At 52.1% G+C, this 141,532-nt stretch overlaps 3 protein-coding genes and 1 long non-coding RNA gene across 17 annotated transcripts; 1 reads left to right on the forward strand and 3 right to left on the reverse strand.

The window, feature by feature from the left end:
• Positions 1 to 428: 428 nt before the first annotated feature.
• ADPRHL1 (ADP-ribosylhydrolase like 1) lies at positions 429 to 34,401 on the reverse strand. The gene is made up of 8 exons (XM_044779659.2): positions 33,869 to 34,401; positions 29,259 to 29,423; positions 24,183 to 24,308; positions 22,203 to 22,343; positions 20,489 to 20,616; positions 19,818 to 19,950; positions 18,451 to 18,604; positions 429 to 8,706 (listed from the first exon to the last, which is right to left on the reverse strand). Exons 1-8 carry the CDS (start codon positions 34,080 to 34,082, stop codon positions 4,839 to 4,841), a joined length of 4,929 nt encoding a protein of 1,642 aa, XP_044635594.2. The 5' UTR covers positions 34,083 to 34,401; the 3' UTR covers positions 429 to 4,838.
• A 2,119-nt stretch (positions 34,402 to 36,520) lies between these two features.
• Positions 36,521 to 70,756, reverse strand: DCUN1D2 (defective in cullin neddylation 1 domain containing 2). The gene is given in 8 exon segments (XM_014867921.3): positions 36,521 to 38,363; positions 40,398 to 40,475; positions 40,478 to 40,493; positions 44,612 to 44,694; positions 55,569 to 55,699; positions 62,782 to 62,950; positions 65,413 to 65,629; positions 70,623 to 70,756. Coding segments are annotated over 8 exon segments (786 nt in total). The 5' UTR covers positions 70,626 to 70,756; the 3' UTR covers positions 36,521 to 38,274.
• LOC139046528 (uncharacterized) lies at positions 66,900 to 68,392 on the reverse strand. The gene is made up of 3 exons (XR_011506673.1): positions 68,267 to 68,392; positions 67,127 to 67,250; positions 66,900 to 67,034 (listed from the first exon to the last, which is right to left on the reverse strand). It is a non-coding gene; the product is annotated as an uncharacterized lncRNA (long non-coding RNA).
• A 193-nt stretch (positions 70,757 to 70,949) lies between the features above and the next one.
• On the forward strand, positions 70,950 to 115,934 carry TMCO3 (transmembrane and coiled-coil domains 3). 14 transcript variants are annotated; one of them, XM_070520199.1, is made up of 15 exons: positions 70,950 to 71,165; positions 72,860 to 72,977; positions 75,150 to 75,245; positions 77,232 to 77,755; positions 79,439 to 79,618; positions 81,313 to 81,504; positions 82,962 to 83,090; positions 85,234 to 85,326; positions 90,594 to 90,780; positions 96,857 to 96,974; positions 105,625 to 105,820; positions 106,210 to 106,360; positions 111,559 to 111,638; positions 112,506 to 112,655; positions 115,197 to 115,934. In XM_070520199.1, exons 4-15 carry the CDS (start codon positions 77,312 to 77,314, stop codon positions 115,308 to 115,310), a joined length of 2,034 nt encoding a protein of 677 aa, XP_070376300.1. In that variant the 5' UTR covers positions 70,950 to 71,165; positions 72,860 to 72,977; positions 75,150 to 75,245; positions 77,232 to 77,311; the 3' UTR covers positions 115,311 to 115,934. The 14 variants fall into 14 exon arrangements, with proteins under 14 accessions (XP_070376300.1, XP_070376306.1, XP_014723399.3 ...); XM_044779650.2 differs by having other exon boundaries at positions 70,960 to 71,165; positions 96,854 to 96,974; XM_014867913.3 differs by lacking the exon at positions 72,860 to 72,977 and having other exon boundaries at positions 70,955 to 71,165; positions 96,854 to 96,974.
• The last annotated feature ends 25,598 nt before the right edge of the window (positions 115,935 to 141,532 follow it).

The raw sequence follows: 141,532 nt of genomic DNA on the forward strand, positions 1-141,532 counted from the left end.
ACGAGCTCCCCTCGCTTCGGGCACGGCAGCTCCTCTGCATCGCAAGGCTGTGTCCCGACCCCTGGCCCCCCACGCCCCTCGTTCCTCTCCTGGCCGTCTGCCTGGCGTCCCCGGGGGGTGCTCAGCTCCAGCCCACCTGGCCCACAGAACAGTTTATTCCCTCTCTCCCGGGGCCCAGGGTGTCCTGGGAAGGCCTGCCTATTGCTCCCAAGCACAGCCGCACCCCCAAGGGATTCTCCCCCCACCCAGTGAGGCCTCCTGGAGGATGGAGGAGCCTCCTCCACTGTCACTTGCTGACTGACTCTCCCCACACGTGGCCGTCCAGGGTCGGCCACACATGCTGTGCTGGATCCAGGCCCCACAGCTGCTTTCTGACATGAAATTCCTACCTCCTTCATGAAACCCCTCAGAGAGGCAAGGAAGAGATCTGTGATGAGCAGGTATTTTATTTCCTTTCATGAAATTATTTCCAGCTGAATAATGTTAGTAAAAATTCCAAAGAGAGAATACAAGAAAATGCATTTAGTAACTTTTTTTTTTTTGATGAGGAAGATTTGCCCTGAGTTAACAGCTGTGCCAGTCTTCCTCTGTTTTGTACATGGGTTGCCGCCACAGCATGGCCACCCATGAGAAGTGTAGGTCTGTGCTGGGAAGTGAACACAGGCTGCTGAAGTGGAGCACGTCGAACGAACTCAACCACCAGGCCGTGGGGGTGGCCCCAGTAACTTTTTCCTAAGGTATCCACTTTAGAGGTGTTTAGTACACAAAGGAGGGTAACGCTGAGTAAACAGCTGTGGGTAAATACAAAATCATAGTTAAAAGATAAACAGCAAAGACGCCTCGTTAGAAAGACAAGGAAGCGACACTGAATTTGTAAAATTCTAAATGACGACTTTCTGGGGCGACGCGTCTGAAACAGAAGCACCTGGAGAGTCTTCAAGGATGAGGGTCCCCTCAGGGAGTGTGCGTGTGGCTCACAGACGGGTCTGTGACCAGGAGGAGCCGCAAAGAGCTGACAGGAGGTGTCAGTGGACACAAAGCATCAAAGCCGCCACCTAAAGGTTAATGTGAAATATCCTTTGTTTTTACTTAGTTTTATTTAAAGTCCCGACGTCCAGGAGCCCACCATCTTCTGCAGTGATGTCCCCCCGGAGGCTCGTGGGCCGCCGTCTGTGGAAATGACGGCCGTGTGTGCAGAGTGAACCCCTGCTCCAGCAGCTCTCCTCCGACTGGAGGGTCTTGGTGTCACGTGAACACACACCGACCTCTGTCACATCCTCGGACACGGCCGTTCTCGGCTCTTCTCTGTGGAGCTGCCCGGGGAACGGCGTTCGGGGTGGTGTTACCCGTGGCCGTCTGGTGGATCCGGGGCAAGGCCCTGCAGCTGAGCCGGGGCCTGCCGTCTGGGTCACAGGCTCACCAGCACCCGATGGACATGCAGGGACTCAGCAGACAGCACCCAATGGACGTGCGGGCGACTCCCAACGGACATGCGGGGCTCAGCGGGCAGCACCTAACAGATGTGCGGGGCTCAGCAGGTGGTTCTCTGAAGCTGCAGCCTGGAGGAGATTCTGACCATTTTTCCCAACACTTAAAATCATACCACTTGTGCCTCCTCCAGCAAAGTTTCTGGTCTATGTAAAAATAGCAACAACCCCCACTGCTTCTTATTTTAAAAAGGGAACGCCCAGTGAACATATTTTTATCTCCTCTGTCTGTCCTCGTGGTCTTTGCCAAATGTTGCCTCGAGTGCTTTGTGGAACAAAGTATAAAGAAAGAAAGAGGGGCCGGCTCCATGGCCGAGTGGTTAAGTTTGCGCACTCCGCTGCGGCGGCCCAGGGTTCGGATCCTGGGCCCGGACATGGCACCGCTCATCCGGCCGCGTTGAGGCGGCGTCCCACATCTCACAACTAGAAGGACCGGCAACTAAGATTTACAACTGTGTACAGGGGGAGTTTGGGGAGATAAAGCAGGAAAAAAAAAAAAAAGATTGGCAACAGTTGTTAGCCCAGGTACCAATCCTTAAAAAAAAAAGAGGAAGATTGGCAACAGCTGTTAGCCCAGGTTTCAATCTTTAAAAAAAAAAAAAAAAGAAAGAAAATAAATAAGATGGTGCCCATCTTAAGTCCCCATCCCGGCGGCAGCGAGGACGCCCCTGGGCGCGAGCAGGTGCTGTCAGCAGGGCTGGGAGAGCCCCCTCGTCTGCGGGCCTGTGCGCCCACCCTGCGCACTCGTCTCATGAGCATCCTGGGTTCTGCAGCTCCGGGAGGCAACCCCAAGTCTGGGTGCTGGCTTCCCGAGACTCCTGGGGAGGGGGCACCTGGACCCCCACAGCCGCTCTTTGAGAAGACGGGCACCCCATCCTCCCAGCAGAGGTGGAACGAACAGCACCCAAACCAGTGGCCTTGGCCCCGTCCACCCTGTGAGCAGGAGCGACACGCAGTGGGGGAGGCGCCTGCCCGGCTCCACTCCCAGAAGTCAGGGTCCTCAACCACGTGTCCAGACACTGGGCACGGGGCAGCACCGTGCGTGTCGCACACGCCGACTCATGCTGCTAACAGCCAGCAGGCCAGGCTGACACCCACATGGTTAGGCCCAGAGCACAGTCCCATCACTGCCCTTGGAGGGGTGCCTAGCACCGCAGTCCAGCCCAGCACCCCGGGCGCCCCCACGGCACTCTCAGCTGCACCTGCTGTTGCACTTGGGGGAGTTTCCCCTCTGCTCGGTTCTAAATCAGTTGCCCGACTGCAGAGGGGAGAGCGGAGGACACGAGCCCATCCCTGGACGAGGCACAGCTGGCAGGCAGGGACCTCATGACTCCACTCAGCCCGCAGGAAGCTCGGCCACTCGGGTCACGTGCATAGCTGTCACGTCGGACGGAGGAGACACCACAGCGCCCGGCCTCGCCACGGACAGGACGGAAACCGACAAAGCCCGCTCTCACTGAGCGTCTGTTCAAAGCCTAACTCGGAGGAGACCTTCCTCAAAATGGTCCTTCAGATCATGGCACCCGTCGGGGAAGCTCCTCCAGGACTAGCAGATTGTTTAGGTCGCTCAGCTGCAAACGTCGCTGGGTCTTCAAACAGCAGAAATCCACTTGCCACAGGGAGGGTGTCATCGAGAACAGAGAGCTGGGCCGTGGGGAGGGTCCCAGCGGCGGCTCCTTCCGGAAACCCCGAGGCTCTGGTGTGTCCGCAGGGTGGACCGGGCAGCACACACGTCTGGTTTTCAAACGCGACCTCGTGGCCCCTGAAAACACACGTGCGCTGCAGCATCAGGTTTTTAAACCGCACACCAGACATGGTCCCAGCTGTGTCTGGGCCTTAGAAGAGACAGCTGGTCATCCGTGTGACTATTGATGGCTTTTATTTCCTAACCTTCACTGCTGTGCACAATTCACAATTTCTAGTCTGGAAACGCATTATCTCAGCAACGGAGCAGACGGGAGCAGTGTAAGGTCTCAGGCTGCGGCGGGAAACACCCGTGTGCCCCTCAGGAGAGGAGCAGCCGTCAAGAGAGCCAGCGTTCGCATCGTTAATCAGCGACAACACCAGGATCCCGGCAGGACTCAGAGGCCCCACAGAGGCTGCTGAGATGACGGTGAAGCACAGAGACAGTGTGGCGTGTCGCTTACCTCCTCCCACCAGTGTCCAAACGAGAGCTTCCTTGGGACGGGGCACATGGAACCGCAGAGCTGACGGCGACCATCGTCGCTCTGCATCGTCCCCTCCTGCAGCGACCTGGGCGTGTCCTGCGGGCTGCTCTGCTCCGGCGCAGCTGCCCGGGTGCCGGCCGTGCTCAGCAGGGACAGAAGGTGCCCGACCCCGGACCCCAGTGCCCTAACTCCACCTCCCTGCCCGTCATGCGGCTGGGTGGGGTCAGGGACTCGGTCCTCCCTGGGAGTCGCTGCAGCAAACCGAGGCTCCTGGCCCTTCTTCCAGAACGTGTGGGGCCACGTGGGCGGCGCCTGCATTGGCATCACAGGCCCTGACTCGGCACTTGGTGGGCGACTCACCTCCCCAGACCACGTCGAGGGGGCCGCACAGGCTGCGTCTGAGCAAGGCAGGGGCCACAGTCCAAGGCCGGCCACACTTGTGCCTGCAGATGACCCCACAAGGGGAGGAAGACACTCAAAGCCCGAAGCTGGGGGCCAGCCTGGTGGCGCAGCGGTTAAGTTCGCCCATTCCACTTCAGTGGTCCAGGGTTTGCTGGTTCGAATCCCAGGCATGGACTTACACACTGCTCATCAAGCCATGCTGTGGCGGCATCCCACATACAAACTAGAGGAAGATGGGCACAGATGTTAGCTCAGGGCCAGTCTTCCTCAGCAAAAAGAGGAGGATTGGTGGCAGATGTTAGCTCAGGGCTAATCTTCCTCAAAAAAGAAAATATAAAAACAAAACAAAATGACAGAAAAAAAAGCCCGAAGCTGACCTGGGCCCCCCAGATGGGACAGGACAGACGCATGCAAAGTCCAGCACCGCACGTTTGAGTGCTAAAAACAGCTCTTGGCTCAGTGAGAAGATGGACATGTGCAGACACCCTCGTGAGGCTGCCTCCGATGAAACAGAGAACGCATGGACACAAGGGGGCCTGGAGCCAACGCCTGTGTCCGAGTCTGTTCCTCGTCCTTGCTGTTCAAACCTCCTGCGGGGAAGCGCTGAGGCCGAGGCGCCGCGGGGCTCGCGATGCTGGGGGTGTCAGTCCTGGAGCCGGGACCCTCCGGGCTGAGTGCCGTCAGAGCGACAGGAAACCACAGGCCGACTGTTCAGGGAAAACGACACTCGGGCGAGGAGCGGAGCCTGGGGCGTGGGACGAGGCGGTGCGGGATGGGGGCCTCACTTTGGCGGCTCAACCGCGGCGTCGGCCCTGAGAGCGGCGGGTCTGAAGGACAGGTCGAAGGACCTCTGGTCGCAGAAGCTCTGGGCTCGGTACTTGGCCGAGCGTGCTGACCTCCGGCGATGCTCGGGCTCCCATGGGCCTCTCCCCACCCCGGGGGTGTCTGCGGGCCCCTCCTGGGCCTGGGCACCAGGTGTCTGGCGGCCCCCAGGCTGAGGCGGGGACCCTGCAGAGCCCCGGGCGGGCTCAGGGTGGTGACGGGGCTGGCTCTCAGCTGCCCTGGGGATGTCTGCGGGCCCCTCCTGGGCCGGGACGCCGGGCGTCTGGCGGCCCCCAGGCTGAGGTGGGGACCCTGCAGAGCCCCGGGTGGGCTCAGGGCGGGGACACAGCTGGCTCTCAGCCGCCCCAGGCCGCCGTTCTCCGGTCTTGAGCGGCGCTCTGGGCGCCCCCTGGGCGCCCCTGGGAGCCGGTCCCTGGGACTTTCCGCTATCGCCTGCAATGGGTGCCACTGCTGCCGAGCCACCTGTGGGCCGCGCCAGGTCGTGGGGCGCCATCCTGCCGGCCTGGGCCAGTGCCGGGCGCCCCAGCCTCTCTGAGGGGGAAGGTGCTTGGCTCTCTTCAGTGGGCGCACCGTGTCCGCGAGCGGGCTCCTCTTCACGCCTCCCCCGCTGCTGGAACAGATGTTCCAGGCCTTTCGCAGCTGACAGCCGGGGCGTCTCCACCTCAGTGGCCGTGGCCTCCACTGCCCGCTCATCCCTGGGTCGAGTCTGAGCCTTTTCAGCCCAACACACTGTGCCATTCTGGCCCCAAGGAGCTGCTCCCTCCTTTCCAGGACCAGCCAGTCCTGCAGGCCCTGAGGCCCCGTCCTCCCGGCCCCCCCGGCCTGCCTGTGGCTGTGGCCTCTCCCCAACCTTGACCTCCTCCAGAACACCGGCCCGCGTGCAGGATGCCATCTGCGGGCGCGCCTGGAGGTTGGGACACTCCTGAGGCGCCCTGTCCACCTGCTGGCCCTCTGCTGCCGTCGAGGGCGCCAAGGACGGCTGAGGTGTAGGCCCCGCGCTGGAAGGACGCTGCTTTCCCGATGCGGCGCGGTCCTCGTTCCTGGCCTGCTGGGGCTCAGAAGGCGCCGGCCCCCTGCCCGAGGTGTGGTGGGGCGGCCCCTTGGTGCGGCGTCCCTGTGGCAGGGGATGACTTGAGGGCGGCCCCAGGGACTTGGTGTCAGCCGCCGCAGGGCTGGCCTGCACGGACATGGTGTCCCTGCTTCCTCCTGCTGCCTTCGCCGTGCGCGCTGCCCATTCATTGGAAACACACGCGAGGGGATCATCATGCACAGATTGGGTGCCAGCGGCCTTGAGTGGGAGAGCGGCCTGGGGCTCTGCCGGGGACTCCGAGGCCAGAGGCCGCCGCGGCCCTGAGTCTTGGCGGATGCTGCTCTGTGCCGCTCTGCTGTGGGGCTCCCAGGGCCCACCGGGCGCCAGGAAGAGGGGGCGGCTGGGTTCTCGAGCAAGGTCCTCCGCTAGGAGACCATGGCATGTTGACAAGCTGCGCTCTCCCCTGTGCAGAGCCCTCCGCTCTTCGGCCACACTGTTTTCGGGGTTCAGGGCGTCACCGGGCGCTGGCGCTGTGTGACTCTTGGCCCCTTCAGCAGTCAACCACCCAGGGGCTCTGATGCTTGGTTCCGGGCGTCCATTTAAGGAGGACGGTCTGTGCTCGCCGAGGCCGCCGGTAGTGCTCTCCTCGGCCATCAGCAGGGGCTGGGCAGACGCGGGCAGTGGGGCCCGCCCGTGTTCTTGCTCATGCAGGATGTGCTTGTCCGTCGAGGTCAAACTCTCGGACCTTGTCCGGTCCTTGGGGGAGGCCGCCAGCAGGGCGGGGCCGCCCGCCCGGTGCTCCTCGCTGGGAGCCGGCCCTTGCTGCCAGCCAGAGGCAGAGCAGCGGGTCCCTCCTGGGCGGCTCTCCGACGCTGTGGTGTACCGTGATGGGGCGCCTTCATTGCGGGGTGGTGTTGCCCCTGATTCTGGCAGCTGCTGCTTCTCATGGGTGAGCTCGGAAACAGCGTCTGTGCAAACGTGCTCTCGAGCCTCATGCCGGTCCAGCTTCCCACGGCCGCCTTCGTGTCCCTTCCCTCCAGGGGAACTTGCCCATGGTTTCGGCATTGGCACTGCCTCGGGGGGGTGGCGATCAGTGCTGGCAGCCCCCTGTAGGGGCGTGGGGCTGGGGTCTGCCCAGTAGCCCTGCCGCGTACCTGGGGGCTCCCTCAGTCCAGCTGTGGCTGGGCCGCGGCTTCCACTCTCTGTGGTGGGAAACGGCGCTTCTGTGTTTCCGATCGCACTCTCTCCTCCCAGAGCGCCAGGACGCTGGTCCTCACCACCTGGTGCCCTTGGCGGCGTGGCATGAGGGGGCGGCATTTCGTGGACAACGGGAAGTCTGACCATTATCTGTGGAGGCTCGATGGCCGGCTGAGTGCGCTGAGCGGCCTGGGCTGCGTGCATGTTGAGCGGTGGGATACGTCCTGGTACATTCTCTTCTGGAAAATTCCTCTGGGTGGCGAAGAGGGGGTCTCTCTCTGAGTCTGAAATGGATCTTTCTGTTTCATCCTCCGAGCTGCAAACAGTCAATGTGACTGCGGGGGCCACCCCTGCCCCTCTCATCCCCCAGGTGTTGTCTGCAGTGCCCTCTGCCTGGGGGGCCCCCCTGCTGTCACCTCCTGCTGCCTGGATGTACCCTGGGCTGGCTGCTGCCAGTGGGGATGTGGTGGGCTTGCGGCCAGGAAGAGCTTCGCCCCTGCGGGAGGCAGGAGAGGGGGCTGGCTCAGGGACGCACTCGGGCCCTGCTCTGGGGGACACTGTTCCCGTGTGGTCCCTGGGAGCTGTGGTCATGGGCGCTGGGAACCCTGAGCACTCCCCACCAAGCCGCCCTTTTCCTGGTGTCTTGTTCCCCCCAGGTGCCGTCTCCCCCACACTGGGTGACGTGCCCGTTGCTGGTCTGGGCACACGCCCCAGATCTGAGCGGCTGATTTTGGCGCAGTGGGACAGCCAGCTCCTGGGGCCGCAGACGACAGTGGCGATGCTGAAGGCTGGCACGGGCTCGGCCGTGCAGGCCAGAAAGCGGGCGAGGGGCGTCCTGATGCAGGTGCTGGCAAGGGTGGCCATGCAGAGCACGCGGGCCTGAGGCCGGTGCATCTTCGTCCTCCGCAGGTTCTTCTTCTTTCGGTCCTCCGTGCGGAGCGGCAACACGCCGGCCTCGGAGTACAGACAGCCGCTCTGCTCGAACTTCTCCCGCAGCTTGGACAGGACTGAGTTCCTCTTGCCCGCTGTCCTCGGCAGGGGGCCTCCCGCAGCTCTGGGCCGCTCCGCGGGTGGCTTCTCCGCAGCCTCCTTCTCCTCTGCAGCCAAGAACATCTTCAGGATGTTTTTCACGATGCTCTTCCCGGCAGGCGGGCCCCACCGGGGCTTCTGGCTATGGATCGGCTCCCGGGTCTTCTCAAGGAGCTTGCCGATGGTGGCCGTCACCAAGCTCCTGCTGGGGCCCTGCTTGTCCTTGAAGATCAGCCTCCCTACCTCCCGGGTCTTCTTGAGACAGGGCTCCCGTCCAGGGCCCATGAACTTGGCCTGCAGGAGCTGGAAGCGCGTGGGCCGCCGGTGGGCATCCTGGGGCTCTGGCGTGCAGCTCACCTTTCTCCCCCCGCCCTCTGCCCTGTTGGCGGGAGGCAGCCCCCAGGGCCTGTCCTCGTGGTCGGTGACATAGAGCAGCAGGCTGCTGAGGATGGCGTGGGCGGCCGGGTGGCACGTCGCCTTGCTGACCTTCCTTTTCAGGGCTTGGGCGTCGATGGGCATCTTGTCACTGCAGATCTTGCCATTCTTGGGGCTGCAGGAAAAAAATTAATTGTTACAGATTTTATCATCATTTTTTCCAGGGTGACTCCATAGGACATTTCTTACGGAACTACCCCATTTTTAAATACCCCAAGAAGTCCAGGAGGAGGAACAGAAGGCTGGGGGTCTAGTGCGTCTCGGGGAAGTTGGGGACACCCACCACCTGTGTGGGTCATCGTTCCCTTCTCTGATAAGCAGCAGTGATTTCTGACCCGATGTCCACCTTCGCAAAGGCCTTTGGAAAGCCGACACTAAATAGATTTGTGAGAGCACTGTGGAAAAATGCTTTGCATATCAAAGGTATTTACATTTTTAAATAACAGTCATATGCTCGTACAAATAGGAAAAAGCCAGCATAAAGGATTTGTATTCTCTGTGTGGGTCTGTGCACGTCTCTGACTTGAAGTATGAAAAATGAGGTTCACATCGTAGTTACATCCTGACTCAGTCCCACGGGCGTGGGGTCCCCAGAGCCAAGCCTCTGAGGGATCAGTGAGACTGCCAGGCCCTGGGGGGGGGGGTACGGGGTGGTGGGGGCGCAGCCTTGTGTGGGGGTGTCCCTGGGGCAGGAGCCGCTGGGCCTGGTGGTGGACCCCTGGAGTGGGAGGGGGTGGGCTTGGCTACAGAGAGGAGGGGAAGAGAGCTGGGGGCCCCGGCTGGGACCTGCCTTCCTGAACCCCTTTGAAAACAGTCCCAGAGGAACCCCGACTGAGAGGCCCTGAGCCCAGCCCACACAGCCCTGTCCGTGAGACACTCATCAGCAAGGCCGCTGTGGCTCCCCCACCCCTGCCCAGCCACTGCAGGCCTCCTGGGGGCGGGGTCTCTGGTGTTTGAGGGGTTTCTCAGCCCAGCGTCCAGGCTGAAAGGCCCCCTCTGAGCGGCCTGGCGGCCAGGGGCGTGTCTGCCGACCATAGTGTCACAGCCGTGGGGTCCTCCCTGGAGGGGCAGAGCCGCCTCCCACCTCTCAGAGGAGAGCGTTGCTTGTAAAGATGCGCCCGGCAGCCCAGGAGACAAATGGGACGCAGAGCGAAGAGTATGGGAGGGAGGTCTTCGCCGTGTCGTCTACGATCCCACAACACTGGGAGCACCCTGGACGTCCCCCGTGGGCTGCTTAAATGGCTGCACGTCACGTTTATGGGAAAATAGCCCAGGGAAGTGCTCGTGCTGCGAAGCTGACCGCCGGGCCGCCGTGCCCGCCATGCGCTGCGGGAGCCGCACAGACTGAGAACAGGCCGAGCGACACGCAGGCACACATTTTGTACTTACGCGTCTTTCCGGAAAAAGAGTTCTCTGGTCAGAAGCCACACACGAATGTCCTTTCGCATGGCTGTGGGGACACTGTGCTGGCGTGATGGGGGGACCACAGCGCACCCCCCGGCCTCATCCCCACTCAGTGTGGACGGTTCCTCATGAGGCAACCTGCCCGTCCTCGGGTGAGCCCACTGGCCGACCCGGTGCCTGGGAATGCGACCCCATGCAGCAAATCGCAGGAGAATCCATCAGCAGGACCTTGGGCCCCTGCCTCTCAGGCTCCCTGAGAACCCAAATTCGCCTCGATGCCGTGGATTCAGACAGAAAGCGGCTGCTTTAGGAATCCTTGGACGCTGGTGGACATCGGAGCGCCGGGGGACTCCTTAGAATCCAGAGCGCTGGGCGGCACCCCCGGAGCCTCTGACTCAGTCCGTCTGTGAGGGGTGAGAACTCGCATTTGTGGCAAGTTCCCAGAGCCGCGAGGCTGCTGGCCCGGGGACCCTGCTCTGAGCACCGCTGGGACGGATGGAGACCTCCCAGCCTCGGACGGCCGTGGGTGTGGGGCACCTATGTGGGGAATCAGGCTCCTCAAACAAAACCCAAACCTGAACCCACTCCCAAGCCACCAGGTAGTGGGAGCCGGCCCGGCCGCCGGACAGCAGCTGCGTAGAAACGACTGGCAGCTGACCCCCAGGGTGCAGCTGCACCCTCCCTGGCACGAGGACGCCTGTCCGGTGCACCAAGCACCAGGTGCTCTCCCCGGGAAGGTGCTAGGCTGTGTCCTTGCAGCCGTTAGCCACCCAGGCTCCCTACATGCCCCAGGCCAGCATCAGGGACGGGGGAGCAGAGGGGTGGCCGACCCTGGTGCTGCTGGAACAGCCTTTGGCGCATCTGTTTGAGAAGATTGGCACTCTCAGGCCACACACATCTGTTTGAGAAGATTGGCGCTCTCAGGCCACACACATCTGTGGCGCCTGCATCATGCCAAGCCTGCCGCTTTCACGACTGCGCCCCCGGGCGTCTGCATACGTCCTCCCTCCGTTACCTCACCGAGGGCTGCCCAGGCGACCGGAAGTCTCTGTTACTTGCGGAGGAGGGCGTCAGCCAATGCCGGGCACCTGGTGGCCTAGGCCAGGGCATTTCAGGTGTTCCTTTGGGTCCCTGACGGCTCCCTCCCCGCCTGTCAAAGGTAGTCTGCAGGAGCCGCGGTGAGGAAGCCTGGGGCCGGCGAGGTGGTGGCGTGGCGTCCGTCCCTGGGGCTGGGGCGACAAAATCCGTGCTCAGCGCAGGTGGTCCTGTGACCGAGGGCTGCCACACACCACGTTTCTGCAGTGAGCCAGTGTCACCATGTGGTATGCAGCCCAGTGGCATCTCAGTGGGCAGCCCTTCCTCACTCCCCAGAGGCATGCGAGACGGTGGGCGTCCAGATGCTTTGGGGGTTCACCCCAGGCTCCGGGTTGGCCTTGCTGGGTGCTCCTCCCTTGCGGCCGGGCACTCTGCTCTGTGCGCACACGTTTATCTCTGTCTCTCGGGGTGGTCGTCAGCCCCCCGTATCTGAGCCATGTAACCGCGGAGACCATCAGTGACATGTGCAGAACTGGGCCTGGGATGTGTCTGAGCCCGGCTTCACGGAACGCCAGGGGGCTCGCCCCTAGACTGCCCGGACCTCAGTCCTGGCCGGACATCTGGGCCTCACAGGCACCTCACACGTGGCTGAACTCAACCCCGGACCCCCGAAGCCCTGCTCCCATTTTCCTACCATGGCACGTGGCACCTCCTGCCCCAGAAACACAGTCGTCCTTGTCCCCACACCCACAGCCAGGGCGGCCGAGCTCTGCGGCCCTCAGCCTGAGGGTGTGGAATCCGCTCCTGCCGCCTCCCTCGCCAGCCCCTCCTGTCTCCCGCTGCCTCTTGCAGCGGGGGCCGCATCTAGACACGGCTGCCGCTGTTTTAGGATCCGGTCCAGGCCCCTCCTGCCAAAAGGACCACAGACCCCAGCCACTCTCTGTGTCCACCCTCCTCCTTCACCACGGCCCCGCCCACCCTCCTCCTTCACCACGGCCCCGCCCACCCTCCTCCTTCACCACGGCCCCGCCCACCCTCCTCCTTCACCACGGTCCCGCCCACCCTCCTCCTTCACCACGGCCCCGCCCACCCTCCTCCTTCACCACGGCCCCGCCCACCCTCCTCCTTCACCACGGCCCCGCCCACCCTCCTCATTCACCACGGCCCCGCCGTGCAGCCTGCCGCCCATCCACGTGCCTCTACCCCCGCTCCCTCCTTCCTGCTGGCTGAGGTCTCGGCACAGACGCCCCTTCCGGGATCCTCCCGACCCTCCGGCTGGGTCCTCTGCGCTGCTCTGCAGTGCTCAGCACAGAGGCACTTTCTCGGCCTAATTACTGAAGTTCCATCTCTGCTGTCTTGCGTGAGTATCTTCACACAGAGTGGGGACCTTAGCTCTTAGCACATGGCGGGCCCGCAGTGTTTGTTGACTGAATTAACACCCCTGTGGCTAAGCATTGTGTGGCCAGCCTCCTGTCTCCTCAAGGGCTCTGGTCATGGGCCTCGCAGGCTGATTGTCACATGTGTGTGGGAGATCCCAGCTGAATGTGGAGGGGTTGCAGTGGCTGAGATGGGGATCTCAGCACCTCACGCCACGTGGACCTTTGGGGTCCAGGACTCCAGCTTCCAGGAGGCACCGGAAGCAGCCTCGCTGGGTCTGAGGTGGAGACAAGTGAGCTTCCAGAGCGGCCAGTCACACGGCCGGCCACATGGCCGGCCACCCAGCCCCGAGTCGTTGGCTGCCTTGGTCATTTCAATCATCTTCATGACTCTGCGGGCTGAGTTGCTCAGATGACTGAAATAGCCACACTGACGACGTGCTTAGGGGACACTGATGTCTGCAGAAAGGCCACGAGGATCAGCCACGTGCGACCTCAGTGCCACCTCACGTACCATGCCTGCCGGCCTCTGCGCCCCACCATCTGGTGGAAGGACAAAGAACCCAGCTGCAGCAGAGGCCCATCAGCCTCTCGTCGCCATCGAGGCGAATCTGGAAGAAGTGGAGAGACACGAAGCTCGGTATGGATTTACGCCATCGCTCGCTCTGGCGTCGGCCAGCGGTCTGTCTCAGCGTCTGGACACCGCCTCCCATGAGCCCCACGCCACAGTCCTGACACTGATCGTCTGTTCCAGGAAGCACAGCTGTGCCCTTTTGTGACAGTGACACCAGAGGAGCCACGCCCTGGGCTGGCCTTGCTACTCGTCCTTCTGACGGCATGTGGTCCTGCACCTGGTTTAGCTGTTCGGCCAGCGCGGGGCCTGCACGCCACGTGGAGGTTTGTTGGCCAGCTTTAAAGTACGACGTTGCTCAGCATCCCACTCAGCTGACAGCCACCAAAACCGCAGCGTCGCAGATCTGCCCCTCGCTGCCCACGGGAGCCCCACTGGCGCGCATTACAGCCCACGGGTAGAGTTTCAGAAAGTTCCCAGATGCTTTCACAATCATCTGGAGAAGTCTTCACTCCCAGAGAAGGTCAGGATGCTTTTCTAAGATTTATGGGCTGAGGAATAGGGGATTAGCTGGACCTCAAAGTTCTTTTTCGGGTGAGCCCTCCCTTGCCAAGGTGGCCTCGCCTGCGAGCCATCATGAGGCGTGGTAGATCAGGACAGTATCCCGGGGCTGTGATGAGAAAGGGAGACTGCTCGGCCTCCTTCCGTAAGTGGTGTGTTTACAACCATCGTGGATGAACGCTCCTCCTCGAGTTCGGCCTGCTTTTTCCATGGCTATCTCTGCTCTCCCTGGGCCGCCCCTGCCACTGGATGGACACCACGTTCTGTTTGCGAGATGTAGTGCATTGCGTGCTCACAACATCTGTGTCACAATAACCCTCCGAGCCATGTCCATTGTTGCTGCTGAGCTGGGCTCCTGCCCTCCCTGCAGGGACATCCTGCCCTGGTCTCCAGGCCCACGGGCTCAGCCCATCTGGCCCTCTGACCCCAACTTGCTCTCCCCACCTTGTGCACCGCTCCAGCTGTACTGGCCATGGTTCAGTTCCTAGCTCATTCCTGCCCCAGGGCCTTTGTGCAAGCTATTCCCTCTGCTTAGCACAGTCTGCCCTCGGGCTCCACATGCCCCATCCTGAGGTCACCCCCTGAACACACAACCGCCTGGGAGACCTCTTGCTGTAGCACTATCATCTGGGACTCGGGCACAGTTTCAAACACATCATGCATATTTTTGACTCGCTCCCCCACTAGAATGTAGCCCCGCGGGCAGGGAGCTACTTTGCCCAGAGCTGGCAGTAAGGTCAGGCTGGGCAGGACTCAGCATGGGCCTGCTCCTCCAGGCCGAGCTTCTGTCTTGTCAGCGCTCCCCAGAGGACTGTCGCAGGGTCCCTGGCTTTGTTCTCAGCCGCTGTCCCGCCAAGTGACCTGCCCCTGCCACTGGGGGGTGGACGCGGCGGAGCCGTGCAGGCCGGGAACCGAATAGTCTCTCGCAGGGGCCAGTGTAAACAGGAGGCCTGCAGTAAACAGTCCTAATTTAGCCCCGTCAGCAGCTCTGTTGGCGAGAGGTCACTCAAAAATACAAGGACACAGGAGCCTCCATGTGGGCCTGCCTTGACCACCAGCTGAACGCGCCCGTGGCATTACGGACAGGGTGGGACGGCAGACCCCGCCCTCCCTGGCTGAGATCCCCCAGTCCCTGCAGATCTCCCTGGCCATCCTGGCCAGCTGCGCCCCGACTCTCCGTCCTGCCTTCTCAGCGGGCGCTGGCCGACCCCGACCTGGCCTGCCCCCGCTCTGCCACTCACCAGCACACACCCGCCAGCCTCACAAAGCCTCTTCCCTCCGCCACCCTGGCACGGCTCTGCGGCCACCGAGGCCCCTCCCTCAGCAGGCCCGTCCCGCGGTCGGGGAGTAAAGGCAGCAGGGCAGCGCTCCCTTTGACCCGCCTGCACACCTTGGCGCCTGGCAGGGCCCCACACACAGCAGGCGCTCAATAAATGCCTCCCCTCAGGTGCTTTAGAGGCACCAATGGGCTCAGAAGGGGCCGGAATGAGAGCTGGGCTGCCTCCTGTTCTGCTCCCGCCTTTGCGGCCAGGCAGTCCCTGCATTTCCTCCTGGGACACCCCATCCCCACCTAGGGGCGGCTGACAGCAGGCCACGTGGCTGTCACACAGTGAGCCCACAGGGCTGATGCTGCTGTTGACGGCTGGTCAGAACCAGGAAGCAGCACGTCAACAGCAACTGTTTCCTAGTCAAGCTCAGTAACAGGTGTCTGTTCCAGGTTTGTTAGTGACCAGGTAGCTCACAGTGGAAACTGTGCCAATGAGTCAGAGTCAGAGAGCGTGAAGCTCCGTGTTTCCCTGGATATGAGTCTGGCTAAAGAACGGCAAGCAGCCGTCTGGGCTGGGGTCCCCCACGGTCTTGCCCCTGCACCTCACAGCCTGGTCCTGGCTCTGAAAGGGGCGTCTGTCCAACCCAGGCTGGCTGAGGCCCCGAGATTTAATAAGTGAGCAGGATGCTCCCCAAGACCTACTTACAACTCCTGCTGTGTGTGTGTGTAGCTCTGTGTGCGTCTGTGTGTAGCTCTGTGTGCGTCTGTGTGTGTGTAGCTCTCTGTGTGTGTATCTCTGTGTGTGTTCGTGTGCATGTCTGAGGTGTATAGGGAGCAAGAGACAATAATAAGGTGGATGGGCCTGGTGTTGGCAGTTGGCGAAGTGGGTGAGGGGCATGTGGGAGTTTTTGGGCAATTTTGTGACTTTTTGTGTGTTTGAAAACAAGCCATCTGGACAGGACGGGAAGCAAGCAAGGCCGCGGGTGACAAGTGGGCTTCGTGTCCACGAGGGTCTTGCTGGGGGAGGCAGGGACCTGGCCGAGTCCCGCTGAATTAGAGGTTAAGAAGCAGGAGCGGTCGACAGGCCGAGTGGGGTCCCCTCTCCATTCACTAACGGCCCCGACCTCTGGGCTGTGTCCTCTCTGCAGGACCGGCAGTAGCAGTGCCTGCCTGCCCCTCCCAGGAGGGAGCACAGTGGAGGGAACACTCGAGCAGTGGGGGTCGCAAGCAGAGCGCCAAGCGCTGAGGTGGCCCTGGGGGTGTGCCGTGGCTGGCGGGGCCGCAGGACGGTGTGGACCCTGTGAGTAGCCTGCTAGTCTCGCCAGGTGAGTTAGCCCTGCGTGGGGAGGAGGGACCGACTCTGCTGAACCTGCCTCGTTTCTGGCTTCCCGGTACAAAAACACTGGGAAAAGTGACCTAAATCTAAATGCAAACCCTCTTAAGCAGAGAGTCTGGGGATGTGAATTAATTGAAATCGGCCTGCAGTCTGGGAATTTCTGAGCAGTGTGGGGGACGCAGGAGGCTGCCCCAGCGTGCAGTCTTCCTGGGGCAGGACGTCCCAGCCGCGGGCAGCGCTCTGCGTCCGCCTGGCTCCAAAGAAAAGTCGCTGTGCTGCTGGCGGAGGTTCAGTTCTCAGAAGAGATGGGGAAGCCATGTTTTGAAGTAAACGTGAGGAGCAGCATTTTAAAATGTCGCTTAAGAAATGGATACACCTTAAAACTATGTCAACAGGGGTCCAGTTACAATTCCACGTGTAAATGGAGCATCGGGCCGCAGTCAAAAAGACTGAGGTGGACGCGTGATGATGACACAGAAAAACAGTCAAAACCAGCTAAGTGAAAAATGCCGAAAGGAAACCATGGCGTATTCTAAATTCCTCTTCGTGGAGAGAAATCGTGTGTGTGTGTGTGTGTGTGTGACAGAAACGCGAGTGTGCAAACGCAGCCCTGGTGTGTGTAGAGACACTTCTGGAAGGATCCTCGAGGAAGCGTGGCTGAGGTTTCTCTGGCTGGCGTGTGAGCCGGGTGCGGCCTCCACACGCCCCGTTCCTGGCATCTGAGACTCTGCAGCTGTGCGTGTGCTGCCTTTATAATAAAATAAAACCAGCAAGGGTCACATTTTAAAAGTTTGAGTAGGTGAAGCATTCACCTCATTCCTGTTTATGGCTTTTTCTTTTCCACTTTTGCGTTTCCCTGTGATGGGAAATAAAGTGGGGGACAGCTTCTATCTTATGATCTATGAATTTTGGTGGGCGTGTTTGAACTCGGAATCTCCCTGTAAATGGATGGCTCCCCGGCTCCCGAGGGCGAATGTAATTCTCCTAAACGGTCAATAAGATGGAGACCGACCAGCCTTCCTCTAATCCGCCTGCTCCTGGCTCATTTGGGGCGGCGTCTCCTCCGCACAGCAGAATGGAAAGACCCCCGTCAGTGAGCTGGTGAGGGGTCTCACCCCAGAACGGCGAGCCTCGTGTGACGCGCGTTAGGAAAAGCGTGACTCGCCTTACCTGGGTTTCTGCTCCTGGAAGGCGGTTCTCGGTCCACCTCCCCACACTGGCTCACACCCGTCTGTCCCGCCCCCACAGCCCAGGACAGCAGGAGTGGCCAGGAAGCGGAGGGCGGGCGGGCGGTCCCGAGAGGCCTCAGCGCCCGAGCATCTGCCAGCGAGGGTCCCAAGGCTCTGGGGACCGTGGGCTGTGCTCAGGAGCAAGCCTTCGGAAGCAGAGGCTGCCATCAACGGGACAGGCCCAGCCAAGCCGCCAAGCGCCATGTCACACATCAGTCGCCAACTGCTGTTTTATTCACACCAGACGCCACTCCAGAAAGATCGTGTCCAGGGTTATTTTTAACAAGAGCAAGTGTTCTCTTTCTCACGACTCGAGGAGAAACCCCAGCCCCAGGAACAGCTCTGTTTCCTCGTTCGCGAGCCCGGGTGGAGTCGGGGTGGGCTGGACCCGACCCCACGGGTGCAACAGCTGCGGACACAGAGGGCAGAGGCAGGGCCAGCACCGGGGCCCTCCGTGTGGTTCCCCGTCAGTTGTTCCAAAAGAGGCTGGTCTTAGGGTCTAGTGTGAGTAAAAACGCAGGCTGGCAGGTTAAAGGCTGTGCGGTGGCTGCCCCCGCGGCGCTGGCACCACTGCTTTGTGGGGGACACGCAGAGAGGCAGACGCAGCTCGAGACGCCCGGAGGGCGGCAGAGGCCGGGGAGCTGCCCAAGCGCGTGTCTAAGAGCTAGAAACCGTGAAGGAAGCTCCGCGGATGGAGGAGGCCGTCCGAGCAGAGCCGTCGCGGTTAGTTTTGTTGAAGTGAGTCAGCGAACAGCATTAGTTTTGCGACAGAATAAAATACACTAATTGTCCAAGAGGCTATTCGTGACCACTGTATTTGAGGTTTGAGGGTGGCAAATCCAGTGTGACATCAATAATGCGCTCGGTCTGCGTTAGGACAGGAAGAACGTTCTCATAGGACAAACAATGTATTTTATGGAGCGAGAGGACCGTGAAATGAGGAGGGAGCGTTAAGTGTGACTGTGGCCGGTTAGGCGGGTTCTCCGCGAGCCGGAAGCTGCTCTGGCGCTGCCTGCGGACACCCTACCACCCAGAGCCGGACTCGGCCCCCCGGGAAGGGAAAGTGGCAGAGGGCTTTACGTCTCCTCCGTGGACAGGCGGTAGAGGGCTGCGCCCAGGCGGCTCAGCTCTTCCTTGTGCTCCAGGTCCTGGTACAGCCCCGGGGGGACGGAGTCCAGGCCGTGCAGCAGCCCGAACAGGCAGCCCGCGATGGTCCCCGTGGCCCCGCTCTCACCTGGAAGGGAGACACAGGTCCTCAGGGGCTTGGGGGCAGGGCGGAAGGGGCTGTCACCGTGAACCCACGCCATCCAGGGCTAGGCTGGCTCAGAGACTCTTCTGGGCCGACCGCCCCGGGACAGGCAGCGCAGGCCTTCCTCAGCCTCCCCGCCCCAGTTCTGCTCTGGGCAGCACCCCCTGGGTCTTGGGGGGCTTTTGCTGTCCCCAGTAGAGCAGGCAGGGGTCCTCTTCCTCCTTCCTGGGACACGATCGTGCACAGACGCCTCTCTGGTTCCAGGAACCGGTCCTGTGAGGACGGCCGTCCCGAGGGCCCCTCCCCTCCAGCTCTCCGGGGTGTCCCGCATCCCCACGGGCTCCCTTGTCCCTTGCGCTCCCCACCTCCCGCTCTCAGCTCCTGCGCCAGTCTGGGCGGATTGCTACCCTCTGCCCCTTCTGCCGGGCCCCTCCTCCCATGACCTGCCTACAGCCCTTGGCTCCCTCTGTGTCCTCCCTCCACGTCCCCAGCAGGGAGCCCCCGTTGGCCCCCTGGGGAGCACTGTCCTCTCAACCGTGCTGGCACCAAGAGCAGTGGGGCCCTGGTCACCATCACAGTGAGACTGACAGAGAGTTGATGCCCGGCAGGAGGTGACGTCTGCTGCGGACCCGCTTGCTTCACCCTCGCGGGGAGGACGGCCACGGGAGGGAGGCAAAGGTGCCCAGTGGTGGGACGAGGGCCACCACGGAAGGCCGGTGCTGAGCTCCTGGCCGCTGGCTTTGGACGGTCCCAACGGCACCATGAGGTGGGTGTTCTCCCTTCACAGAGAAACAGGCCCGGAACCAGGGCTCGAACCTGGGCCAACTGGCTCCAAAGGGCAACCTCTGACCACAGAGTCTGCAGAGGAGCCGGATGAGGTGCTGGCGATCGCAGAGAGCAGAGCTCTGTGCAGCCAGCCCCAGTGGATCTGAGCCCCTGGCCCCGCTGCACAGAGGGAGATAGGCCCCCCGCCCAGGCCACCCTGAGCACCACACTCTCTGAGCTCAGACTCGCACGGGCCACCCTGGGGATGCCGTGACCTGCCTGCGGCCTGTGATGCCCGTGCTCCAGACGCCGGGACTGATGCCCAGTCTAGAGAAGGACACACGTCCTGGGGGTGGGGAGGCTGGCCTCACGCCTGCAGCCCGACGTCCTGGCACGGTGCCGGGAAGCCCACGGCCATGAGAAGGGGCCTCACCTCCGTGAAACATGGCCCGGTGGCAGAGCTCCGTCCAGCTGCTCCCGGCTCCCAGGAGAGCGTCATATGCAATCATGGGGGCGTCGTGGCCCCGCCGTCCCCCTCGCCCCTCCGAGCTCCACCTCCTGTAGGTCTGAGGAAAGAGCCTGGGTCAGAGGCACCGGCCAAACTGGCACCATGACAGTCTGCACCAGAGCACCGCATCCGGCGCTCGTCCCACAGATGGCTGTTCATGTGCTGGCCGTGCACGTGTGGAACGCCACCTGTGTGCAGGCAGCACCCTGGGGTAGGGACGCATGGCGGGAAGGAAAGGCACCTCCCAAGGCGCTCACGCTCCAGCATTCAGACACAGTCGCAGACGAACAAGCACGACAGCGTGTCGGTGGCTGCAGAGTGTGATGGGAAGTGGAGCTGGACCCGGGACTGCGAGAGTGTCACCGGGCTGTCAGGACAGCGCAGCAGGGAGCCACTGAGCGGTACCTTCAGTCCCAGCCGCGCAAGGGACAAGGGGTCTCCCGTGGCCCCTGCCACACGCAGCTGCTCCCTGGCCCATCTCTACGGCCTGGGCAGCCCCCGTGGACCGGGGGCTCCAAAGACGATAACGCTGTCCAGATGCAGACGGCTTCTCAGCCTGGGGCCCGCCCGCCCCCACTGTCGACAGCGAGGCTTACCTTGTCCCTCTCCTCGGCGTCATAGTGGTCAGGAAAGGTGGCTTTACTGTCCACGTCTTCACTGATTTTTCTCTCCTCCAAGTAAAACTGCCATTTCGCTTCAAAGTAAAACCAGTGCTCCTGGTACTCTAAAGGTAAAGAACATGGTGGGCAGGACGCAACGGCCCCCACCGGGCGCAGGGCGAGGGGGTGGCTGGCGACCTTGTGGGCACAGAAGGTGCGGGGCCGGGCAGAACCTGCACCCGGCCTCAGCGATTGCGCCAGAAATTCGAAAATGTGCAAATCTGTAGCTACTTTGAAACAACAGCAACGAAGATGGAGATGGGGAAAAAAGCAACTCAAAGAATCACTTCACTATATTCTGAAACTAAGGTAGCAATTGCAGTATTTTGAAGCACATTCTCTTGAAAATTCTGAACCTGTGTGTTTTCATTAACTCAAGTCTGTGCCTGCAAAGTGCAGGGAGAGGCGTTTCATTATTCCTAGTGAACAGCTTGACATCCAAGCCCAGAGGTGTTGACCCAACTTTTCCGAGGTGTTTTGGCGCAGAGGACGTTGACTCAGAAATGAGTGGGAGCGGCAGCGACACTGGTCACAGATGAGGGGAGGTGGCGCTCCTCGTCTGGGAACCGGCCGCGAGGGCCCCGCGTCCCTCAGCCTGGCTCTGGGCAAGCACATCCCACTCTCCCGCCCACTCGATCTGTCCTCTTGGGCAGTGGGGTGGGCAGCGGCCAGAACGCCCGCGGGACATGACTGGCTCACAATGGGCCACAGACCCCGCTGTGCTGTCTGCGTCTGGGGCACCACAGCACAGAGCCATGACTGCAGACCCGCCGGCAGTCCAGGCAGATCTCAGTGCTCCACCTTCAAGGCCTCCACCTCCCTCTCCTCCAGGACGAACCAGAGAACTTGTTCTAGAAGGTCTCCTGACGACCTCAGACTATCAAGGTCGCACGAGCTGCTTGCACTCCTCACGCAGCCCGAGAGCCGTGGGCTTCCTGGTCCTGTGGCCTCTGTGCCAGGCCAGGGACCTCGGGGAACCCGTGGGAAGGGGTGCAGGTGGAGACAAGCACAGGAGGCCCGTGACTGCTCCCCAGACCGCCCGCAGCCCCCTGATGCCATCAGGCTCTGCTGCACGGGCTGAGGAACGGCCCACTCCTGGCCACAAAGGGTGCAAGCCATTCAGACAGACAGAGGGTCCTGGGGGCACGTGTCATCAGTGGGCACGGATCTCTGTCTGGTTTTCATGTGGGAGACTCGAAAGTCTCCGGGGTCAGGCACAGCTGTCTGCTAGGTCAAGGAGCACAGCAGACGTCCGTGTTGGCGTCCCTCCCCCCGGCTGAAGAATGGGCTACTTGAGGACAACATGGAAAATTAAACCTTAGTACGTACCCCACTCCTCACTGGCTGCAGCCAGAGCTGGGGTCGGGGCTCGGCAGGAGCCTCAGATGGGGACGCAGCGGCCAGCACCCGTGGACCCCCGTGCATGCCTGGGGCCCTCCTGAGTGGGTGCTGCCCTCGGGCCAAGCAGTTCCTCAGACCTCCTTTGTGGGTCAGCCTGCTCACGTGGACCCCAGGGGGATGCTCTTGGTTTCAGGCGGGGAGAAGGACCCTGACCTCCAGGGAGCTGGGTCTGTCTGAATCTGAGTGTGAATTGAGATTGCCCTTCTTCCATGGGCCCAGGCCAGGGTGACAGCACGGAGGCCAGGCTCACCTGCCAGGTGCCGGATGGTCTTCTTGCAATATTCTTCCGCTAGAGGGACTGTCCTCATCATGTCCCTCCCCCACTGCTCGAGCGGCTTTCCTTGTATGGCGTAAGATGCAAACAGGGCTGTGCACAGGGACCCGAGGAAGCCTGGAGGGCAGTGGGGAGAGAGGGACAATGACACCTGGGCCACACTCATGCTCTGGGATGCCAGAGGCGCCATTTACCAGGGCATGGAGCCTGGGCAATTGCTTTGAGCATTTGGACCTTCCATTTCCTCTCTGCACAGAGAGTACAATACTCACCTTGAGATGATTCTAGGCACCAGTGAGTGCCCGCCAGGCCGGCCACGGTGAGGGGCAACGCAGACCACGCCTGCCCAAGAGACAGCACTGCCACCACCCTGAGACGCCTCGGTGGCTTGCTGGCCACTCCACGAGGCATCAGGTACGGACCACGCAAGGGCAGGGATAAGGGTCTCGTCCTCAGACCCAGGGTTCAGTCACCATCCTGACCACCTGCCCTCCCTCCGCCTCCTGTCACGGAGGGTGTCAGCTCCGGGGTCTAGGACGATGTACACTGTCGTAAAAACTGTGACACTCGCTGCCAGAGGTGGTTCAAAACTCGAAAAGACGAGTGGAGTTAAAATGCACTTCCCTGTACTAACTGTGTGCAATCAAACCCTTAAGACATTCTCAGTCATCACCCCAGAAATACAGACTATTTAACGACTAAGCGTGTGAAACAACGTTTCTTTAACTAGAGTGGGCAATGCATAGCCAGTGTTTCAGAGGTTCCAGTTTTCAACCCAGGTTCTTGTCCTCATCATCCTGCTTCCAAATGCTCATGTTTTCATATTTGAAGGCTTTGATGTTTCCTGTGCTCCTAGTTGAACCAGTTAATCAGCAGATGCCCAGCGCTGACTCCTTTCCAACTACCCAGGATGCTGCCTGGTGGAACTGTACGCCTCTCTGCTTAAATTTTAAACATTTAATGAACTTATTTGTGGAGTTCGTGGCTCAGGCTGTCACCGCCCGGGTGAACTCATCGGCACACTTTGTGACATCCACTCATCAGGAGCCGCGTTGCACGTCAGCGTGCTTTCCAGGAGGACACGGGGCCCCCTGGCAGCCTCGGCCAGTGACACCAGCTAAAATGGACACCAAAGGTGACCTTGAAAGGGGAGCGCAGTCACCGGAGAGCAGCTGGCGGCCTCCAGACCGCGTGGGGGCTGGGGAGGGGCACGTCACCCCGCTGGCCATGATTTAAGGGCGGTTACAGGTATAAGAGTGTCAAGTCATCCTTCTTTTTTAGAATTAGGAGCTGACTGCTTTTCTAAGTCATGTCTCACAGTCAGGCGCTGGGCCGCCCGCCTGCCCTCCCCCGTGTGATGGATGTGTGATGGGAAATCCCAGGACGCAGCTGGCCCCGCTGCCCGCACAGTGTGGCAGGCGTGTGCTGAGTTCTCTATTCCACTCACTCTGTCCCCACACACACTAGGTAGGCACGGCTCCTGTTCCATAATCATCCCCATGTTGCAGGTGAGGAAAAGAGGCACTGGCCGTGAAGTGACTCGGTCCAGCTCACACAGCCAGGGAGGGGTCTGTCTGTCTGCGAGCCCCAGCCCCGGCACAGCACGGTGCCCAACCCCGGGCTGCTGACACAACGACACCAGCGCTAACTCCAGTGGCTTCCACCCAGACCCCAGCCTCCTGCGGAGAACTGGTGCTCCCCCTTCTCTTTCATTCTGATGTGAATGATGCCAAAACCGGTGAGGAGTCCTGCCTTGACACAGTTCCTCCAACATTACCACGCCTATCGCCAACCCTGCTTTGAGGTTGAAAACAGACTTTAAGCAGAACTGAAGATTAAAGAACACAAGTCTGCCAGCAAATATCCAATCAAACAAAGTGTGTGACTGCGTGAGGCTCCGGTCCAGTCTGTTGGGCAGAGAGCCACACACAGGCCCTGCTGGGCTGCCTGCCTCACCTGTGGGGTGGTTGTGGGTCATCCTGCCGCACTCGACGCTGACCTCGATCAGGGTCTCCAGCCGCTCAGGCCGCCAGTACCGCATGCCGATGCACATCGCCTTGGTGGCAGCTCCGAATCCTGAACCTGCAGGGGGCACGAAACACCCGAATTTAGACTTTCGCTTCAATAATTCCACCTCTGGCCATTCAGCTTTCGTGAATAATCTGATAATTTACAAAAATTTATGTAATAACGTGTTTATCATGGTGTCATTTAAATGAGTAAAAAGTAGGCAAACCACCCAAATGACTGACAAGAAAAGAGATTAAATAAATTGCCATGCATCCATGGGCTGGAATGGTATTTAGCCATCAAAAGCAGAATTTTTGGTGGCATGGGAAATGCTCATAACATACTCCTACTTGGCAAAAGCGTAGGACTGTCCCACAGCATGCTGGCAATCATCAACACTTTCTGACAACAGCTTCGTGGAGCTATAAACGACAAGACTGCCAAACAGATGTGAAGTCTGCAACTTGATGAGTTTTGACACGTGATGCACCTGTGAACCGGCACTGAAATAAAGGTGGGGAACACGCCTATTGCCCAGAAGTTCTCTCGTGCCCCCTGCCCACCAGACACCAATCTGGCACCACAGAAGAGCTGGCACTTTGCAGAGTTTCACATAAGTGGAATCACACAGAATGGACTCTTTGCCTGGCTTCTTTCACTCAGTGTGACTATTTTGAGGTTCATCCGTGGTGCTGTGTATCGATAGTTGACTCCTTTTCTTGCTGAATAGGACTCAGTGGCATGGATGCGCCACAACCGCTTATCCATTTGCCTGTTGGTGGACATTTGGGTTGTTTCCGGTCTTGGGTTAGTACAAGTAAAGGCACCATGAACTTTCGTAACTGAATCTGTGTGGACACGCACCGTCCTTTCTCCTGGGTAAATGCCCTAGAGTGGGAAGTTTGGCTCACATGGTCGATGAATGTTTAACTTTTTAAGAAACTCCCAAACTGATTTCCATAGTGGTTGTGCCATTCCATGCCCCCTGGCAGCTCCTCCACATCCTGTGGGCGGCCTCCGTCACCTCAGCCACGCTCTTAGGTATGTAGTGGAGTCTCTCTGCGGTTTTACTTTGCGTTTTCCTAGTGACTGATGATGCTGAGCGCATTTTCACGTGCTGATCTGCCACCATGTGTCCTGTCTGGTTCTCTCATTGTTTTATTGGGCTGCTGGTTCCTTATTGTTAAGTTTTAAGAGTTCTTTTATACGTTCTGGATTCCAATCTTTTATCAGATATACGCTTGGCAAATATTTTCTCCCACTCTGTGGCTTGCCTTTTCATTCTTTTGACAGAGCTTCTGGAGAGCAGAAGGATGAATTTGGGAGTACTTGTCCTGCTCGTTTTCCCAGAAGAGTTGTGTACGATTGGTGCTATTTCCTCTGCGTGTTTGGTGGAACTCCCCATCGAGGCCAGCTGGATGCGGAGTTTTTTTTAGTAGATATTATGCGATTTAGGCCATCTACTTCCTCGTGAGTGACTTCTGGTAGTTTGTGTCTTTGAAGAAATTTGTCTATTTCATCAAAGTTGTTAAATTTATTGGCATAAAATTTTTAATAATATCATCTTATTTTCCTTTAACTTCTGTAGAATATTCAGTGATGTCGCCTACATTGGTCGTTTGTGTCTTCCTTTTTTTCCTGATCAGTCTGCCTAGAGGATTATCAGGGTGTTTTTTTTTTTTATCTTCTTAAAGAATCAGCTTCGGGTTTTGGTGAGTTTCTCCGTTGTTTTTCTGTTTCCTGCGTCATTGATTTTTCACTCTGGTCTTCGTTACTTCCTTTCCTCTGTTTTCTTTGGGTTCAATTTGCTCCTCTTCCTCTAGTTTCTCAAGGTGAAAACTGATGTCATTGGTTTGAGACCTTGCAAGGGAAATCTCTGCCTATAATTGTGGACGTGTCTGCTCTGTGCAGCTCTATCAGGTTTTGCTTCCTATGTTTCGAAGGTGTGTTATCAGGTGCATAAACATGAGGTTTGTAATGTCCATGACGAATGGGTGCATTTGTCATGATGAAATGACCTTCTTTTCCCGGCGGGATTCTTTGCTCCCAAACCTACTTTACGTGTTGCTAACAGAGTCACCGCAGCTTCGCTCTGGTTGGTTACACGGCGACCTCGTTCCAGCTCACCCGTCTGTCTCTGGACATCTAAAGTGCCTTCTTGTGAACTGCACACGCTTGGGGCTTGCTTCTCCACCCCACGCAAACATCTGCCTTTTACAGGGTCTCTGGACCAGTCTCGTTGGACGTGAGTGTTGACAGCGTCGGGGTTAAGTCTGTCGTCTTGCTATTTGCTTCTACTTGTCCCATCTGCTACTTGTACCCTTGTCTCTCTTCTGCCTTTTTTGGATTGAGCATTACAGAGCAGGAAGATCCAGCTACCAGTCTCAGGTGAAGGTTCCCACCGCGCAGAGGCTGGAAAGACCCTCACAGCCCCCACAGGAGAAGCCCCAGACCTCGGCCCACGGCACCCTCTACAGGTCAGGGTCCCAGGGAGGACTCTGCACAGGGCATGGGTTGGAGAAAGGTTTTCTAATAACAAGGAGAAGACGCAGCTTGGTCTCCCAGGGCCAGTGGGTCCCTCCCAGGCTAAGGTGTGCAGCCTCTCCTGCTGCAGGTGGAGACCCCGTCTCTCACCCAGGGTGGAGGTGCTGGTGGTCTGGTCGGGTGCTCAGGATGCTCACACTGAAGCAGTGCAAGGAAGACCATGGCCCCAGGACAGGGAAGGCTTCTCCCAAAAAGGAAGACGAACAGGGGCCATACCTGTTCTGTAGGAGGGTGGTTCCAGGCCCTGGGCACTGGTCGGCAGGCCCAGGGAAGCGCAGGTCACAGGATGGCAGCATACCCATCAAATGTTGTTAAAATAACCCAGTTTTGTCTCCTTTTTGGCTTGCTAGTTGTAATTGCCTTGTTATTGAGTGGTTTCTTGGGTATAGCACACATCTTTAATCTACTGCGGTCTACCTGCCCGTCTGCTGAGACAATCAGTCTATACCCGCAGGTACAGTGCCACTCTCAGTCTACACTCAGACGGACAGGTACACACTCAGTCTACACCCAGAGGGACAGGTGCACGCTCAGTCTACACCCAGAGGGGCAGGGCCACTCTCAGTCTACACTCAGACGGACAGGTGCACACTCAGTCTACACCCAGAGGGACAGGTGCACACTCAGTCTACACCCAGAGGGACAGGTGCACACTCAGTCTACACCCAGAGGGGCAGGGCCACTCTCAGTCTACACTCAGACGGACAGGTGCACACTCAGTCTACACCCAGAGGGGCAGGGCCACCCTCAGTCTACACTCAGACGGACAGGTGCACACTCAGTCTATACCCGCAGGTACAGTGCCACTCTCTGTCTACACTCAGACGGACAGGTACACACTCAGTCTATACCCAGAGGGGCAGGGCCACTCTCAGTCTACACTCAGACGGACAGGTGCACACTCAGTCTACACCCAGAGGGACAGGTGCACACTCAGTCTACACCCAGAGGGGCAGGGCCACTCTCAGTCTACACTCAGACGGACAGGTGCACACTCAGTCTACACCCAGAGGGGCAGGGCCACCCTCAGTCTACACTCAGACGGACAGGTGCACACTCAGTCTATACCCGCAGGTACAGTGCCACTCTCTGTCTACACTCAGACGGACAGGTACACACTCAGTCTATACCCAGAGGGGCAGGGCCACTCTCAGTCTACACTCAGACGGACAGGTGCACACTCAGTCTACACCCAGAGGGACAGGTGCACACTCAGTCTACACCCAGAGGGGCAGGGCCACCCTCAGTCTACACTCAGACGGACAGGTGCACACTCAGTCTATACCCGCAGGTACAGTGCCACTCTCAGTCTACACTCAGACGGACAGGTGCACACTCAGTCTATACCCGCAGGTACAGTGCCACTCTCAGTCTACACTCAGACGGACAGGTACACGCTCAGTCTACACCCAGAGGGGCAGGTGCACACTCAGTCTACACCCAGAGGGACAGGTGCACGCTCAGTCTACACCCAGACGGACAGGTACACACTCAGTCTACACCCAGAGGGGCAGGGCCACTCTCAGTCTACACTCAGACGGACAGGTACACGCTCAGTCTACACCCAGAGGGACAGGTGTACCCTCAGTCTACACCCAGAGGGACAGGGCCACTCTCAGTCTACACTCAGAGGGACAGGTGCACACTCAGTCTACACCCAGAGGGGCAGGTGCACACTCAGTCTACACCCAGAGGGACAGGTGCACGCTCAGTCTACACCCAGAGGGACAGGGCCACTCTCAGTCTACACTCAGAGGGACAGGTGCACACTCAGTCTACACCCAGAGGGGCAGGTGCACGCTCAGTCTACACCCAGAGGGACAGGTGCACGCTCAGTCTACACCCAGAGGGACAGGTGCACGCTCAGTCTACACCCAGAGGGACAGGTGCACACTCAGTCTACACCCAGAGGGACAGGTGCACACTCAGTCTACACCCAGAGGGACAGGTGCACGCTCAGTCTACACTCAGAGGGACAGGTGTACCCTCAGTCTACACCCAGAGGGGCAGGTGCACGCTCAGTCTACACCCAGAGGGGCAGGTGCATCCTCATTCTATGCTCAGGGGGACAGGTCCGGGGTCTCAGAAGCAGACACCCTGGAGGCAGAGACTGTGGCTCCCTGCGACACCCTGTAAGCACGTGAAATCACTGTGGACACAGACATTTGTGCAGGTGGTTTATGTTTTCCTTGATGTTGTGGGAAAAAGCACAAAGTAAAGGGAAAGCAGTGGAAAATGTTCCATCGAATAAGCCCGGGATCAGAGACAAAGTGCCGGGGAAGCTGGCGTCCTCTGAACAGACGCCCAGGCGGGCGGCTGGCTCTCCGGGCGGCACACTGCCCCACAAAGGACTCGGGCAGATCCCTCTCAGCTCACGCAAACCTGCCGCGTGCGGGTTAGTGGGATGGACGGACGGGTTAGTGTTCCGCGGTGGTTCTCCAGCCATGCAGCTTGGAGGGAGAGAAAGCGTCCCCTCACCCTTCTCGTTGAAGGGCGTGTGCCAGGCGAGGAGATAGTTGTCCGGCTTCAGCTGCGAGCAGCCGTCCATGGTTGCTGGGTCGGCCCGGTGCTCTGGAAGCTTCTCGAGGACTCCCACGTAGCACTTCACCATCTCCCGGTACAGGTCATCCAGGCACCAGTAGTCTGCGGACGGGAGGGGCAGGTCAGAGAACGGCAGGGACGGCCGCCCCGGGAACCCCGACGCAGCAGTGACCACAGACGTGACGGCGAGAACACGCCCAGTGGGGGGGAGAGGAGGAGGATTCTGGTGATCCGTTTCACACAACCCCGGCCACCTGGAGAAGTTTAACACGCAGACAAATACCCCCTTTAAATTTCATTTAGATTTCACACATTATAGTTGTCATGCTTTATTATTCTGGTTACACGTGAGAATCTAGAAAGACCCATGGTTCTCTATCTACTGCCAACGGCTCTATCCTCCTGAGGACAAACTGGACTGAAAGCTGCCTGTCCCCGGGGCTTTTAAGGACCCGCGTCTAAGGTAGGGAAGCTGACCCCCTCCCGTCTCCAGCTCCCTCCCTGTGCAGCTGAGTGGAAGCCCTGACGAGCCACTGCCTCGGCCCTGACCACAAAGGGCCTGGAACAAGTGTGGTCTCGAGTCCCTCGCAGATTACAGGGCTCAGGGGACAGAGGAGCCGGCGCCCACCGATGGCCGCCCCCCACCCGGCCATGCACCTGGGACCATCTGCACCCAGGTGATCTCATGTGACCCTCCCACAGCAGCGTCATTGTCCTTTTCTTTCAGATGAGGCTCAGGGAGGTTCCTGACTGGCCCAAAGGGGTCTCAGCTGTGAAGCCTGAGCGTTCTGCCATCGCATCCACAGCACTGCCATTGAATCAATCCACAGCTTGGGGTGGGGGCCACCACCCTCCAAGCTGGGCTCCATGCTGCCTGGTCGCACGGAGAGCAGGGCTGGGCAGTGGCGGGCCCCAGCGCCTGGCGCGGCAGGCAGGTACGGGTACACCTGCCAGCACAGCTTTTCCAGCCTCCACAGACTCACTCTGCACTGGAGCTGCATCCTGGCCTGCAGCTACTGCCCCTCCCTGGGGCAAGTTCCCTGTCTGTCTGTCTTCGGGCTGTCGGGGGACAGGAGAGCGCTTGAAGCAGGCAGTGGAGGGCTGATGGCATGAAAACCCACCAGAGCCTTCCGCAGGCTGCCTCGAGCCAGGCCTAACCCGGAGGGCGAGGGCGCTGGCCCCGCACCAGGCAACCTCTCCCTGCTCCAGGTCCTGGCAGCGGTTCCGGCAGGGGGAACCCTCACGGCCGAGAGCTGTGACCTTTTGGGGGTAGGACTTGGTGGAAAGAGTGGCTCTAAGTCCTGGTGTCCACATCCCTGAGGCTCGGCCGCTGCTCCTACACTGGACACACTCCGCGCTGCCCCAGTTCCGGGTGTGGGGCAGAGAGGGTGTCGAAGACCCTGGGTGGGGAGGAGTGAGTCCTGCTTGTCACCGGGAGGGGGGTCCCCAGTCACCCCGCAGGAGAGGATGGACCTCTGCGGGGCCCAGACGGTCAGTGACAGTCAGGGGTTGATAGTCTGGCCCTTCCAGAGTGCCCTAAAATAATTCATTTGTTCTGAAATCACGTCTTTTTGAAGGCGACAAACTCCTTGACATCAAAATGGCAACAAAAGCCTTGTGTTGGCTCCAGTCAGAATTTAAACCAGAAACAGACTTTCTAAAGCTGCAGAGCCTTGGCCCTCGCGCCAGCTTCCTCGACCCCGTGACTCGGCCCTCAGCTCCCTTCTCCACCTCGCCTGCCAGCCCCTCAAAGACGAACCAGCTTACGAAGCCACCCGCGAGTCTCAAGGCGCATCCCAAGGCCAGGCCACTTCAGCACCAAAGCCCCAGCTTCTCAGGGCGCTGCCATCAGGGCCGGCATGGAGGAAGGGAAACGAAGAGCGACTGGAGGGGCCTCATCTGCCACACGGGGCAGGCCCCGCCCTCCCTGCAGGGTGTGGACACGCTGCCCGTCCCCAGTGGGCTAAGGACCCCTTCCTCCTCTGCAGCAGCAGCGACACGGGCACTGTGCTCGGCCATGACGGCTGGAGCCGCTGACCTCGGTCACACGAGACGTTTGAGAAAGACAGACACTGGCCCCCTCGCCAGGTGCAGCCTCCCCCTAGAAATTAAGCCCTTCCTTCCGCTGTCCCACTGACCCCTCATGTGACCCCAGGACGAGGGCGCTACCTTCCCACAGCAAGGCTCAGAGAGGGCGCACAGCTGGTAATGGGGGGGTGGAGACTAGGAGCCCAAGGTTCCAGAGCCCCCGAGGGTGAGCCCCCTCATCCTCGGGTGACGGACATGGGGCCACGCACATGGGAGCCTTCGGGGAGCGTGGCTGAGAGCTCCTTGCCCACCAGCTGTGCATGCTGGGTTGCCCACCTCCTGTTGGGTGCTGGACGCTAGGAGCTGGTAAGTCTGCTCTCGTCCAACACCACGCTCTTCAGAGACACGCCCGGAAGCAGGATGTCACACCAGCACCCAGCCGTCTGCACCACACTTGCTTGATGGCAGGCCACACAGCCACGTGGCTTGTCAGCCTCAGGCACTTACTAGGGAAACTTACTCGAACGTGCCAAGATGCAGCTCCACTTTGTAAAGTCTGCCTGTCTTTGGAAAACATGTTGAAGATGTCCACTGGGATCCTTGAAATACTTGCATGGCCAGTGACCTGAGGGGGTGGGGACAGTGCTCAAGAACACAGGCGCTGGAGCCAGGTTATTTGGGGTCCAGTCCCTACTTGGACACTCACTTCGCTGTGTGGCAATGGGCAAGTTACTTAACCTCTCTGTGAGTTGGTTCTTTTGTCTGTAAAACTATAACAAAGTCAACCTTCAGGTGGCACGAGGCTCGGATGATGATGGATGGGGAGTCAGAAGAGTGCCTGGCACACCGTTTGTGCTGTGTGAGGTTGGCTGTCGCCATTACTGACGTGGCTCAGAGGCCCTTCCGGAGACTATGATCTGTTCTCTCAAGAAGGAAGAAGCTGTTTGAAAACTAAACTGAAATTTCAACTTAGTGAGTGGCAGAAAATGTGCTTGAGCTTCTGGAAGAGTGGCTTCAGGGTCCCCTGGTGACCCACAGCCAGAGGCTGCCGCCCGGGTGGCCACCCCCTCCCACAGCGGGGTGTGGTCACGTAGAGGGAACTCATCTTCCTCCTTGGAAACAAAGCCCCAAATGTCCCCAATCCCCTTCGGTGCAGAAATTTCACACCGGGGAGTGACCATGTCCTATTTCTGCCAAGAGGACCTGACCGACCTGAGCTCAGAAAGCACGGCACCCACAGCACACGTGCCGTGCAGGAGACAGTCCCGGGTCACCACACAGGACAGAAGTGCCCCTGGATCCTGCCGTCCAGCAGGGCTCGAGGGGACGAGGGCAGCACGCAGAGGGCGCGTGGGTTGTGTGGGTGTCTACCTGTGCATCCGACACAAAGGACGGACGGAAGCACAGTCCCCGAGCAAGGGCCAGCGGTGCAGCCAGAGCACAGGACACGCCGAGCTCCGCGCAGGCCCTGGGGTAGCAAGAATGCTGTGGGTCCTGTCAGCACAAAGGCCCGGGAGAGCCGGCCTGGGGACCTCGGGCTCTGGACGGGTTTGGCCTTCACAGCTGTGCAGACACAGAGCCGCGCCACCTCCCGCCGCCGGACCCTTTATCTTATCTGTGGGGCTCTGGTGCTCTCCTGAGTTATTTAGGAACCTGCCAGGGAGCGGACGGCATTCCTGCACGATGACCACAGAGCTAAACCGAGCGCTCGCAGCAGACACGGGGCGGCGGGGGGCGCGCAACCGAAGCTTCATTGACTTGTCAGCTGCCTTCGGATTTTCATTTTGTGATGACATGCTAGCAATGCTCACAGGCTTTTAAAGAGCAAGTAACTTACAGGAAAGCTGTGCCACCTATTACACACCTGCTGTTTCTCCGAAATTCACATAAAAACACTTCAATCCTAGAATCAACTTGTTACTTAAAGAGTATTTCAAGAAACTTTGTTTTCCCCCCAAATCCAACCGATTTTATCACATTTTCTTAGGACATATTTGTGTCTAAGGAACTATCCAATCTAAATCCTATTTTGATAGATGGCATTTTAACCTGAATTCATTGGAATTTAGAAGTAATCTCCAAACAACATTACTTTAATGGGTCCAAATTTCAAACTGGCTTATTATCTTATGTTCTTTTGAAATAAATTCAGAAGAAGCCTTAACATCTGTAGTGAAAAGCTAGCCCCTCACCCAAAACAACTCCACAGCGAGAGATTTAATTGGTTTTCACTCCAGAGACAGACAGCTCAGCTTAGTGAACATTTTACCAACACAATGAAAAGCCAGCAAACCCATGGATAAGAAGGTAGACCAGGCCGTCACACGAAGGAACGGCAGAGGAGCAGCCCGCCTGCGCCCCATCTGCCGAGCCACGCCGGCGTGTATTAAATGGCCACTTTTAGCAGCGGCATCGGGTGACACCATGGCTGAAGGCTGCATCGTCCATCTTCAGAGCTCGGTGCTCCTTGATGGCGAGAGCCCGGCTCACCCGGCGCCGAGGGCGCGGGCACGTCTTACCTGTGGTCAGTGCCCGGGCCGTCGCCACGTGCATGATGCTGTTGTCGCTCACCGGCCATTTCTCTGGTGAGAGCACCAGGTGGTCCAGCCCCCCGCTTTTGTGCAGCTCCCCCTGGGTCCTCGTGCCTGAAACGCTGGTCTCCCCACAGGCATTTCTGTAACCGAGAGCATCCCCGACACTCGCCAGCAGCATCGCGGCCTGAAACTTCTCCATCCTGGGAGGCGGCCCCTCTGCATGCACAGCTGCGGAGCTCTGTGGCCTCAGGGTGGCGGAGGCGGGCTTCAGGCTGCCCCGCTGACCTCTATTTTGGTCATTGTGTTGCTGTCGGGAGCTTCCTGGAATGGCCAGGCACTCCTTTTCTGACTCTGCAGGTGGCACCAAAGAGAAAATCTTTCTAGCCCCGCAACTCACAGCACCTTCTGGAGAGCCCGCGGAGGGCGTCAGCTCCCTTCTGTGTCCGGATGGAGTGGCTGCGGCTCAGCCGGCAGGCAGAGCCCCAGATGCTCGCTCACAGAGCAGTGACGGCGAAGGAGCCACCTTCACACAGTGTTCCTGAGAGGTGCACACGCTGCTAAAGCTTTAAAGTGGAACTTACACACTAAATTCACCACGTTCCAGGCACGCCTGATGAGCTCGTGCAAATGTGTGCTGCAGTGCGACCTTCTCAGCCATCTCAGTACCCCCATCGCCCGGTCCCCTTGCCCACCTGCTCCCTGTTGCTCCCACCAGGCTCATCTGCTCTCGGTCTCTGTGGCTTTGCCTTCTCTACAGTTTCAAATAAATGGAATCACCCACCGTGTGGCATTTTGCACCTGGCTTCTTTCACTTAGCATAATGCTGAGATTCATCCATCACATGCACAGTTTTATTTTTTTAGAAAACTTGGTTTTTGATTATAAAGTGTTTGATACAAAACTTAGAAAACGCCAAGTGTAAAGGAGAGAGAGCATCCAGCCCAGTGTGAAAGGTTACAAAGTGGCCTCTCAATCCAGCGTCCAGACTGCAGAATGGAGCATGTGGGCCAGGGCATGGGCCAAGGCTCGGGGGCACCCGGGATGGCACCATCGTTAAGCTTCGTGCATTAAAACACTCGCCATTCAAGACCAGATGGGCCTTGGGGGGTGGGGCGGAACATGTAAACCATGGATCTTTTTTTTTAAAGATTGGCACCTGAGCTAACCTCTGTTGCCTATCTTCTTTGGTTTGTTTTGGTTTTTTTCTTCTTCTTCCCAAAGCCCCCCCAGTACATAGTTGTATATTCTGGTTGTAGGTCCTTCTACTTGTGTAAACCACGGATCTTGATTTGAAATAAGCAGTTAGGAAAGCAGTGCCTCTGGCTGCCCCCCAGCCCTGGAGAGTGACAGGGTCCCCGGGGGCCTGGTTGCACATCAGACCAGAGGTAGATGTCTCACCTGGGCTTCTTAACACATCTGGTAAAAACCTCTCTTTCGCTAATAACAAGACACTGAGATGCATTTAAATGGACATATAGTATTGGGGCAGCACTTGTTGAAAACGAGGCTGGAGGGGCTGGCCTGTGGCCCAGTGGTTAAGTTCGTGCACTCGGCTTTGGCAGCCCGGGGTTTCGCTGGTTCGGATCCCGGGCACGGACACGGCACTGCTCATCAGGCCATGCTGAGGCGGCATCCCACATGCCACAACCAGAAGGACCCACAACTAAAAATACACAACTATGTACCAGGGGGCTTTGGGGAGAAAAAGAAAAAATAAAATCTTAAAAAAAAAAACAAAACGAGGCTGGAACATGATTCCAGCTGGCACGATTCTGAGAGGTCCTGAGACAGAGTCCTTCAAACAGCCCAGAGGGCCCTGGGTTGCTGGTATGCAGGCTCCCGACCCAACAGGACAGACGGACAGAGCCTCCCGTCATTTAGACGGCCACCGTCGGAGGCAGGACAGCATCGTTCGGCAGGAGCATCTACTGCTGAGGGCAGTTTCCTCTGATGCCTCTGAGGCGGTGGAAACCTTTCCTGAAGATGCTGGGAGCAACTCCCCAATATTTGGCCTCTGTAAGCAAACAGCAAGAGGCAAGAGGAGTTCACTGACTTGTTCATCCAACATTTCCTGAGCCCGACCGTGTGCTGCGAGCTGTGGATATAGGAACAAACAGGAAAAATCCTACCCCTGCTCACAGAGCCCGAAGTCTGAGATGCATGTAACGCCACGCTTAAACTTGACTAAGTTAAATCTCTCGTGGATTATGTCACTAAGGCAGAAAGGCATGTGATGTCTCTCCCAGAAACTCCTGGAAGGCATCTACGAAGGCACAGGTAACATGTATTTATTAAAGCTATGGTGTTTCGTTAATTTGTGTATTTTCACTATATTTAGAGTTTGCACTTCAGTGTATTCTAGTATATAATTCCCATCGACTCAAGGAAATTCTGTATCGGATCTGTAATTTTTCACATGGAAACAGTCCTATTTAGCTCGCTATGTGATACTTACCAGGAAACTAAATGACTGACGCTGACTGTCTGGGGCGTGGTCATTTACCTGGGGTGGCAGGCCGCGCAGGGGTGGAAGGTCCCCACAGGGCCTGGTCCACTCACCATGGAGGCAGCTCTCCTGACATCTGGTATAAGTATCTGAGCGTCCGGGAACAGAATTAAAAGGACGGCACCACGACACCAGAGAAAATAATTTATTTTAATGTTTCTGAAGTTCTCAGCACTCTCAGAGCATGCCTGACAGAAGGAAAAGAAACCCACGAGTCTTTGAAGAGCCTTTGTCCAAATACTAATGTTTGGATACCTATCGATAAACAACTCCGCAGAGCACTTTTTCTCCATAAACTGTAAATCTTAAGAAGTGTCGCAGACCTCCATAATCTATACAGGATTACCTGGGTTCTAGAACCTTCTTGGAACAGAACACTTACACGTCAAGAATCCATGAAGCCTTGAAGGATGCTTTAAAATTGAGGTTTTTATTAGAGTCAGATTTATCATATAAAATAAGTGCTCTCTTAGAGTCACAGACTTGCAGGCGGAGACGATCTTTCTCCCTTTGCAGCCGTGGAAGCGGGGACCGGGGGAGCCGTGACTTACTGCGGCCTGCAGCAGCCTCGCCTGCGGTCTCCAGGCCCCCAGCCCCCTTTCCAATCCTCCATGGCCTGCTGCCCTGAGAGACTGCTTCTCGAGGCACACTAGTCCACACACAGCAGGTGCACACAAACCTCACGGCGACACCGACGCTTCCTGCAGCACGGAGTGAATCTCCATCTGGGAGTCAAATCCAACGACGCATTTCAGGCACCCGTCACAGGAAATCTGAGGTGCATCTCCTCTCTCCTGTGAAGTAGCCCAGTTAGTCTGTCTCATGACCTGGGCTGCAGGCCGGGCAGCAGGCACGCTGGTGACGTGGAGGTCTCTTAAACATGAGGTAGGGTCCACACAGTGATTTTCCAAACACCACTCAGAGCTTCCTGAGAGGAGAGCAGGCGGCACGGCGGGCTGCCTCTGACGGCACAGCCTCTGCTCCCAGCTGCACCGGAGAGGCGGAGGATTCCGCTTGGGGTTTTTTGGACAGTGATGTGTATTTTAGCTCCACTGTATACGGCCACACGAGGGGCTGGAGGGGGACATTAAGGTATTCAGACATCGAAAGAAAACCACTCACTTGATTTTTAAATCTATAATTCATCACTCATAAATATTTTTCATGGAAAAAGTCTTTTTAAATGTGATAAAATACATTTTTTAAAAAAGCATACTTTATGAAACTTCTTAGGAAGTTTAAATGACATTATTAGAAGTAAAAGAGGCCTGCTGACTTGTCAACAGTTGAAAAGAAAACTCCCGGAGTCACACCCTGTGTGCCATCGCTGTGCAAACAGCAGCGGGGAATTAAAACCATGGAGTGATTCTCAGATGACCGTCTGTAGGAAACTAAAGCAAAAATAATCTGGCAAATCTAGATATTTGATAATTCAAAAAATATATAGCTTGAATTCCTGGCATCAACTTTAAAAAACCTTAGAACCCACGACAAGATCTTCTTCAGTGCACATTTTAACAGACCTGACTTGTATAAAAATACAACCGCCTCCACTGTTTTCAAGTGTAATTAGGGTAACTCGGCGGGGCATGGTGACTGCTCTGTCCACTTCAAACCACGGCCAACAGCACGCTCTGCTGTCCCGCAAACAGCTCCAGGCTACTTTTCCATAAATATAAAAACCATGCAGAAATCTCCTAAAGTGACAGCTACGTGGCCCATCCCCAGACGCTCCGAGGCAGCCGTCCTCTGAGGGACTCCAGGCACCTTCCTTCGCAGAGTGAGGAGGTCGTCCCACTCAGGACCCTTCAAGGACGACTCCCGACATCAGCGACACACGAGCACAGCAACTGACCAAATGTCTCCTCGCCGGATGCCCTTCGCTTCATAATCTTAGTCCACCTGAATGTTTGCCACCTGTGACTACTGGCCGTGCATACTCCACGAAATCATCTATGAGAACAGGCCACGCCCCTAAAGGAAAGCAAAAAGATTCAAAAAAGTCAACACTTTAGAGCATGATTTTATATCCAAGCATTGTTTTCACAATCCAACATTTGCATTTCAAGAACTCAAATGAGCCTGTGTTTCACTTAACAAGTGGGCTGAAGCTGCCGTGTCTTCTGCTGTGGCCAGACCAGGGCTGGCGGATACTGCTGTGCTCCTGCAGACGCGGCCCTCTCCAAGGATGCTGCACAGGGCAGGCCGCCTGCGTGTCCTCACGGCAGCCCCACACCGCAGCAGCCCCACACCGCAGCTGTCAGGAACCGCAGGGGACCCTTCGCCCTCTCAGGCTGAATCCTGCAGCTGCTTTCCTCAAAGCTCGGCGTTCTGGCCAGTAGGAGTGCTATCTTCTTCCGGAGCCGAGCCCCCGCCCAGGCCGGCCCACCTCCCCACTCCAAGGGGCCCCTAAACGCCCAGGATACTCAGACACCATCATTGGTCAGCCAGACACTCGCTACTTTATGCTGCTGGCACCTTTTCATGTAGATGTGCCTTGTCTCACCCACTGTGGCTAGAGCTCCTGAAAGCTGGGCTATTCGCCTAACTCTGTGTGAGGGATGTGAGAGTGCTGAGGACACAGTACCACCAGGATGGTGAGTGCTGTCACTGAGTGCCTCCTCTGTGCAAGGGGTGTGAGGGTGCTGAGGACACAGCCCCACCAGGGTAGTGAGTGCTGATACTGAGTGTCTGCTCTGTGTGAGGGGGTGAAGGTGCTGAGGACACAGCCCCACCAGGGCAGTGAGTGATGTCACTGAGTGCCTGCTCTGTGCAAGGGATGTGAGAGTGCTGAGGACACAGTACCACCAGGATGGTGAGTGCTGTCACTGAGTGCCTCCTCTGTGCAAGGGGTGTGAGGGTGCTGAGGACACAGCCTGACCAGGGCAGTCAGTGCTGTCACTGAGTACCTGCTCTGTGCAAGGGGTGTGAGGGTTCTGAGGACACAGCCCCACCAGGGCAGTAAGTGCTGTCATTGAGTGCCTGCTCTGTGTGACCTTGTGAGAGTGCTGAGGACACAGCCCCACCAGGGCAGTGAGTGCTGTCACTGAGCACCTGCTCTGTGTGAGGGTGCTGAGGACACAGTACCACCAGGGCAGTGAGTGCTGTCACTGAGTGCCTGCTCTGTGTGAGCCAGTGAGAGGGCTGAGAACACAACCCCACCAGGGCTGTGAGTGCCGCCAGAGGAGCCTTCACTTCCTAGAACAGAGAGAGGAGGAGGAGCATGTCCCTGTCCCAGAGGGGTCACCTCCTAGCTGGGCACCAAGGAGGCAGAGGGGCGGGTGCGCAGGTCGTCCGTTCCTTCCCTGTGCAGCAGGGTGCCCAGCGAGGCCGGCATTCACACGTTCCTGACTGAGTGTCCCGAAATACCTGGGGGTGGGGACGACTGCATGGGATTATGTTCATGTAAGTAAATATGAGCTGGAATCTCCAAATAAGCTTAAATAGCACGATGGTAACACGGCCCTGAGTCATCCCCAGATCAGGAACTTGCCGCAGTGGCTTCCAGACACCTGTCTACGCGATGGCTCTGCCCCAGGGCCTCTGCACGTCCAGTTCTGGAAGCTTCACTGGAGAGGATGTCTTCTTCTTGTAAACTAAACACGAAGCCCTGTTGTCCTTTTGTGTGATTCACAGGACAGAGTGAAGTGGATACTATCATCATCACCACCCCATGTCTCTGATGGGGCAGCACCAGGGGTCAGCTGGGGCCCGTCATCCGGCCACCTGGTCCCTCCTTGCTGTCCCGCATCCCAGGGCCCGTCACCCCACCGCCTGGTCCCTCCTCGCTGTCCTGTGCCCTGGGGCCCGTGACCCTGCTGCCTGGTCCCTCCTCGCTGTCCCCCGCCATGGGGCCCATGACCCTGCTGCCTGGTCCCTCCTCGCTGTCCCCCACCATGGGGCCCATGACCCTGCCGCCTGGTCCCCACTCGCTGTCCTGATCCCTGGGGCAGGAGAAGTCCGTGCACACATTTCGGCGGTCACCTGGAGCACAGCAGCCTCTCATACCTTCTTCGTCGTAGTTAGACATGTCATCTGCAATCATATTTCCAAAATCTAGCAGAAGGTTCCAAGTGTCCCTGGGATCGATCTTTTGTGATGTTCCTAACACAGGAGAGAAAAACCCACCACATTTACCACAGATATAACTCTCAGGCGTTCTGGGGCCTGGTCACCTCAGCGCATAATTTGATGAGGAATAAGCACCATAACAAAATTGTTAACAGTTAAAAATAATGGTGCTCGGTTGTAGAATTTATGATTTACACATCATTTTTCTCAGCCTGTAGCTCATCTTTTCATCTTCTTAAGAGAGTCATTTGCAGGATAGAGATCTTAATTTTGAAATTTCATTTATCATTTAAAAAAAATTATGGAAAGACATTCCATGTACATGGATTGGAAGAATAAACATAGTTAAAATGTCCATACTACCTAAAGCAATCTACAGATTCAACGCTATCCCAATCAGAATCCCAATGATATTCTTTACAGAATTAGAACAAAGAATCCTAAAATTCATATGGGGCAACAAAAGACCCCGAATTGCTAAAGCAATCCTGAGAAAAAAGAACAAAACGAGAGGCATCACAATCCCTGACTTCAAAACATACTACAAAGCTACAGTAATCAAAACAGCATGGTACTGGTACAAAAACAGGTGCACAGATCAATGGAACAGAATTGAAAGCCCAGAAATATATCCACACATCTATGGACAGCTTATCTTCGACAAAGGAGCTGAGGGCCTACAATGGAGAAAAGAAAGTCTTTTCAACAAATGGTGCTGGGAAAACCGGAAAGCCATATGTAAAAGAATGAAAATTGACCATTCTTTTCCACCATTCACCAAAATAAACTCAAAATGGATCAAAGACCTAAAGGTGAGACCTGAAACCATAAGGCTTCTGGAAGCAAACGTAGGCAGTACACTCTTTGACATCAGTATTAAAAGGAACTTTTCGGACACCATGTCTTCTCAGAGAAGGGAAACAATAGAAAGAATAAACAAATGGGACTTCATCAGACTAAAGAGCTTCTTTAAGGCAAATGAAAACAGGATTGAAACAAAAAAACAACCCACTAACTTGGAAAAAATATTTGTAAGTCATATATCTGACAAAGGCTTAATAACCATAATATATAAAGAACTCTCACAACTCAACAACAAAAAATCAAACAACCAGATCAAAAGATGGGCTGGAGACATGAACAGACATTTCTCTAAATAAGATATACGGATGGCCAATAGGCACATGAAAAGATGCTCATCATCGCTGATCATCAGGGAAATGAAAATCAAAACTACACTAAGATATCACCTTACACCCATTAGAATGCCAAAAATATCTAAATCTAATAGTAACAAATGTTGGAGAGGTTGTGGAAAGAATGGAACCCTCATACACTGCTGGTGGGAATGCAAACTGGTGCAGCCACTATGGAAAACAGTATGGAGATCCCTCAAAAAATTAAAAGTAGAACTACCATACGATCCAGCCATCCCACTATTGGGTATTTATCCAAAGAGCCTGAAGTCAGCAATCCCAAAAGTCCCATGCACCCCAATGTTTATTGCAGCATTATTTACAATAGCCAAGACGTGGAAGCAACCTAAGTGCCTATCAACAGACGAATGGATAAAGAAGATGTGGTACATATATACAATGGAATAGTACTCAGCTGCAAAACAGAACAAAATCATTCCATTTGCAACAACATGGATGGACCTTGAGAGAATTATGTTAAGTGAAATAAGCCAGTTAGAGAAGGATAATCTGTGTATGACTCCACTCATATGAGGAATTTAAAAATGTGGACAAAGAGAACAGATTAGTGGCTACCAGGGGAAAGGTGGGGTGGGGGGTGGGCACCAAGGGTGAAGTGGTGCACCTACAACACGAATGACAGACAATAATGTACAACTGAAATTTCACAAGATTGTAACCTATCATTAACTCAATAAAAAAAAAATACGGACTGTGCTTTTGGTGTTAAGTCTAAGAACTCCTGGCTTTACGTATCAAAAACTTTGTCCTATGCTTCTTTTCTTTTTATACTATACTTTTATACTTTATACTTTTAAACTATAAAACTTTTATAGTTTAACATTTTACATTTATGTTTGTGATCCATTTTAAATTAATTTTTGTACAAAGTGTGAGACTTAAATGTCCATTTTTCTTGGATATGGCTGTTCACTTGCTTCAACATCATAAGTTGAAAATTTCTTTCCTCCATTGAACTTCTTTGGCACTTTTATTAAAAAAATCAATTGGATATGTTTGTGTCTGCTTATGGGCTCTCTATTCTTTTCCATTGATCTCTGTGCCTATCCCTGTACCAGTAACACACAATCTTGATTACTGTAGCTATAGTTTGACATCAGGTAGACTGATTTCTCCCACTTTCTTCTTTTTTCAAGATTGTTTTAGCTATTCTAGTATCTTTGCCTTTTCACATAAATTTTAGAATAATCTTGCCAATATCTATAAAAAATCCTGCATGGATTTTAACAGGAACTATGTAAAATGTGTATATAAAATTGGGGAGAATTGATTTATTTACTGCTTTGAGTATTACAATTTTCAAACAAGCAAATAAATAATAGTGCTCGGGACAAGCGTGGGGGGCTACACAATGCCAATGAGCAAATATAGAAAGTAAATATTTAAAAAAATAAAACCAAAGATCTAACATACAGAGATAATAACTCCTGTTTCAGTCAAACAGGAGGACAGTGTGAATCCCCACTCGACCCCAACAGCTCAGAAACACTGAGGAAAACAGGTAAGCTGCATTTCGAGACATTTATTTTTCTATATACCAGGTAGATCTTGGGGTGGGATGGGACAATTTTGTAAAAATTTCTTTGTTATTCAGTATTTCAGATTTACCAAAAACCTGGAGAGTAACACAGAGCTGAAGAAGGAAAGCCGAAACCCCCAGCCCTTGTCTCCACACCTCCTGACGGTCTCATCTCCCTGCCTCCAGCACTCCCACGCCCGTCCCTGCACACCCAGCACGGCCCTGTCTCCCCTCCTGACGGCCTCCGTCACTCCCACGCCCGTCTCTGCACACACAGCACATGCGCACAGATTCATCAACGACTTAAAAGCTTGTCTCACGCCTCACAACATTTATCTAACCGCTACTACATCATACATCATCCTCTGCAACTTGTGTCTTCCCCGCACACTGTGTTAAACGGATCCCGAGCGAGGTGTGTAACGAGACTCGGGCACCTCACTGCTCCGCGCTCTGCATTCCTGTCCTGCCCTCTACTGCCAGGCGCCTGGTGTCCCCGTGTGCTGCTCTCACAGTGAGGTGGGAGCGCCCCTGCTCCTCTTGTGCACGTGTGTGGAGATTGTCTTGGGAACGTCTGCCATGAAACCTTTGAGTGCTGGAGCCGAGCCCCTACGACCTGCTGGAGTGAATCCAGGCCTCCCCACCTGCTCCCAGGAGGGCCTGAGACCCTGCTCTCAGCAAAGGGCCTGTGCCGCGTGACGACCGGCCCATGCGCCATGGACGGGACCCCGGGGCTCTGGGCACAGCCGCCAGCGCAGGGCTGTCCAGCTGGAGTCAGGCTGTACCCCGTGCACTTCAAACAGCCCACAGCTGCCCCTGCTTCCCACAATTCACGCCAGGAAGAGCCGTCTGGCTAGCAAGGCCAGGCACGACCGGAATGCCTGCCTCCAGCACAGAGGACTCGCTCCCCAGGGCCTGCTGACCGCTCCTTTCCTCCTGAGCACCGTGAAGTACGTTTTCAGATGGCATGACTACGAGCACACACAGCGGCGGGCTTCCACTGACAATGGGACGCCGTCCAGACTTGGAACCCTATCAGCCGACAGACGTGTGGTATGGGTACTTTCTCAGAGGAAGTGCAGAAGTAGTTCGGGTTCCTCAGAAAAGGTGATAAACGGGTGGCTGCCAAGGTCTGCAGCAGATATCTGAAACCCCGCCCAGAAGGAGCTGTGCGTGGCTGCCTTGAGCCACTGTGGGCCAGCCCCAGGCAGCCTGCCTGAAGCTCGGTGGCTGTGCGTTCTGCTGGCGGCAAAGCCGCGCAGCAACCTGGGGGCTCCCTGGATCTCTGGGTGGGCCTTCCATCTACCACCACACCACGTCTACCACTTTGGCTAGACATATGTACAGCCACGCCACCTGACGAGCCCCCACCCCTGCCTTCACGCTGTGCACACGGCAAGAAGCAGGACACTTACCAACAGAAAGGTGTTCCACAGATCTAAAAATTTAAACCTTCCAGATAATACTAAATTCCAATATGCAATAGCCATTTCTAAATCTGGCAAAAAAAGAGAAAGAACAGTTAATAAATCCCAATTTCTTTTTCCATGCACAAAAGATGACCACTTATCTTAGCACATTGATATACACTTGCTTAATAAAACTCAGCAGTCTTACCCAAGCGTCATAAGAGGCCTAATCCTTACGGAACTGTTCCAAAGTTGTATGTAATCTAATTTTATAACTTGGAAAATGCCTTTTAAAAAAGTTGTCTATTACTTTATTTGAACATGTAAATAATTATCACCTAATTAATCAGCTTTGAAGACTTATTTTCATACACATCCAGCTTCCCTTAAACCTGAACCAACTTACATACTATTAATGTATATCACTTATTTCTTAGAAATAGGCCAATGTGCTTTCTAAGGGCCGAACTACAAGCTAAACAACTTGTTTAGAAAGGAAGGGGTACAGTGCTTTTCAAACGGACCTGTCTCGCCATTAAAACAGAATCGGATTCAGAAGCCAACCACAGAAGCTTTTTAAGGACTTGAATTTCTCCAAGCGGAGTCAAGAGAAACGAGCACATTCAGGGAAGAGCACTTTCACTGATGCAGGATCTTGACAAATCGAGACTGGCTCTTAACCCATGTCAGTGTCCGCATTCTCCCCGACCGCCAGGCAGCAGCCCCCCACACTCGGTGCAGACCCCCGCTGCAGGGCTCCCTCTGAAACTGCGTTTTAATGGAATAGGAACGTGAGTTTAGGCTGCATTAGAATATTATCCCGATGCATGATTTTGGAATACTGATTTCTTCTCTGCCCACGAAGTTTAACATCTAGTTCTTTCTATACGCTTGATGAGCAAGCACCTAAAGGGGCTGAGGAGCTTACTTCTCACAACTGACCACCTCAAATCACGGTGAATGGTGCTCTCCACTTTTAGACGATAAAAGAACAGTTACAACAATATCTAACTACACGTTTATGTATACATGTCAGATAAACTAACGCGAAAAGCAGATGAATAAATACTTAAGGTGACAGATTCTTTTAAATGAAAAATACCAAGAAAACACTTTTCAGAAGAGTTTCACCTACATCTTGTTTGGTCCCACTTGGACAGAATTTATGAAAGTCGGAGCTCTCACCTGAGATTTCCGGGGTGGATCACTGTTAAAATTGGATAAGCAAAAGAGACACCTGTGTAACAACCAACTCTAAATAAAATGCCTGCGCCCCCTGTGTGTTTAAGGTCTGTTACAGACTTCCCATCTTAAACACCCTGCAGTCTTCATCAGAAAGAGACAAATGGTCAGAAAGTTTCAAGGAACTGAGAGGCCGGAAGGGCTGGCGGAACCTTACCTAGGGGGCCCGCCGTGTAATGCTAAGGTGGTTAGTCTTGTCCTGCTAACATTAACTGAAATCTATACTCAACTCATCGTAATGATGCAAAGTCTCACACTGACAAATGGAGGTAATCCTGGGGAGGAAAGAAAAATACAGTTTTATATTGGATAGTTAATCTGGTAACTTCTGGGCTAGTTTCATCCTAGAAACCTTTCTTAGAGAGTTCCTGATCTGTGTGTCTGCAAACAACACGACTAAAAGCGAATGTATGCACTTTCAACGTTTAGTATCACCCATGTAAAAATGTTGAATGTTGTCCTGATGGACTTAGCCATTTGCAAAATAACAACAACACAACTCAAAACGACAGAACTGGAGAACTGAGAGCAAGGACAGCAGGTGCTCTGGCGGCTACGCAAAGAAGCTTTACAGCAGCTGTTTTCTGCCCAATAACCTCTGAAAAGTCTTATCTCCTGAGTAAGAACATGTTTAGAAGAAGGTATCACTATTTAAAATTTATGTTTGTGATGCTTCATTTAGAATTAGATGATGAAGATGCCCCTTCTGTCAAAAAAGGATCTTCAGGCAGATGAAAATTAGCTAATTATCATGAAACTTTACTTCCTCAAAAATCAAGATTTCTCAAAGCCCACTGATTCCAGACTCCCGCCAGTATGAAACTATGCTAAGCTTCTTGCATTAAAACAAAGAGTCAAATAGCTTTAATTATCTTCTTTATTAGGATGACTACCAGTTAAGTACAGGCTACAGAATAATCTGACATAAAACAACACAGTACACAATCACACACACACAGACACACAAACCTGAAGGAAATGAAGGACAGGTCTCTTGTTCTGACCCTTTTCCACGGCTGCCTATGCTCTTTCTAGAACTACAGGAACACCTCTATCAACCTCTTTAATTTATGTTTAATCCTTCAGAAGACAGAGCATGTAACACACTTTGGAAATTGTAAATTCAATTGTTCTACTTTTGGTTTGTCGTCATAAAATCATTCATCCTTCTTTCTTTTAAAAGCGTTCAAAAAGCCATCTAAAATAGAGTGTGAAGTACTTGAAATGCTCAATCTAATCGCTTCCCTGAAGAGGCTAATATTTTCTTCAGTACAATTTCAGAGTCTCTCAATCTCATGAAGCAAAGAACCAAAATCAATAACTGTTCTACTACTCTAGTGAATGATTTTGATAAACATCTTACTTAATTATCTATAGACATAAAATAGATTATTTTTTCTCAGTAAAGGAATTATAGGATAAACTGTAAACTTTACCTTTTCTGCTGCCTGATTCTAAGGCAAATCCATTTAAAATAGAGGCTAAACACATTAAGCTCTGAATTGCAAAAATGGTTCAAAACATTCCTTATCCTCATACTGAATTTCTTTGAAATATTCATGGAGAAAGAAAATGAATGTTTAAACTGGGTAATCAATTACACTCTAATTTACACCCTTTTGGAAGTTACTATGGAATTAAAAATATGTGTTGAAAAAATTAAAAATAGAAATACCATATTACCCAGCCATCCCACTGCTGGGTATCTACCCAAAGAACTTGAAACCAGCAATTCCAAAAGTCCCATGCACCCCTATGTTCAGCGCAGCACTATTCACGATAGCCAAGACGTGGAAGCAACCTAAATGCCCATCGACTCATGACTGGATAAAGAAGAGGCGGTATATATATACAATAGACTACTACTTAGCCATAAAAAACAATAAAATCGTCCCATTCACAACAACATGGATGGACCTTGAGGGTATTATGTTAAGTGAAATAAGCCAGATAGAGAAGGACAATCTCTGTATGACTCCACTCATATGGGGAATTTAAACATGTGGACAAAGAGAACTGACTAGTGGCTCCCAGGGGAAGGGGGGGGCCACAAAGGGGGAAGTGGTGCACCTACAACAGGACTGACAGACAATAATGTACAGCTGACATTCCACAAGGCTGTAAACTATCATTATCTCAATAAAAATTTTTAAAAAACTGTGTTGAATGTGACAAACAGAAGTGATGCTGGAGGATTTCCAGGGCGGAGCCTTCAGACATACTCGGCTCCTGTCTCCCCTGCTTGGAGCACCGCGGCCTCTGCAGCAGCACCCTTCCGGCCTGAGGCCACCACGCTGCAAGAAGCCATGGGAGCCAAGAGAAGGAGCACAAAGGCATCAGCCCCTCGCGCAAGTCCCTCCTGGCGTTTCAACCTAGACCAGCCGCCAGCTGAAACATCCTGAATGTCTGAGCTGACACCATTGGAACAGAAGAGCTGAGCCCCGCCCACACCCCGACCCATGGGATCCGAGCGATAAAAAGCGATCCTTTGGCCCGGCTGGTGGGGCAGCGGTTAAGTGTGCACGTTCTGCTTCAGCGCCCGAGGGTTCGCCGGTTCAGATCCCAGGTGTGGACGTGGCACCACTTGGCAAGCCATGCTGTGGCAGGCATCCCACATATAAAGCAGAGGAAGATGGGCACAGATGTTAGCTCAGGGCCAGTCTTCCTCAGCAAAAAGAGGAGGACTGGCAGCAGTTAGCTCAGTGCTAATCTTCCTGAAAAAAGTTAAAAAAAAAATGATCCTTGTTTAAAGCCACTAAGTTTTGAGGTACTTTGTTATGTAGCAATTACTAACCTGAATAGGGGTCTGGGTTGCCACCTGAGAATCTGCAATTCTGGCCCCCAGATGTGCTGATGTGCGGGTCTGCAGACCCTGCTGTGCAAGGAACTAAGGTAAAGTGTAACTTTGAGAAAATTTCCTCAATACTTTTCCATTTCTGGCAGGTTAACTTGGCATTACAAGATAAAAGTTCTTAAAACAACACCTACACATAAAGTTAAATGAAATGCTAACCCTTCTCAAACATTCGCATTTCAACATTAAGGAATCCCATAGATTACAAAATATCAATAAAATCAAGTAATTATTTCCAGCAGAAACTTAATTATCCTAAGTTATACTAACAATATTAAAGTTACAGAATGAAACAGAAAGAAAGAATATCGTACTACCATTTACTAATATTTCAAGGTGCCCTTTCCTGGTAACCATTTAATAACAACAAAGAATAACTGTCATTATTTTAAAATTTGGATCAGACTAATTATCACTTTGAAAAATGAAGCTAAATAAGGCTCTAAGAATTAAACTGGGGGCCGGCTCCGTGGCCCAGTGGTTAAGTTCGCGCGCTCCGCTGCGGCGGCCCAGGGTTCAGATCCTGGGCGCGGACATGGCACCACTCGTCAGGCTACGTTGAGGCGGCCCCACATCCCACAACTAGAAGGACATGCAACTAAGATATACAACTGTGTACAGGCGGGGTTTGGGGAGATAAAGCAGATAAAAAAAAAAAAGATTGGCAACAGTTGTTAGCCCAGGTGCCAATCCTTAAAAAAAAAAAGGAAGATTGGCAACAGTTGTTAGCCCAGGTGCCAATCTTTAAAAAAAGAAAAAAGAATTAAACTGCTCCAAAGTAAAGCATTACCTAAATCTTGCTGTTGAAGTATAATAATTACACTCAGACCTGAATTAGCCAAATTTTAGAAAGGCATGGAAAGTGATATTTCTGTTTGGGTGACTATTACTTAGGGGAAACCAGGAAATGGAGAGAAGTCAAAAAAGAAAAGGCAGCATAAGAAGAAATAATATTCACGGCAGAGAGAACCACTTGCCAGGAACGTGGTGCCCGTCCTTGCTAAGCGGGCAAGTCTTCCTGAGACACCCCAAGAACGCTGAGTGAGCCCAACTCAAAGCTTCTTCAGTACCGTGATGCTGGTGCCTATCTGTTAGTTTCTAGAAGAGACCCGTAACGTTTTCTCGAGAACACTGATGATAGTTACGGGTTATCAAGGTCCAAACTAAAGGAGGCTTTAATTTAATTGCACACAATGAGCTTCCAACGGCCTGTCCTGGCAGACAGCGAGGCAGCCAAGCCCTCCCGGGTCACATCAAAAGGATGCACCAACCCAAAGGGACCCCCCGGCTACAGACAGGACAACCTGAACTTCAACAAGGGGCAGAAATGCACCGATTGAAACCCTCATATGCATTTAGATCCGTGAGTTCACAACGATACAATAAAAATAAACACCAGCAAGTCCTTTTCAAAGGATGCTAGGGAAACAACTCATTATCATGACCACTGTTAGGAAAGGGCAAAGAATCCAGCATTTATCCTGCCCTCCCTAAATGAACTGTGCCCCTGGGAAGCGAGACACTAGAAGACGGGAAGCATTTCCTTACAGGATTATCCAAATAACAAACAGAAAGGAAGTGACAGGACCAGAAGGCCACCCTCGATGGTCCATGAAGCCAGGCTGTGAGCTGTGGCAGTGCCAGCGTCCCGGCCAGAGGTGAGGTCTGACCCAAGACAGCAAAGGCACCTGCAGAATTCCCGAAAGACGGAACGCGAGTGCATGCAAGCCCCAGACTCGGCTGCCAGCCGTCTGACCCCCAAGTAACAGCCTGATGTGGTCCTTCACGTCCATGTGGACAGTTACGCAGCCACTCTGTCCGTCAGCACGATCACGCCTCCGACTTATACTTTATGGGTGTCTGAGCTAATAACACCTTATTCATTTTTCCTAGTCTTCCTGACATAATTAAAATAGAAAACTCGCTTATAGTGTTAAGCAAACCAGGAGTTAGCAGCCTAAGAGCTTCTGACACAAGGCGGCTGTGCAGGCGACGCAGGACGGTGCTGCAGCGAGGTCCACGACGAGATGGCCTTGGGCATGCCTCCCTTCGCTGGCGGCCCGTCCCTTTCACAGACGGTGCCTCCCAGAGGCATGGCTCCTCTAACGTCGATCCTCACCCCATTCTGCTTCAACTCGCGGCCACCTAAGCCTGGGGCCGTGGAGATGGCAGTGTCCATCACAGGAAAGGAGAGCGGAGGGGCAGCTCCTCCAGACAGACACGAGAATCTTGAAGAGAAACACCTTCACAGGTGGAAAGACCATAAAAACACAAAGCTGAGGTGGGACGTGCTGTCAGTGGCCATGGCTCCGGGATGCAGGGTTATCCCTGGGTGGGGCAGGGCAGGGAAGTGAGGAGCTGAACACGGTGCCTGGTCTCCCAATGACCTACTCTGCCCAGTGAGAGCAAGCTCATGGCTGACATCTTCAGAAGAGCGTCACACTCAAGGCAGGATGACACACCTGACAACTGACTGTTGACAGCCACCACAACCAAGTCACACGCTTGCCCACTGACTGACTCAAGCCCTGTAATCTGCCTTAAGACTGGGCCTGCCCACTAGGGGACATGCACCGGCCAGGACACATGGCACACACCCCAGGGGACGTGCACCAGCCAGGACACACGGCACACACCCCAGGGGACGTGCACCAGCCAGGACACACGGCACACACACCAGGGGACGTGCACCAGCCAGGACACACAGCACACACACCAGGGGACGTGCACCAGCCAGGACACACGGCACACACCCCAGGGGATGTGCACCTGTCAGGACACACGGCACACACCCCAGGGGACGTGCACCAGCCAGGACACACGGCACACACACCAGGGGACGTGCACCAGCCAGGACACACGGCACACACACCAGGGGACGTGCACCAGCCAGGACACACGGCACACACCCCAGGGGATGTGCACCTGTCAGGACACACGGCACACACCCCAGGGGACGTGCACCAGCCAGGACACACGGCACACACCCCAGGGGACGTGCACCAGCCAGGACACACGGCACACACCCCAGGGGACGTACACCAGCCAGGACATACGGCACACACCCCAGGGGACGTGCACCAGCCAGGACACACGGCACACACCCCAGGGGACGTGCACCAGCCAGGACACACGGCACACACCCCAGGGGATGTGCACCTGTCAGGACACACGGCACACGCACCAGGGGATATGCACCAGTCAGGACACACGGCACACACCCCAGGGGACATGCACCAGCCAGGACACACGGCACACACCCCAGGGGACATGCACCAGCCAGGACACACAGCACACACCCCAGGGGACATGCACCAGCCAGGACACACGGCACACACCCCAGGGGACGTGCACCAGCCAGGACACACGGCACACACCCCAGGGGACATGCACCAGCCAGGACACACGGCACACACCCCAGGGGACGTGCACCAGCCAGGACACACGGCACACGCACCAGGGGACATGCACCAGCCAGGACACACGGCACACACCCCAGGGGACGTGCACCAGCCAGGACACACGGCACACACCCCAGGGGACATGCACCAGCCAGGACACACGGCACACACACCAGGGGACGTACACCAGCCAGGACATACGGCAGCATCTGGAGACAGCAGGAAAGCTTTTCCTGACCACACACAGGAGTGAGTGATGCAGCACGTCACTTCAAAAAGGTTCCCACCTTGACACACCCGATGCAGCGAAATCACAGGAGGAAATCACTATTTTTTGCCAATGTTTGTTGCTTTGAAAAACTCAGAAGTCATTTGTGTTGAAACAGACTGAATATTTTAGGAGGTTTAAAATTATAATATATTTTGCTCATACAATACATACACATAGTATGAAGCAAGTATGTTGAGATCGAATAATACAAAATGGAAGATGCAGGGAGAATGGTGGGTCCTGGAGGGTCCCGAGCAGGTGAAGACGAGCGGAGAACGTGCAGGCCAGCGGGGCACGGAGAGATAGCCCCGGAAGGCAGGAGCGCTGGGGCAGGTGGAGGGCTGGGAGCGGACGTACGGGGCCAAGACAGCTGATCCTACTCTGGGGTCCCACCTTTCCCTGCAGGCCCATGACAGCGAGACCTTGAGACATGTGTGTGGCTCTCTCCTGTGCCTGCAGACTCCCAGTGCACCCCAGGCCCTGGCTCCCTTGGGCTCTCAGCCCACGTGAGCTGCCCACTAGGGAGGTGTGAACACAGTGGACAGGAGAGGCTGGGCTCCAGACCCCACCGCCATGGCCTGTGTTCACGCCTCAGCTGCAGTTTCCCTGCTTACAAAATGGAGGTAATGCCACATGTGGGTCAGACGAGAGCACCTGGCTGCCACTCCTTGGGTGCTGGGCAAGCGGCAGTTTCCAGCTTTCTTTTCAGTAACAACGTAAAAGACAGAAGCAGCCCCTACAAACGAAAGCCACACTGGCTGTCGAGGCCAGTCCTGTGTCTGAAGACTAGCTGAGGAAGCGCGCCAGGATGGCTGCTAACACTCCACTCCAATTTCATTCCTTCTGCTGAGTAATACTGCAAGAGTTTTGTTTTTGTTTGTTTTTGAGCTAACATCTGCCGCCAATCCTCCTCTTTTTGCTGAGGAAGACTGGCCCTGAGCTAACATCCGTGCCCTTCTTCCTGTACTTTGTATGTGGGACGCCTGCCACAGCATGGCTTGATGAGCAGTGCCTAGGTCTGCATCCGGGATTCGAACTGGCCAACCCAGGGCCACCGGAGCGGAATGTGTGCACTTAACTGCTGCGCCACCAGGCTGGCCCCTGAGTTCTTTCTTTTTAAGGTATGCCAAGCATTTAAATTTTCCCAGGGACACAACTCTGTAAGTCCAACTCTCCCGTCTGCACTCACACAGCGGGATCACCTGAAGTTCTAGTTTAACCAGGTCCTGCCGCCAGTGTCTCAGTCTGGTCTCCTCAAGGTCCCCCTGGAAGCGCGGGCAGCTCTTCCCCGGGCGACATGATGCCCGATGGGAGTCGTGGGCCAGAGAGGCCACCTGAGCACTGGGGCAGGCGAGGGGTCACGCCCAGGGCCCCCTGCTGTCCTTCTCCCAGTCGTCTACCACGGGCTGGTCTCTGTGAGGGGGAGTTGGACAAAACCCAGCAGGCCTGGCACCAGCTGGCTCTTCTGCTGCCCATGCTCGGTGTCCAGCGTGGACTCTCCTCTCCTTTCAGGCTGGACTCTCATGAGACCAGACCCTTTGCTGGCATGAGGCCAAACGGGGAAGCCAGTGCTGTCCTCACACACAAACACGTCAGAATAGCTCTCCCGAATGCCTCGACGTCCCACGTGACCTCAGCCCTCTGCCTCACGAGCAGGCGGGATGTGTGTGGCCCCTGCTGTGGGACCCTTGCCACTGCGCCTCCACACACAGGCAGGCTCCATCTGCCACCCGCCTTCTCGAACAGGGAAACACACACCCACACTTCCTCAGCAGCCCCTCGCTGCCACCTTCCCAAGTTTTAAGCAGATTTGTTCACGAGAGTTCCTGAACGGACCCTCAAGGCAGAAGCCTCATCACTCCTGACGCGGCAGCTGCAGGGTCCCTGAGGCGGCACGCGGGCGAGAAACTCGTTCTGGCCAACCAGCCCAGAGAGGGGTCTGATGGGAGACTCACCACAGTGCAACAGGCCAACGCTGGAAACAGACAGCACACAGGAGGAAACAGAGGAACCACCCCTGCCAGGGAACGGGAACAGTGCTTGAGAAAAGACAGCCACCCACATCACTGACTGAGACAGGAGAGCCTGGCCCATCCCTGACCCGAAGCAGGGGAGCCTACGCCCTGTCCCCGATCTGAGATAGGGGAGCCCCCGCCCCGTCCCTGATCCCACGCAGGGGAGCCCAAGCCCCGTCCCTTATCTGATGCAGCAGAGCCTGCCGCCTCGATGTGCGCCTGTGCTTGATCTGTTACAGGAGAAGGACAGGACAGTGTCAGAGGGACAGAAGGGACAGGAATGTCTCCACACACACACCTGCCCACATGCACGAGTGAAGTCAGCATCTGAAAGCACATGTGAAGTGGATTTTTCTACCTGAGGATTTTCAAGCCCCATTTGTGCTTCCTACCTAATTTTGGTCATTTATAATATTGCTTTTATTTTCAAGAACCTTTCCTCAAAACATACTTTCTAATAGACCACGTAATTCCTCTCTCCAAGCCTGTAAGAGATTTTACTGAACTAAACATAGGTTTGTTACATTAGGTACCAAGTGCAGGTCAACACAGACTGATGTTTGGAAAGAAGACGACAGAAATAAACTGTGTAGTCCTTACGGGCAAAACATGAAAATAAGCAGAATAAAACACTCAAATGAACCAAAAACCCAAAGAAAACTAAGTTAAAGAATTTTCCAAATGTACCATATACAGTAATACACGAGTTATAGCCTGGCAAAACCACACAGCTCTGAAAGAAGCGCTACAACGTAACTCAATGCACACAAGAACGGGTTTCAGGTAAGGCGACTCCAAATCTCCAGACTGCGACAGGACTGATGTCAGCCGGCCAGTCTCCACCACAGCATCGGCCGGATCACACACTCCAACGTCCGTATCAACTAGTGACTTCTCCAACCCATCAGTCAACCAGATATCAATGCGAGAGAATAGACAGCAAATTAGTTTACGTTTCAAAATGTAAATATTTTAACCTAAAAGTCGCGAGTGACTACTGGTTGAGGTGTTCAAGCATGCAGTGCTAAACCTACTCCATCTGCACGTGGAGGAAACCAGTGGAGAGAACAAGAAACCAGCAGAAGGAGAGCAGAGCAGGCAGGAGGAGAATCCTGCTGATGGTGTCCACGTACAGTCTCACCGAGACGTGGCGTCTTACAAACCTGGATTCTATACTCACCTAAACCTTTCTGCCCGGGGTTCTTGGCAAAGGAAAAGGTGAACTGATAAAAATCCTTGAACTTCACTGCGTCCTTAAGCTCTTGCTCCAGTCTTGGCAGAAGGGCTTTCAGCTTGTCTGTGCTGTCGCACCTGCGACGAGAGACAGTGCTGTGTGACAGTGGCAGATGCGCCTCCCAGGCCCGGGCAGCTCCCGGCTCCCCCGCAATGTGGTGCAGCCTGAGGCTCAGGGCTAAGAGCAGGGAGGTGCAGCTCTTGTGGGCCCCTTTCTCTGGCCGAGCACTCGAAATGCTCTAAAACTGATTGTGACGATGTGTAGACTTTAAGTGGGCAGATTGTACCGTATGTGAACTATATTTCAATAAAGCTGTCACTAAAAGAAAACACCAGAACTGCGTGCCCTCCTCTGTGTGGGCTGGAAGACAGGCACGGTTTAACCGTGCAGCTCTGATCATGCACAGGCCAGTGCCTGAGACGGCCGAGTGGCAAGAAGGAAAGACCCCATTTCCTCAGGGACTCCGCGAACTGAGCCGCTCTGCCAGCTCTGTTCTGTCCCACAGGGGGAGAAGACCCCTGCTGCATGGAAGCTACTGTACCCGGCGGTCTCTGCATTATAGCAGGTCAGATTTTGAATATCCAAGTGTGATAGACACAACTATTGCCCTAAAATTGGATTTTCTTCCAAAAAGTCAAGAACCTTTAAGAACATTAAAAAGCCTGTAAAGCAAAAATCTAGAACAGAAAAACATAAAACTTGTCTTTTTTATTTCCACTGAAGCAAGGAAGCAAATAAAAGTAACACGCACTTGTCCTCGCGCCCCAGTGAAGCGGGGCTGAGGAAGGACAATGGGGACGCCTGGAGTGGCCAGCACCTGCCAGGCCAGCAAGGCCATGCTCACACAGGGCCCGTCGTGGTGCACGAGCACAGCCCCACATCGAGGATGGGCCAGCAGCGGCACCTTTTGCCCACCAGGGCCTCTTCCTCCATGCGGTCACCTTTTACTCTGCTTTATGCCTCTGTCACCCTGACGAGCACTCCTGGAGAGCGTAGGTTAGTTTTCCCTGGTTTTGACTTTTATAAATGGGAACAAACAGTGTATATTATTCTGTGTCTGGCCTTCTGTGCTAACATTGTGTCCGTGAGGTTCACTCGTGCTCACATGTGTAGCTCTGGCTGGTTCATTTTCAGTGCCATATAGCATTCCACTCTATTCATGTTTTAGAGTTTATATATCCTACTGATGACATATATTTTGGCTGTTTCCAGTTTTCTAGTTACAAAGTGTTGTAGAGAATGTCTCTGTGTGTACCCGGGCAGCCAGGTGAATGTGCTGTTAGGCACACACCCAAGAGCGGATGGCTGGGTCGCAGGGACCATGCACCTGCAGCTTCCTCAGTCGCATCCAACCGTTTGTGGAGTCGCTGTCCCACTGCACACCCCACCAGCAGTGCCCAGAGTTCCTGCTGCCTCATTTCCACTATATGTGCGACTGTGTCTTATCTTAGCCATTCTGAGTGGCCTGTGAGGGTCTGTTCCTTTGTCGTCTTAACCTGCACTTCCCCAGTGAACGAGACCGCGCACCTCGTGTTTTCACTGGCCATCTGGAAATGGTTTCGTGAAGTGCTCGTTCAATCTTGCCCATTTTCAATTAGGTTATCTTTTTCTTACTGTTTTGTAGGAAATCTTCCCATGCTAGGGATATAAGTCTTAGTCAGCTGAGTACATTAAAGTGCTCTCTCCCAGCCTGTGTGCTGCCCGCTCCCTCCCTGGATGGTGTTTCCTGATCATCAGTATGGACGCTCATCAGTCTTCCTCTTTATGGGGTTTTTGGGTGACATTTTGAAGCTTTCCGTACTGCATGGCCATGCTCTCCTACATTATCTTCCAGAGGCTTCTGGCTTTAGCCTTTCACATTGAGATCTGCAATCTACTTGGAACTGATGTCTATGCAGTGTGAGGTAGGGATCAAGATGATTTTTTCTGTATGACCAGCCAATTCTCCCCAGACCATTTACGGAAAAGATGTCCTTTCTCCACCTCTCTCTGGTTGCCACCTTTGCCATAAATCAAACCTACCTGAACACATGCGTTTGCTTCTACGCTCCCCATTTTGTTCCCCTGGTCTATGGACTATTCTAGGCTCCCCACTCTGTCCCCCTGGTCTATGGACTCTTCTAGGCTCCCCACTCTGTCCCCTGGTCTATGGACTCTTCTAGGCTCCCCACTTTGTCCCCCTGGTCCATGGACTCTTCTAGGCTCCCCACTCTGTCCCCCTGGTCTATGGACTATTCTAGGCTCCCCACTCTGTCCCCCTGGTCTATGGACTCTTCTAGGCTCCCCACTCTGTCCCCTGGTCTATGGACTCTTCTAGGCTCCCCACTTTGTCCCCCTGGTCCATGGACTCTTCTAGGCTCCCCACTCTGTCCCCTGGTCCATGGACTATTCTAGGCTCCCCACTCTGTCCCCCTGGTCTATGGACTCTTCTAGGCTCCCCATTCTGTCCCCTGGTCCATGGACTCTTCTAGGCTCCCCACTCTGTTCCCCTGGTCTATGGACTATTCCGACACTCAGTACCGTGTAGTCTTAATCACTGCAGCTTGAGAAGTCCTGATTATCTGGTGGAGCAAATCTCCCCGCCCTCTTCTTTTTCTTTATGAATTGTTGGCTACTCTCAACCATTGTTTTCATACAAACTTTAAATCTGCTTGTCAAATTACACATTCATAAATCTACTACTTAGTGGGGTTTGGACTGAGATCACTAAACGTATAGATAAATTTAGGGATAAAACGCTGAGCGTTTCAACCTATAAATGAAGTATATTTCTCCATTTCCTTGGGTTTGCTGTCTCTTGGTGGCTTATTTTCTCTATGAAGGTAGCACACATCTTTAAGTATACTTATCTTAGGTGTTGTGTATTTTTGACGCTACTGAAAATGACATATATTTTTATAATTCACCATTTTGTTGCATTGTTGCATTCAGTGTTCTGAAATCTGACCAACTTTTGTTTTGCTGACCTTGGGTCCTGCAATCTGGCTAAACCCACTTCTTGATCCTAATATTTTACCTGTAGATTGGACTAGCTACGACCCCCTGCTCAATGTTGAACAGAGGCAAGCATGCAGGTTCCAGTAAGCACACTGAGTGCTGTAGAACTGGTGGGGGTGGGGGTTGGGGCCAGATTAAGGCCTGTCCCTTTTATTCTTGGTTTGCTATGAGTTCTCTCTTTTTTAAAAAATCATGAATGGAACTGAATTTTATCAAACCCATTTTACGCACTGAGATAATCTTCCTTGCCCTCTCTCCTCTTATTACTGATAAATTACATTGATTGCCTTTGTAACGTTAAACAAATCTTGCATTCCTGGACTATAACAAATTTTGTCATGATAAATTATCCTGGTTTTTCATTTGATTTGTTTTTAGGGCTGGATTTAGTTTGCTAATAATCTGCTTAGGATTTTTGCTTCTTATGTTCATCTTATGCATCTTTTTATTCTGATGACTGACAGTGGCCTCTAATTTTCCATTCTCAAAATGTTCTTTCTAGGTTTTGTTAGCCAGGTTGTGCTGGCTTCAAAACAAACTAGGGAGTGTTTCTCCCTCTCTTCTCAGGAGAAGGCTGTGTACAATTGGTGTTATTCTCTTCATTAAAAGTTTGGTATGATGTACTATGAGCCAAACCTGGCCACGAATTTTCTCTTGGAAAAGATTTTTAAATTACGAGTTCAAATTTTTCAAGAGTTAAAGAACCATTTCTTCATGTAGGCATTTTAGTAAGTTGTATTTTTAAAAGAATTTCTCCACTTCATTTAGGTTTTCAAATTCACTGGTATAAAGCTGTTTATAACACAGTCATCTTTCCAAGTCTGTAAGGTCTACAGTGATGTCCTTCTTTTCATTCTATACTGGTTGTTTGCTATTTATTACTTTTATGAATCTTTTCAAATAAGTTTCTGGCTTTATGGATTCTTTCTACTGACAACTTCTTTTCTATTTCATTGAATTACTGCCTGTTTAAAAAAAATTAATTCCTTCGTCTACATTCTGAGTTTAATTTCCTGCTTCTTGAGATGGATGCTTTGCTTACTGATTTTCAACCTTTTCTTCTTCCTAAAATATGCACTTAAAAAGCTAAATCCTGTAGGTTTTCCTATGTAGTATTTTCTTCATCATTCAAAATATTTTCTAATTTCCTCTGTAACCTTCCTCAACCCAAGAGTTATTCAGAGGTATACAATATCCACACACATTTCAAACTATCTAGTTATCTTTGTTATGTTCCTATCTTAACTGTATTCTAGTCAGAAAACATTCTCTGTATCATTCCAATCCTTTGAAATTGTTGCAACTTACTTTACGCCCAGTTTATGGTCAATATTTATAAATGTTCCATGTGTCTTTTTGAAAAGAATATGTATTCTTCAACACTGAAGGCAATGTTCTAAATATGCCCATTAGGCCATTTGTTGTGTTGTCCAAATCTTCTATTTCCTTACTGATTTTTCATCTGCTCATTCTATCAGTTGGTAAGATATGTGTAAGAATTCTCCACTTTGATCATAGAATTGTATCTTTCCCTTTATAATATTTATTTTTTCTTTAAATAAACTATTGCCTTCCTGGTGAAATAAACCTTTTATCATTATGAAATGTCCCTCATTATCTCTATAATTGTGAACATTTAGTTCACTTATATTTAATGTAATTATGTAAATGCTTGGTATACTTGGGTTTAAATCCTCAATTTTATCACATGCTTTCCATCTATCCTGCCTTTAAATTAATTTTTCCTTGTGTTCTTTTTTTTCTTGCATTCTTTTGGATTGAATTTATTACTTTATTCCCCACTCTATTATTTAGAAATTATACATTCTTCTATTTTTATAGTGATTACAATATATACAGAGAGAAAGCAAATATTTTCTCTTACTGTTTTATCTTTTTCATTTTAATAGTATCTTTCGACAAGCAGAAGTTTTTAACTTTGATGAAGTCCAATTTTTTCCTTTATGCCTAATGCTTTTTATGTCTCCTCTAAAGTGTTGCTTAACCCAAGGTCGCAAGGACATTTTTCTATGTTTTGTCTAGAACTTTACAGTTTTAAGTTTCTGGCACAGGGCTATAATCTAGCCCAAATTAATTTTTATGTATGGTATGTGGGGATGGAGGTTACTTTTGTTTCATGTTTACCCAGTTGTTTCAGCATCGTTTGTTGAAAAGACTCTTCTTTCCCCCATTTAAATAATAAATATTGACTAATGATCTTGAAACAGATGAACAAAGTAGGAAGACTTCACGACAATTCAAGACTTACTCTCAGGTTACAATAGTCAAGACTATGCAGTGTTGCAATAAGGACAGATAAAAAGACCCATGGAGTGCAACAGAGAATCCAGAAACAGATCCACACATACAGTCAATTTCTTTATTTCTACAAAGATAAAGTGTTTTATAAATTTGCTCAGTTTACTTAAGAATCCTCACGCCTCAATGAACGGATGTAGGATTCACTGTTAAATGCAGGCCCTCTAATCACTGTTAAGAAGTAGAAGCCCAGAAAAAGTGTGAAAAAATAATAGAGCAGACACAATGCCAAAGTGTTTTTTAAAAGTTGAGTGATACTTAGACTAGAGGCACATAGTTCTTCACAGCCCTCCAAGCACTGAGGTTATCTCTACAACGGTTTCCTGACACATTAACAAGACTTCAGTCTGCAGCACTTCAATATTTACCAATGCTTTTACCTTCAGTGCCCTGTGAGATGTGGAGAGCAGTACCACTAACGCCATCCACTTGTAACCTTAAATTACATTCTGTGTACGGTCATGCATCACCTCATGATGGGACACGTGCTGAGAAATGAGTTGTTAGGCGACGTCATCACCATGTAAACATCACAGAGTGCACTTACACAAACCTAGCTGGTTCAGCCTGCTACACACTGAGGCTGTACGGTACTTATCTTATGGGACCACCATCCTACATGCAGTCTGCCATTGACCGGAACGTTATTTGGTGCACGACTGTGCTCCATATAAGACGGCATGAAATTACCTAACACATTTTGGGAAGATTCACTCTGAAAATCTTTAAAACATGTTTTTTTTTAAGTTATGACACTTAATAGGATAATGGACATGAATTTAAAAAATTTACTTGTACAACATATTTCTAGATAATGTCTAAGAAATGCCAGTAAGTGTTTCTACAAGCACTTACTTCCAAAATCTCCATTTTGGGGAGATTTTAACAGATGGGATAATGTAGTACAATGCCAAGTGAAGGCTTCGTTAATAGGTGTTTTCCATTCTGACAGTACTGGGGACTCCTGCAGGCTCTCCCAGGTGCAAAGAGCACGAAGTCCTACTGATATCTTTCATTTGGGTGGTATTATACAACCACCAGGAATATAAGACATTAATAGAAATAAAGAAGTTCTTGTAGAGTTTATCACCTCAACAGATGAGGCTGATAAACGTGACAGATTCATCAGTTTTGTGGAAACAACAAGCGCTCTATTTTCCCTGGGATGCTGTAAGCACATCCCGTAAGACCACGTTAGCCTTAGGCTTTCAAGCTCCTTCAGCAGCTAAAAATAAGCTAGTTTAAGTTGTCAGCACTGAAATACCAGCATATCAGCAAGTCAGGCAAGCTGGCTCTTACACCACCTCAAAAACAGTTTAATAACTTAATGGTTAAAGACATGTTATGTGCTTTCATTTACTTCTCTGACTTATCCGACCAAGTGAGAAACATCTTAAGTCATTAATGAAGCCTTTATCCCAACCCAGTAGGTAGAACAGAGTGTTACAAGCAAATAAAATAAAATGAGTTTATTAGTGTTTAATATAGCAACACAATAAATTATACATTTAGTACATAGTATTAGGAAATAAATTGATGGCTGAAAACAAACAAACAAACAAAAACACCATGAGATCTACTGTCATTTCAGAACTGCAAGGGAAAAAATTTAAAAGAAGAAAATAAGTTACAAAAGGGATTAACCTGAATAAAAATATTAAGTAAAACTTTAACTGGAATTTAAAAGGAAAACAAAGTCTTAAAAGTGCAGATGTGTAAGAATTTGTAAGCTACACAAAGAACATGAATTGATATGAAACTAATTTTACAGGGTGTTGAAAAACAATTAACATGGAAAGTATCTTCCAATCTGAAAAAATTTAACTGAGACCAATTTACTCACCCAAGCTCTGTCATGCCATCCACAAACTCCTTTTTGCTAAATTCACATTGAGTCGCTGCCCTGAATTTCCAGGCTATAACCAAAGCGCTGACACTGGTGGGATCCAGGCTTAGATCCTCACAGAACTGCTGAATCCCATCAATTCCAATTTTATTTTCATCCTGTGGGTCTATGGTCAAAATTAAGGGAAGAAGAAGTTACACCATTGTGAAAAGTCTTACGAAATGGGTAGTTGAAGCATCCTCTGCTACACAGTGCCCCAGTGAGCAAATTTCAGATACATCCACGAGAGAACTATAATTTTCTACTATATATGAAAGAAACAGCAACAAATCATAACTTGTCCAGGAAATACTTCTATTTTTAAAATCTAGTTTTCTGGGTTTTAGGGGAAAAAAATCATTGAAACTTCTTTGAGAACACTTCATCATTAAGAAAAAATTTAATTTCCCTAAAGTAAAATAAAAATTCAAGTTTACAGAATTTTAGTTTGCCTAAAGGCAAACTGCTACAAAAATACTGTGTTGGGGAGTTAAATATTTCATTTTTATCACAATCCTACTGAAGTAAGACTGACGTTTTTCCTTTAAAAGTAATTTCTTTTGCTATAGTCCTAATGCTATTGTACAGTATTTATTTTTCAAAATCACTTATTTTATGCATCAATTTTTCACAGCTTAGAAAATTAGACTTCTCTCTCCCCCCATCTCCTGTTTAGAAACAAAATTAAGGAATTTGTGATTTCTCTATCAGAAAATCAAATAGTAAAATCTACTGAAAGAACCCCAGCAAGGCCTCAGCAAACTAGGTATAGTAATCTCAGGCAGACTATGCACCCAACACAGCATCATAGCATACGTGTTCGTTCTCCTGGTTTAGAAGGTGCAGACAGAAAACCTGAAGCTCCTCTGCTCAGATAATGATGAAGTGTGATAAACTTTCCTCCCGTCATACAAAATTTAACTTTGGTCATTTAAGGACTATACACCACATTTTTATACATATGTTTTCACCAAAGAAAAATTGATGGCATAAATTAAATGAATGAAATTACAAACATCCTTCCAACTCTGTTCTCCTCTATGAGTGAGAACAACGGTGGCCGTGGGCTTAGGGAGAAGGGTCAGTAAAACATTCTCATTACTCCTATTCAGTTCTGCGCCCCTAACACGACAGATCTTCAGGATAAGAGAAACACTGGTCTACGAGCTCTCACCTGAAAAGCCATCACAGTGAATTCCATCTATAATAATACTGATGATCTTAAAGTAACTTTGGAGGACTCACTGATTTGTATACATTATATAATAACCAATATCTCATTTGTCAATAGTCTTTGAACTGTATATTATTTTTAGAGCCCAAAATGATTGTACCATCTATCTACTTTAAATGACTAGAATTGCATGAATAAAATTAAATGATGACGGGATGCAGCTTAAACTAAAAACTAAAGACAATTTCCACTTATATAAAAGTATTTTTTCAACAGTAGCTGCATATATTTGAATAACTTAAAAAATCTGCATAGCATATGACTTACAAAATTAGCTCGACAATTAACTTAGCCAAAAAATTTAAAGCACACTAAAGCATGAATACAATGTTTATTTTTTGAGAACTCTAACAACTACAGATCTGTTTTTTTACCACAGAATATGTTTCTGAACCAAGAATTTTTTTAAAAAAGAATGCAATTTTCAATCCACTTTTCAGATCTAAATAGACAGCTTAAAATATACACACAGTCTTCTCAAAAGTAAAAAATGAAAATAATAAACCAGAATTTAAAGCCAAGGAAGTTATTTCATTTGGGTTAATATTTGTTGAAATGAGCAGTTTTGGTTTGTAGTGTTTTTTTAAGTTTTGGAAATATAAAATTAACCTTAGAAACTGCTGGAAAGAAAAAATAAGCCGACTCTTGAGTGGGGCTGCTTCTCCCATTAGCAAGGATGTGACGTTCGAGGTGAAATGGCGAAGCCGGCTGAGCGAGGGGACCTGAGCATGCGCATCAGGCAGGTGGCCTCTGCAGTGCGACTCTTCAGCAGGGAAGCTGCCCCTGCGTGCCGGCCTCAGGACAGAGAACATCGTCCCCAGGCCACGCACACGCCTCCTCCCAGAGCTCTCCCAGCCCCTGACGCTGCCTCAGCCTACACCACCTGGACACAGTGCAGAGAAGGACGGCTGCCACCCTCGCGTCAGAGTTATTTTTACGATTTGGTACTGTTCTTACACAACAGTCTCGCCACAAATATTCCAGCCTAAATGGGGGTTCCTGGGAAAACACTATTAACAGGTGCGGCCGCCCGGCCAGGACACTCAGACACAGAGCGATGGCTTCCCTGCCCCGTTGTCCACAGCTCACACTGCCCAGACAAGTGGGGGAGGGCTCACAGCCAGTCAATCTTTAGACTCCTCTCCTCTCCTCCCACCCCTGACTTGTATCAATTAACAGTCACAGGTCCACTTAAACTGACTGGACCTTGTGGCTAAACATCAAGAAGAGAAGGAACAGCACTTTGGAGGTCTTTAGATATGACACCAGAAATTCAAGAAAGACCACATTCATTCTGCTCGCCAGAGACAGAGGCAAGCTGCCTATGGCCCGCCCTGTCACCGTGGCCGCCTTACCTTTGTACCTGCTATACAGCTGCTCCAGCTTCTTCTTGTCCACGGTGTTTCTCATGGAGTCCTGGTGGAACGAGTCCGGGTTTTGGAAGAAGGTGTCTGTGGCCAGGTCTAGTTTCCACTCATTCTGCGTCAGGCAGTAGATGGCGGTTCTTTCGCCAGTCTGAGTAAATGCCATAAACTGGCGGACCTTGTCCTTCTGAGATGGTTTAAGCTTATGCTTTGGGATGCAAAAGAAGCAGGACAGCCAATGAAGCCAGTCCAGGAGCTTGTTTCAGCATTCTATCACTAATGCGTATATTTTAACAGGACTTAGTTTTTTCTTGTTGGGTGACTCAACTTCATTCCAGAATTACAGGAAGACAAAGCCTTGTTCTTCATCAGTTAAAAAGACTGCACAGTCTTCTGAAAATTCAAATGACAGCATCTATATAGTAACAAATATGCAAAGTCTACTCTTCAAAAAATCATGCGAATCAACGTTTTATACAAAATACAGTTTGATCTCTACCCAGGTCACTTTGCATGAAGTGATGAAGTGCAACATTATTTTTTCCTAAGTCTCAGTAAGCTCCCTTTATGACACACATGTAGCCCTCTGATGAAATGAGGCCAGGTGCGACCCACGGCCTGACAGTGTCACTGCAGCCCATCTGCAGGGTCCTCTTTGCTTCAGTTAATTTCAGGCTCTAATCAACAGGAGGAGGGCTTCACAGTTTGGAAACATCATTTAAAAAAGTTTGTGCCAGTTTAAAATCAGCAGAACCACACTGATGAAAACCTGCACAAATAACTAATAGTGTTAAAAATAATCTACAGAAGTTCCAAAAGCAGGCACAAAAAGCCTGTTATGACTAAATGAAGATGATACTAATAACAAGAATGTGTGTGTACATGAGACAGAAATAAAATGGAAAAATAGGGCAGAGGGTGTGGGTAGGTAATAAATAAAACTGCCAAGTAACTGTACTATATATAGTCTATAATGAAACAAAATAACATCTTAATACTCCACATACAGGATGGCTAAATTTCTACTTATCTAAGGTAACTTAATGACAATGACACCAGAAATGAAAGCGATTCACTAATTTCTATAAATCAAAACAGACTCTATAATCTACTAAACATTAATTCTTTTCACAATAATGTAAAGGGAAAAGTTTTACTTAAAATGACTTATACTCAATCTTGTTCAAAAAAAGAGAGAGTTTATAGAAACATATACAATAAAGTATAACTTACAGAAATATGTAAATGGAAAAAAGATGTAGATTAAGAAATAGAGAGGGAAAAACGACAATGAGAAAGAAGAAAGCAAGCCAGGAATGAGGCACAGACACATACACCATACACAAGAGCTGAAAATTAGGTTTTGAGCTTCCCAGTTGCCAAAGCAAAGAAGAAAATAGGACTAACGAGGAAAATCTGTTTTCATAAGATTTAAGAACCTACCAGCAGCCCAAAAGTGGCCCAGCTCCCCCGGCACTGAAACTGAAGGAAGTGGCTGCCATCAAGGGCCACACGCACCGTCCTGGTTGCACAGACCAGCTCCTCACCCAGATGCCAACAGCAACCAGCAGAGCAGGCTTCTGAGGCTTTTCCTCAAGCGCCCGAAGTGCATGCTGATGCGCAGAGCAGAGCACAGCTCAGCAGGAAAAGACCATGTAGCCCACACACCCCACTCTCCTGGTGTGGCCCGGGGCCTGGCTCTGACCTTCCAGGGTTCCACGGGACAGATGCACCTGCGCAGCGGCCCCGCAGTGCCTGCCTCTCTCACTCCGTGCGCGGGAGGGGCTGCACGACGCGTGGGGCACCACAGACAATGCAGATCTGAGAACCTACCTTGCCGAAGACAGACAAAGATACTTGCAAAAATGTAACATGAATGTGTAATGGGTTTATTATTGTTATTTTTAAATCTGTAAATGCATACTTTCAAACTTCCAACTTTAATTTCTAATGTGGTAAATACTCGCGGCTACAACCAACACAAACAAAAGCTCCTTGGGGTCCCATGAGTTTTTAGCGTGTGTAGGTGACCCGAGACTAAAACTGCTGTTCTAGGGCAACAGGGAATTAACGTTTTGGCTACATAGAGGGACGACTGTTGATCACTCGCAGTCTTTGATCCCTTGTGGATTCTGATGGAAGTCATGGATCCTCTCTCCAGGAAAACACGTGGTACGCACACGTGCACGTGGCTTCAGGTACAATGTCAGGGTCTTCACAGACCATTTAAGCCCATCTATGCCATCAGGGGGCGGGGGTGGGGCTCAGGTTAAGAACTGATGAGCTGCGTCAGGAGCCAGGGGCCTCTACTGCAGCTACTCGGCTCTGCCACTGCAGCGGAAGCAGCCACAGGCAACAGGCAACAGGCAACAGGCAACACGCAAACGAGTGGGCGCGCTGTGCACGATAAAACTTTACTGAGAAACACAGGCCGCTAGCAAGTGGGCTTTGGTTTGCAATCCTGATCTAGATTCCAGGAGAAAACATGGAATACACGCTCCATACGTTATCTCCTGAAATTGAGCCTTTGAAAAGAACTAGACAAAAAGCTAAAGGTGACAATATTTGGTGAGATCAAATTCAGTTAAATTAGGGCAGATCCCATATGCTTTGACAGTAAGCTGACAAAAGATAAAGCTGGCATCTTTTATGAAGTTGATAGCCAAGGGCAAAGCCAAGGGTTACCTCAGAAACCTTAAGATAGAGACAGACGTTCAACCCAAAAATGGTACACCATTAGGAAGAACCGTCATATCTTTATCATGAAATTGCCATCAATGCTAGATTTTAAAATCCTGTCATGGTGGTAAAACAAAATTTGGTATATACAGACAACGAAACTCACCCATAAAAATGATACACGCTATGACATGCATGAACCTCGAAAACATTATGCGGAGCGAGAGAAGTCCGACACAAAAGCTCATTTACTGTAAGACTCCACTTATGTGAAGCATCCAGAACAGGCAAATCCACAGAGACAGAAAGCAGACTGGCGCTGCCGGGGTTGTGGGGCTGGCGGGGGGCACTGCCGAGGGTGGGGTTTCTCTTGAGGGATGAGAATGTTTGGGAACTAGACAGAGGTGGTGGTGCACACTGTGAGCGCACTTTTAAATAGTTAACTTTAGTTATGTGGATTTCACCTAAAAAAGCCCTGAGAACCTCCAAGGTTAATGAGCAGAGCAGTGCAGTGTCGCATAGCTTGGCTATCTGACCAGCACGACGCGACCGATGGGTGCAGGCCCAGTAAATGCTGAGAGACACTGGCAGACAGGACGACGTCTGACCTTGAGGTGCTTTTCCTGACAATCACCTCTTGAAGCCCCTCCTTATATGTGACAAAACAGCTCTATCAACAGCGTGAGGGAGAATACTCTCTGAAAACTCCAGAAGAGGCGCAGGAGTCTAGGGCTCCAGGCCTCGCGAAGTGGTCTGAACTGCCACAGCGTGAGGCGCAAAGTGCGAGACGTGCAGGCACAGGTACAGAGGTCCCTCTCCACTCTATTCCCCGACAGCCCTGAAGCTCCAGGTGGCAGAAGGTGCTGGTTCTGAACGAGCACCGAGCACCGAGCACCGGCAGCCGCAGGTCTAAGCTCAGCCCACAATACGTGTTTGGCCAGAACGAAAAACAAGGGATTGTCAATAAAGTCACAACAATTTGATGTCATCCCTGAGAGGTTTCTCCACAAAATAACAGTGATTAAAACAATAAAGGTTCACAAACTGGCAGGACCAGGGCTTTCCCTTCAAGCTCCGATGGCCTCCACTGACGTTTACCATGTCAAGGAAATTAAATTATTAACGGCAGCTATGGGGAGGGGGCACTTTCTATGTTTCCTTGTTTCACTGTTAAAATGTGCAAAATTCTTGAAATAAAGATCTGGACAATCCAGTAGAAACATAAAATGAAATTTCTAACCGATGAAAAAAGTCTCAAACATTTTAACTGTGACCTTGCGAAAAATCACTTACGTAATCTGGGCACTAAGAATGACCATATATAAAATAAAAATGAAAGTATTCTTAAAATGCTTTTCCAGAAACACTTAATGCAACAGAATCTTCTCTTAGGGTCAACTTAGGAGGGGCTGCCAGGGCAGCCATAAGGATCACGTCAACTCACAGACGTGGTCACCTGACCCTGCTTCTGCACACAGCAGACTGGGGGCAGAGTCAAACGCCAGCGTCCCCCCCACACCCTGGGGTCTCGAGCCTCTGCAGCGGCTGCACAGCCCTCTGCCCCAAGTCAAGCTCCTGCCCCCCCCCCCCCCCAGCAGCTGGGGAGCCGTCCCTGCTGTGGAGGTGGGTGCACCCCGCCGGGGCAGTGCAGCTGCTCCACCTGGTCATCAAGGCCTTCTGGCGGCAGTGCTGACCGCGCCCCTGGTTTCTAGTCTTCCCGCGTCTCTGAGCAGCCCTCCTCCATCTTCCTCCACCCTGAAGTCCTGCCCGCACGCCTCCGCTTTCCCCTCCGCACTCCTCTTGGACCGTGTCTCCTTTTCGAAACGCTCTCACTGGCCTCCCACTACCATTAGGACCAAAGCTAGCATTTTCCTCCTGTGCCCCAGAAGACGGCCCGATCTGCTTCCAGCGCCGTCCCCCGCCTCTCCGGTGTCGCTTCTCCCCGGCTCTGGTGCGCTCGCCCGGCGGACCCTCCGCCTCCCGCAGCGCAGCACCTCCCGCCACCCCCCTGCTCCTGCTGCCTGGAGCCCACACAGCCCCGGCCGCCCCTTCCACCCCACTCCTCGAGGGCTCAGCTCGCGCCGTGTTACCGTAGCTATGCCCCACTGCCCCATCTGACGCCACGCACCCACCCCGCCACACGGGCACCTGCTCACCCGGCTCCCGTTCGCCCCCTCCCGGTCACCCCGCTCTGGTCACTTGGCTGCCGGCGCGTCCGCGGCAGCACGTCCCGAGTCCTCCGCCCCTCCGGCCACCGCCTAGACCGCAGCGCCGCACCGGGCCACCGGGCCACCGGGCAGCAGTCACCCGCGCGCCGCCACCTGCAGCGCCCGCCCCGCCGCTCCGGCGACCTTCACGCCCCGGCCCCGACCCTGGCTCCGGCCCCCCGACCTTGGGCCACCCCCTGACCCCTCGGCCTCGACCCCGGCTCTCTCGACTACCCAGGCCCCCCGACTCCCAGCCTCCCGGGGTCCGGGTGCGCAGGAGGTGCCGGGCGGGAGGCGACCCCGCGGGCCACCTACCATTCTCCTCCGCGCTCCCCCGCTTCTCGCCGGCCCCGGCCGTCTGCGCAGGCGCCCCCGCCTCAGCCCAGGCCCGGCCGCGCCGTCCTCGTCCTCGGCACCGGCATCGGCTCCTGGGACGCCCGCCAGGAAGGGGCGCCGGGAGGCGGCGACACTGCGGCCCGCGGAACTCCAACTCCCGACGTGCACTGCGCCGTCCGGGGGCCGACGGGACCCAGGCCCGGTCCCGCCTCCGACTCCCGTGTGCACAGCGCCGCCTGGGGGCCGACGGGACTCAGGGCACCCCCACCCCGGACGCCCGCCTTCCTACAAATCCCAGCGTGCACCACGCCGCCCCGGGCCGACTGTACTCAGTCCCCGCCGTCTTAAAGGGGCGGCGAATCCTTTAGGCCGCGTCCGTAGAGACAGCGTTCCGGAGCGGGCGGCCCGGGCTCTCCTCGCCCCGCCCCGCCCCGCCCCGCCGCCTGGGAAGGAATGCGGGAAAGCCGTGGGCCCGTCCGTCCCTCCGCTCCCCGCACCCGAGAGTCGGGCCGGAACGTCCTGGTGAGCGCTGCGCGCGTTTCGGGCGGAGGCGCGGGCCCGGGGGTCTTCCTCCCCTGTCTCCCTTCTCTGGGGCCTCCTCCCAGGGGCTCTCCTTCCCCTGGGCGCTCCTCCTCCCAGGTCTCCCATCCCAGGGTCTCCCCTTCTGGGGGTCTCCTTCTCCCGGGCGCTCCCCCTCCCAGGTCTCCCATCCTGGGGGCTCCCCTTGACCCGGGGGCTCCCCTTGCCTTGGGCGCTCCCCCTCCCAGATCTCCCATCCCGGGGGCTCCCCTTGCCTTGGGCGCTCCCCCTCCCAGGTCTCCCATCCCGGGGGCTCCCCTTGCCCTGGGCGCTCCCCCTCCCTGGTCTGCCATCCCGGGGGCTCCCCTTCCCAGGTCTTCCTTCTCTGAGGTCTCCCCCTCCCTGGTCTGCCATCCCGGGGGCTCCCCTTCCAGGGGTCTCCTCCCGGGGGCTTCCCTTCCGAAGGTCTCCCTCCCAGGTCTCCCCTCGCGGGGTCTCCCTTTCTCAAGGTCTCCCGTCGCGGAGTCTCTCTTGCCGGAGTGGGGGGGTGGTCTCCTCCTCCCGGGGCCCTCCGGGCGGGCTCCCCTCAGTCTGCGTCTTCTCGGAGGCCCCAGCCCCGTTCTCCGTTTCCCCTCGTGCGCGTCTTGCTGGATGTGTTGGGGAAGACTGCTCAGCACCCGCCCAGCCCCGCTTTCAGGACACAGGGGCCTGGCAGCCCCCGCGGGGTTCAGGGGTGCACGGAGCCGTAGGGAGAAATGCGGGTCCTGGTGCCGCTGGGGCAGCCGCGCAGCAGAGGGCTCCCGGCTCCCAGGCCGGGCCCAATCCCCTCGCTTAGGTGTGATGTTCCCGCTGTCGCAGCCGCTCACAAGCGGGGTCTCGCACATCCGCGCTCCTGGGAAAGAGGGGAGACCCTCGGCCTTCAGCTTCTCTGCCTTTCCTCACCCTCCGTGCGGGCCCCTGTTCAACCCCCGCCCCTCTCCTGGCTCCCGAGGGAGAGCAGATGCCCGTGGTGGACCTCCGGCCTCCCGGGCCGCCTCGCGGTTCCTCCTGGGGCTCACCTGCGAGCACCCGCGAAAACCGGTGGTTCTCGTAAACTCCCCGGGGGCCCTGCGACGCGCCGACGTCCACGTGCTGCCCGTCTGTAATTACCTGGCTGTAAGGTCGCTTTTCTGATTGTTCTGCGGATCCATCATCTTACCGGTTCCAAACTTCTCTTGGAAGAACAATTTTTAAAACAGCAGTGTGTCAATGACTGGATTACTTAATAGAATATTTGTTTTTTGTAGAGTTTAATTAACATTGAATACTTTAAAGCTTTTTAGTGTCGGTAAGAATTTTCTTTCTCTTTCCTTCCTCCCTCCTTAACTCATTGCTCAATTCTTTTATTAGATGTGAATCAACCATAAATTGCATTTACAGGATTCTAAGTGCTTTATGCTTTAAGAAATATACATTACATCGTTCAATTTGTTGAAGTTTAACATACGCTTCTTAAGTCAAGTCCTCCACAAATTAGGTTGAGGTAGTTTGTTGCTGCTGGGGGTTTCGTGGAGTCCTGACACCTTTCCACGAGCCCGTGCTGTGCGGCCTGCGCAGTTCCTGTTCTGTGCCGAACCTGGAAGTGCCGGTGGTATCACGAAGAAACTCTAGTTTTGCACCATTTACTGCAAATAATCCTCATGTTTTCCTTTTTTCAGAGGCAGCTGAATACGAGGTACTGGGCTGGTTAACCCAGTTCCTGCCACACCCCCACTGCTCACTTGGAATTTCCTGCCCGTAGCCCCAGGCCGGCCACACTTAGTGCCCGATCAGTAGGTCAGTACCCCCTCACTTAGGGCGGGGTCAGCTGAGTGGATGCTGGCTGGCCCCCGGGGCGGGCTGTCCCGAGAGCTGTGCTGGACCCGCCCAGCGGCCTCTGCCGGACAGGCGGTGGCTGCCAGACTAGTGCAGTGAGTAAACTAGATTATTTTTCAGCAATTTGATGAGGTAAATCCAAGTTGGCGGGTCTGGAAGGGCCTGAGGGAGAGACGGGATGGAGGGTCCTGTAGCAGACAGCTGGGAGGCAGAGCTGCGACGTTTTCAAATTTTAGCCCATTATGTAAAATTGATAAAACAGAAGAGCTGCTTCTGCGCCCCCCCCCCCGCCCCCCGCCCCGCCCCCCGAAAGGGCTCCAGGGCTGTGGTCCTGACAGTGAAGGGCTAAGGAGACACCGCAGACCTGAGAACTCAGAGAGGGGTACATGGGAGGAATCCTTTTGCTGTGGAAAAGCCTGATTTTAGACTGCATTGTTGTGCTTTGCTTTTGAGCTTTTTATCCAGTAAATGATATGTGACATTTCTGAGTTACTGAAAATTCTCAATAAAGAGTAATGTGATTTTTATGTAAAATGACAGTGAATTAAAAGTATTGGAAGTTTTTTTTGAGTAGGCTTGATGGTCACCCTATGTGCCTTTTTATTCTAAATCATTTAAGATATTTATTACAAATATTTTTCTTCTTAATCAAATAAGCTCATCAGTTTTAAAGTAATTTTGGGGATTCTTGTTCTGCATTTAGAAAAACAAGCAAAACCCATTAGAAATTTGGCAGAGTTAGGGAGATATATTTTAATTAATGTTGGAATATGCATAAATAGAAACTTTTGTGTCCAGAGTGTCGATTTTGCTATTGCTCTGAAAGAGAAGTCACCTTGGTTGTACTGTAGCCGAGGCATCCCGAAAACCTCTGGCTCTGATTTAGGGATTTCCTAGTTTAAAGCACAAAAAGTGTCCCGGGCATCGTTTTCTTGCTCTGCAATGTAAATGGTGAACATCGCACCTAGTGAGGGTTGGTGGGAAACGGTCAGCATTCATACAGCAGTTTTGAACCTTTAGTTTGGGATGATTGCAGATTCACATACAGTTGTAAGAAATAATACAGAGAGTCCTGTAGACCCTTCACCCCATTATCTCCAGTGGTAGCTCCTTGCAAACCTGGGGTGTAAGCCGGAGATTACACTGACACAGTCAGTGCACCCCACCTTGCTCAGCTCACACCGGCTCTACATGCATCTGTGTGTGTGTCTAGATCTGTGCAAGTCTAGCACACGTGTGGACCCGTGTGGCCACTACCACTGCCAAGACAGAGTGTCTCTGTCCCACAGGGTCCCTCCTGCGGCCTTGCCCCAGCCACCTCCTCCCCTTCCCCCGCCCCCACCGTCCGCTCTCCGTCTCTACAATTTGTTGTTCCAAGAATGCTGTGTAAATGGAGTCACACAGTGTGTGTGACAGGCCTCCCTCTCAGTCTGAGGCCGGCCCGGGTTGAGTGTATCAGTGATTCAAGATAGGGAAATTTTAGCAATTCATTATAAAAACACAACAAATCCAAATTGTCTTTTTTATAATTAAAAATGACAATAACAAAACAACACTGAAGCTAAAAATGCTTACTATTTACTTGAGAAAAAGCATGCTACAATTTAGTAGTCCATAGGATTTGATGGCTGAGTTCGAAGGTAAAATGAGATAGTTTATGGAAAAGGGATGATCTATATTTTAAGGGTCTATAAATAATTTAATTTCATGTTCATGATGTAAGTTTGTTTCAGTGGCAATGTTAGTATGCCTACAACTAAAATTCTCAAAGATTTCTCATAAAAGTTAATAGCTCCCTTAGTATTATGGGTGGAGGGAAAACTATTGGATTTCAGGAACTGTTTGAAGAAGGAACCAGAAATGAAGGGAGCAGTGTCAGGCACACAGGTCATTTCCCTGAACTCTGAAATCCATAAAAGAATCCCTTTTTGAGATCTTTTGGGGAAAACAGTAAGCATAAATGAAGCCTTTGAAATTTCTGTCTTTGCTGTGCGAATACTGAGAGTGTGCACTTCTGAAGGCCACGGAGCTCTCGCTCTCCCTTGGCGCAGGAGACGCTCAGCAAGTGAGTGAGTCACTAAACTAACAGGTCAACAACTACTGTGATCGGCTAATCATTTGTTTATTTTTCAGGTGGTGGCATTTACTTATATCGAAACTGTAACATACCGTTGAGCAGCTCACACCACACGCTCTCATTTACCGTCGTCAGGAAGTGAACTCTTGGAGGCAAGTCAGTTCTCTTTGTGACGTTAGGACCCGAAGTATCTAAAAATGTGTTGGAATTGAACAGTTCCTGACTTTTTAGCCAGAATATAGTCTTGTCTTGGTGACTTTGCTTGTCATTCTGTACACGAGTCACTCTCCTGTCCCCCGATAGTGGTCTTTTTGCAATCCGCTGAAGTGCACGAAACACTGGGCCTCCTGGGGTCCCCGGGCTGCCAGGCTTCACTGAGCCCTGTATTTGTTTTTCGTGAGCTCTGATTTGTCTCCTCTTCTATTGGCTGTTATTTCTCGTTTGGTCAGAATGCTGTCTCTAGAAATGCCGCCCTCTTATGTTTGCTGTATCTAATCTGCTTGGCCTGGGTTTAACCAGATTACACTCGTTAGAATTGGGATTACCGGTGAAATAAAGTATAGACATATTTTAGTAGCAGATCCCCAGGTAGGGGAAATACTGGTACATTTGACAACTGGGTGGGAGTTGTTGACGTGATGGTCCGTTGGGTGCTGCTGTGAGGATGGTTAGATGGTGTGTGTTAACATCTCGTTTCGTCTACACCACAGTCCCGTGTAAATGGTGGGTTTGGTTTTTGTTTCCTTTTGGCACGACTCCCTGTGCGGGTGGCGGCCAGGGCGCCAGGTTCAGCGGGTGTTTTCAGTGCACATCTTTCTGGGCTCTCTTGCGTTCATGACTTCTTCCTTCTTTGGTCTCCGTGGTCCTCCCTCTGAGGTCACCCTTTATGTAGTGACCTTGCTGACACTGATGGGGCTCTCCTCGCTTGTGTCACCGGCTGTAAACAGAGGTTCTTTACCCGCCAAACAAGAGGAGCCAAACACAACTGGAACGCCAGGCTTAGGGCAAGGGAAGGGTTTTTATTTCAGGTGATATCAGCCGGGAGACGAGAGTGAGCCCTCAAATTTGTCTTGTGTCGTCTCGTCTCCCCGGAAGAGGGGATGCGAGGGGTTGTAAAGGTTTGGGAGGAAAGTCGCTGTTTGTAGGTGGGGTGGGAGTCAGTGGCCTTGTTGGTCGGAGCTTTCCCACCAGCCTGTGTTCGGCTTTGGGACACTGCTTGCACGGAGGAAGAGGAGATGATAAGGAGTCCTGGTGGGCGACCTTGGACGTGTGTGTCCACGGTGGATAGTGGATTCTGGAGCTGGCAGTGAGCAGGGAGAGAGTGCCGTGGTTTTTACCCACACAAACAGGGTTTGGTGTAGGGGAACTGGTCTCAGGGCCGGCCTCACTCACACGCCCGCCCTCAGCTTGTCACAATCCAGACCCACGGCTGCGGCTGCCCCTGCTGCCCACACAAGCCTGACGCTCGGCAGGTCTGGATCCGTTCACACTGCTGCTTGGGGTCTCCCTAAGGAGGGGCAGCGGGGCCTGGATTTGCATGGTGGAAGACGTTTGAACGCTTGATAACGCCCTAAAGATCCAGATGTGGTTGTGTTTTGTGATTTCTTTTCCTACCCTTGACGTCTTGTTAGCACTTAACTGTAGACTGACTTTGGAAATTTGGCAAAATTGCGAATGATTTTAGACAGCAAACAGTATGGCAGAGCAAGCTAGTAGCAGCTCGAAAGACGTCACTTCCAGAACGACCCAGAGCACGTTCCCCTGGGGTCACTGCTCTGTGCGAGGAGTCGACGGTACTTTCTGGCCTTCAGTACGTGGACCCTCTGAAAGAGAATGGTTTTGTCTTTTGCACATGGTAGATTTAGTAGATACATGAGGCTGAGTTTTCCTTAAAAAAATTGCCTTTAAATTCAGATGTAGCCTTTAATCTCAACTGTTTACTAGATACCACACTGAACAGTGAGGGTTTGATTTTAATCTAGGTGCAGTAAATAGTTCAGATGTTAATATTAACCTGGGAAAATAATATTTTCTTCAGAAAAGTGATAGTCTTCTAGATATAATTTAATACTTTAACTATGATCTCAATAGTGATGAATTGTCATTTAACTGTGTGTGACAGTAAATCTCTTTTTCAGCTGAAAATGTGTGTCTAAAATGCAGTCTGAGCTCAGCAGAAATCTTTGGACTGCCCTCCCCTGTCCTCCAAAATTGGATCATGAAGGTGTTGGAAAAAAATTGCTTGTGGGTGTTGCTTCCGTTGCTTCACTTGACAGCGGGTGCCGCGGAGCACGAAGAGGCGGTGAAACATGCCATCAGGTTGCACCGAGGCAGAGGGGCGGCTGTCGCTCAGAGGAGGCAGTGGGCCCTTGAGAGCTGCAGAAAGCTCTCCGGGCTTCTACGCCAAAAGGCCGTGGTTCTTAACAAACTGAAAAATGCAATCCGAGCCGTGGAGAAAGACGCCAGACTGTCAGACGAAGAGAAGCTGTTTCAGGTGCACACATTCGAAATTTTCCAGAAAGAGCTGAATGAAAGTGAGAACTCGGTCTTCCAGGCCATCCATGGGCTCCAGAGGGCCCTGCAGGGCGACTACAGGGATGTGGCGAACATGAAGGAGAGCAGCCGGCAGCGGCTGGAGGCCCTGCGAGAAGCTGCCATCAAGGTGGGTGCCATCCCTGGGGCCACGCTCACACTGGAGCGGGAGGTGGGGGGTGGGGAGGGCGGCCGGTGCTGGCCCGGCAGGTGTGGCCATCCATGGGTGTCTGTCCCGTCACACGTGGGCACGCAGGAGAACCCTGTCCTTGCGGTAACGTCTCGGCACAGTTATGCTCTGTCCTTCCAGAAGGAGTTGCTCCCAATGCTTCTCCCCCTGTGGGAACCCTGGGTGACTGAAATAGTCACTTGCGTTGTCCCAGGACATGGCATGGAAAGAAGTGGATTTGTAGCTGCAGTCACCCTCTGGAGCTTCCTGACAAGAATTCCTTTTAGTGTGAAGGTGGACTTTCTTCAACGTCCATATGCAGAAGACAAAAATATGAAAATTAGTTCTAAACAAATGTGTACATTTGAATGAAGGGCTTTGATGAATACACCTTTAAAATGATGAGCAAACACCTTTGCTGCACTTAATGATCTAAGCCACCACTGGAGCCGTCACTGTGTGCCAGCCACTTTACATATATAAAACCTCACTTCCTCTTCATGGGGGACTGCCGTGTTACTACACAGCTTAAAAAGTAGAGAAGAGAGAGACTTACTGTCTTTGCCAAAGCCTGGGATTTTTGGTGGAAATATGGTCAGGGGGCCGACAGCTCAGTTGGGGTTTTCAGCCACCTTGATTCCATCACCTGGTTTGCTTGGTGTGTGTTAATGTGCATTAGAGACAGACCAGGATGCTCCCCTCTGAACCGGGTTCCCGCCTTTCCAGATCCGCTGGACAGCTGAGACAGGAAAGCTCCTTGGTTTTGAAGAGGGGTACTTAGCAGTGAGGATACTTAGTGATACTTAGTGGTATCGACTTGGGGTATAAATGGGGAGCAAACGTGAGTCTGAGGGCGCTAATCCAAGGATGCGTGTTTTCTGCCCTTGAGTGGACAGTGTTGCAGCGCACACTGCTTCCCGCCTCGTATCTGAGATAGTCCAGGAGCTGGCAGCCCGCAGCCCTGTGTTAGAGATGTTGCCGTGACGCTGAGTTGAGATCTTGTCCCTGGGACCGCCCGGCCGCCTCTCTGTCCCAACTATGCCCCACACCTTTAAATGCAAATAAATATTTTAATAGTGAGGTTATTGGTCTGATTAAGATAACTTGAGTTTGTGTGTTTGTACAGCATGGATGGATTAAACTCTGTTTCCAGCACCGTCCATCGCTTTTCCGAGTGACTAGTGCTGTCAGATCTTCTGGAACAATTTCCCCTTTGTGACTTGGAATTTGATTGTGGGTGTCCTGCTTAGAAGTTCACAGCCAAACCATCAAGCATCACAGCTGTTTGAAAGGACTTCTGTACCTCCATACATAGCGGGCAGGGTGCCTGGAACATGCTCGGTGTTCAGCGAGTGATTTTCGTATGAACAGATGACCTGCAGATCTGTTTGCAGTACCATGTCACATTTGTGGACGTATCCGTGTAAATAGCTTTCCCTAAACACTTTGCTACACTCGGTTCTGTTTGCATAATCTGGGACGCTTGACCATTCCTAATTGACCGGAGCTAGAATTGTGCATTTATGAACAGGAGTATTTGACAGACTGTGTTGGTTGGTGTGGTCAGGCCAAGCTCCTGAGTGGAAGTCGTATCCTGGTTTATTTCTTAACAAACCCCACTCTTCATTTCTTACAAACGGACAGGAAGAAACAGAATACATGGAACTTCTGGCAGCAGAAAAACATCAAGTGGAGGCCCTCAAAAACATGCAACATCGAAACAGAAGCTTGTCCATGCTTGATGAAATTCTGGAAGACGTAAGAAAGGCAGCGGATCGTTTGGAGGAGGAGATAGAAGAGCACGCTTTTGACGACAATAAGTCAGTGAGTAGCTTTCCGGAGCCGTCTCCTCTGCACCTGCTGAGCTGCTTGCTGAGAGGATGTGCTGTTGAACCTGTTTGCGTGTGTGTGTGAGTGTAGACTGAGCGTGCAGATGACCCGGGGTCCTCTTGCATCACCGATGGTGTCGGCTTGGCCTTGCAGACGTGCTCCGGTTGTCCTCAACTTGCCCTTTGAGTTCTTGCGAGCCCATCAGCGGCTCATCTGTTCCCAGTTTGCCCTCAGGTGGACTGGGCCTCTGGTCTCCAGAATGCTCCCTGGACAGTCAGGTTTCCGTGTCGACCCTCCAGGGGCGCAGTGAGGTCTCAGGGGAGATGGTCTTTGTACCTGGAGCAGAGTTCAGACAGCCCAGTTGTCATAATGTGCTTGGAGTCTGTAGAAAGGATGACATGAATTCTGAAAACTGACCGTGAGTCTTGGAGTGAACTCAGAACAGGGTTGGATACTAAAAACAAATCAGCGCAAGATTAGAGAAGATGGGAGAATAAAAATAAAGTGAAAGGGAGGGGTGTCATTAGAACTCACTGATGATGGGATGAGGGGGCGCATAAGTGTTTCAGGGCTGTGAATTTTCCAAAGAATATGCCCTTGAAAGTAAAACCCTCGTCCCCTTTATCCATCGCTCCCCAAGCACTTCTTCCTCCCCGGACGTCAGGTTTTCCGCGCCAAGGAGCTCTCCAGTTCTCTTTGGCACCTGCGGGGTGTCTGCAATTCAGTTCAGTGCTGACACCATCTTCAGGGTTAAGCGCAGACCCCACAGATGAGGGCTCACTCCCAGACTGCCCCTCCATTTCAGAAGCCAATCCCAACCTTGGAGGGTCCCATGACCCCCTCCTCAAGCTCCATAATTTGTAGAGCGGCTCACAGAACTCGGGAAAACAGTTTATTTACTAGAGCACCAGTTGATTGTAAAGGATACAGCTCAGGAACAGCCGGATGGAAGAGAGGCACAGGGCAGGGTGTGGGGAGGTGTGGCACTCCCCGCCCCTGCCCTCTCTGGGCACGACCCTCCTGCTGAATGCCTCCACGTGTCCACCAACCTGGGCGCTCTCTGCCCCTGCACTTCTAGGATTTTTACAGAGGCTTCATTATGCAGGCGTGTGATTAACTCGACCCCCTCTGGGAGCTCAGGGTGGGACTGAAGTTCAACCCTCACCACGGAGCTGGTTCCTCGGGGACAAGCCCCGTCGTCCGAGGCTGTCTAGGAGCTTTCCAAAATCGCCACCTCCCGTAAGCGGGGAGGCTGCAGGTGCTTGTGAGTGATGAGCGGCTCTTTTCGCCACTGTCGCTTGGAGCTGTTTCAGGAACCCAGGACGAAGACCAAAGAGAACAAAACGTTCCGTTGCCCTTGTCACTCAGGAAGTTCCAGGGGTTTGAGAGCTGTGAGCCGGGACAGGGGACGAAGACCAGGTGCATGTCCTGTTACAAATCGCAGTGTCACACCCTGAGTCAGGTTAAGTAGGCATTTGGAGGGAATAGGAATCCTAAATTTCATCCTTAAATCACTTTTTTAATTGAAAAATTCTCCTAATTCATGCGAATGAACATTTATTGATCTTTCGTTACTTGATAGAATACTAAAAATATTCCTATCATTCTTCTGTGTATGAGTTACTCTAAAAATTGAACTTGAAGACATTTAGTTGATTTTAATCACATAATATTGGTTATTCTTACAGGTCAAAGGGGTCAATTTTGAGGCCGTTCTGAGGGTGGAGGAGGAAGAGGCCAATTCCAAGCAAAACCTCACAAAACGGGACGTGGAGGATGACTTAGGCCTTAGCATGCTGATCGACTCCCAGAACAACCAGTACATCTTGACCAAGCCCAGAGACGCCACAATCCCCCGTGCAGATCACCACTTCATAAAGGTAGGCTGGCTGGCTGGCTGGCTGGCTGGCTGGCTGCCTGCCTGCCTGCCTGCCTGCCTGCCGGCCCTGCTCTCAGAATCGAGTGCGGCTAGACCCCCGCCGGCCCTCGCCCCTCCTGGTGTGCGCGTCCAGAGAGACTGAGCTTTGTTGTCTGAGCGTGTCTGGGGGTGTGGCCTTCCTCCTCACACAGAGATTCTGCTGCAAGCCCCTACGTTTTCTGTGATTTGAAGCGTTTTCTCTTCATTTTTAATTTTGTTCCCCAGAAGAATAAGGCACTTTAATATTTAAGATGAAAATTAATTTTGCTTTTGAGAATATGGGCGAGTTTTGAAGTTAGGAGGTACCCTGAGGGATTAAAGCTTCGGCTATCTGAAAACTGTTTTCGCTGGAACAGAACCTTCTTACGTGGCAGAGCAGTCTTGGCTTAGGCACCCACAGGCTTTATTCAGACGCAGGTGCAGGGTGAGGACTCCAGCGGCACTGGGGCTCCAGCCAGTGTCGGATTCAGGTCTCGCCCCCTTGAGGAGACCAGCCCGGTGAGAGGACAGGGAGTCCTTTAGAGACATGAGGTCGCGGGGTTGCGATTTGAGATCGCTGCCTGCACTGATGGAAGTGAGCAGATACAGGGGCGACAGTGCGCAGCCCGCTCAGGGACGGCTGCTGGCACCTGGGTAACTGTCAGGTCTCTAACAAACTCCCTGACGCTGGAATTTGTAAGGAAGAGAAACCCGGCCAGGCACCTGGTCGTGGAGACGCTAAGGAAGGTAAGTGACCGCGGGGGCTGCATCTGGGGTCTGGTCCCTGTGCTGACAGATGTGACGTGACGGGTGAGAGTCCACAGGTGCTTCCCTGGCCGGACGGGAACGGAGCCGGGAGGGACGGGGTCTGCAGATGTGCGTCGTCCCTCCGCACAGGCCGGGGCCTCCACTGTGAAGTCTCTCTTTATTCTCCTTTGCAGTTAGTAGGTAGCTTCTGGAGAAATGTTTGGGATGTACGAACATCCTGTTCCTCATCAAACTTTCACCAGCAGTTTCACACCCGTTGATGATGCTTGCTGGAATCAGTCGTTAATGTGATGGCTGTGTTGACTTGGGGTGGTGGGGAAACAGGTGAAGGCACGTGAGCTGTGCCGGGAACCGGCACTGCGGCTTCCCAGGCAGAAGCCTGCATGGGGCGCCAGAGCTCTGAGCTCGGAGAGCACCCCGCCAGGGCTTGAGCCAAGCAGACAGATTTTGCTGTAACTGTCGGACCCTCGGGAGCTCACTCCTCCACTCCTGGAACACACCCTGGCTGTTTGCTGCTGCTCTGGGAGTGGAGTTCCCTCTGGGCGTCTTCCCCACCGCTCACGCCCCGCCGCGAAGCCTGGGGACGTCCTGTTCTGCTTTCTCCACCAGCCAACCCTTTCCTTGCCAACTCTTGTCTTAAATTTTTGTGTTTCTTGTTTCCTCTTACATTAGGACATCGTTACCATAGGGATGCTGTCTTTGCCTTGTGGCTGGCTGTGCACCATGCTCGGGCTGCCCACCATGTTTGGTTATATTATCTGTGGTGTACTCCTGGGACCTTCGGGGCTAAACAGCATTAAGGTAAGAACAAAACTTGACTGTCACAGTATCTGTTTAACACAGTACAAAAGCAACATTCCTGAAGACTGAAGTTTTGAATTAATGAAGGTAGCAGTTTCTTATAAACCGTGTTAAAGAAGAGACTCTAAAGTTTCGTGAGAAGTTTCTAAACCGTGAGAAAGTCGTTTCATTCTTTATGAATGGGCGACTGGACTAGAGAGAATAGCCCTGTGCAGGTCTTTACGTTACGTTAGTTTTAAAGATTCTGTTTCCAGGAATCTGGGTTAGATTATTCAGACACTGATTAAACATGTTTGTAAAAAACTCTTAACACATTGCGAAGCTGGCAAAGCAGTGAGGTAGTCAGAGGTCTTATGTGAGGTGTTGTGAGAACCCCGACGGTGCAGCGCTGGGCTGCATGCGGGAGCCTGTTGCTGACAAGTTGAAGTGGGCTTCCTCCTTTGTTGATGACACCTTCTGACAGCAAGGAAGGATTCCCAGGCTTTTGTGGGCTTCAGAATTTATCATCTAAATACACACAATTTGGACAGAGTGGAAAGTGAATGCCAGGAATAGCTTGTTGACTCCCACACAGAAGGAGCGATACGGAATGGGGGGAAATAAGCGACAGTCCTCAGAACCTCACCGACACTTCCTGGCCGGTGGAGCGGGAGGAGGTAGGCAGGGGACAGTGCGGGCGCTCCACGTGCATCCTCGTTCCCTTGCTCCTGAGCGGCACCCCTTACCCCAGTCAGAAGGACCGCTGTGATTCCCCTGACAGGGCAGCAGCAGAAGAGGGCGTGAAGAGATCCTCACACCAAACTAATTGAGCAGAGGTCAGAGTGGCCCCGTGGGGAGAGGTTTGCTGGAAGCCCGGAGCCCTAGCCAGTGGCAGCTCAGCTGACCAGCCTGGGACTCAGCTCATGGGCGGGGTGGCCTCTGCAAAGACTGATGTGACTGCAGTCTTTGGAAGATAGTGTTCATGTGATTGAGAGCAGTATGAACAGCCACAGGGGAAAACTCTTTCCGCCAGTCCCCCCGCCGCCCCCAGGGTGCTTGAAGCAGAGCAGATGCAAGTATTCTTTCCTTTTCCCCAACAGCAGGGGTAGCTCATAAGCAAAGAATCAGGGCTAAATAACTGGGAAATAGGTGCAACTGGATACTATAAACATCACACTTCTTAATAAATCATCCATACCTTCGGAAAAAAATGTAATCACAGTAGACCGAGATAAAACCCGAGAGCCTGCTCGCCAACCTGGGAGGGGGTCAGTGGAGGACGTGCAATTGTCCTGAGTGTCTGTCTCGTCCTGGGGGGAGGCGAGAGGCTTGCCTCGGTTAGGCTGAGACACGCAGGCTTAAGTAAGTTCCTTTGAAGTCATGAGTTACAGCCTGACTTTGAAAAGGGGAGAAAAATAAAAGTAGCAGAGAAGTGTAAAACCCAGAAGACGTGAAATGGAAGAAGTGAGAGCAGCCGTGTGACAACCATAAATAAGTGGAGTGAACTTCCCTATGAAAGGGTGCGGGCTCTCAGATGGTGGGGGGAGAAAAAGTGAACGATGAGATTCAGTGAAAATCAAGGGACTGAGAGTTGAACGTGACAGGAGGAGAGGCAGGGCTTATGGACAGCTGACCAACTGCGTGGGTGTGGGGCGCGAGGCCTCTGTGTGAGCAGTATGATGGGACAGGCAGCACGCTCCACTGCAGTGGGGTAACGTTAAGAATAACAAAACAAACACAGGACACAGGAGCACTGTCCGTGAGAGCCTGCAGGGCGTGGCCGGACGCGGTGCTCAGGAGAAAGTCCACACGCTGGGTCCCACTCAGACCAGAGGAGAGGAAAACGCTCTGAACTTGCGAGCGTTAGACTCGGGTCCCCAAGGAAGCTGAAGACAGGAGCTAATGAGATGACAGGGGCAGTTAATGAACTCGAACAGGTGAATTCATGAGCTGGTTCTTAGGAAATAAAGTAAAACTGTTCCCCTAGCTGGTCAAGGAAAAAGGAAAAAACACCTCATACAGAGGAAATTCCAAGAGTTAGTTTTTTAAAAAAATACTGTGCTTTTTCGTGGATGGTCTCAGTGTGTTAGTACAAGATTGTTCTAAGTACAGCTGACATGGCAAATATTAAATTGTACGGTTTTAAAACTTTCTTGTTTTTCAGTCCATTGTACAAGTGGAGACGTTAGGAGAGTTTGGTGTGTTCTTCACTCTTTTTCTTGTTGGCTTGGAATTTTCCCCGGAAAAGCTGAGAAAGGTAAGAACCTTGTGAACCCACGTCGTTGCCCCCAGTTCAGTATACCCTGGTTTTGGTTTGTTTGCTTTTAACATTTGTTCATGACTTGGCTCTCAGATGTTTTTAGAATAGAATATGGATGTTTTAGTTTGATGTTATTTTTGGAACATAGATTCTGAAAGATGAACGTTAGGAAAAGTGAAAATTCAATGAATAAATGAAATTAGCTTTCTTTTGGCTAATTCCAAAACAGGTCTGAGAAGTAATGTTTGCACTTCAATATATGTGTCCCTCCAAGAAGGTCCAAAACTGTTGGAGGCTGAAACATCATAGAGATTGAATATTCAGTGTGTCACCCTAAAAAAATTCCTAATTCTAATTCCTAAATAAGTGGCAGACTTTGATTTTATTGTTCTATCACTATGAAAAGAAAACACCTGAAAGATTAGTGGTGGTCAGGGCCATGTGCTGAGTGAACGTGAGCTGGAGGCAGCAGTGTCTTCTAAACGTGTCTGCTTCTGGAGAGGCGACGTTGGACGCTGGGGTGTTCCGGAGTGGAAACAGAGTGACGTTGGAAGTGAACTAAGTGAAAGTTATTTTGCTGTTGAACAGACGCATCACGGGCGAGGGAAACAGCTGATTCAGAAGCTGGTGTGAGGGTGGGGAGCAGAAAGAGCACAGCTGGTTACGTGAGCATGGGAACTAGAACCAGGTGCCACGTGTCCTCTGGAATTAACTGGATTTGGGGTGTCAAGTTGGCAGAGGGTTTTTATGACTGTGAGGGTCATAGAATAGGCCTCCGGGGCAGGGGGATGAAAGTTAGAGCCGGCACGCCCCTGCTGGGGAGCAGTCTCGCGGGGTGACTTAGCGCCTTAACGTACTCATGTCCTTTCACCCGGCAGTTGTGCGCCTGGGTCTCTATCCAAAGGAAAGAATCAATAGAGTTTTTAAAAAAATTAACCCACAAAAGGTATTCAGCTCCTCGTGGTAGCATTTTTGTAAAAGATAGAAGCAACCTGAATATCTAATGGTTAAACTATGACTTAGCTCCTTGGTGGAGTATCATGTAGCCATTAAAAATATTGCGAGAATGTGTAGTAACAAAGAAAACTATGTTAAAATGCTAAACTTAAAAAGAAAAAAACGAGGGGCTGGCCCTGTGGCCGAGTGGTTGAGTTCGCGCGCTCCACTGCAGGCGTCCCAGTGTTTCGTTGGTTCGAATCCTGGGCGCGGACATGGCACTGCTCGTCGGACCACGCTGGGGCGGCGTCCCACATGCCACAACTAGAAGAACCCACAACGAGAAATATACAACTATGTACTGGGGGTCTTTGGGGAGAAAAAGGAAAAAATAAAAAATCTAAAAAAAAAAAAAAGAAAAAAACGAGCACACAGCATGAGCACGGCCACGTGAAAGGAGCCCACGTGCAGGGGAAAGAATAACGCACCAGATAACCACGTGCAGCGTCTTCTCTCCTGCTCCCTATTTCCCTCGTTTTCTGTAATAACCAACGTATACTTTTTATAACCAGGAAAAATAAACTTTTCTGTAAAGTCTGTGTTTGTTCTCAAGGAGGAAGTACTCTGGCTGCACTGACGTCTCATCCCATCTCCCTCCTTCCTCCCTCCTGTTGCTCTTTGACCTCTGCTCTCTTTGACCTGTTTTTCTATGGAAGGCTCCACCTGTCCATCCACTGATTACTCTCACTTCCTTTAAGTGGTTCTCGAGACACGCCTCCTCATCAGGCCTTCTGGATTACAGCCTCGTTTTCTCCAGGTACTTTTGTATCATGTTACGTGCTCCTGGCATGGTAACCTCCACATATTAATTCTGAATCCAAAGTTTATAGGAAATCGGCCATGTTCCTGGGTCCTAAAGAAAAGTGGCCTCGCTCCTCCAGTTGATGCTACTGGGGTGTGTGTTGTGGGCGGGATGGAGGAAGACGGGCTTGGCAGTGAGAACCCCCTAGGTCTCCAGGGGAGCCCAGAGCAGGGTCGCCGTGGGCCGGTCCGCAGGCCTCCGCCCAGCAGCACAGCGCATCCTGGGCTCCCGTGGGTCAGTTCAGAGCAGTTCATGGCGAACCCCACTGGGTACCTGGTGGTTCCGAGCCAGGAGGGCTGAGTTCTTGCTCTCCGCCGACTCACGTCACCATCCCTACGAGGGGCCTCGCGTCCTGGATGTTGGGTCCTTATCCCTCTGGCGAGGGGTTTGGAAGGTTGACGTTTCTCTGGTCCCATGTTTTCGTAGTTTGTTTCTCTCCACTATGGTACTCAGTGTTAAACGAGAGAATGGTGTTCTACAACCTGGTCTTAACGAAACTGAGAGCATGATAGCTGCGTCTCTGTCATGCGATGACACTTGGCGATTCTCCTGGGTTTGCGCCCCACGGTCAGTCCCGTGTGCTCGGCGCTGCAGCCTGGGGGCCGGGAAGGAAGCGCGAGCCGTGTGAGGGAGTTGGGAAGCCTCATGCTGTCTGTCAGGTGGGGGCCGGGTGGGGCTTCGGCCACCCATCTGGTGACCTGGCGGTGCTCCTCACGCCCTTTCTGGGGTGGGCGGGGTCTCCACTGTCCCCTCTGCTCTGCCAGGGTCCTCACTCACCCGTTCCCGAGGGCCAGGAGCCCTGCCTGCCGCCCCACAGGTGGCCCTGCGCCGACTCGCAGCAGGAATGCCTCAGTCGCCTTGTGGGCTCGTGGGCTCGTGGGCTTGGACTGCACGAGATTTATGTCTCCCAAATAAACTGCATTGTTAGGCGACACGTTTGTTTTCCTGTTTTTATTTCCCAGGTGTAGATAACTGGCAGCGCCTTAGAGCAGCCTGCGTTAGCCGGTGTGACTGTCCTGATCGACGGGACTTCGGCGTGTGGGTTGCGGTGTGTCCCTGTCGTGGTGGGAAATTAGTGAATGGGGCTGCGAGAGGGTGATAATCGCCAAAGGCCCCTCCCAGTCTTCTGTGAGCTCTCCTAAAGGCCCGATTAGCAACTATTCAAAAACAACAAAGTCCAAAACTGCCTCTTTCCTTGATGCCGAGGAAAGTCGTGGTCTCTGTCCTGCCCGCAGGGACGCTGACTGAGCCATCTGTCCGCGCGGCAGCCTCTGACGCCTTTGTCGGCTCTTTGGCTTCACTGAAGCCGTCCTCTGGGTTTCGTGTCGTGGTGGTGGTTTCTGTCTCTAAGCAGGTTATATCACGTTGGGGGCAGGAGTTGCCCCCAGGAGTTTTCTTCTCTTGTTCCTCCTCTCAACAGACTCTTGTCAGTAGAATGTTCCAGATGCTCTTGTGTTTACTGAGTGTAAGGCCGTGCGCACACTCACTGCGGTCCCTGCCCTTGTGGGGCTTATACTTTGGGGTTTGAGAAGGATGTGTGAGAGTTGTGGACAGGAGTCCTAGGAAAGGAAAGAGGAAAAGGCCTGGAGAGGGTGTGCAGAGTGGGGCAGGGCCCGGTGGGGTCCTCGCCCACGCTCCTCAGACTCCGAGGAGGGCCTGCACTTCTGTGCGTGCTGCTGGTCAGATGCTCCGCCCTCGGTCCCTCACAGATGCTGCCTGGGGTCTTCTCTGGAGTCCCTGCCACACCGGCTTCTCGGGCCTCATGGATCTGCTGTCCTGGCTGAGGCGTGGCTGACGCTCAGCGGTGAAGTCACAGTTTGCTCTGTAACGCCAAGAAGTCGTTCCATCTCGCCTGCCTCACAGACGTGGATGCCGCAGTGGAGAGGTCGGAGCCTGCCCAGGAGCACAGCCGGTCAGGGCAGGCTTGGGCCTGAACTCAGGTGCCCCTTGCAGGCAGGCACACCTGCCTGAGGGCCATGCTGGTTGGAGGGGGACTCCGTAAACCTGCGCACCTCAACCCACTCGCCCGGCCTCCTCAACCCACTCGCCCGGCCTCCTCAACCCACACACCTGGCCTCCTCAACCCACTCGCCCGGCCTCCTCAACCCACTCACCCGGCCTCCTCAAGCCACACGCCTGGCCTCCTCAAGCCGCTGCTGGGTGTGTGGGTCCCCCGGCACGCCACCCCTCCCTGGCCGCCATCTCGGGCGAGGAAGACGCTAGCTTGTGGTACCTCTCGTCACTGCCAAACGCGGGAACGAGAGATGTGAAGCTGGAACTTTGGAGGAGCAGCCTTTGGGGGCTGACCTCTCCCCTTCTGGAAGGAGGGGCCTGGGTCGGCCGGAGTCACACGGCAGAAGACAAACATGCTCTGCATCGAGGGCCGAGTGCCCTGTCCCCTTCCCTCTGTGGGTCCCCCGCTCTTTGACCTGGAACTCTGGGGGTTGGGGGCTCCTGAAACTCATTTCCTGAATGAGTTTCCTCGGGGCCTGGCAGGCTGGCAGCTCGATCTGGCCGTCGGAAGGGCCGAGGGTGCCGTGCTCGCTGGGCCGCAGTGGGAAGTCACTGCCCAGACAAGGAGGAGCCACCCAGCTGCCCCGACTCCCACAGAAAGTCTGATTCTGCAGAACGTACTGCTTTTTACCCAGAACCAGGGCAGGGGAGCGGGAGCTCACAGCCCCGAGCCCCAGAGGCGAGGGAGTGAGTGTGAGACGCAGCCGGGGCCCAGCCAGTGGGGGCCGAGGTTTGCCCCTGACCTCGTGCCCCACCCACAGCCTCTGCTGACAGCATCTGCCACGACTCCCGCGTGGAGAGGGCCCCGGTGAGGCATCAGCTTTGATGGGAGGAGAGGAAAGCGACAAGCGCTCTCAGGTGGGGCAGGATGGGTTTCGGGTTCCTCTCTTCTGTTGATACGTGATGTTCGTGCTTGTGTAAAGATCATGGTTTTTGTCATCTTGCCTCTTCAGCTGGATTGGAAACGCAGCGGGTTAGGGTCAGATCTGATCTCTCCTGCATTTACATCGAATCTCGCATGCCGGGGCGCTGGTCAGTATCTGATCATCACGCCACGCTGCTGGCTCGTGTCCTTATGCTGACTCCGTAGGACCCCCGCCATGCCATCTGCCCACCTCTGTGGGCCTCAGAGTGCTCCCAGAAATGGGGCAACGGTGACAGCTCTCTCCGAGACATGTTGTGAGGATTAAATCGTGATCACAGTTGCGCACAGACAGACGTGTGCATGTTCAGCCCTGTAGCAGCGCCGGGCACTCGGCAGCCGGACTCAGTGTCCGCCGTCTTTCCTGTGCTGAGATGACGGCTGTGGGGTCGTGCAGCCATATCCACGGCAGAGCTGCTTCCTGGGAGGCTCCGGCCTGCCCCGTGCCAGACAGTGGGTGCGCCTGTGCGCTGCAGGGCACTGGTCAGCAGATGCCGCTGTCGCTGATGCGTATCCGTTGTCCTCTTGCAGGTGTGGAAGATTTCCTTACAAGGACCATGTTACATGACGCTGCTGATGATTGCATTTGGCTTGCTGTGGGGACACCTGCTCCAGATCAGACCCACTCAGAGCGTCTTTATTTCTACCTGCCTGTCCTTGTCGAGCACACCCTTAGTGTCCAGATTCCTCTCGGGCAGTGCCCGGGGCGAAAAAGAAGGTAGGTGGTGACGTGTTGTAAGTACGTGCTCAGATATTATGTGTGTGATCCACTCGAATGCACCCAAAGGCCTGTTCCCCTCCTCAGGGCCCCTAAACCAGGGTGCCGTGCCTGCCTTCCCGTGGGAGCTGACGCCCCTCTCACCTTGGCTTCTCCAGACCTCCCCTGGAGTAAGAAAAATGCCTTTTATGTGCTCGTCAGTTTAGGATAGTTTGAGGACCACGTTTCAAAGAAACGACTCTACATGGAAAAGTGTCCTGTGGAATTGGTGGGTTTAAGAGATTAATTGCTGCACCAGACCAGGAACTGCCACCTCCAGAATTCTGGCGATGTAGGATAATGAAATGTGGTTTTGCCTGCACTGCTGTCAACCAGTTCTGTTACACGCAGCCTGAGACAGAAACGGGGGCCGTGCCGTCTCACGGTTTAGTTCTGGCAGTGCTGGGACTCACATCCTTCTGACACTGTTTCTCCATAAAATATATGGAGTGCTGTGGTAATTCAGGGCATTTTCACCTCTCACGCTTGGGCGTTGGATCCATCTACGTGTGTGAAACGTCACACTGCTAAGTCGTTGTTGTGTGCGGTGCGGACAGCCTTGACCAAAATTCTGCGCTGTACGCAGGGGCTCCGTCTTCGTACACAGCTAAACCTCAACAGCGTTGCCATTTTTTGCATCATGTTTGTTCATTGTGGTAACTTTCACTGTTTTGCTTTTACTTTGTGGAAGTCAGCAAAAAGCAGGGTTAAAATGTCAGAGTAACTTCACACTTATACACACTTTGTGCCAACGCACGGTGATGAAGAGAACGTGGAAGGAACACCAGAGCGGCCGGGCCGCCTCTCTAGGAAGACCGACTTGCCGTGAGCAGAGCCGGCCGGGGCTGCAGGCTCCTGGGCCCATGGACGCCCACACACAGAGCGCGCTCCTCTCAATGCAGGGGGCTTCCAGCTGCCTAGAGGAGGTTGAGAAACTGAAAGGTCTGGTGCCTTGTGCTGACCTGCGGGCCAGGGGCTGTGGCACAGCCTCCCACTGGCGTCTGGACTGGCTGGCACTGCCTAGTCCGTGGAGGTCCCAGCTTCCCTGCGGCCTGGTGCTTAGGGCCACCCCTCACAAGGCCCAAGGATGGAAGGAGGTGAGGGGTGCCAGTGCCGAAGTAGGAAAATGTAAACAACCGCTAACAAACTGGCCCCCGGGATCCAGCATGCGAGAGGAAATGGCAGCTAGAACAGACAGCTGGTGGACCCCAATGTTGGCAGAGGGATTCTCCCTGTTTATGCAAAGTCTGATGAAGACTTGGCAACAGGCATGTCTGGAAGCTCACGCATGGACAAGGAACTGTGTCTGTTTGGTTAGGTGAGACAGAGACAGAGCACCGTACAGACAGAAGAGCGAGAAGAGCGTTTGAGGCATGGAGAGCACGGCAGATGCTCAGTGAGCATACGACACGAGTCCTGGGAGAGGAGAGCGGAGAACACGCCTGGTCGTTTTTCAGAATTGGAGGAAGACGTGAGCCCTTAGATTGAACGTGCATCTCCAAACCTGAGCAGGAAAAAGGAAAATAAAGTCACTCTAGATGTGTCCCGGGACACCAGCAGAGCCTCAAGGACGAAGGAAAGTCTTGACACCTGTCAGAGAGGACAGGTGACCCAGAAAGGAACGGCACACGTCTCCTCAGCAGCGCTGGGCGCCACACGGCAGTGCAGGCGTGTACATGCCGGGGTCGAGAAGGCACGTGTCCAGCAAACCGTTACTGAAGAGTGGGACGTGGCATGGCACCCTCAGACATACGCAGCCTTCAGAGCATTGCCCACCCGTCCAGTCCTGCACCACAGCGCCAGCACAGGATGGGCGAGTGGGGAGAAACCAGCTGAGGGGGAGCGTGGAGGTGAGAACGAGGGAGTGCGGAAAGGGATCTCCTGAAGTTGTAAACTTAATTAACTATGGACTGTTAGGAAAGGAGCTTTTTGCATTTTCTTAAAAGGCCAAGCTAAAACAGACTGCAAGAAGACGGAGTCGTCTAACGGGCTGCACGTTTGGGAGGGAGTAGACGTACTGAAGGACTGGGACTTTGACAGGAAAGTTTATAGTTAAACGTACACGTCAGAAATGGAATATACCAGCAGCACAGTTAGAAAATGGAATTTGGGGAAAAAACCTTCAATTTATAATAGCCACAAGAGGTTCTAGATACTCAGAAATAAATCTCTGAACAGATGTGACACCTTTGAGGATAAAATTACAAAATGTTATTGAAGAGAGAGCCCATGAAAAGACTTAACACAAAAAGATGTTTCTCTCCAAATTGGTAAGCTCACAGCTATCCCAATTAAAAGTCTGGAAGAGTTTTTCATGAAACTTGCCAAACTAATCCTAAAGTTTATTTAAAAACAGAGGCCAAAAATGGCCAATATTAATTTTGAAGTGAGGCGCTTCCCCTCCAGACAGCGGGACGTGTTGTAATGCTGCCGTCCTCGGGGCGGCGTGGTCCTGCGCCCGCAGAGATGGGGCAGTGGGGCAGGGTGGACAGCGGATGCTACAGAGGAGTGGGAGAAAGTGGGCTGGCGGGGAACGAGAATTAGTTATCCACGTGGAAGAAAATAAAATTAGAGCCCTGCCTTGAACTGGACGCAAACTCGTTGCTACGAGGGTGAAACACCAAAATGTGAAGAGCAGAACTTCGGAGCTGGTGGAGGAAAGATGGGAAAGCCCTCGTGACCGTGGGGTAGAGAGAACTTCTTAAAATGCACAACGCAGCATCCAAAAGGGAAAATGTCGATAAGTTCGAGCACATTAAACCTTGTAACTTGTGTTAAAAAGGTACTTTTTGTAAGCCACAGACTGGAACATTTGCTAGGTAAGTAAAACTTGCAAGGGAGTAACATTTAGAACGCATCAGTAACTTCAATAAACCCAGACAAAAGGAAACCCAACTGGAAAACGTCCTAACGGGTAGTGAGGAGAGGAAACCCGAGTAACTGTGGACACCAGGGCCCAGACCCTCGCCGGCTTTGGGGAAACACAGGGAAGATCACTGGGTGCCCTTTGCCTTGTGAGCTGGCATAAGGCTTGAAACCACGGAGCTGTGTCCTCGCAGACCTGTGCGCGGAGCGCGGGCAGACGGGCCAAGGATGCTGCTCCTCACTTTTCACTGTAGGTTTTGTTGTTGGTTGTTGCCAAGATTCTCCTGCTTCACAAGTTGTCCAGCCAGTACATAAATATTGGGGCCCAAACCCTCAAAGGGGTCCAATAAATGACTCCACCTTCCATGCCTGTGCTCAGAGCCCGTGGACCGGTGAACAAGGGTGAAGTGGCTGGAGGTTGCAGTAGCGGCTTGTTGTGATGAGAGGTGGCGTGGAAGAGGCAGCAGTGGGTGTCAGATACCCAAGCCCACGATGAGACTGGCCACCGGCCCACGCAGGGCGAACATGCAGGGGCTTCCCCTGGGGGCCTGCAAGAGGCCTCGCCTGTGACCTCACGTGGGCCACTGCTTTCCAGGAAGGAGGAGCACCCCCAGGCCGATGCAGCCCCCTCGTCCCCCTGGGAGAGTGAGCAGGCTTGGACACGAGGCCAGCAGTGGAGGCCAGGAGAGGCCAGGGAGATCTCTTCTCATGAAGACACAGCAGTGGGGGATGTCTCAGGAGACGTATCGAACGTTCCACGCAGCGTGTCTATAGCAGAGGAGGAACTGAAGACCCAAGTGACCATCCCCTGGGGAATGGGCAAATTGTGGTGTATTCTGTAGCAGCTTTAAAAGCGAATCATGATAATAACATAAAAATCTTTGTGCTTCCACATGGGTGATTTTTTAGACATAATGGTGAGCAAAAAAAAGCAAGTTGCAGAAATATTGATTATATACTGTTTAAATTTACAAAACAGTGAACTCAGTGTTGTGCTCAAACACAGAGATGTCACCATATTAAAGTGGAAAACACCCAAGGGCATGTTAACGTTAAAGACAAGGTGGAGAGGAGTCACGTGGCCTGAGAGTGGGGTCTGCCCGGTGCTGAGGGTCCAAAGCAGCACCTGCTTCTCTTCAAAACTCTGAAGCAAATCTGTCAAAATTTTAAGATTTAGCAAAATCCAGCAGTGGGTGTTTGTTATCTTCTTTGTTTCCTATACATTTACCGTGTTTAATAAAGGGATGGAAAACAGGAGAAAATTAAAATACTTGTAGTAGGGGCCGGCCCTGTGGCCGAGTGGTTAAGTCTGCGCGCTCCGCTTTAGCGGCCCAGGGTCTCTCCGGTTCAGATCCTGGGCGCGGACATGGCACCACTCGTCAGGCCACATTGAGGCGGCGTCCCACATGGCACAACCAGAGACACTCACAACTAGAATATACAACTACGTACTGGGGGGCTTGGGGGAGAGGAAGGAAAAAAAAAAGGAAGATTGGCAACAGATGTTAGCTCAGGTGCCAATCTTTAAGAAAAACTTGTGGTCGTGATAAGCAAAACGCAGACAGACAAAGATGCCAGAAGTGGTGAAGTGGTGTCTGAAGTCTTGCACTTCACTGCGGACGGTCGTTGCCACCTGTCCTGCTGGCGCTGCTCCTATTCTGTGCTTGTCATGCTGGAGCGTCGGTCCTCCTCCAGCCTCGTGGACTCGCCCCACGCAGACGAGGGCCCGCATTGGGGACCCCTGGCTCTGCTCTGGGGTGCCTGTGGGCAGAGGTGGATAATTGTTTGTCCCCTGAATTAGGACAGTTGACTGTCCTCAGGTGCAAAGGGAGAGAACAGAATTGTCACAACATGTGCAGAGTGCCTTCAATGCTGTTTCTCACGAGTGCGGCGTGAGGCGACATTCCCCGTCTGCTGTACGTCGAGACGGGACGAGGCGCAGTCCTGGGTGCTGCCATGAGCACAGTGGTCTCGTGGGAGGAGGGGCCCGCCGAGAACCCGCGAGCTGGGGGCCTCGACGTTTCCCAAGGTCGACAGTCCCGGTCGTCGTGAACCCACCAAGGGGTATGCTGAAAATCAGAGACGTCTGAAGCGTCCCCACAGCCAGCGGTGGTTGTGAGGGCATTGTTCTCCACTCTGTTGAGTCACAGAGCCCTCCAGGAGACGGCGCTCCAGCCCCCACCCCTCGCATGGTTGTCCATTTGGAGGGTTTTAAAATTCTTGGCCAAGACAGTTTATTTACCAGAAATGCAACTTTGTACAGTAAGTGAAACAAGCCTCCTGAAAGGGTTACCTGACTTGTAATCAAGTTAGACTTTTGTTGGTAACGAGGGTTTTGATTTGGTTTGGTTTGGTTTTCTGCTGCTTTTATATAAGATTACTCTGTCACATGGGTCTTTAAATATCTGTTACTACCAATAGCTTTTTTTAAAGGAAAAGAAAGCTTACTTTAGGGGAGAACATGACTATTTAGCATTTAGAAGCACCTTTAATAGGGCCCAAGCCAGAACTGTTGGTTGAAAATGGAAGCATAGCAGGCCTGTGTGAAGTGTTGCATTCTTGAAGACTCGATCGACTTCCTGTCTTCTGTCCTGAGGACTCGTGTGGTGCCTTCAGCGGGTGCTGTTCCTGCCCCCCTGCTCTGTCCGTCTAACGAGCCGGCGTTCCTCTCCCCCATCTGCGTTTGTCTCAAAGGGAAGGGACCTGCAGCGTGGGGGCGATGGGGGCGGAGGGAAAGTGACCCTGCAGCCACTCCCGGCCAGCGGGTGCGGCAGAAGGGGTGGGGCCGGCTCTCTCTGGAATGGCTTGGGGGAGACCGAGGCGGGAGGAGGCCACTTCCTGCGCCTAGGGACACAGTGAAACTGGGATGACTATCCAGGCCTTTCGTGTTCTTGTTTGCAATGCCATCTTTTCCTAGTGACATTTCCCTGTAATCACATGAGTAACACGTACCTAATGGAAATAAAATATTCTGGAGATCCTCTCTACAAAAGGTTTTTTAATCTTTAAAATGTTTCAGTGTCTCCTCTCAAAGAGAGTTTAAAGTCTGTCTTCTTATTTAAGGTGTCGAAATTATTGGAAATGTTTTAGAAATATGCATGATGACTGTATCTTGACTCTGGACCCTTTGAAAAGCCGTAACCGTGCCTTGAGTAGCCGTTTTCTCCAGCAGGCGACCTTGACTACAGTGCCGTGCTGCTTGGGATGCTGGTGACGCAGGATGTGCAGCTGGGGCTGTTCGTAGCCGTCATGCCCACGCTGATCCAGGCGGGAGCCAGCACGTCCTCCAGGTGAGCGCTTGTGGCAGCTTGTCGCGCGGTTTGTTTTCCTCCTTTCAAGTGGCTTATTTATGAAAATACTGTTTAATACCTTTTCCCAAAGAGACGTTCAGAGCTTGTACAGCATGGGCGTGGGAGCACAGACGGAGTAACAGTGCTCAGCTCAAACTCTGGTCCTCTGGTCTCGGGCGAGGTGCTTCACCTCACTCTTCAGGTAGTATCAGTACTCACCTAATCGAGTAGTTAAGATTAAATGAGTTAAGGTGTGAACGTGCTTAGAACACTGCCTGGAACACAGTGATGGGGGGTGTGTGTGAGCGATTGTTGTGGTTATTGTCCGTGTCATCCTCGTTACCATTTCCCCTGATCCTTCTTTCCTTTTTCCCAATAAAATAATCCCAAAGCCTAAGCTACGCGTGTTTCCACTTGTATGGAGAGAGAAGCCAAATGGGAAAAGTAGATTCACCCAGAAAGCTGGAGGTGGTGCTGCCTGTACAATATGTTACAAGAACACCAGCCAGAAAGTGAACACACTTGGAAAATACAGGGAGCCCTGTAAAAGTTAAAGGCAAATGCATGTGGGTTAGGACCGTAAGCTTCAGTTTATTTTGAGCAAATGTACTAAATGCATATAAACATTGTGGTGAAATATTTCCAGAGGCTACATGTGTTTCATCTCTTATAGTAATGATATGATGGGCCAAAAATTAGTAGACTTTTTCAAGAATTTTTCTGGAACCACTTTGAAACACTGAGATGTGTCTCGTTTACGTTATTTCTTCCTTTCTAGCCTGTATGCCTTTTATTTCTTTTTTTCGCCTCTCGCACCGGCTAGAATTTCCAGCACTTTTCGAAGGAGATGGGGTGAGTGGACACCCTTGCCTTCTTCCTGATCTGGAGAGAGAGAGCGTTTGTTCCGCGGCACTAAGTATGCTGTTACTGTGGGGTTTGTACCTGTTCTGCATGCAGTTGGGGAACTTCCCCTCTATTCCTAGTTTGCTGAGAGTTTTTATCATGAATGGATGTTGGATTTTGTCGAATGCTTTTTCTGCACCTGTTGATGTGCTCGTATGGTTTTTCTTCTTTGGCTGATTTACGTGGTAGATTACATTGATTTTTGAAAGTCCAACCAAGCTTGCGTACCTAGAATAAATCCCACTTGGCCATGCTGTGTAATTCTTCTTATACATTGCTGTGTCCAATTCACTGATATTTTGTTGAAGATTTTTGTGTTTCAGTTCTTGAGAGAGATTGATGTGTAGTTTTCTTTTTTTGTACTCTCTTTGTCTGGTTTTGGCCTTAGGGTAGTACTAGGTTCATAAAATGATTTGAGAAGTCTTCCTCCCTCTTCTGTTTTCTGGAAAACGTTGTATAAAATTGCTATTAATTCTTCCTTAAATGCTTGGTAGGATTCTCCAGTGAAACCATCTGGGTCTTGAGATTTCTTTTTTGGGACTTTTCTTAAATTATGAATTCAATTTGCTAGTAGTTATAGGGCTATTCAAATTATCTGCTACATATTGTTGAGTTGTGGTAGTTTGGTTTTTTGAGGAATTGGTCCATTCTATTCCACTAGTGATTTTGTGTGTGCAGGCTTGTTTGTAGGATTCCTTTATTATCCTTTTGACGTCTGTAGGATCTGTGGTGATATCCCCCGTTTCGTTCCTGGTGTTGCTAACTTGCATCTTTTCTCTTTTTCTTTGTCAATCTTTCCAGAGGTTTGATGATTTTATTGACCTTTTCAAAGAACCAGCTCTTTGTTTCATTGATTTGTCTCTTTGTTTTTCTGTTTTCAATTTCATTGGTTTCTACCCTTTTCTTTATTATTTCTTTCCTTCTGTTTGCTTTGGGTTTATTTTCCTCTTTTTTTTTCTAGGTTCTTGTGGCGTGAACCTAGATTATTGATTTGAAGCCTTTCTTCTTTTCTGCTGTAAGTATTCAGTGCTATAAATTTTCCTCACAGCTTAGCTGCATCTCATTTATTTTGATATGTTGTATTTTTATTTTCATTCAGTTCAATGAGTATAAAACGTTTCTTTTGATACCCCCTCTGTGACCTGTGGATTGTGGAGACGTGTTTGCGGGTTGTCCTGCTGTCTGTCTGGGTTTCTAGTGTGATTGCACTGTGGTCGAAGAGCAAACACTTTGTGTGGTTTCGTTCTTTCACGTTTGTTGAGGTTGCCTCATGGCCCCAGATATGGTCTGGTAAATGCTCCAAAGCGACTTAAAACACAGTGCGCGTCCTGCGTTGTTGAGTGGGGCATTTTAGGAGCGTCTGTTAGACTCGGTCCCCTCATCGTGTTGCTGGGTCTTCCTTATTCTTGCCGTAGGTCTGTCGATTGTCAGGGAGGTGGGATTGCCCTCCCCACTGGTAACTGCCTGTGTCTGCTTCTCCTCTGAGCTCCGTTAGCTTTCCTTCATGTGTTCTGGGCTCTTTGGTTTGGCGGACACACGCTTAGGATCGTTTTGTCTTCCCGGTGGATTTGGTTACCCTTATGTGATACGCCTTTTGTTTCTAGTAATTTTCCTTGCTCTGAAATTAACTTTACCTGATATTTAGTATATAGTCACTCTTGCCTTTTTTTTTTTAATTAAATCCGCAATGGTGTATCTTTTCCGTCCTTTTACTTTCAACCCACTTATGCTGTTGTGTTTGAAGTGAGTTTCTTGTAGACAACATATTGTTGGATGATGTTTTAATCCACTCAGCCAATCTCTGTCTTTTTATTTTCTAATCTTTAGGGGGATCCTTTATTTCCTTCACTTTCTGCTTATAAAGTGGAATTTCAACGTGTAAAAATTGTTTCTTCTAATTCAGCCAATGGCTTGGAACATCACTTTGTCCTAATTCCATGATGTAAGTGGTCCCCAGGGCAGGTCCAAGGGTTGTGGGTTCACAAGGACTGGATGCACCGGATAACCTCTGTCTTTTAACTGGGGTAGTGAGACCATTTACGTTCAAGGTAAATATTGATATGTTAGGACTAAGTCTCTCATTGTACTTGTTTTCTTTCTGTTTTCTCTCTTTCTTCTTCCCCTTTTCATTTTTCTTACTTCCCTGTTAGTAACCTGCGTATTTTTAAGGATTCCGTCTTGATTTATTTATAACATTTTTGAATCTATTGCTTTGTGTGGGTTTCTTAGTGGCTAATCTAGGTGTTACTATACACGTTCGCTTCTTCTAAATGAAGAACATGATTTCCATTTAGGTCCCTTCCCTCTCCCCACTTTTTAAATATAATTGTTGTATTTTCTCTACTTAGGTTGAGCACAACTTCAGATGGTTTTATAAATTTTGCTTCAATAATCAAGTACGATTTTTAAAATTCATGAGAAAGATTGTCTGTTATACTTACTACTTTGACCCTTTCTGATGTTCTTATTTTCTTTCTCAAGTTCGGCATTTCTTCCATGAAAATTCCCTTTCTATTTGAGGACTTTCTTTGGTCATTCTTTTATGGTTAGTCTGCCACTGGCGACAAATTCTCTTAGTTTTCCCTCATCTGAGAACGTTTCCTCCCCCTTCTGTGCCCGAAGGACACTTTGACTGGACGTAGATGTGGCCGTTGCCCATTCTTTCCTTCTGACACTTGAGAAACGTTGTGCGGCTTCTCTCTGGCCTCCAGTGGCTTCAGGAGAGATTGGCCCTGTTCTCCACCAGTGATGCGTGGTTTCTCTCTGGCTGCTTTCAAAATTTTCTCTTCGTTTTTACTTTTTGGAAACTTAATTATGTGTCTTGGTGTCTTAGTCAGTTCCGGTGGCCATGACAGAATACCGCAGACTGGGTCTTGTTTAAACAGACAATTAGCTCTCAAGTTCGGGGGCTGGAAGTCAAGGTCAAGGTGCTGGCCATGTGGTTCCTGGTGAGAGTCCACTTTCAGACAGCGTGTCCTCACGTGGCGGAGGGAGAGAGCACACAGAGCTCTCTGGTCTCTTCTTACATGGGCACTAATCCCGTCCTGGGGCTCCACCCTCATGACCTCACCTAATCCTCATCACCCCCAAAGGCCTCACGTCCTGGTACCGTCATCTTGGGGCCTCCACGTATGAATCTGGGGGGATGCAAACATACGGGCCCTAACACGCTTTGGGTTTATCCTATTTGGCCCTCACTCAGCTTTTTGAATCTGTAGGTTTGTGTCTCTGGCCTAAGTTAGGAATTTCGCCATTATTTCCTCAAACGTGTTTTCAGCCCATTTGCTCTCTCTCTGGAACCAGGGGTACAGATGGCAGCTCTCTTGTCCCACGCGTCTCCGAGACTCTTCCTTTTCAGTCTGTTTTCTCTGTCGTTCAGCCTGGGTGATTCCATCTGTCCGTCCTCAGGTTCACAGGTTCTGTCCGCTGTCATCTCCACTCTGCTATTTAGCCCACCCAGCGAGGTTTTCATATTGGTTATTGTATTGTTATATAGTTTCCATTTGGTTCTTCTTGCTATAACTTGTTTCTTTGCTGAAATGTTCTATTTTTTCATTTGTTTCAAGAGAATTTTTAATTGCTGTTGAATCATTTTCATGATGCCTGCCTTAAAGTCTTCATCAGAGAATTCTGACAATTCATCCTGCTGTTGGGGTCTGTTGACTGTCTTTCTCACTAAAGCTGTGGTTTTCCCCGATTCTTGGTGTGATGAGTGATTTTCGATTGTACCCTGGACATTTCACATATTATGAGTCTCTGGATCCTATTAATCCTTCTTTTTAAGCAAGCAGCGCCCTGTGGGCTGGTGTGTGTGTGTCCATCCTTCCTGCCCAGGTGGAGTCACAGACCTGCCTTGTGGAGACAGGTGGGGCGGACGTATTTTGTATTTTTCAGTATTTACCTTTTGCCAGATGTTATATTAAGTTTCAGCAATCCAAAGTGATTAAGGTCTCATCTCTGCTCTCGGAGAGCTCAGCCTGACAGGGCAAGTAGGAGCCAATAGCTCCTTCTCTTTCCACGGAGATTTCCAGAGGTTCAGGCTCAGGCCCCGGGGCGAGGCCTCCTTGGAGCTCTGTCGTTTACCAGCCTTCAAGCCCTGGCAGCTGACTGAACATCTCTGGGCTTCCGTGTGCTCAGCTGTAAGATGGGCCCATGTGGAAATCGTACCTGCCTGGAGGAGTGTGTGAGAGTCGTGCGAGAGAGTCCCGTGGAGCATGCAGCCCGCTTCCTTGTGTATGTAACTCTTACAGTTAGTTTAGAGAGAGGGTCCTTTTGATTGTCATTTTCCTTTGATCCAAATTTTTTTAACTATCAGAAAAGCAACACTTTTGGTCACACACAACTCAAAATCAGAGCCAGTTCGTACTCCTTCTGGCCACGGATTTTCAAGATAAATAACTGAACGAAAATTTGGGCAGCAAGAGGTGGATTTATAACTTTCGCTGAAAATCATTCGAGTCTACTTCAGAAGCATACGACAATTTATTGCTCGTAGAGGCCAGAGTCTCCTCGGTGAGCAGGAAGCGGGCCCTGGTAAAGCACATGTCACATTCATCTCACCGGATTCCCTGTCAGGTACAGACGTCTCCATCAGAAAACTTTAAAGCTTTTCTCTATTTTCCAATTAGAAAAATTAATGCAGCACAGGTATTGATCTCAATGATATGTTCCACCTTAGTCAGGAAGCAGCATGTTAGCAAGAGTTTAGTGACATGGAACAAATGTTCTCTGTTACGTTAAACTGTAGAAGCAGAGTCAAATTCATATGCAATATTCCTCAAAAGTTTAAGCATAGAGTTACCGCATGACTCAGCTATTCCACACCAAGGCCTTCACCCAGGAGAAGTGAAACGTCTGTCCACGTAGGAAGCTATGGGTGGGTGTGATGCTGGCACAGCCTGTGTTGTGCTTAATGCCCTGAACTATACAGGCATACCTCGGGGAGGGCGTGGGCTCGGCTCCAGGCCACCGCCCTAGAGCAGATAGCGCGATCAAGCGAGTCACACGAAGTTTCCGGGTTCCCACTGCATATAAACGTTTGCACGATACTGAGTCTGTTAAGTGTGCGGTAGCAAATTGAAAAATGCTGACCGTCACCTGAGCCTTCAGCGGGTTGTAACTTTTTTGCTGGTGGAGGGTCTTACAAAAAGAGAAAATGCATACCTGTGAAGTGCAGTGAAGTGAAGCACAATAAAATGAGTCGTGCTTGCACACTTTGAAATGGTTAAAGTAATAAATTTTATCACACTAAGAAAAGCTTGTGCATGAATGTTCATGGCAATGTTGTTCATCATAGCTAAAAAATGGAAACAACTAAAATGTCCATTAGCTAATGAATGGATACGTCAGATGTGCTGTGACCACACAATGGAATATCATTCAGCCAGAAAAACGGATGAAGTCCGGGCATTGGCTACAACATGGACGAACCGTGAAGACATGGCACTAAGTGCAAGGAGCCAGACACAAAAGGCCATGTAGTGTATGATTCCATTTATGTGAAATGTCCAGAACAGGCAAATCCACAGAGACGGAAAGAAGGTTGTGGTTGCAGGGCTGGGGGAGAGGAATAGGGAGTGAGTGCTCATGGGTAAGGGTTTCTTTTGGGGGAGGTATATTCTGAAGTGGATTGTGGTGATGGTTGCACAACTTTGTGAATACACTAGAAACCATTGAATTGTATGCTTTAAATGGGTGATTTGTATGGAATGAGAATTATATCTCAATAAAGCTGTTAAAAATTACATACAGTATTATTTCAACTACATGAGAAGGTGAATGGAGACTGGAAATACGTGTATATAAAGCAAGGTATATCTCTTCTAATACACATCAGTCATGTAAACGAGGAGCAGGATGTGTCTGGTGGCATACAAGTGACACGAGCCAGTGGAAACTTGAGAAATGAGACACTGGAGCTGCACGTGACTCTGGCTTTTTGTCCTTTCTGAGCTGTTGGACTGTTTTGTCCTCGTTGTGGTGTGTTTAGACAAGTGGGCGGCTGACCTGAGAGCAGGCCTGGGTGTGGGGATCGCGGAGAGGTGGGGCGTGACCAGAGTGCGCCTGGAGCCTCCTGGAGCCAGGCACCTGCATGGACCTGGAGCAGGGGGCTTCTCGTCTGTGAGGTGGGATGGTGACAGCATGCATCGCATAGGGCTGCTGTCAGGATTGTCATGAGAAACGCAAGGCTTAAGTGGCTGCGATGTCTTTATCAGCTAAATAAGTCAGGACAGACCTAGAATGCTGTGTGCAGACATGCTGTGTGCAGGGGAGGACTCCCACTGTCTGGGAGCCCCGTGCTGTCGGGGAAAGATAATGAATGAATGTGAGTATAAGTGGGTGGCCAACAAGGCCACGTCTAGTGTAGATAAGTGCTGAGTGGAGAACTGCAGCTACAGCGAGGTGACCCGTGGGCGAAGGACTGATGGCCACTTCAGATTGGCAAGGCCTCTGCGTAGTCGGCTTTGAGGCTGAAACGTGAAGGACACGGCTGAGCCAGGTGGGAGAACCTGGGGTGGGGACTGAGCACCCAGCCAAGGGGGCCCAGCGCACAGGTCCGGCAGCTGGAGGGAGTGTGGCCTGTCGGGGGGCAGAGGCTGCTTTGTGGGTGAAGGAGCATGGGAGGCGCAGTAGGCTGAGGAAGTCTGGGCTCCTCCCAGGGTCCCGGGTGCTTTGAACGTTGGCCTGCTGTTTGGCCTCTGGAGTGGGAGCGAGATCGGTTAGGAGGTTGCTGGAGTTGTACAGCCGACGCCCCTGGGGCAGGAGTGCCCTGATCTGGACACAGGGCCCGTTCAGGGTGACCCTGGTGTGGAGCGCCCTGACGCGCTGACGTGTGGGGTGAGAGGTTCGCACAGTGTCTGCTGCTGGGCTGCAGGGACCGTCAGGAAGTGCAAGTGGACCAGCCTTCCTGCTTCTGTCGCAGCGAGCACGCTCCTGTCCCCCAGGCAGCAGACCCCCTCTCTCATCACTAACGGGCGAGGCGTCTTTCAGCCCTGTCTAATTCCCTGAGTGATCAGGCACAGCTTGAGGGTCGTGTCCAGGCTACTCGTTTAAGCCTGGCTGCAGTGGTGAATTTTCTCTTAGGAATCAGATCTGAATTCTTCCGTCAAGAGCTTTTAAACCAGAATTTTGGACTGAGTGGTGTCCTAAATATGGAGAGCGCTAAGCTTAAAAAAAATGACTGCTATTGCCAATACTATGAATACGCCATAGTACCTTTCTTGTGGGGGTCTTGAGGCTGAGATGTGAGGAGCATGTTCTAATAAGAGCTCAGCATGGAGTCCCTTCTCTGTTCCTACGTCACAGACATAATCTTGAGAGCTCTGGCTTTGGGGAGGGAACACCGTGCTGGAAGTCGCTGGATGTCTTTGGTCATGCATCCAGCGGCAAGCCTGCAGCGTGCTGTCACAGGGCGGCCTTTGCCTTACAGAGAATTTCAGACAGGTTAGTTCCCGGTGAAGGCTTCACTGTCTGTCATCCACCGAGAGGTATATGCTGTCAGTCACGAGTCATTCCGTCCTGTAAAACGTATCTGCTTGAAAGTACAGATTGTGAAACAATCAGTGTCTGTATTTGATTCCGATAACTTAGCTTCTGAGATTAATGTGATGGATAGATTTTGTTTTACTATTTAAAATAAAAATGTGTGTGATTTTGTAACATGTTAAAAAGAGTGAAAGATCATTTATTGGGTTTTGTAGAAATATGTTCTGGGCGTGAACTGACACGTCTCTTTTTTCTTTCCTAGCATTGTCATGGAAATGCTGCGAATCCTGGCTCTGATCGGTCAGATTCTGTTTTCGCTGGCTGCTGTCTTTCTCTTATGTCTTGTCATAAAGACTTACCTCGTGGGGCCGTATTATCGGAAGCTGCATGTGGAAAGCAAAGGGAACAAAGAGGTCCTTGTCTTAGGGATCTCTGCTTTCATCTTCTTCATGTTGACGGTGATTCCCAAGATACCTGTGTTTTTTCTGTCATCTGGTTTATTGTCGTCCACTGGGAGCTTCTGATCAGTTCTTCGTCTTTTTGTTTCAATAATTGTTGAAACATTTGGAACACATATAGTGCTTTTTGCTTCATGCACAGTTGCTGTGCCCCCATCAGCATTAGCCCCGTGAGCTCTCCTGCTGAGCTTTGTACACACACTCTTGAGGCTGCATGAAAACAGATCGACTGTGGGAATGAAGAGCCATATAAGCACCCGTGTGTGTACGTGTAAATGTGTATTTGCTCTGCCAGGTCCAGGAGGCTGTCTTTGGGTGGGAGCCCCACCTGCCGGGAGGTGGTGGTGACTGGTGGCTCTGAGTGACGTGTGGTCCTTCCCTCCTCCCAGGTCACAGAGCTGTTGGACGTCTCCATGGAGCTGGGCTGCTTCCTGGCCGGAGCGCTCATCTCTTCCCAAGGCCACGCGGTCACCGAGGAGATCATGGCTTACGTGGAGCCTATTCGAGACTTCCTGGCGATTGTGTTCTTCACGTCCATAGGTAACCTCTCCTTCCCGTGCGGTGTCCAGTTGTGTGCGCTAACCACCAGGTCGCCTCTGTAACCTGTGTAGACACGCGTTTACATTTATAGTCTCTGCAGTGAAAGCAGCTCCATAAGAATTAGAGTCTGAGGGGAAATCTTACTAAAAAGAGGGAAAGTCTGAATGAGGGGATGTGAGTTCGTTGATGGTCACTCTCCTGCGCTGACGTCTCAGTGTTGTGCCGGCCTCTTCCTGTCAGGCTGTCCTCCTGTGTCCGTGGTCTTTCCAGTGTCCACGTAAGTTCCGTATTCAGCTTGTCAGTTTTCACAGGAGAGTTCTGTGCAACCCCAGGCTCTCGACTGGCGGTGCTCTGTCAGCACTGGGATGCACGTAGCTGGGCGCCTGTCCCCGGCCTTGGGAGGATGACGCGCCCTGGGGCTCCACAGGTGAGCACCTTAAAGTCAGGATGTCCAAGTGGGAAGTTTGGAAAGAAATACTAATTTTGATATTAAAAAAATTAAACTGACTGTGTCAGGACGTACTGCTCTGCAGATTTCCGTGTCAGGGTCCCATAGCCGGTCCTGGAGAGGGGCGGGCGGTGACCTGCGTGTCCTGCGTGTCACAGCCCGTCTTCTCGCTGCCCCGGGAGCCCAGGCTCTCTGCGCTCGTGCATTGCAGGGGAACTGGACATTCACGTGGAGATGGGAGGGCCCCGACAGAGGAGCCGAGTGGGGGCCGCGCCGGACCCGAGGTGCACAGAGACGTGCTTGCAGCTGCTGAGCATCGGCTTCTCCGGGTCCCTCAGAGAGCCCTCCCAGGGCCCGGCTCTTCCTCTCTGCCGCCTTCCGCCCTCATCATCCTCCTTCTCCCTCCTCTCTCTCTCTCTGTCTCCCTCTCTGTATTCACATCTCTGTCTCTCTCTCTGTCTCCCTCTCCGTATTCACGTCTCTGTCTCTCTCTCTGTCTCCCTCTCCGTATTCACGTCTCTGTCTCTCTCTCTGTCTCCCTCTCCGTATTCACATCTCTCTCTCTCTCTGTCTCCCTCTCCGTATTCACGTCTCTCTCTCTGTCTTCCTCTCCGTATTCACGTCTCTCTGTCTCTCTCTCTGTCTCCCTCTCCGTATTCACGTCTCTGTCTCTCTCTCTGTCTCCCTCTCCGTATTCACGTCTCTCTCTCTCTCTGTCTCCCTCCTCGTATTCACGTCTCTGTCTCCCCCTCTCCCCTCCCGCTTGCTCCTTGACCCCCTCTCTGCTGCCCCTCTGCTCCATCCCCCCGCCTCCACTACGGGGGTCGCCCCTCAAGGTGCTGAATGAGCTCTGCCTGTGCCGATCCCTTGACCTTCCATTCCTGCTGGTGACTCGCTTCTCTTCTGTCAGTTCTTCTCCAGACAAGGCCTGATGAATCGATTAGATCGTAGCCTGTTCCCACTGCATTCCAGTCCTGCGTCCGCTCCAGAGGCCCTAGGCCACCTGATGCGTGGGTGTCACTCCATGTCCTGCCTGCCAGGGCTTCTTGGAATGTGCAGTTAACAGACTAAAATTCCATGAATATGTCACTTAAAACGGGCATGTTTGTATAGCATTCCTCAAATTAAGATTCTTGATCCATCAAGAACGTGCTTTCTAATACAGCTGTGCATCGTTCAGTGATGGGACGCGCTCTGAGAATGCATATTAGGGATGGTCGTCCCTGTGTGAGCCTCGGAGCATGCTCGCAGCCCATGACGCACGGGCTCTGTGGTGCTGATCTTGTGGGACCCCACCACTGGTGCGGCCCCGTCATTGGCCAACACGTGGGGATGCGGCGCATGACGGCAGGCTGATCCCGGACATGTTCTGCCTTGGCTGTCTGCACTCAGTGTACAAGGGGCTCCGTCAGCTTCCTGCCGGCCCAGGCTCGTCTGTGCAATGGGTTCTATTCTGATGGTCAGGCGCTATCTTTGGTTCCAGTTCTAAGCAACAAGCAGACGGCCCCCTTTGAGAAGACACCTTTCTTTTCTGCAATACTTAGGCCTCAGTGGGATGTAAGTGAATGGGGGGGGTCCCTGTATTTAATGAACATCCACTGCCCTCCTGCCCTGTGCCAGGCCCTGTGGAACCGCAAAGATGACCCAGACTCAGCTGCTGCGTCCAGGCCCCTTAGCCACAGGCGGTTCCAGTTGGGGAGAGTGAGTCCCAGGGTGTGTGAGGGGTTCGGGCCGTGCTCCTGAAAGAGACGGCTTTCGAATGGCGTGAACAACAAAGGGCAGTTTATAGGCCCCAAGCAAGGAGGGAGGGTTTCTGTGCTGAAGGCAGAGCCAGGGCACAAAGGTGTGGGCGCCCGGCAGAGCGTGGGGCAGGAAACAGGGCGGGAGATGACCCGTCATGCCACCCGCCACCCCGCAAGGTGGAGGTCGTGAGCTGCCTCGTCTGCGTGTGTGCACCCCAACCCTCCAAGGTAGCAGGGTCCTGGGTTCACGCGGACAGCAAGCGGCAGTGCACGTTTCCACCCATGTTCTTCCTGCTGGACCAGGGCCCACGCCTGAGTCCACCAACGCCTGATTTTACAAATAATGTTTCATCGGAACACGGCCACACTCGTCGTTTGTTCGTTAATGGTGCTTGTGTGCTTCTCAGTCTGCTCGGCTGCCGGCGCAGCACCACGGGCTGGGCTCAAACAGCAGATGTTTACTTCCCACGGTTCTAGAGGCTGGAGTCCAAGGTCAGGGTCGGGTTCATGACAGCCCCTTCCTGGCTTGCAGACGCCTTCTTCTCGCTGTATCCTCACACGGGCTTCCCTCGCAGTGTGTGCACAGAAAGGGAGAGTGGGAGAGAGGGGAAGGGAGCGGGGAAAACGAGGGCGGGCAGCGAGCGCTGGTGTCTCCTCCTCCTCGTGGGCAGACTCCAGTCCCATCGGATCGGATCGGAGCTCCACCCTGTGACCTCCTTTCACCGTAATTACCCCCGAAAACCCTGGCTCCAAATACGGTCGCCCCAGGGTTCGGGCCTCAGCACATGCATTTGGGGACCACTCAGACATGGCGGCTCCAGCGCCGATGGAGTGGGGGCGAGAGAGCCCGCGTGGCACCCGGCCGCCCTGCACCAGACAGCATGATGACGGTTCTCGGTCCCTTCTCGTTTTGTGAGCAACGCCAAAGTGTGGTTTTTCTTTTATAAGATTTTCATCCCCTCCTCCTCACAGCCCCTCCCTGGGCCATGGTGAGGACCTGGGGCACTGCCTGTTCCCCACTCCCCGTTCCTGGGGGCGCCCTGGAGGGGGCTGTCATGTGCAGCCCCGGGTCCTCGCTCCATTTTGTACCCGTGGGCCTGGTGTGTGTGCATGGTGACCGTGAGGGCTCGCGCTTCCTCACACAGACCATGCACCAGGTGCCTGCCTCCCATGTCGGGTTGTGTCCACTCATCCCCCAAATCCACGTCTACCCCTAGGAAACTGTGGCAGAGGAGGCAAAGAGCTGTGCCAGCGTCCTCACGTGGTCAGTGTAGACCTGGGACCTGAGCCCAGAGCCTGCGCTGCGTGCCGCTGGGCCACCCCCGATAGCGTTTGGAACTTGTCGTGAGGACGAGGGGACGTAGGCAGGAAAACCATAACACAGCTCCCCGTCAGTCGCATGTGGCAGAGACCCTGCCCCACGGTGCATCTCCGTGTGGCTCATGTCAGGAGTGCTGGCTCCGGTCGGTTTGGCATCCGTGTTGCGCTCCACTCCCCATCGGAGCTCGCGGAGTGAGTGGCATGTCCACCCTCAGCGCGAAGGCCTCTGTCGTCTGGCCTGTGTGCGGAGGCCCCCGGGGGCCGGGCACCTGCTGTGACAATGAGGTGCTGTGTGATCATGACCCTCTATGGAGCTGTCAGATCAGGACACTACGGCACGATGGGGTCAACGACCAGGCTGAGGTCCCATAGGACTGACCCGCCGCCCCAAGGTGGGAAAGGCAGGCGCTTGTCCCCGTGAGACGTGGGCAGCGACGCGACCAGATGTGTGTGGTAAAAACAGCTCTGCCCAGCAGCGTGCCGGCGGGAGAGCGGGTGGGCAGGGAGCCCTGTGGTGCCGAAAACGGTTGCTCCCCAGGACGCGGCCGCAGCCTGCTGTGCGTGTGAACTCCGCTCGGGGCCTCTGGGTGAGACGGGCGGGTTAGGACCTGTCCCTCCTCGCTGCACATTCTCGTGGACTTGTTGCAGTTGGGGACGCGTGGGCAGTGGGATGTGGCCCCGTAGTGCAGGAGGGGGGCTGAGGACTTGGCAGAGCTGGATGTGGGGAGGGAGGAAGGCTCTAGGTGTCGGCTCGGGCACATGTCGCTGGACCAGGGACCCAAGAAAACAGGTGCCGGGGTGGAGCTGCACCAGGGACTGGGTTAGCGGGGGGCCAGCGGTTCACCCAGAGGTGTGCGCTGGGCAGGTCGCCACAGTTCAGGGAAGGGCCGGACCCCAGGAGCCGAGCCGGACCTGAGGGCTGCAGTGGGGGAGACCTGGAGGCCAAGGCTGCGCTCGCTCCCAGGTCCCAGCCAAGCACCCTGTCGTGTGGGGGGCGGCTGCCTCGGAACTTCAGGGAGGAGACTGTCTCCGGAGGAAAGGGACTTCGGATGTGTTTCTGAGTAGAATATTGATGGGCGCATCTGCCCCGACACGCTGTGGTCCTGCCGCCTGACAGCAGGTTCCAGGTAGCAGCACGTCCTGCGGGCTGGACAGCCGCCTGCCTGACTGGTGAGCGAGGGAGGACAGCCAGCCCCTTGCTCCCCAACCTGAGTCTGAGGCCTCGGGAGGGCACTGAAGGCAGCAGCGGAAAGCGCTCCTTGCGGTTCATCAAAATGGGCGAGGCAAACAGAAGAGGCAGAAGACACAGGCGGCTCGCGGCCTGTGCACACATGGGGTGAGCACCTGGGCTTCCCGGCCTGAGGGTGGATGCCGGCCGTCCTCTCCCGTGGCCACTCTTGTCCCCAGGCTCCAGGAGCCGTTTGCATCCTGGCCAGAATGTTCTCGTGAAAGAAAGTCAGACTCAGCGGCTGCTCGCCCTCGTGCTTCCCCACGTCACAGCCGCGCATGGGCCACTGTCGCGGAGTGGGCGGCTTGGGGCCGCGGGCAGCCGGCGCTTGGGCAGCGCCTGCAGGCCCTCCTGCAGCTGCAGCAGCGCCAGCAGCCAGTGGTCGACGGGTCGTGGCCGTGGCGAGGGCGCGGGAGGCTGGCCGCGGGGCCCGGGACTCACGCTGCGCCCTCTCCCGCAGGCCTGCACGTGTTCCCCACCTTCGTGGCGTACGAGCTCACCGTGCTGCTGGTGCTCACCCTGTCGGTGGTGATCATGAAGGTACCCCTGCGACTGGCGGACTGTATGCCGGTTTGGTGTCACATGTCTAGGGCGCACGTTACTTCCCCTTGGGGGTAACCCCTGCCCGTAGCAGCCCCGTCTGTGGACCCCCAGGACGGCCCCGACCCAGAACGCCATCTGAGAGGCGTTCTGCCACAGCACAGCCCAGGGATGGGTTTGGGTCAGCGTGGGGCACTTTGGGTCTGTTTTCCTCTTTGTCTCAGAATTGGGTACTTTTAACATTGGGGTTAAAAAGCTGGGATGAAGTAACGGCCTCCTGGGTCCTCCAGGGAAGCCCCTGCCGGGTCGACTTCCACCCGGGTCTGAAGCAGCCCAGACCCCCGCTCCCGGGACGGCCACGGCAGGCTCTTCCCGCTGTCTCCGCCGCGGCCACAAACCGCTGAGTTGCCTGTGCTGACGTTAGTTCTGGGTGCGACCGCCTGCTCGGTAGCTGCCCGGCTGTGTGGAGTATGACTTAAGGTACTTCCTCCTGAAGGACCCAGGACACCTGACGGGTCGGGCTGCCCCCAGCTCCAGCGGCTCACCTCTGGGTTTTGTCTACGTGAGAAAGACATTTCTCTCTTATTAAAAATAGAACTTCCATTTTGAGTGCTGCCTAATATTTAATGCTGTGAATTTCGTTTTGGGGGAAAATCCTTGTTCTCTGCTAGTGATCCTAAACCCCTGGTTCTGCCTTGGTGCCTGTGGTCTCCTTTCCGATGCTTTGAGTTTCTTTGGTGCCTTCTGCATAGAAGCCCCTCTGTGTGCGTCCCCCGGTTGTCTCTCGGGCTGTCCCTGCATCCGTCCTGCTGTTTTCTGGGGGCTTGGCTGTCAGGCTCAGTTAAGAGTAACACCCTGCTCTCGCAGTTTGTCCTGGCAGCCCTGGTTCTGTCTCTCCTCCTGCCGAAGACCAGCCAGTACATCAAATGGATCGTGGCCGCGGGCCTGGCCCAGGTCAGCGAGTTCTCTTTCGTCCTGGGGAGCAGAGCGCGCAGAGCGGGCATCATTTCCCGGGAGGTGAGTCTCCCCCACTTCCGGTGAGAGTCGCAGTCGGGCAGGTGCTCTGCTGCTCCCTGTCCTGTGGGACGCTCCTCATGCTGATGCCTGAGCGTCTGCGGGCCGCGGCCGGGTCAGCAGCACAGGGACGGGCGGCCGGGGGAGGGAGCACTGGTCCAGGCCCCATCCCCCCACAGCTGGCATGGGGGTTGAGGGTTTGTCTCGCGGTGGGCGCAGAGGTAGGCCCCGGTGTCCCCTCTCATAGGATGAGGAGCTCTTAGGTTAAAGTCACTAGTTAATTCTGCTCCAACTGTGACCCTCTCTTTTGCAGCAATTGTAATTACTTGCTCTGATATTTCTTGTGAAAAGAGGAAAACTGATTTTTAAAGTTCAGCTGATAGCTTGTGCATCATTAGTGGTTCAGAAATGTGGAGGTGCACCTTTGTAGAAAACCGGCGTGAACTCCCCTAGCCATGGACCAGGCCCTGAGCACCCTGTCCTTCCGGGGACCATATCTTCGAGAGGCATCATTGCATCTTAGTTCTTAGTTCCACTTAAAAACCCTTCAAAAGGCACAAGAGAGAACGTTCTCCTGTGAAAAGACCTGTTTGGTTTTTTTCACAAAACATCTTGTGGTAGTTGCCTGCTTGCAGGAGGCGAGTTAGGATTGTCAGAGGTGCTTCTGAAGGCACCGTGTCTCCAAGTTTTAAGTAGCTGGAATTAAAACCTTAATACAAATGGTGACAAAGTTTCCTATATATAAAACGTGGAGAGGTTTTCGTTGCATGTAAATATATATGAAAGTTTGGGGTTTTTCTGATGGGCCCTCCTCCCCCCACCACAGTGTTAAACACCACTTGGTGTTCTCACAGCTCCAGACACACAGGTCGTGTGTGCACAGCCCCAAACACAGGGTGCACCAGACCCTCGACCCTCAGTGTGGTGCCTGAAAGGTTAACCATCCACCTCTCTCCCTCCCCCTCCCGTCCCCCTCTCCCCCATTTGCCACCTTCCTTTTTGTCTCTGGTCTGTTCATCCTGGGTCTGGCTTTCTCTGTGTACCTCTGTGGTGGGTGTGTGTGTCTGTGTAGAATTGTGTGTGTGCACACAGTTGTGTGTGCATTTGTGCATGTACAGCAGTGCGCATGCAGTAACATGAGTGCAGCTGTGTGTGCGCGTTCATGTCCGTTTCCACCTGCCATGTTGCGCTTAGCTTGTATTTCCTCTTCAGTTTTGTTCATTTCCCTGTTTTAATTATGCCTGCTTTGTAAACTGGCTGTGCGTTAGAACTTGGTGAGCGTCCTTCGATGACCGTGTTTCACTTTAGATTTGATAAGGAGGTTTTGTCCTCAGCTGCGGGGTGTGGGTTGTGGCTCCAAAGTGACGGAAGGCGCCCACCCAGGGGCGAATCAGCCGCAGCCTGTCGTCCCCTATGTTCAGAGTTTAATATCATTTAAAACCTGAATCTTCTTTCAGGGCCGGAGGACTGAATGAGCCAAGGAGAAATTGAAAAGCATTTTGTAACCAACAGTTGCGTGACTGTTTCAGAGAAAGCAGGGTGGCGGGTTTGTGTTGTCAAGTGGATGGAGTGTGGGGTGACGGCGTCCAGACCTGAACGCCTGCTCCTGAGCTGCTGGTCCACTGAGTCGCATGTGTGTCAGAACACCGTGCGCTTTCCGTGTAGACCGGCAGGCTGTGGCAGTCGGCTGTTCCTGTATTTCTCGGCTTGCAAACAGTTGACTTCAGGATGTTTTAAGTTGTGGCTGTGCGGACACACAAGTTCCCGAATAGTGATTTCTACGTAGAATTATTTAGAGCTCCAGCCGTCTCCCACAGTCTGTTTTGCTCCTTGCCGCTTGGGGTGTCTGCGGGAGCACGTGTGGTCTTGTGGGGGCTGATCCTTGACACCAGGGCAAGGCTTTCCCTCCTGCTCTCAGCCAGCCGACCCCCCAGGGACCCCAGGCGCAGCCTCCCGACTGCCCCCACCTAGCAGCGCCCCTCCCTCAGTTGCGATATTGCTGCTAAAACCCTTTTTGCACCCTCGCTCTCAACTGAATTTGGGCTGAATGAGTATGAAAGTTCCTGTTGGTGCACACGAAATGCAGCCACAGATTCAGAGCTAAGAGGTTGTCTCCTTGTATCCGTTAAGTGTGAGGAAGACAGGATGAGTCTTCATGTTACACAGCACCAGACACGATCACTGCAGAATGCCTCCGTGCACCGTCTCCACTGGAGATGGGCCCAGGGGCTGCATGCTCACTGTGAGGGACCCCCGGGGGGCAGTCTGACTGCCCACTGCACCCAGGGGAGACCCCCAGGCAGCACAGACTCCAGTGTCTGAACCCACAAGGCAATGATCTGACAACCATCTCCACCGATGGTCAAATCACAGCCCATCTAACATACAAATGTCCATGCTCCTGTGGCTGGAGGGGGAGTGTCGGAGGGAAGGAGCGCGCTTGTAGTTTGTAGGTGCACCTCCTCACCCTGAGTGTGAGCGCCCCAGCCTTACCTCTGCAGGTGCACCTAATCCTGAGATGACGCCCCGCCTTACCTGTTGCAGGTGTACCTCCTCATCCTGAGTGTGACCACGCTCAGCCTCCTACTGGCCCCAGTGCTGTGGAGAGCTGCGACTGCGAAGTGTATGCCGCGACCAGAGAGACGGTCCAGCCTCTGAGGGCCCTGAGGTGATACCCCGCCGCTGTGGGAGTGCCATTTGCACAGTTCTGTAGTCGCACGTTCCTGTGAGCCCTCCGTGGAAGGGAGGCGTCTTCATTTCCGCCAGCTTTACAAACTCTCTTGGCCCCATTTAGGATCTTCAGAGTAATTTATTGCGTTCATCGATCCTGCACAGCATAGCGTAGCGCTGTTTACAGATTGCCTTGACTATTTTGCCTGGATGTGCCTTTTTTTCTGAAATCAATGTTAACTTTCTATTGTTATTCATGATTTTATTCATCAGTTCATGACTTTTTGGTAAAGAAAAATTTCGAAGCTTTTTTATTTATTGTGCAACTTCAGTGTTGTAATCTGTTGGTCAGTATTTGTTATTAAAACATTTCTGTGATGTGAAGTTTTAATTCTGGCAATGGGTTTAGAAAGTTACTTTTAATCCTTAAAGCCTATGTTTTCTAAAATGAGACAAAAATCTTCTAAATGTCTATTTGCTTTTTACTATAAGAATTTTAAACAAACACTTTCATGTCGATGTTTTATTAGGTGTGTCATTCTTTTAAGATATTTGGTTTGAGTCACAAGAATATGCGTTCTTTAATAAAGATCATTTATGGTCAGCGTATAATTGAAATTTCTTGAAAATCTGCCTTTTCAGGTAGATTTTTGTGTTGAACTTATCTTCACCAATTTTTTTTTAGTTAAGAGGATTCGTGTATTAAGAGACCACGTTAATGCAGTGCTATTTGCAAAGGCTAAATTCTAACTTCAAATTTTAGAAGTGCATTTTGGTTATTGGGGCCCTTTTTTAGAAAACCACACAGATGAAGAGCAGATCCTTACAAAGGTTCCCTCAGGGCAACTGTAAGTGGAGTTTCCTGTAAGTGAAGAGCCTAACAATTCAACCCAAATACTTGGAGTAGAGGTCAGATATGTTGGGTTAATTATGGATTGCAGATATAGATTATGGGTTGCATTAATGCAAATTAAAACCTCAAGATGAAGTAAATTTTATCTAGTCTGAAGTACATCAGGGAGAAATGAAGTAAACGTGTGCCTGTTTTTAGGCAATAGCGTTGGTTTGATTCATTTCTAAATCACAGCAGATGGGTGCCATTCCCTCCTAATGGCTGGATGTGTGGACACCGCCATCCTAGACCATCCACACCCGGGGTGGGCAGGCAGCGGGCTCCCCCTCCGCCCACCCTCCCCACCCGCCTCCTCCCCACCTCCTGGCCGCAGGACTTGGCCTCTTCCCCCTCGCTCACCGGGCTCACCCCCACCTCTCCATGTTTTCATCTGTGAACTTGGCTCTGGTCGGTTGGCCCCACACTGACTGCACGGAGCCCTCCCTGACCCCTGCCCTCTCCAACCCCTGCCCTCTCTGACCCCTGTGCTCCCTCCATCCTTGAGCAGACTCCCAGAAGGCTCTGAGCACTGCCTTCCTGCTGATCCCTGCCACCGCGGGTGCTGCCACTCGAGTTTCTTTGGCCGGTGGCAGGAAGGTGTGTCGTGTCCTGCATGGACACTTGCTGACCAGCCCGGCCGTGGCATCCTCATCTGGAACTCAAGGCTGAGGGTCGGCTCGAGTCTGCTGCCGTAGACGACACTGGAGACGTGCTTAGAAGGGGAGGTCTGAACCCCGATTCGGAGGCAGACGGGGAAGCCGTGGTGGCCCCGCAGCGCCGGCAGAACCTGGACAACAGGAGCCGTGAGGGCGGGCTGTGTCGGGGGTCCCCGGGCACTGCGCCTGGAGTCCCGGCCTGAAGCTTCTCCGCCTCACACGCTGGCTCTGCCGCCCGGTAACCCCTCCTGACACGCCCGCCCCGGCTCTGCCGCCCGGTCCCTGCGGGCGTCCATGTGCCCCAGCCTGCGGTTCCCGACTCACCAGTCTGTGAGTCCATCTCCCAAAGTCCTGACAGCGGGGCTGTCCTGGTCCCCAAGTGTTGCGGCAGGGTAGAGAGCAGGCTTGAGGTAAACGGGCTTCCTGAGTTCACGCGGCTTGAAGCCCCCGTGGGAAGACGTTGCACTAAATGTGGAACCTGGTTGAGGCCTGAAGGGATGGACAGGAGGACGTGAGACATGGTCAGCTGCTCGCTCCATGGAGGACAGTGAAGACGCAGTGACCACTGTGGCCTGGGCCCTCCGAGGGAGAGCGGTAAAGGAATCTCGCCTCAGTGTGTTTAAGCAACAGACGCAGTCAAGCCTGTGTGTGCAGCAGTGGTGAGGGCGTGTGGAAGTCCCACGGTTACCGCCTCTGGGGACGGTGCTCTGTGGCAGGGACACAGGCGGGTGGTGCACGCGGACTGGGCTGTGAAAGCCGGGCACACAGGCAGCCGGGCAGGTGGGCAGGGAGGCTGCAGGAGGAGTTTGATGCTGACAGTGGTCCTCATGGTCTCTTGGGAGAGGCATCCGGGCTACACTTGCAGGAGGTCAGAGGTCAGAGATCAGAGTGCAGGGGGAGGTCGTCCCCCCGCCTCCCGCCTGGCAGAGTCATGGCTCTGCAGGAGGGTGGCTCTGCCGCATGGGGGCGACAGGTGAGGTAAGTGACCCGAGCAGAGGCCTGAGGGGCCCCGCGTGCCCCTGGAGGGTGGCGGCATCCCAAGTCTCCCTTGCCGGTGCACCGTGTGGGGATGGGAGGTGGGTGGGAGCCTGGAGGACGGTGGCAGGTGCCTGCACGCGGCTCTCAGGAGCAGCGCAGGCCTCGGCGCCTGCTTGGATGTGACTCCTGTGCCTGAGAACAGGCGCTGCGGGAGCTTCGGATGGTGAGGGGGTCCAGACACAGGACCTCCTGCAGGGACGAGCGGGCAAGGCCTCGGTGCCAGGCCAGTGTGGCACGGAAGGGCCCGTGGCCCCAGGAGGCTGGGACCCCCCCAGCCTGTGCATGTGGCTCTTCAAGGCGAGCAGGGCGGGTGCTGGAGGGGCGTGCAGGTCGCGGTGAGGAAGGAGAGGTGGTGCTGGCTGCAGTGGGAGGGGCACTGCTCTGACCCCTGACTAGACGTCCTACTCCTGCTGCCCTCGCTCAGCTCAGCACTCGGCCAGCAGCAGGAACGTCGGGGCTCCGGCAGCTGCGACACCCACGGTCCTACCACGTGCCCCTGCCTCCCCGCCACATGACACAGCTGTCACCTGCGCACCCGGGCTGTTTTTCTCCTGTGCGATTGCAGCACCAGCCCCTCCGTGGTCACCAACCTGGGGAGTTAGCCAGCCGGCTCAGCCGGCTTCTTCACCTGGGCATCCTTCTCCTGCTCCCTCAGTCTCGGGCCCCCCACCAGGCTGCACACCATCCCCGGCCCCCACCCCAGCTCCGCCTCTCAGCCCTCCTCTGTGGCTGTGCGGCCCCAGGCCAGCGCCTTCAGAAACCCTTTTGCAACTACGTCAGCGAAGTCTCTGTGTTCTGCAGCGCGGGGCCTTGAGGCTTGGCAGTGGAGGCCCCAGCTCGCTGTGCTGGGTGACGTGCAGGGGGTGGCTGGCTGCATTTCCTCCTGTCACCAGGAGAAGGCGGTGTGCCTTTCCTGGAGCAGGTCAGATCAGCGTCCCATAGGCCTCTGGCTGCCCACCCCGACAGTGAAGACAGCGTGCTCTGCGTGGTGCAGGGATGGGCCCACCACGGATCAGAGAGAATTGAGCCAGACGAGGGATGATGGCGGGTAGGACAGGAGCAGTGGAGGGAACAGGGGCAGGAGCGGCTGGTTGTCAAAGCCCCTGTGACCGGGAGCCCAGAGGGCCTGGTTGGAGTGCTGGGGGATGCAGGTGGAGAGCAGCCTGGGGGCCTCAGGTGCTAAGGGCCTTATCGTGGGTAGGACTATGTCCTTGAGTGGCCCTAATCCCATGACTGGTGTCCCGATAAGAAGAGGGAAATTTGGATCCGTACAGAGGGAAGAAGGCCACGTGACCACAGAGACAGAGACACATGAGGCCGCCCCACGCCAAGGACTGCAGACAGCCAGCCGGAGCCAGAGGAGGCAGGAAGGACTCCCAGAGCTTTCAGAGGGAGGGCGGCCTGGTGCCACCTTCATCTCCAGCTGCTGCCTCAGACCCAGGAGAGATGAGATTTCTGTTGTTCTAAGCTGCCCAGTCTGGGTGCTTTCTTGCTGTGGTCCCAGGACACTGACACTGGCCTCTTGTACCAGCTCAGAGGTGAGGACTTTCTCCACTCCCGGCACGGTTTCCGCGTGGCTGCAGGACTGAGCAGGGTGCTGTGTGAGGGAGGTGACCGGGGGCAGACCCTGGGCCAGCCACACCCCAGGCTCAGCAAGGAGAGGGGCCCTCAGGGAGGGCGGAGGTGAGGCTCAGGCAGAGGCGAGACCTGGGTACAGGTGAGCGCCCCATAGGTGAGGCCTAGGGTACAGGTGGGCTCCCCATAACGAGGCCCAGGTACAGGTGAGCCCCCATAGGTGAGGCCTGGGGGGTACAAGTGAGACCCCATAGATGAGGCCTGGGGCACAGGTGAGCCCCCATAGGTGAGGCCTGGGGCACAGGTGAGCCCCCACAAACGAGGCCCGGGGCACAGGTGATCTCCCACAGATGAAGCCCTGGGTACAGGTAAGCCCTCCATAGATGAGGCTTGGGGTACAGGTGAGCCCCCCATAGATGAAGCCTGGGGTACAGGTGAGCCACCCCTGGGCGAGACAACCGGCACTGGGGGGCCCCCGCATAACTGCAGTGCTCACTGGAGCAGAAAAGCCCAGACCTCCAGGGAGCGGCCAGGTGCCGGGGTCTGCTGGTGGGTGCTGCCCTCGAGTCGCCAATCATCTGGGGCTCGTCACTGTCCTCCAGCTCCCCACGTCCACACCTGCGCACGACCTGATAACTCACTGCTCGGGGCATGTCGGGGCTCGTCTCGGCATCTCCACAGAATGATAGGGGTGATTCCAGTCCTGGTAGGTCACGCAGGCACAGGAATGGATGCCTCAGTCTTGGGGCAAAGGGAAACCTGGTCATCAGAACTAGATCCCAAGGTCATGGCAGCTCAGTGCAGGCACTGGACTCCACGCGGCAGCTCGAGGGGGACACCAGGGCCTCCTTTGCCCTTCCCTAGGTGCCACCCCATGGATGTACAGACCCGACCCAGAGACCAAGAGCATCAACGCTGAAAAAGTGTTTTATTTATTTTTTCCTTTTCAAGTCTGTGGTGGTTTTTTTTTTTTTTTTTTTTTTGGTGAGGAAGATTGGCCCTGAGCTAACATCTGTGCCCATCTTCCTCTATTTTGCATGTGGGATGCCTCCACAGCATGGCTGACAAGTGGTGTAGATCCACACCTGAGATCTGAACCTGTGAACCCAGGCTGCTGAAACGGAGCATGCAGAACTCAACTACCAGGCAACGGCACCAGCCCCAAAAAAGCATTCTATTTTATGACTGTAGTTGTGGATTTTATAAGCACCTTACTTCCCTCAATGGCTTGGTGCTCAGGGCAACTTTGGGAACCTGGGGCCCTTTAATGACCTTAGTGACCTCTGCTCTTGGCCATACCAGGCAAGGGATTTTCATTTTGTTCCAGGTGGTTTGAGAATTGAAAAAAAATAAAGAGCTATTTCCAAATAGTGGTGATTCCCAGGTCCTGTCTTCATTTCCGCTTCAGCAATGTTTGAGATTCTCTTTGTCGAGCCGCCTGCTGGTGTGGACTGTGTGCAGCTCACACCTGCTGCCTCAGTTCTGGTCCCCGGGCAGGTGTTCAGGTCGGGCCAGGTCAGGGTCGGGGGCCCTCAGCTCTCTCCAACGCACATCTCATTGCCTTCCACTACTCACACCTGCCGTGGAAACAGCCCGTCACAGCGCAGCCACGTGTTGGGGCGGAAGCACCTGTTTGGGTCGCCTGTCTGGTCTGGTCCCGTAGCTGGCGGTTTCATGCAGTTCCTCTCAGGGGAGAGCTGCCAAAGAGGCAGAGGGACCGTCCTCTCCACGGCTGAGGCTCGGACACCTTTGTCATGGGGTGGGGCACCCAGGGACTGCACTGACCCAATGTACCACGTGCCACATAAAGGATGACATGGAGCAGGAGGGTTAATTTGAGATCCCCTGGCAAACAGACCCCAAGCCCCTACTGGTGACGCTCAAGCCTTTCATTTTGGAAGTTTGGATTTTCGTCACTGCCCCGTGGGGGTCAGGTTGATCGTGTTAACATTGCCCTCTAAAGTGGCTGTGCAGGACCCTTTAAATTGGAGAAATGGTGAAAAGGGCTCTGCCTAGTGTTGTTTGAGTACTGCTGAGGCTGCTGTGGGTGCCCAGCCTCCCCCGGCCCTGCCTGACCTGACCTGGTCCTCCTCCATGGCCCGCTGTGGTTTGAGCCAGACACGGCAGAGCCCATGTGGCAAGTGAGAATGTCTCCTTTCAACATGACTTTGGCGTTTCTTCAAAGGCAGGACCCTGGCTGACACCCAGCATCTCTCACCTACAACTGGCCCGGCCCCACGTCGGGTCTGTTCTGGATTTCTTCTCGGTTTTCAGGGACTTATTTTCTTGCATCCCCAGTGGGGTAGCTCTCAACAATTCAGGCCAACAGCCCCCCAACACCCACACACCACCCCCTCCTCGTCCTGCCGGTCTGGGTCCTGCCCAAGGTAGGAGCTGACTGGGACCTGCATTCCAGGCTGCCCCACTGCCGAGGGGTGACCTGTTGAAGGTTTGTCCCTTCTCCACCAAGGAGAACTCGTTAGACCAGCCGATTCTCAGCTACTGAGGGAGTCTTCTTTCCCGGGAGGACACAGGAGAGAGAGAAACATACCAGGTAAAGGAGGGAGCGAGGCAGAGAGAAACCACAGACGCGAGCCAGGCGCGGTGAGCTGCCCCGCAGGGGGAGGCCAGGACCTGGGCCTCTGCTATGCATGGACAGGAGCCAGGCCACCTGACTCCTTGAAAGAAGCTGCAAGCTAGAGTTCTGCATACAGCTTGTGAGTTTTGAATGTTGGCAAGCTTCTTTGCTTTTTTTCCTTCTTAGTCGTGAAAAGGGCAAACTGTCACTTAGCGGCTTTCCTGCTGAATGATGTTCTCTAGATTTTTAAAACTAAGATTTTGTTTTATATGGAAATACAAAAGAGTTAAAGAAGGAAAAAGTGCCTATAATTTCACTGCTATAAAAACTATGTAAAGCAAGAAGAAAAAATATTCCTAAGGTCCCCTTCCTTCTGGGTCTGACGGAATAGAGTCAACGAGGGGAACAGTCCAGACCAAAGTTGAGACATCACAGGCCCGAACCACAGGGCCAGGTGGACAGAAGTCTGGACTGAGGGAAGGAGGAGATGTCTCAGGAGCTGGATCGCAGGTAGAGAGACGAGATTAGTTGTCACATTTGGTGCAGTGTCAGCCGCCTGGTCCATGCTTGGCTCACTTGTCTTTGTCTGTCCATGGAACTTAGGGAAGACCAGCGCACCTCACCCCACCCAGAACACGGACAGCCAGTGTCTCCCGAAAGATGTAACTACTGCCCTAAATTTGATGCTTAACATCCTTCTAGCTTTTTCCTTTTCCTGTTTATTTTCCTTTGTATATATTTTGCATGCGGGTCTTTTTTTAAGATTGGTCCTGAGCTAACGTCTGTTGCCAATCTTTTTTTTTTCTTCTTCTTCTCCCCAAAGCCCCCCAGTATATAGTTGTATATTCTAGTTGTAGGTCCTTCTAGTTGTGCTTTATGGGATGCTGCCTCAGCGTGGCCTGATGAGCGATGCCAGGTCCGCACCCAGGATCCAAACCGGTGAAACCCTGGGCCACTGAAGCAGAGTATGCAAACTTGGCCACTCAGCCATGGATGGGGCCGGCCCCGTACACGTGTGTTTTAAACTTTATAAGAAGGGGAAGATGTTATATGGCCTTTGCGAGATTTCCAGTGTGGCTTATTATTCTATTGTGCAAATACACAGCCCTCTATTTATTTGGTGTCCTGCTGTTGGACATTTGAATTGTGTTCCAGCTTTTTGTTAGTGTAAACATTGATGCTGAGCACGCCCCGGGACACATCCTAGAAGTGGCGTTGCTCGCTGGTAGGATACGCAGATATTCTACTTAATAAGATGGTGCCAAAGTATTTTCAACAGTGGGTATCAGTTGACACTCCTGCTGGCTGAGTGTAGGACCCGCTGTTGACCCACAGCCTCTCCCACATTCGCTGTTGTCAGACTTACATTTGCACATCACCTGCGTTAACCCGATTTCCGGCTGTGGTCTTATTTGTATTTCCCTGATAATTAATGAGACTGAGAATCAATTCATATGTATACATATTGGCCAGTTTACAATTCTGACTCTGCCAGTCCATGAACGCAGCATATCCATGTACTTAGTTCTTTTTTAGTTCTTTCCGTTATACTTTGTAGATTTCTGTGAAGAAGTCTTAGGTATTTTTTCATTAGATTTATTCCCAGATATTTCATATTTTTGATCTATTGTTAAATGGCATTTTAAAAACTTTTTATTGTAGTATAATGTACACACCTCAAGGTGCAGCTATCACAAATTTACGACTTCATGAATTTTCACTGAACTCACCTATGTAACCCACACTCAGATCAAGAAACCCAACGTCTTCAGCGCCCCGAAGCCCCCCTGTGTCCTCTTCCATCATTTCCACCCCCCCAGGTGACCACTGGCCTGACTTGGGTTAGTTTTTCTTGCTCAGTACTTCATCATAATGGACTCCTACAGAACGTAACTTTTCTCTCAGGCTACTTCTGCTCGAAACAGTGCGAGGCATTGGCCCATGACTGCCTACAGGTTAGGACAGTTCGTTCCGCATGTGACTCCATCCCAGTTTGTCTTTTCTGCTGCACGGGAGCGCTGGGACAGTTCGTTCCGCATGTGACTCCATCCCAGTTTGTCTTTACTGCACGGGAGCGCTGGGACAGGTTCCACTTGAGCTGCTGTGGACATTCCAGTAGACCGATGTGTATGCTTATTTCTCTTGGATGTCTTCCTGGAATGTGCTTGCTGGATCACAGAGCCATTATATGCTCGACTGCATTGGAAAATGCCAGTCAGTTTTCCAAAGGGATTTGAACATTTTATTCCTGTCAGCAACGTGTGAAAGTTCCAGTTGTGCCACATTTTCACCAACACTTGCTATTGGCAACCCCTTGCTTTCTAGCCATTCTGATGGGTGTGAAATGGTATCCTGCTGTGGTTTTAATTTGCATTTTCCTGATTACTAAAGAAGTTGGGACCATTTTCACATGCTTCTTAGCCATTTGGATTTCTTCTTTAATGTAGTTAATATAGTTCAAGTCTTTTGACGATTTTAAGACTGAGTTCTTTTTATTTTATTTATTGATTTGTAGTTATTCTGGATATGAGTTCTTTATTAGATATATCTACTGTGAATGTTTCCCCCAATCTATGGATGTTTTTTAAACTTGCCTTTGATGAGCAAGACTTTTAAGTTTTGATAAAGTCCAATTTATACATTTCTTCTTTTACAGTTGGGGCCATATTTGTCCTATTTTTAAAACCCTTGCCTATCCTAAGGTCCTGTTGTCTTCTGGGAATTTTAGATTTAGCTTTCAGAAATTACTTTTTGGCTTTGGTGTGAGGGACCAATCAAAGTTCATTTTTTTCCCACATGGAAATCAAGGAGATTGAGCGCCATTTATTGAGAGACTTTCTTTTCCCCCTTGAGTTGCATTGATGCCTTTGTTGAAAATCAAGTAACTATAAATGTGTGTGGGTCTTTGTTGGGATTTTCTACTCTGTCTCATTGATCTATCTATCTATCCTTATGCCATCACCATGCTGTCTTAATGTAGCATCAAAATCTGGTCCTGTAAGTCCTTCAGCATCATTGCTCTTCTTCAATTGTCTTGGTATTATTAGGTCTATTGGTAGTCAATGTAAATTTTAAGATCAGATTATCATTGGAAAATTTGCAAATACGTGGAGATTAAACAACACACGTCTGAATAACACATGGGTGAAAGAAGAAATCTCAAGAGAAATTAAAAAGTATTTTGAACTGAATGAAAATGACAACATGACATCAACATTTGTGGGATGCAGTGAAAGCAGTGTTTAGGGGGAAATTTATAGCGTTGAATGCATGCCTTAGAAAAGAAGAAAGATTTAAAATCAATCACCTAAGCTTCTACAGTAGGAGATGAGAAAAAGAAGAGCAAATTAAATTCAAAGTAAGCAGAAGAAAAGAAATAATAAAAATTAGAGTAGATGTCAATGAAATTGAAAGCAGGAAATCAAAGAAAAAATCAGTGAAACCAAAAGCTGGTTCTTTGAAAATATCAATAAAGTCATAAACCTGTATCTGGGCTAAGAAAAAAAGAGAGAAGTCACAAATTACTGATATCAGAAACGAAAGAGGGGACATCACTGCAGATCCCATGGACATTAAAATGATAATAAAGGAATGTTATGAACAACTCTATGCCCACAAATTTGATAACCTAGATGAAATAAACTAATTCCTTGAAAGACACTGTAGTTTAAGTGCCCAACATTAAACTTTTGATTGCTGAGGCATCCATTTCAACAGACATGCATCTTATATAAACATATTGGCAGCTGTACCACACAGCTGTTAGCGAAACAACCAGATAAGGAGCAAGGTAGCCCCCACCCAAGAAGCTCCCTCTTTCAGAAAGCTCTGGGTAACCTAGATAACTGACCGTTTGCGTGAGCCCACCTCCCCCTCCCACGCCCTAATTCACACTCTTATGCTTTAAATTAGCCAATAAAGAATGAACCTGCAAAACCGTAGACACCCCACCTTTGGACCCTAATAAAGGCAGAGCCCCAGGTCCGTGCTGTCTCTGTGACCTCCTTCTGTGGCTTTGGGCATGCCGTGCACCCACCAGGAACTGTGGATAATAAGTCTTGTTCCTCAAAGTTCCTTGATGGTTTTTGCTGAAGCACATCCTGTGACCATAAGAAGACCACAAGGCTCAGTCCAGCCACTACCCTGGCCCTGGTAGGGGACATGTCTGTGGGAGCTTGCTACGAGTATATGGGCGCAGACAAGGGCCTCTGGCATTCCTGCCTGAGAGCGTCACTATCAATAGGATGGGACTGACACAACAGACAGTCTCCCAGAACTCACACACGAGGAAACAGATGATCCCAACAGGCCCATCTCTACTAAGGAAATGGAATCAGTAATTAACAACCTTCTGAAACACAGAGCACCAGGCTCGTTTGGGTTCACTGGTGAATTCTACCAGACATTTAAGGAAGAAATTACACTAAAATCTGTAACAGCCTAAAGAAGAAAAATCACGTTATCATATCAACAGACAGAAAAAGCCTTTGACAAAATCCATTCACGATTTTTAAAAACTCTCAGCAAACTAGCCATAGAAGAGAATTTCCTCAACTTGATAAAGAACAACTACAAAAGACCTACAGCTAACATCATAATTAATGGTGAGAAACTCAAAGCTTTCGTGCTAAGATCAGGAACAAGACAAGGATGGTCCCTCTCAGAACTCCTTTTCAACATTGTACTGGAAGTCCTAGCTAATGCAATAAGACCAAAAAATTAAAAAATAAAAGGTATAAAGATTGGTAAGAGGGAAATAAAACTATCTTTGTTTGCAGATGGCATGATTTCTACGTAGATAATCCAAAGGAATTGCCAAAAAACTCTGGAAGTTGCAGGAAACAAGGTTAATATACAAAAGTCAATCACTTAGCTACATACCAGCAATGAAGAAGTGGAACTTGAAATTAAAAACGTAATACCATTCACATTAGTACCCCCAAAATGAAATACTTCGGCATAAAACTAACAAAATATGTACAAGATCTACATGAGGATAACTATAAGACTCTGATGAAAGAAATCAGAGAAAAACTAAATAAATGGAGAGATATTCCATGTTCATGAATAGGAAGCCTCATTCATGATGTCAAGATGTCAGTTCTTCCCAATTTGACCTATGGATTCAATGCAATCCCAATCAAAATCCCAGCAAGTCATTGTGTAGATATTGCCAAACTGATTCTAAGGTTTATATGGAGAAACAAAAGACTCAGACAGTTAGTACAATATTGAAGGAGAAGAACAAAGTTGGAGAACTGACACTATCTGACTTCAAGACCTGCTATAAAGCTACAGTACAGTTATGCACCACGTAATGACGTTTCAATCAATGATGGACCACATACGCAACAGTTGTCCCATAAAAATATTACCATATAGCCTAGGTGTGTAGTAGGCTATACCATCTAGGTTTGTGTAAGTACATTCTATGATGTTTGCACAACGACTCATTTCTCACAACGTATCCCCATCTCTTTCTCTCTCTCTCTCTCTAGATAGATAGATGGATAGATAGATAGATGGATAGATAGTCAACTTAGATAGATAGATAGATAGATGGATACATGGATATATAGTCTGCTTATCTTAGATAGATAGATAGATAGATGGATGGATATATAGTCAACTTATCTTTGACAAGGGAGCCAAGGTAATACAATGGAGAAAAGATAGTATTTTCAGCAAATGGCACTGGAACAACTGGATATCCACATGCAAAAAAAATGGCATTACACCTTTCAGAAAAATTACCTCAAAATGGATCATAGACCTAAATATAAAATGCAAGACTATAAAACTCCTAGAAGATAACAGGAGAAAATCTAGATAACTTTGTGTTTAGATACAACACCAAAAGGTACAATCCATCAAAAAAATAATTCATAATCTGGACGTCATTAAAATTAAAAGCTTCTGCTCTGGGAAAGACACTGTTGAAAGAATGAGAAGACAAGTTACACACTGGGTGAAAATATTTGTGAAAGACGTATCTGATAAAGGACTGTTGCCTCAAATATACAAAGAACTCTTAAACCTCAACAATAAGAAAACAAACAACCCAATTAAAAAATGGGCAAGGGGCCAGCCTGGTGGCGCGGCAGTTAAGTGCGCACATTCCGCTTCTCGGCGGCCTGGGGTTCGCCAGTTAGGATCCCGGGTGTGGACATGGCACCACTTGGCACGCCATGCTGTGGTAGGTGTCCCACATATTAAAAAAAAAGTAGAGGAAGATGGGCACAGATGTTAGCTGAGGGCCAGGCTTCCTCAGCAAAAAGAGAAGGACTGGCAGTAGTTAGCTCAGGGCTAATCTTCCTCAAAAAAAAAGGGCAAAAACTTGAACAGACACCTCACTAAAGAAGATATACAGATGGAAAATAAGCATATGAAAAGATGTTCCACATCATATGTCATCAGGGAAGTTCAAATTAAAAGAACAATAAGATGCCACTACATACCTATTGGAATGGCCATAATCCAAAATACTGACAACACCAAATGCTGATGAAGATGTGGGGCACCAAGAGCTCTCATTCCTTCATTCTTGGGGAATGCAAAATGGTTCAGCCACTTTGGAAGACATTTTGGCAGTAGCTGACAAAACTAAACTCACTCTTACCACACAACCCAGCAATCATGCTCCTTGATACTTACTCAAAAGGGTTGAAAACTTATGTCCACACAAAAATCTTCTGCTTATAGAGGCTTTGTCTGTAATTGCTAAAACTTGGAAGCAACTAAGATGTTCTTCGGTAGATGAGTGGATAAATAAACTGTGATACATCCAGACAATTGAATATGATTCAGCACTAAAAAAAATGAACTGTCAAGCCATGAAAAGACATGGAGGAACCTTAAATGCATATGACTAAGTGGAAGAAGCCAATCTGAAAAGGCTACACCCTGTATGATTCCAACAGTGACATTCTGGAAAAGGCAAAACTGTGGAGACAGTAAAAAGATCAAGGGTTGCTGGGAGTTTGTGGGGAAGGGAGGATGAAGAGGTGGAGTACAGAGGATTTTGAGGGCAGCGAAACTATTCTGTGTGGTATTACAGTGGTGGATATATGTCATTATACATGTGTCAAAGCCGTAGAACGTAGAGCAAACACCGAGTGAACCGTAATGTAAACTAGGGTCTTTGGGTGATAGATTCACTGACTGTAACAAATGCACCAGTCTGGTGCAGGATTTTGATAGTGGAGGAGGCTGTGTGTAGGTGGAGGCCAGAGGGTACATGAAAACTCTTTACTTTCAGCTCAGTTTTGCTATGAACCTAAAATTGCTTTAAAAAGTAAAGACTATCTTTTTCAAAAATTAGGTTTTCAATTTCTACCAAAAAAATGAAATTTATGATTGGGATGGCATTGACTCTATAGGTTAGTTTGGGGAGAATGGACATCTTAACAATATGGAGGCTCCCAATCCAAGAATATGGTGTATCTCCAAAATTTTAGGTCTACTTTAGATTTTTTTAGCAACATTTTATTTTGTTCTATAGATCTTTACACATCAAGTTAATTCCTAATTAGTTGATTTTTTCATGCTATTGTAAATAATATTTTAAAAATATCATTTCCCAAAGTTTGTATATAGAAATATAATTGATTTTACTGCATAGATCTTATATCCAGAAAATCTGCTAAATTAGCTGATCAATTCTAGCAGACTGCTTTGGTGTTCCACATATGCAATCATATCATCTAGCAATAAAGACAGTTTAAATTTCTCCCTATTCAATGTTTATGCCTTTTAATTTCTTTTTCTTGCCTTATTGCACTAATTAGGACCTGCTGATTAATGTTGAATAGAATGGATTTACTCCCAACTATTGTGAAAATTTCAAAATACACTGAGCTTGAACAAATAGTAAAACACCCACCCGTATATTGAACACTTGTTCTCATTTTGCCATTTGTTCTCACTCTCTTTCTGCCATGCGAAAGTATACACTCAAAAGTCACACACGCTTTTTTTTCTGAATCATTCAAAAGTTAATCATTGGTGTCACCACACTTAGCAACTCAATTAATCACCATGCCTCTTCTAAGAGAAAGGATGATCTCCCACAATGCCATTGTCACACCCAGCAAAACAACAGTTCTCCTCTTATCTAATATTTGGAACATATATAATCCTCCCCAATTGTACCCAAAATGTCCTTTATAGCTTTAAAAAACAGTTTTATTGAGATATAATTCATGTGCCATACAGTTCACCTGCTTAAAATGTACAATTCAATGGGTTTTGGTGAATTACATTATTAATTTTTAAAATCGTGGTAAAATATATATAACATAAGACTTGCCAATTTAATAATTTTTAAGTGTACGATTCAGTGGTATTAATATATTCATCATGTTGTGCAACCATCACCACTATTTCCAAAACTTTTGCATCACCCAAAACAGAAACTCTGTAACTATTAAATAATAACTCCCCATCTTCTCCTACCCTTAGCCACTGGTAGCCACTAATCTCCTTTCTGCCTCTATGAATTTGCCTATTGTAGCTCTTTCATAGAAGTAGCATCATACAATATTTGTCCTTTTGTGTCTGACTTATTTCACTGAGCATAATGTTTTCAAGGCCCATCCATGTTGTAGCATGTGTCAGAATTTCTTCCTTTATATGGCTGAATAATATTCCATTGTGTATATACACCACATTTTGTTTATCCATGCTTCCGTTGATGGACATTTAGATTGTTCCCATCTTTTGACTATCGTGAATAATGCTGCAATGAACATTGGCATACAAGTATCTAACAGATACACTTGTGTGTGTGTGCACATATATTGTTCTATTAATGTGATGTTTACATTGATTGGTGTTCTTATATTGAACCATGTTTGCATTCCTGGAATAAACCCCACTTGGACATGGTGTATAATTTGATGAAAGATATGAATTTATAAATCCAAGAAGCTGAGTAAACTCAAAGTAGGATAAGCTCAAAGAGACCCACACTGAGACACATTCTAATCAAACTCAAAAGACAAAGATAGAGAATCTTGAAAGCAGTGAGATGTCACTTAAGGATCCTCAGTCCGATTGACAGCTGATTTCTCATCAGAAGCCATGGAGGCCAGAAGGCAGTAGGATGACATATCTGAAGTGTCAAAAGAAAAAACAAGCTGCCAATCAAGAATTCTATTTCTTGTGCTTCAAAGATAAAGGAGAAAGTAAGACATTCCCAGGTAGACAAAAGCAGAGGGAGTTCATTTCCATCAGACCTGTCCTACAAGAGATGCTACACAGAATCCTTCAGGTTGAAATGGAAGGTCATCAGACAGTAACTGGGGCCATATGAAGAAATAGAGACCTCTGCTAAGAGCAAATACATGGACAAATATAAAAGCCAAGATTATTGTATTTTTGCTTTGTGACTCCACTTTTTATTTCCTACATGATTTAAAAGACAAATGCATTAAAATAATTATAAATCTACGTAATTGAGCAAATAATGTACAAATCTGTAAATGGATTAAACTTCCCTAGCAAAAGATGTAGATTGGCAGAATGGGTAAAAAGCAGGATCCAGCTGTATGCTGCCTACAAAAGGCTCACCCTCGATCTCAGGACACACACAGTGAGAGGATGGAAAAACATTTTACATGCAGTTAGTAACCAAAGCGAGCAGGGGTGGCTAGATCAATAAGAGACAAATAGACTTGGAGTAAAAGATTGTTACAAGAGACAAAGAAGAACATTATATTATCATTATGAGATTATTATGATGATTATTATAATAATTATATAATGTCCTTCTTTGTCTCTCGTAACCATGATAAAAGGGTGAATTCACCAAGAAGACATAACAATATAAATATATGTACGCAAACATCAGAGCTTCCAAACACAGGAAGCAAATGTTGACAGAACTGAAGGAAGAAATAGGCAGCTCTACAGTCATAGAGAAGACCTCAACACCCACTGTCAACCACGGACCGGGCGCCCAGACAGGTCGTCAAGGACACAGGGGACTTGCACGACACTGTAGCTCAACTGGACACAACTGTCTAGAGATCACTCCCTCCAAGGGCAGCAGAAGACACATTCTTCTTAAGTGCACGTGGCACGTCCTCCAGAAGCAGGTCCCTGGAGACCTTGCCTACACTTCGTGAGGCAGCAATGCAGTGAAGACGCGTCTCCCTCGGGGTCTGTTTATATCAGGGCCCCGGAGCTGTGCATCAACCCAGGAGCAGGTCAGTCCATTGAAGAATTTTAAGCAGGAAGTAGCGTGATCTAATTTCCATTTTTAAAACATTGGTCTGGCTGCTGCATAGACAAGAGATTAGAGTAGGACAAGAGTGGAGGAAGGGAGAGGGGATAGGAGTGTTTACTTCTATCTAGGGTTCTAGCATGAACAACTAGGTGGACGCTGTTTGTTTCCTGAGCTGGAGGATGCTGGGGGAGGAGCTGGCTTGGTGGATGGGGCCTGAGCTCACAATCAGCTGTACTGTATCACCTTTGACAGAGGAATCATCTTGCCAAGTGCCTTATGAGAAGTTGTGCTAATTAAATTCCCACCAACGGTGTATGAGGGTGTCCAGGAAACCAGGATTTTAAGTGGTTTCCTCCGGAGGAATTTGTGTTCTAAAAATAGAATGGCAAACCTAGATTTGGAGAAAAATTAAGTATCTATCATGTTGGAGGGCTTAGAGGGTAAGAGGAAAGAAGGAAGGAGAAGTTTGCCTAGAATGGTGCATACGGCAATTTTAGAGAAATATCATAGATTGTACGAAAGAAAACATAATTAAACTTGCCCTTGCCTTTCCCACTGGTCTCAGAATACATCTATTTTTTAGATTTTCTCAATTTAGCTCTCTTTTAATCTCGTCTCTGTCTGCCTCTCCTATATCCTTGTCCTGTCACTCGTGCCCCGTTTCTCTTTCTTCTTCCATCTCTTTCCTTTAGTGGCTTCCTCTCACCTACGAAATACTCAGGTTCCTCATCTCCCCAAACCCTTTGCCCCCACACGGCTTTGCCTGAACTCCCATGCCACCCTTTTCTTGCCAAACCTGCTCGCTGCCTCATCCCCATCCCTCATCCTCCATCTTTCACCCCCATCTCTCACCCTCATCCCTCACTCTCATCCCTCAACCTCCATACCTCACCCTCCATACCTTACCCCCATCCCTCACCCCTATGCCCTCACCCTCATCCCTCACCTAACATCCCTCACCCTCCATCCCTCACCCTCATCCCTCACCCCCATCCCTCACCCCATCCCTCACCCCATCCCTCATCCCCCATCCCTCATCCCCCATCCCTCACCCCATCCCTCATCCCCCATCCCTCACCCTCATCCCTCACCCCCATCCCTCACCCTCCATCCCTCACCCTCATCCCTCACCTAACATCCCTCACCCTCCATCCCTCACCCTCATCCCTCACCCCCATGCCTCACCCCCATCCCTCACCCCATCCCTCATCCCCCATCCCTCACCCCCATCCCTCACCCCATCCCTCACCCCATCCCTCATCCCCCATCCCCCATCCCCCATCCCTCATCCCCCATCCCTCACCCTCATCCCTCACCCCCATCAATCACCCTCCATCCCTCACCCTCATCCCTCACCCCCATCCCTCACCCCCATCCCTCACCCCATCCCTCATCCCCCATCCCTCACCCCTATGCCCTCACCCCCATCCCTCACTCCATCCCTCATCCCCATCCCTCATCCCCCATCCCTCACCCCATCCCTCATCCCCCATCCCTCAGCCTCATCCCTCACCCCCATCCTCACCCTCCATCCCTCACCCTCATCCCTCACCCCATCCCTCACCCCCATCCCTCATCCCCATCCCTCACCCCTATGCCCTCACCCTCATCCCTCACCTAACATCCATCACCCTCCATCCCTCACCCTCATCCCTCACCCCCCATCCCTCACCCCCATCCCTCACCCCTATGCCCTCACCCTCATCCCTCACCTAACATCCCTCATCCCCCATCCCTCACCCCTATGCCCTCACCCTCATCCCTCACCTAACATCCATCACCCTCCATCCCTCACCCTCATCCCTCACCCACATCCCTCATCCCCCATCCCTCACCCCTATGCCCTCACCCTCATCCCTCACCTAACATCCCTCATCCCCATCCCTCACCCCTATGCCCTCACCATCATCCCTCACCTAACATCCATCACCCTCCATCCCTCACCCTCATCCCTCACCCACATCCCTCATCCCCCATACCTCACCCCTATGCCCTCACACTCATCCCTCACCTAACATCCATCACCCTCCATCCCTCACCCTCATCCCTCACCCCCATCCATCACCCCCATCCCTCACCCCCATCCCTCATCCCCCATCCCTCACCCCTATGCCTCACCCTCATCCCTCACCCCCATCCCTCACCCCCATCCCTCATCCCCATCCCTCACCCCTATGCCCTCACCCTCATCCCTCACCTAACATCCATCACCCTCCATCCCTCACCCTCATCCCTCACCCCATCCCTCACCCCCATCCCTCATCCCCCATCCCTCACCCCATCCCTCATCCCCCATCCCTCACCCCTATGCCCTCACCCTCCATCCCTCACCCTCATCCCTCACCCCCATCCATCACCCCCATCCCTCACCCCCATCCCTCATCCCCCATCCCTCACCCCTATGCCCTCACCCTCATCCCTCACCTAACATCCATCACCCTCCATCCATCACCCTCATCCCTCACCCTCATCCCTCACCTAACATCCCTCATCCCCCATGCCTCACACCTATGCCCTCACCCTCATCCCTCACCTAACATCCATCACCCTCCATCCCTCACCCCCATCCCTCATCCCCCATCCCTTACCCCCATCCCTCACCCCTATGCCCTCACCCTCATCCCTCACCTAACATCCCTCACCCTCATCCCTCACCCTCATCCCTCACCCCCATCCCTCATCCCCATCCCTCACCCCCATCCCTCACCCTCATCCCTCACCCCCATCCCTCACCCCATCCCTCACCCTCATCCCTCACCCTCATCCCTCACCCTCATCCCTCATCCCCATCCCTCACCCTCATCCCTCACCTAACATCCCTCACCCTCATCCCTCACCCCCATCCCTCATCCCCCATCCCTCACCCCTATGCCCTCACCCTCATCCCTCACCTAACATCCATCACCCTCAATCCCTCACCCTCATCCCTCACCCCCATCCCTCACCCCCATCCCTCATCCCCCATCCCTCACCCCTATGCCCTCACCCTCATCCCTCACCTAACATCCATCACCCTCCATCCCTCACCCTCATCCCTCACCCCCATCCCTCACCCCCATCCCTCACCCCTATGCCCTCACCCTCATCCCTCACCTAACATCCATCACCCTCCATCCCTCACCCTCATCCCTCACCCCCATCCCTCAACCCCATCCCTCATCCCCCATCCCTCACCCCATCCCTCATCCCCCATCCCTCACCCTCATCCCTCACCCCCATCCCTCACCCTCCATCCCTCACCCTCATCCCTCACCTAACATCCCTCACCCTCCATCCCTCACCCTCATCCCTCACCCCCATCCCTCACCCCCATCCCTCACCCCATCCCTCATCCCCCATCCCTCATCCCCCATCCCTCACCCCATCCCTCATCCCCCATCCCTCACCCTCATCCCTCACCCCCATCCCTCACCCTCCATCCCTCACCCTCATCCCTCACCCCCATCCCTCACCCCCATCCCTCACCCCCATCCCTCACCCCCATCCCTTACCCCATCCCTCACCCCTATGCCCTCACCCTCATCCCTCACCCTCCATCCCTCACCCTCATCCCTCACCCCATCCCTCACCCCCATCCCTCATCCCCCATCCCTCACCCCCATCCCTCACCCCTATGCCCTCACCCTCATCCCTCACCTAACATCCCTCATCCCCCATCCCTCACCCCTATGCCCTCACCCTCATCCCTCACCTAACATCCCTCATCCCCCATCCCTCACCCCCATCCCTCACCCCCATCCCTCATCCCCCATCCCTGACCCCTATGCCCTCACCCTCATCCCTCACCTAACATCCATCACCCTCCATCCCTCAACCTCATCCCTCACCCCCATCTCTCACCCCCATCCCTCATCCCCCATCCCTTACCCCCATCCCTCACCCCTATGCCCTCACCCTCATCCCTCACCTAACATCCCTCACCCTCCATCCATCACCCTCATCCCTCACCCTCATCCCTCACCTAACATCCCTCATCCCCCATCCCTCACCCCTATGCCCTCACCCTCATCCCTCACCTAACATCCATCACCCTCCATCCCTCACCCTCATCCCTCACCCCCATCCCTCACCCTCATCCCTCACCCCATCCCTTACCCCCATCCCTCATCCTCCATCCCTCATCCCCCATCCCTCACCCCATCCATCACCCCCATCCCTCACTCCCATCCATCACCCCCATCCCTCACCCCCATCCCTCATCCCCCATCCCTCACCCCCATCCCTCATCCCCCATCCCTCATCCCCCATCCCTCACCCCATCCATCACTCCCATCCCTCGTCCCCCATCCCTCATCCCTCATCCCCCATCCCTCACTCCCATCCATCACCCCCATCCCTCATCCTCCATCCCTCATCTCCCATCCCTCACTCCCATCCCTCACCCTCATCCCTCACCCCCATGCCCTCACCCTCATCCCTCACCCCCATCCATCACCCTCCATCCCTCACCCCCATCCCTCACCCCCATCCATCACCCTCATCCCTCACCCTCATCCCTCACTCCCATCCCTCACCCCCATCCATCACCCCCATCCCTGATCCCCATCCCTCACCCTCATGCCCTCACTCCCATGACCTCCTTTAGTAGATGCTTCTTGGCCTTTGCCTTCTGTGCTATTGAGCCTGTTCTCCTAAAACCATCAATTATCTGATCGACGATTTGAATGACCTCTCCTCACCTTTCATTCCACTTGATACTGAGCACATGTGACACTGTTGATCACTCTCTCCTATTTGAAGCACATCCTTTCCTTGCTCTCAAAATCAATTGATCCATGTCATTGGGAACCACTTCTAACATTTACAGTTTGAATCAGCCATGGTCCTGCAGGAATGGACACCAAAGGCTTTGTCTATAGACAGTGGGAGGGCACCAGTGCAGCGGTGTGGGTGTGCTACCAACCCCAGGCGGCGAGCAGATGAGGACCAGCAGGAAGCCCTTATTCCACCAGGCTGAGGGTGCAGGGAGCAAGCACGGCTTAGGGACCTGAGCTGACAGTTGTGGAAGGGGCCCTGACAGGCGCTGTGAACAGAGGACGCAACTACTGCCCAACTGTGGCCAGGGAGGTAGAGGGCAGTGTACCCCAACCTCTCCCTCCTCCTCTCTCTCTCTCTCTGGTGCTCCCACTGGCTGAATCCAAGTGGATGGCATGGACTGAGGGAGGCCGTCCCTGGAGATCGGGGGCCGGGTGGAGGGAAGGGCAGAGCCGTCTAGGGAACAGACCGGGTGGGCAGCAACTGGAACAGCAGCAACTTTCTTTCTTGGGAGTGCTTCTGTCTTCCTCTAGGAGCTGAGCTTAGCGCTGGGCCGCGGGTTCTGTCTTCAGCTGTCACCTCCTTTCTCTCTCTGTGCCCTCTTCTCGCGGCTCCCACTCCCAGGGCGTCCCAGCATCTGTGCTGCCGGGGCACAGGCACCTCCCTCCGTGAGTGGGTCCAAGCGTGGGTCCTGCACTTCGAACAGTCTGCTGATGTCTCCCTTTCATGGTCCTTCCCAGTCTGGAGCTCAACTGTCAGAAACACTTTCCCAAAGCGACTTCTGTCCGTTCTCTCTGCCCCGCTGCCAGCCTGCTGCCCCCGGCTCCGCCTCGTCCTCACCTGGCACCATCCGCTCTGATGCCCGCGCATGTGGCCCTGGGGTCTGCCCCTGCTTCCCTCTTCCACGCCTGGCGGCCCCTCGGCATCTCCTGGTGGGGCTCTCTGTGGTAAACACGTGCATTTGGGATGCTGTTGGTATCTGAAGCAACTCCTTCTGTTTAGGAAATCTGCCCTCCTTAAACGCCGGTGGGAGGCAGGGGCCACTGCCCAGCCCGAGGCCCAAGAGGCGCCCCCAGAGCTAGAGAGTGGAGGAAGCCCACCCCCCCCCAGGCTCCACGCGCAATGTTGACTCAGCAGTAACTCTAGTCGGGCCGGTTTAGAACGGCTCCAGCCTGCGAGGCCTGTCTGCCCGTTGGCACTCAGCCAGCACCAACCGCCCACCCAGCCAGGTCATGGCCAGCAGCCCGCCTCCTCGGCCCTTGCCTGGTGTCGCTTCCGAGCCTTCCAGCACCACTGGTTCTGTGGCCCTTTCTCAGTCCATACTGGCCAGGGTCGGTCCTGTAGCTTGCACGGAGTCCCCTGACTCTGTACCGTCTAATCGATGTCCTGTCTCATCCTCCAGGCCATCTCCCCACCACCCTGGGGCTGATTTCTCCAAAATGAATCCCTCTTCATCATTCAGAACGAACTGCTGATTATCTCCCAATTTCTGCTCTCTGGCCTTTTTGTTTATAGACCATCAAGGGCTTAGGTAGGCATATGGCCTGGAAGAGTGATGACTTAGGAAGGAAGAAGCGAATCAGTTTTTCCTCCCCTACAGGTGGTGTTAGGAGGTGGGGCCTTTGGAGGGGATGAGGTCATGAGGGTGGAGCCTGATGAATGAGGTCAGTGCACTTAGCACAAGAGGACAGAGACCTGGCTGGCACTCCCCGCCCTGCAAGGATCCAGCGCGAAGGCAGCTGTCCATATCAGGAACAGGGTCCTCACCAGAACCCACGGTGCTGGCACCCTGATCTCGGACTTTCAGCCTCTAGAACTGCGAGAAATAAATGTCTGTTGTGTGTAAGCCCGCAGCCTGCCGTGCTTCGTTAACAGCCTGAGCCGACTAAGACAGGGAGGGAGGCAGCCAGCAGCATTTTCCAAGACAGGGCCTCCTCTGCCTGTGCACGCACTCGCAGACTCACACGCATCTCTGTATGCTCCCAGCTGGTCATTGCTCATCTTGAGTGTCGCCTTCTCTGCGAAGCCCTCCTCGCTGCCTGCAGGGAGCAGTAATGGCTCCTGGTTCTGTGCTTCTGTGATTTCCTTCCTCAATTGTGAACGTATCGTCTCCTTGTGTCAAATTTGCCTGTACGTGGATCTGCCTTTGCTCCTTGAGCAGTCTTCTATCTTATTAGTCTGTGCAGCATCCGCACTCAGAGTCCCACCTGGCATGTACTCGAGCTCAAAAGTGTTTGGTGAGCGAGGAACACAGGAAGGTGACGTTTTGAAGTTGCGGTCTGTCTTCTCATCAGAGGACTGTATTTTGTTCTACTTAGTTCTGAGCTAAAGGAATTTGAGCATCAGAGAAGTTGAGATTACTTCTCATTTGACTGCTCTTCACCACAGCTTCATTGTAGCGGGCGGGCTCTGAATCTGAGAGGACAGGTAGCAGAGAAATGACCAAAGGTCCTCAACTGTGCACCAAGTCAAGTTTTCACAATTGTGCTGCGGGCTCCTGGTGCTGCTTTCACTCCCGGCTGATGGAAAACGGCTTCTGTGGAGGAAGGAAAGGATAGAAAGAGGACACGGACCTTACAGCCTTACATTGTTGGGTTCCATGGAAGAAAGTAATCTTGACATCATCGTAGCCAGAGCAATGGGAAGTCACACAGAAAGAACACTTCAGAACTGTGGAGTCAAACGGCAAAGGAATGAAAGGGATTTCTTTTGTTGCAAAAGCCGGAGAAGGTTTCAGATGAAAAGGCAGTCTAAGCAGTGAAGGGCGCTGTAAGAGGCATTTGAGTAAATTGGATGCTGTCGTCTTCTAGAATTTGTTGTATCCAAGGTGACTTTTCAAAAGACTGTGGCTTCAGCCTGTAAGTGATTGTTCAAGTCCTGGAGACAGGAGCAATATTCAGAACATAATAATGCAAGAAGGTCAGGGACTGACCCTCCTTCCAAGAGGAGGATGTTGGATTTGACTGGAAGTTCTCAGAAGGAGTCATGATGTGAGGAAGAGCAGAGAGAGAGAAGACGTCTTCCTGTGTCCAGGTGATAGATAGGGCTTAGAAGCGGTGACCTCTTTGGGGAGACGGCTGGGGGGGTTATTGTGAGGTTGAGCAAGCACGCTGATTTACTTGTTTTGTGATATACACAAATAAGCAGAACAAAGTTTCCTAAAGGTGCCTTTATTTACATTTTACCAGAGAATGAGGAAGTGTCACTTGTCCACGTCCAGGATCATCCCCCCGTGAGTTCCACGGGCCCCCCGTCCCCCTCCCAGTCTTCCTGCCTCTTGATGTCACCATTACTGAGGCGACCCAAGAAGGCAGGACACGGCTGGTGAGAAGACCAGTGTCATTGATCAGGGAGCCAAAGACAAACAGGATGCTGAACACACAGATTCAGAATGAATGTTTTCAAGGGATTAGAAAATGTCCCCTCTCTCTTTAAAGAACAGTTTAGAGGGGGTGCGGGAAGGGGGTAAGGATTTGTCCCACGCCCTAAGATGCAACAGACTGGACACACAATGAAAGAGGGAGCTTTGGGGAGATGAGGACTTTTCCTGGGAAGAACCCCATCACTTTCTTCTAACAAAACGGAAAGCAGAATCATTTTCCTGTGGTATCCTGGGACGCTGTGGGGCTGAATGCCAGCCACTGGGAAGTGGATCAACACGAGAAGTCACGCCTCCTGAACAACCCTCGCCCCAGACACAGATGGAGATGGAGGATCAGATGAAGGCAGGGAGTTAGGGGCACATTACTCAAGATTCCCTCCTCTGATCCTCATTTCTTCCTAAGTCTGAGCCCCTGCCCCCGCCTCTCCCCACCCTCCCACAGGAGGCTTGCTGTCCTGTGCACTTGGGTCCAACGGCTGGGAGGGGGGCTTCCGGCCGCTACCGGGGGTGAATATTCAAATACAGTCAAAAAGAAAGAATTACTGTGAAAGAAAAATGGAGCTAGGAACATGTGACCACTTGAGGAACAGAACGAGGGATGTAGGGTCAGGCATCATGGGCACCCGCTAACAACTTCAGCAGCAGAGAAGTAAGGTCATTCTGTAGCGCTTTCCCTCTGGAAGCCTTCTGTGCACCCCCATCACCCCACCGTCCATGTTTTTCGGTGTCCATTGTGTGCTAATCTGGACTAAGAATGAAGACACGTGCTGTATTCAAGAAGAAACCAATGCTAATTAAGGTGTTAACAGTTCCAGCCCAGAGTGGACTGAGTGGGCGTGATGGGCAGAAAAGTGGTTAAATAGCCACCTAGTGCTAGAGGGTGCAATGCAAACACGCTTCCCGTGGGCGCAGAGGCCTTTGCTCCATGCCTCTCAGGGCCTCGGAGACGGTAATTATGCCAGTACACGCTGCACACCGCCGTCCGATGCAGCCCTGAACTTTGGACTGACTCTCAGGCCCAGCCTGCCCTCTGCTGGGTCTCCAGCCCGGAGGACAATGCACTGGTGGCGGCGGGCTCCAGGGGGGGACAAGGCTCCAGGGCTCTG

Source organism: Equus asinus, chromosome 11 (genome assembly GCF_041296235.1).
Source record: "Equus asinus isolate D_3611 breed Donkey chromosome 11, EquAss-T2T_v2, whole genome shotgun sequence".
NCBI lineage: Eukaryota > Metazoa > Chordata > Mammalia > Perissodactyla > Equidae > Equus > Equus asinus.

Excerpts from the sequence above, each read along its gene's own strand:
- TMCO3 (XM_014867913.3), top strand. The coding sequence starts at position 77,312 with ATGAAGGTGTTGGAAAAAAATTGCTTGTGGGTGTTGCTTCCGTTGCTT. Across the intron at positions 79,619-81,312 it reads CTTTTGACGACAATAAGTCA|GTCAAAGGGGTCAATTTTGA; the intron begins GTGAGTAGCTTT and ends TTATTCTTACAG. Across the intron at positions 90,781-96,853 it reads TGCCCGGGGCGAAAAAGAAG|CAGGCGACCTTGACTACAGT; the intron begins GTAGGTGGTGAC and ends CGTTTTCTCCAG.
- ADPRHL1 (XM_044779659.2), bottom strand. The coding sequence starts at position 34,082 with ATGGAGAAGTTTCAGGCCGCGATGCTGCTGGCGAGTGTCGGGGATGCT. Across the intron at positions 24,309-29,258 it reads CACGCCCTTCAACGAGAAGG|GTTCAGGATTCGGAGCTGCC; the intron begins GTGAGGGGACGC and ends TGCCCCCTGCAG. Across the intron at positions 22,344-24,182 it reads GACCCACAACCACCCCACAG|GCTTCCTCGGGTCCCTGTGC; the intron begins GTGAGGCAGGCA and ends ACTGCCCTCCAG.